General features: G+C 37.6%; 5 protein-coding genes across 5 annotated transcripts; 3 read left to right on the forward strand and 2 right to left on the reverse strand.

Annotated features, from left to right (window-relative positions):
• Nucleotides 1-14,578: 14,578 nt before the first annotated feature.
• Nucleotides 14,579-15,232, reverse strand: LOC113273193. The gene is made up of 2 exons (XM_026522951.1): nucleotides 15,009-15,232; nucleotides 14,579-14,768 (listed from the first exon to the last, which is right to left on the reverse strand). The coding sequence occupies exons 1-2, from the start codon at nucleotides 15,230-15,232 to the stop codon at nucleotides 14,579-14,581; spliced, it is 414 nt and encodes a 137-aa protein (XP_026378736.1).
• Nucleotides 15,233-29,915: 14,683 nt separating this feature from the next.
• On the forward strand, nucleotides 29,916-32,107 carry LOC113362808 (vacuolar protein 8-like). Its single transcript, XM_026605303.1, has one exon. It carries the CDS (start codon nucleotides 30,167-30,169, stop codon nucleotides 31,811-31,813), a length of 1,647 nt encoding a protein of 548 aa, XP_026461088.1. The 5' UTR covers nucleotides 29,916-30,166; the 3' UTR covers nucleotides 31,814-32,107.
• A 5,530-nt stretch (nucleotides 32,108-37,637) lies between these two features.
• LOC113273194 lies at nucleotides 37,638-97,999 on the forward strand. The gene is made up of 9 exons (XM_026522953.1): nucleotides 37,638-38,122; nucleotides 38,251-38,499; nucleotides 38,644-38,963; nucleotides 39,126-39,311; nucleotides 39,600-40,435; nucleotides 40,586-40,903; nucleotides 41,141-41,192; nucleotides 41,385-41,451; nucleotides 97,573-97,999. Exons 1-9 carry the CDS (start codon nucleotides 37,638-37,640, stop codon nucleotides 97,997-97,999), a joined length of 2,940 nt encoding a protein of 979 aa, XP_026378738.1.
• Nucleotides 98,000-99,994: 1,995 nt separating this feature from the next.
• On the forward strand, nucleotides 99,995-102,706 carry LOC113362809 (zinc finger protein CONSTANS-LIKE 13-like). Its single transcript, XM_026605304.1, has 4 exons — nucleotides 99,995-101,105; nucleotides 101,607-101,810; nucleotides 102,086-102,306; nucleotides 102,418-102,706. Exons 1-4 carry the CDS (start codon nucleotides 100,143-100,145, stop codon nucleotides 102,530-102,532), a joined length of 1,503 nt encoding a protein of 500 aa, XP_026461089.1. The 5' UTR covers nucleotides 99,995-100,142; the 3' UTR covers nucleotides 102,533-102,706.
• A 477-nt stretch (nucleotides 102,707-103,183) lies between these two features.
• LOC113362810 (CASP-like protein 1F1) lies at nucleotides 103,184-104,101 on the reverse strand. The gene is made up of 3 exons (XM_026605305.1): nucleotides 103,847-104,101; nucleotides 103,634-103,754; nucleotides 103,184-103,533 (listed from the first exon to the last, which is right to left on the reverse strand). The coding sequence occupies exons 1-3, from the start codon at nucleotides 104,020-104,022 to the stop codon at nucleotides 103,339-103,341; spliced, it is 492 nt and encodes a 163-aa protein (XP_026461090.1). The 5' UTR covers nucleotides 104,023-104,101; the 3' UTR covers nucleotides 103,184-103,338.
• Between the last annotated feature and the right edge of the window lie 13,272 nt (nucleotides 104,102-117,373).

Raw genomic sequence — 117,373 nt, forward strand, 5'->3', positions numbered from 1 at the left:
CTAAACAGTGGATCAACCTTAAACTGTTTGCTAGCTTGCACAAGTATTGTTCTAATCTTCTCCTAGGTTTTCAGTGCCTAGTATCTGTGTGTCTAGGTGCGTCAATATCAAGAACACACTAACTAGATATCTTTATCTATGATCTAAACATCCCTATTTATAGGCTTGGTTTGGTTTCCCAAACCTCTTAGGAATCTATTTCCTTTTGTAGGACTAATTCCTTTTCTAGGTATATTACCTAAACTAAGAATACTGATCAAAACAATACTCCTTCCTAAACTAGGAATTTATCCTAAACAAGGAATCCTTCCTAATATAGTATTTTATCCTCGATGCGTCTTGAGGATCACTAGTTCCCAGGGAAAGGAAGATACACATGTATCATGCACAACTGTATAAAGTCTTTCTAAGCACAACTGCAAAAGAATCTTATGTACAACGGCATAATAGTTATATAACCTCTATGTTCATCCTAAGTATAAAAGTGTGAAGATAATCAAAAAAGATAAAAGCCATTAATGTTAGTTGCTTGTATGCGCGATATACGATGGATGAGATATCCACGAAGCATAACATATCTCCAAAAAATTTGATTCAACATTCTAATCATATTTGATACACATCTTTGGATGAACTATGTATCCTCCAATTCCAACATCTTGAAGGGTCGCTGCTAATTTGTTAACTTTTGCAATGCGCTCTTTTGGCAGGAGAATGCGATCAAGCGAAACCTTTGCAAGATTAGGTGGTACAGGCGAGCCGTGACGCATAAGTCCAAATTCACCAGTACATAGTTTACCAATCGCGATGATTTCACCATCCATGTTAAGCAAGGAACATAGTTGCATATCACTTGTTGATGATCGAGTTGGAGATATGTGTTCACAAGGTGAACTTAACTTAACAGGTGAGGTTTCAGGAGATAAATCTAAGTGACCAGCTGAACCAATTTCATGACCAGCTTAACCAAATCCATGACCATATGAACTCGCCTGAGCATGTGAAGTAGTCGAGGAAACATATGATGCTGGCATTGCAGGTTGCATATCTTGCAGAATATGACAGAATGATCCAAGGCCTCCGATCATAACCTCTATCTTACCACCTAGTTCATCCACCTTATGCTTCAGAATTACATCCTTAGACTTCAGATCATATACTTTAGCATGCGTATGAGTAGAACTATCAACTTACGTACGAGAAAAGGGACCAACAGCACGAACCCATCCCCTAGAATCCTTTTCAAATGCTTCAGTCAATGCATCATCGTTTGCTGGGGGGTGTCGATCATAAAAATTTGTAAGTTATAAATCACAATAGATAGTATATGTATAATTTCAGAATTGATATAAAGGGAAAATAATCCGACTTACAAAGTATGGTTCTGCACTAGGTAAGATTCCCCCACCCTCTTGTGTATGAGATTTTACCCACACATCCGAGGTACCGACTTCTATTCTAGGATTTCCGCTCTCCTAAAACACAAATGTAATGAGTTTGTGAATATTGATCAACCATTATTGTCTGTAAGAGTCAGATCGAAGCATTGTTGAAATTGAACTAAGTTCAGCTTTGACCAAGCAATGAGGTTTGCGACCGGAGCAATGAGAGTAGTCATACAATTGTCTTTTCCTTTTGTTATCAGCTTTTCATCAGCTACTTTTTCATCATTTTCATTGATACAAAATGTTATCCAGTCCTCTTCTTTCACATTTGGAGGCACATTTATGATACTTTCTACATGAGTAGGATATATGTCATAGTGGTCCACTCTTAAATCATGCTTAAATCTCCTCCATGGATAAGACATCGACTTCACTATAATTGGCTTAGAAGTATCAGGTAAATCATACGTTGTCTGGAAAGACAAAGTTGATGGGTTAATACATCTATAACTACCTCAAGTCAGAGTTAATGTTGTTGTGAACCAAATTCAGATTCAAGGTAAATGTGGTACCTTTAGTTCATTCCAAACATCGTCTTTGTACTTCTGATTTACGTGCTTCCAGGTTTTGAACGAAATAGGCACATGGTACGAACCAAGGCACCCTTCCGGTGGCCAAGTTTTGTTGCATTTGCGAAAAAAAACGAAGTCCATTTTCATTCACCTCCACTTCTTCCATAATGACCTGCAAACTAACCAAAGCTAACCCCGTTATTGTCAGAAAACCTATAACAAACCTGTCACAATCTACATAAACGTAACAATAAAAACTTATCAAAAAAAGCAATGCATTCAGATTTTTCAAATGATTAAACTACAAGATAAACCTCCGTGGCGCTCATATCATTTTAAACTACAGAATCAACACATATAAGTTTTTCTAAACTCTCATTTTCAGTAAGAACAAACTGATAAATAGTGGGTATCTCAGTGTTTTCTACTAAAGAAGTTAACCCCTGTGGTGAATGCAAGATAACGGACCATCCCTCAAGTGAAAGATCCGTTGAGTAGAACACTTGGTTTGCTTCTGAACCCATGATAAAGGGTTCATCCTGCACTATATCAATGATTTTCAGCTTAGATAAGTTAACCTTCATCAAGTATGAGTTTGGATCAACTTGGCACCCATTGGTCTTATCTTCAACTCTTACCCAATCACAATAAAAAACTGCTTCTTCAAAATCCATATAGTTTAAACTGATAATCTTTTTAATGACTCCACAATAGACAACTTCACCTTCAATGTAATTTATGTCCATAGACTTCGCTTTATGTCTAGTAATTGTTCTCATCGACACATCACTGTTCTGTTTTACCGTTAGCTCATCAGAATCTTATGAAAAAAAAGCAAATCCATTAACTTGGTATCTCTTATACAATTGTGCCTTGAAGAGAGGACCGTGCACTAGTCGCCAAAGTACTGAATTCACATCATTGAGCAACAATGTTCGAGTCAGTGCATAATCCTAATGAGATTTAATGTGAGAAGAAATAGAAAAGAAGGATCTTATTGTCATAATCATAATTATATTTATTGGATATTCAATTCTACATTGTTATTTGTATTATTACTTCTTATTCATCTATCTAATATAGAATCCTAGCCAACAATACTAGCAAACTATCAACTGATAAACTTCTCAACAGCAAAGCGATGCACAAATTCTCAATACGAAAGCAATGATCTATCATAAGCAAATTATCAACTATTTGAAAACTAACATATTACCTCGTCACGTAACCATAGTAGAAAACTCTTCAATGGCTGCTACGGTGTACGATTTCTCTGACCATGAGGCTTGTGACTGTTAACATAGGCAACATACTTTCTGTATTCAAACAACAAATGAATATTAGATAGATAAACCTAATAATCAAAATAAAAACTTCCTAAAATTAAAAAGCTCTACCTTTTTCAGTCATCTATCCCAACAAACTTAGATAGGACCCAGTTGCGAGCTTGTTCAAACTGTACCGTATTCAAAGTGATATTCTTAGGCTTACTTAACGGCATCTCATTAGTGAAATCATCGCCATCATCTAAAAAAGCTTGCCGAGTATATTTGTGAGTACCTTCATCATTTAATGGCATATCCTCCATGCAATATAATTTAGCTTCTCGCGTTGTATACCCTCTGAAAATGCAACCTTCAATGTACCTCATGTTGCGCACCAATCCGTTTAATCCTTTCATCAGCCTACAAAGATCAGTAACAGAAAGTTAAAAACTCAACATAACTAACAGTTCAAACATTGAAAAACAAAGACAGGTGTAGATGTTACCTCTCGAAGGGATACATCCATCTAAATCTGACCGGACCGCAGATTAAAGCTTCATCGGATAAATGCACCATTAGGTGGATGCTAATAACAAAGAAAGAAGGAGGAAAATGTTTTTCCATAACACAAATGGCTTCCACCAAACTAGCTTTAGCTCTTATAAGACGTTCTCTGTTGATAACCTTTGCGCACAGAATCCTGAAGAATGTATTGATACGGAGAAGAGCAACTCGCAAATCTTTTGGTATTGAAGTAGTTATATGAACCAACAATGACAGCAAATATTGCATCATGACGTGGTAATCGTGCGACTTGAAATTCCTTAGCTCTAGAGGATTAATGTTGACACTGTTGCGAAAGTTGGAAGAGAAATTGCTCGGCACCCTTAAGTCTTTCAAAATTATATAAAAAGCGACTTTCTTATTTCTTGACATTGTGAAAGCTCCATCTGGCATTGTGGTTTTACCAGTCACCTCATCCACTTTCAACCATAATTTCCTTTTAACCCCCATAGCTTTCATATCTTGACGTGCACCAGGACTGTCTTTCGACTTACCATTTCCCATTATAGTGTTAAGTAGATGCTCAGTTATATTCTTCTCTGTGTGCATAACATCTGTAATATGTATGATGGAATTTGAACCCCAGTTTGGAAAATCATATAGAATAGACCTTCGCGAAAACAACGACCGATCCTGAACCTCTTCTTATGCATCAACATCTTCTTCATTGTCCTCTACAGCTCTCCGTTTACATTTCTTACTTGGTTCTGTTAGAGCATTGCTCTGCTGGTTATTTTCCTTTACCATGTTTCGTTTTCAGATTAGCTACCTTCTGTTGATCTGTAAGTCAGATAGTGGCCATGGGGTTGTACTATGCTCTACAACTCCATCAAAATTGGTCTTATCATCTCAGAATTTTTGTCCTGTTGGCATCCATCTACGGTGCCCCATATAACATATTTTTCTACTAAATGACAGATAGTCTAAACGAGTTCCTTCTCTGTAGGGATGACAAGCTAAGTACCCATGGGTTACACATCCAGATAAAGTACCTAATGCAGGATAATAATGTATAGCTTATAACAACCTTGCTCTCATTACAAATTCAGTTTTGCTAAAGCTATCATATGTTAACATACCTTGATTCCATAACACTATTAACTCTTCTATCAGAGGTTCTAAATAAACATCTATATATTTACCTGGTGTTCTTGTACCAGATATCAACAACACCAATATCTAGAATTCTCGCTTCATACACGAGGAAGGAGAGAGATTGTATGGCTGGACAACTACCGGCAAACAACTATGGTTAGTACTAAAACAACCATTTGGGTTGAAACCATCTGTTGATATCCCACGGGTCACATTACATGGCTCCTTGGAAAACTCCGGCGAAAAGCTATCAACACATCGCCAAGCTGAGGAGTCCACCGGATGCCGCAAAACATTGATATCTGACTGACCTCTAAAGTGTCAAAGCATTAACTCTGTTATCCATCACAAACCCATATAATGGAAAGTGTCTTAAAGTCTTTTGAGCGACTTTAGTAAGTTTACTCTCCTCATTGAAAACTTTCTTATATCTAGGTTCATTACAAATATGACACTTGACCATTTCACTTATATCCTTCCAATACAAAATGCAGTCATTTATGCATGCATCGTAAGTTATATAATCCATTCATAATTCTTGGATCATCTTTTTTAGTTCAGGGTACTTAGTTGGGAGTGTGTTTTCTTCGGGAAGTAACTCCTTCATCATTTTTAAAAGTCTAGTGACACCGTTGTCTGAAAACCCATACCGTGTCTTAATGTCATTCAGTTTTACAGCAACATACAATGTTGTCTTTCCTGATGGACATGAATTGTACAACGGTTCCCTAGCACGGTCATACGCATATTTACGCTTCCTACTGCGACTGGTTTCAGCATGACAATGAACACTATTATGTAATCCATCATTCTCATCTACACCTTCTACATGAGGGTCGACTTTATAATCAGATGGTACATCTCCACCTATATTAACAACAACATCTCCTCGTACATTTTCAGATACATCTTCTACCACATTGTCAGCTACATCTTCTTCTACAGGCTCAGCTACATCTTCACCTACACTGGAAGCTATATATCCTACCCTATCAGCTTCTAGTGAGCTTTCCCCATGAAAACACCACACTGTATACGTCAAATCAATACCATGTCTTAGTAAGTGAAATGAAATTTCACTAAGTGCCTCTAATCCTTTACTATTCTTGCAACGTCTATAAGGGCATGAGAATAATGTACGATCACCACCATATTTATGCACAAACTCTATGAATAACCCTACACCTCGTATATATCGAGAAGATGTACAGCCACAACTCATCCATCCCTTATCACATTCCATTACCCTACACTGCTGATCCTAAAAAAAGATATCTATGTCAGGTAGCTACAACAAAAATATATCATACTATGCTATAATATACTATAACATGGAACTGAAATTTAATTTCTCTGACATAGGTACTAAAAACGCGGGGGTATAGCAACCACACCCAATATTTCGTTCAACAATCTGTATAGACTAAACTCCAATATAATTCCAAGAGCACCAATTTAAAAGTGAGACTCAATCAAGAAATATATCAAAGATCTTTATCTCTTTCTCAATACAATCATAAAATCGAACAGATAGAAATCCGTGAGCCTGATTGATGTGAGAATAACTTAGACGGTACCAAAGACCAATGCCCAAGTGTCAATCAAGTTCTGTCCAACAAACAAGGTCGTATTTATCAACTGTGATTGAACTATGCACAACTTGTGATATTTAAATTATATAAATAAATAGAATGCGGAAAACAAATAACACAGACACCAGAAATTTTGTTAACGAGGAAACCGCAAATGCATAAAATCCTCGGGACCCAGTTCAGCTTTGAACACCATACTGTCTTAAGCCGCTACAGACTCTATCCTACTACAAATTAACTTTGGACTGGAATGTAGTTGAGCCCTAACCAAGTCTCACACCGGTTAAAGTACAGTCGCTTTCCTTACGCCTCTTGAATTCCAGTAGGACTTTGCGCACGTGATTCCCTTAGTTGATCTTCTAAGAGTTGCTACGACCCAAAGTCGAAGACTTATAAACAAATCTGTCTCCCACAGATAAGTCTATTATGGTTGTTGTTTCCATCTTTAGATAAACAAGGTGAAATGAAACTCAACTGATACCCCGGACTTATACTCCCGAAGAGCAGCCTAGAAATATCAGTCACCTCACAATAACCCAACTGATTAATATAAAAAGTTAATGCGGAATCATAAGAGTCTGAGACGAAGAACTGTTGTGATTACTTTTTATATCTTACCTATCCGAGATATATCTCGAGAAAATCTTAGAGAGGATTAAACTCAATACGATAGAAAAAGTAAGATCAAGATACGCAACTACATAAAAAAATAGTTAGACCTGGCTTCACGAATCCCAAATGAAGTCTTCAAGTCGTTATGGCTTTCAGAAGAACTAGAAACCTAGGTTAATGGAGAATCGACTCTAGTTTGCAACTTGGACACACGAGAGTGTCGGGGTTAGGTTTCCCAAATGCTAGAATTCTCCCTTATATAGTCTTTCAAATCAGGGTTGCTTACAATCAAAGCTAAGATTGCTTAGTAACAAAGCAATTGATATTCACCGTTAGATGAATTCCTGATTTAAGATTCAAGCTAAGTCTGCTTAGAAATTAAGTAATCAATCTCCACCATTGGATGGTATTAGCTTGATACACACAAATGAAATGTATATATATTTATATATGGATGAACCGCACCCAAACATGTATATCTTGTTGGCTCAATAATAGTTAACCGAAGTTATCCATATTAACACTTATAACTTAGCCATATTCATCTAACACTTCTACACCAAATATGATGATCAAATGATATATAATCAAATGAATATTAATGTGTTTCAAGAGAGTCGTTCAAATGTTCATCATTCCATAGAAATATATATATATATATATATAAATATATATATGTATATGAACCATTTGAAACAAAATTGGTATAGTTTGTAATTATACAAAGTACTTATACAAGAACCAATTCATGAACATAATGCACGGTTTGTAAAACTAGTTCACATACCTTAATACATTAAAGTTTTAGGGACTTTAGTTCGCAAACGAACCTGAGTTCATGAGTATGGAAATCCATACTTGCCGATTTTAGAACCTGACCACTATGTTCGCAAACTGAGTACGCGAACAAGAGTTCCGGACTTTGGATTTGTCCATCCATTCGTAAACAGCTGCTCCGGACTTGGCCTTGTCTAGCCCGTTCGAAAACATGGTACGCGAATAACAGCTTCGGACCTTTATAGGTAAACCAGTTCGCAAACGATAGTTCCGGACCTGAACTAGACTTACATAGTTAGTATACAAAGTGTACAACTTGTATTATATCCAGACATGGTATTCGTTCTAAAACTCTCATTTAATCATTGAAACATCCTTGGAAGACAATAATGGTAATTGTGACTATTAATTTTCCCATAGTCTACGTAATGTGTATAGCTCAGAGAATCGTATATTAAGTAGTAAAGATACCTCTGTTGAACTGATGACGCTAAGTAAATAAATGGTACCCTAGATCAAAACGATAACAAATAATAATAAGTAATGTAGATAAAGCTAAGTTATCATATGACATAAGAGATTACGTGGTTCGACTATTTAGTCTACGTCCACGGGGAAATGAATGATTGTTTGTATTAAGTTTAGGTGGTTACAAGATATCTTAAATGCTTCCCAAATTAATAAAGAGAACTCAAGTTGTTGTATCTACTTAAGTTCTAAACATTAAAGAGGTATAAGCTTAAGACTAGATCTTTTTCTCCTAAGAATTGAATGCCTTAATTTATTGGTGAGGCTTGGTATTTATAGCCCCTTCGACTCCAGGTATATCTTTGCTGTCTTGGAGTCCATCGTTATCCTGATATACCTTCCGTACAAATGGTACCTTTGTTCACCGCATTTTTCCTCTAGTCGAACTCTGTACCTCAGCTGACCCACGTTCCTTCGGAAACTTCCCAGCCTCAGTACAGATTGTACCTTCGCTCTCCGCTAGCTTTCTCCAATCGGGTCTCGCCACATCATTTCTGCCCACGTGCTTGGATTGTGCGTGTAGATAAGAGATTTGTGCATTTAATGCTGATTAGATTTGTTATCTAACTTTGTCCCTTCGTCAGCTGCCTCCCTCTAGGCTAGGATTTAATTTATCCATCTTGATCGTCGAGACATTTCTTCTTGGGGGAAGATAAAGTAGATCTACAAAGGTATCCTCCGCTGCTCAGGTTCCTCTGTATAGGGAGGGCTATACAGTTATCTTGTATGCGATCGCCAAGATCGTGACACGTGCTCCGCGGAATATTGGTATTCACAGTTTGCCCCTTTTCTTTCTTATTCTACCATCCGGTAGGATTGGAAGAAAAACGTCTTTTGTAACACCGTCATTTTTGTACGTACCGATTGGGTGGTCCCTACATGTCTTTTCATGCAATAACTTCCCCTTGAATTTTGGGCCCTCCAAAATTTTGGATTCTCTAGCTGCCTATAACAAGAGAATAATTTTGAGTATTTCATTAACTTCCTTTCTTTTTGTGAATTGTCGCTCTCCATCTTCTTTCCATGAGTTTTTCTTTGCCCACTGTTGTGATTCCCCACTCGGTCTTTCTGGAGCTTTGCCTTTTCTCTGCTTAATCATTATTCACAGGTTAGTAATTCTTCGTATTTCTTCTTGATTCTTCGTGTATTTGACTTGGGTTAGTCTTTCTTTTTCTTAATTTCCTTGTTCCGAGCATCCTTGATGTTCTTGAATCTTTGCATGTGTTGTTTGTGGACTTCAATGTATTCTCTTTGTTATTTGCGTAATTGGGTGTTTCTTTAACTATTTCATTATGCCTTGTGATTATTTCTAACTGTTTCTTTTGGTTGGTTTAATAAAACCCATGCCCAAAGTACTTTAGTTTTTGCCCTAACTACATTTCTATCTTCTCTGCAATTTTTGGTCTGCCATTGTTGAAGACTGTTCTTCCTGCTGGTGTTAGGGATTATGAGTCTTCCGAAGAAACCTACGCGTAAGGATACGAGGCTTAAATATTCTGTTGAGCCTCCTCCGCGTATGGATCATCCTGATGCTACGCCTTCTCCTCCTCCTGAGGAAATTGATGTTATAGAGGGAACTGAGGTGGCTACGGTCCCTGAGGTTGTTGCGCAGTCTGATGCTGGAGAAGTTGCTGCTGAGGTTCTTCCTCCTCCTCCACCCCATTATGAGCTCTAGAGGCTGCAGCTTCGTGATAAGGATATCTACGCTCATTTGTCTTTGGATGACATCCGTAAATCTTTTTGTCTTCAAAAATTTGATATCTCCTTTGTTGATGGCTATGATGTTCTTACTGAGTCTCTGATCCGAAGGTTTCCTTATGAGGAAAATAACTTGTTGATCAGCGTAGTCCAGTTGGCTGCAGGTTTACTTCTACCTTTGTATAGTAGGAAAGACCCTTTCTACTACGATGTTTTGTCCACTAGGGATGATCCGGTGAACAAAACTCAGGTTCGAGGAGTAGAGCAGTATAATGGTAATTATTGGCATGCCCTTCGTGAGTCTTGGTACCGTAGCAAGGGTAAGACTTCTTTGGAGTCTTATGACCCTTTTGCTCCGGGGAGATCTAAGCAAGAGGATTATACTCCTGCCAATTTTAATTCTACTTATGTTGATGCCATTCAGAGAAGCAGTCTTCTTCCTTGGAGTGTTGGTCCTCCCCGTGTTTATGTTACTGACAAGCAGATTAGGGAGGGCAATACCCTTTATTTGTTGGAGGAGATAGACAAGACTGGGCGGACTGTCATTCCTTATTTCGCCAAGCTTCCTTTGCCGAAAGCTGATCGCATTCGACTGGATCATGATGACCGTTGGGCTCGTACACCCCTTCGTATTATTGGTCCTTGGGCTTATGGATTTACCTCTACAAACCCCAATGTTCCTCGCATAGCTTCGTCCTTGCCTGCTAAGTATGATGGGTATCAACCTTGGGTTTTCAACCCTGCTACTTACGAGGTATGATTTGTATCCGTAGATGCCTTCGTTTTGATTTCCTTTGTCTCATGGATTTTGTTAAGTATATTCCTTTTGTAGCCTGCCCCTGCTACTTCTGCTGGGACTGCTTCGGGATCTGCTAGTAATTTTGTAGCTGCTAGGACAAGAAAAAGGAGGGCTTCGTATGAAGCTGCCACCACACATGCGTAGGTAAGGATTACATTCCTATCTAAGTATTCATAGATTCCTTAGTATCTTTCCCATGATCCTTATCTATCGCATGTGTTTTTCCCTTAGGCTTCCGGGAAGAAGGGCAAGCTAAAAGTTGTGATTGATGTTGATGAATCTGATGAGGACCCCAAAGCTGGTGGGGAGGAGCCCCAGGACGAGGGCATGGAAGATGTTGAGAATTATGCCTTTAGCCCGCATTTGGATGACATGGAGGAGGATTTCTCCAAGGATGTTCCTAGTCCTGCCCCTGCTAACTCTGCGGAAGGCGATAACCTTCATGGTGCTAGCGGCTCTTTGCTGGTGAGTCAAGCCATCACCCAAGTCGCAACTCCTGTTTATGTAGCGAAGCTACCTTCGTTTTCCGCTCCTGTGAGTTTTCAGCCTCTTGCTTTGTCTACTGTTGGTGTTGCGGTGGTGTCCTCCAAGAGTCTTCCTTCTTCTCCTGCCACTTCGCTTCATTCGATTGGTTCATTTTCGAAGGGCATGGCTCCGATTTTGAGAGATGGAAGTTCGGATTCTCAGCCGAAGAAGAAGATTGTGATCTCCCTTGGAAGCTTTTCTTTTAGTGTTGCCCCCACTTCGTTGGGAAGTGCTCAGTCCGTCTCTACTGTTCCTATCATCAAGCATGTTGGACCTCCGCCTTCATCTCCATATTGGACCGTGCTGGATAACCTACCCGCAACTGGTAATATGGAATTGGGTGGTACTTCTATCCAAGCTCCTTCGTTGGTTCCTAGATCATCCATCTCGCCTTCTCTTAGTGGTGGTGATGGTTCAACCCTTGTGCCCCATGCTCGCTCCCAAGCGATTGATGGGGTCTCGGCTGAGAATTTGAGCTTTGGTAGCTCTGATGATGCCATTCTTGCAGCTATTCTTCGGGATTCGAAAGGACCCTTTTCTTCTGAAGTAGATCACCATTGTCTGTACAGGTCCTTCGACATTACCACAAGGTTAGATACCCTGACTGCTCAGTACTGAATGGATAAGGATCTATTCTTCGATCCAGACTACCTTCGTTCCAGCCAAGGCTTTGGCGAGACTCGCAGAGGTAGTATTCAGGATATGGAGGCTTTCATGGATACCTACGCTGACTTTCTCCCTCGTCTATCTGTATCGTGGGTAAGTAGCATTTCTGCCTCTGATCTACGCTTTGTTTCGAACCTTCGTTCATTTTTATGCTCCTTTGTTTACAGCTTTGCAAACAAATCGATGTTGGATGTACCCTCTTCAAGTTCTACAGGGCTAAGTGCACTCGCTTAAGTGCTTTACTGGAGCGTGTACGCCAAGAGAATGCACAACGACCTTCTTCCAATGATGTTGTCTCGGCTGTCAAGATATCTTTGCTGGAGGATGAGCTAAACAAATACCCAACGGTCTCTCGAAGCCTGCTTGCTTGCACTTGAGAGAGCCAATAATGCTGCAAAGATTGTTGAGGAAGGCCGTAAATCTGCTGACTCCGCGCTTGCTGCGGAGGCCTCCAAATTTATAGGTTCGTTTCCCTTTACCCTTATGGCTTTGTTTCTTCATTTCTGTATGGTAGCATAGTCCTGAGTGAACCTTCGCCTGCCAGTTGGTATCTCCGGTGAACTTAGATACCTCAGAGAGCAAGTATCCAAGCTAAGATCCGATATTTGGTATTATCAGAAGAAATATGATAGATTAATGAACGTAACCGTTCATAATGAGGCCAAAATCTCCCTTGAGTCTGCTCATAACTCAGATCTCGTGAAGAAGATGGCGTTGCTTCGCAAAGAATGCGAAGATTATCTTAAGTGTAAAGAGGATATAATCTCCAAGAAGAAGAGTGACATGGCTTTGTTAGATAAACTCCTCTCGGCCCACGAGATACCGAAAGGGATTCCCTTGCTGAAGATCTTGATTCTGTCGAAGTGGATCTTGCTGAGGCTCAATTTAGTCTAGAAGAATCCCTTAGCCATGCCGGAGGTAGCTTAGGATTTTTCTTTTCCCGTAACCTCCTTTGCGCCTTCAATATTTTCTTTGCCCGTTCCTTATCCTTTGTTTGTACGCAGGTCTTCAAGAGAAAACCGTTGGATTGAATGCTAAAGTTAGCCATCTCGAGAGTGAAGTATCTTCGTTGCAGATATCCCGCCAGTTTGATGCTGCTGCTAAGTTTAATTCTGAGTCACTTCAACAGGCCAATGATCAACTTAACTCTCAGGTGAGGGAGCTCCAACGCAACGCAGCCTCAGTCTTGGAAGCTCAGTCCACCCAGATGAAGTCGCAGTTGGAGTGTTCGGCTATTGATTACATCAATAATGCCTTTGCCGAAGCCGAGCGTCATGCTGAAGGAGTAGTTACCTTCCCTCGTCTTCCTTATCCTTGATTTACTGAGAGATTTTACCTTTGTAAGAACTTTTGTTTGTTTGCCTTGGTTCTCAGCATGGATGTTCTTTTATAGCTGAGATGTCTCATTTTCCTTGAAACAATGCTTGGTGGTGATGTTTGCACCTTTATTATCTGCACTTTGCTAAGACATGTTAGTCATATTTTGGTAACATTAGTAGTTTAACCATGTTATTGATGTTTCATTTCTAGACGTATTGTGTCTATTTTATCGCACATTCTAGTTATCACTATGTGCCAAGGTATATTTTACCTTTGGTGGAACATTCATCGTCCTATCTAAGTATCCTTTGACCAGAAGGTACCGTGGTGGCGAAGGTTCCTACGTGGGAAATAATTTTCCTGTAACCCTACGCGTTCAGTGCTAAGACTGCTTTACTTCGACAAGGTATCTTTATAGGAGATATATTACTTTCTCTTGTTTCCTCTTAAAGGGTGTTGTCACCCCGAGGATCCGAGTATTGACACATGCGCAGTTGTGCCTTGCGCTGTCTCATCGTCAATTCTAACGAAGGGTGTTTATTCTAACCCAATTATACCAATGAAACTTTAATTATAGCAAAAACTTTCTTTCATTGATTAGTAAGGTTTATAATACCTTTGATCAGGGATAGAACATGGTGGACTATGGCCCGTTCCTTTCTTCTCTTGAGTAATCACCATTCTCTTAGGGGTAATACTTTTTCAAGTACATTGCATTCCAAGGGTGTTGTAAGACTTCACCCTTCGTGGTCCTTAGATAATAAGACCCCTTTCCTGCTATGTCGTGTATGATGTAGGGTCCTTCCCATGTAGGAGCTAGTTTTCCCCACTCTTTGTTCCTTTGATATGGTGGTATCTGACGCAATACGTACTCCTCAACCACAAACTTTCTAGGAATAACCTTTTTGTTTTATTCCCGGGCTAGCCTTCGTTGGTAGTTCACCATCTTTTGTAAAGCTACTTCCCGTCTTTCTTCGACATCGTCCAGCTTTTCTAACATCAAGTCTGTTGTTAACTTCTTCTCCCATGCTTCCGTTTTTGTTGTTGGAAGTATTATCACCGTCGGGATGACTGCTTCGGCTCCTTAGGTTAGTAAGAACGGATTTTCTCCCGTGGATGACCTTCTTGTAGTTCGATAGGCCCACATGACATTGTGAAGCTGTTCGCACCATCTCTTCTTCTATGCTCCTAGCTTCTTTTTCAAGTTCGTTGCTATGGTTTTGTTAGTCACCTCCGCTTGTCCGTTGCTCTTAGGATATATGGGAGTAGACTTGTTCTTCTGAATGTTGAAGGTGTCGAACAACATATCAATGTTCTTTCCTTGCAGCTGTTTGCCATTATCAGAGACTATGGCAGCTGGTATTCCGAACCTGCATATAATTTGTTCAAACAAGAATTTGAAGACATCTGTGTCTCTAATTCTTTCCAAAGGCTTGGCCTCCACCCATTTTGTGAAGTAATCCGTAGCTACGATAAGATATTTCCTCTTTGTTGTTCCCTCTATCAGAGGTCCAACAATATCAACCCCCCACTTGGCAAATGGCCAAGGGCTGATAACTGAGTTAAGCTCCGTTGCTGGTGCCTTGATCTTTTTGGCGAAACGCTGGCACCTTTCGCATCGTTTAGCTACGTTTTTTGCATTTTCATCCATACTTAGCCAGTAGTACCCTTCCATTTTGGATTTAACTGCCAAGGATCTTCTTCCGCTGTGGTTTCCGGAATCTCCGCTGTGTATGTCAGGAAGTATCCTCCTTCCTTCGGTTTGTGAGAGGCACCGTAATAGAGGTCCCAGAAATGACCTTCTATACAGTATACCGTCACGTAGGCTATACATTGCTTCCTTTGATTCGATCTTCCTGGATTCCTTGACGTCATCTGGTAATATACCTTTGTCGAGGTAATCGTAGATTGGAGTTTTCCAATCATCTTCTGCTTCGTTTCAACTGTCCTCTTCTGGCATGGATTGATCTTCGTCAGACTCCTTTGTTTCCTCATCCGACTCTTATTTTTCTAGGCTTGTTTCTTCCGCCTCTCTCATGGCCCGTGTTTGGACATCCAAAGTCTCCTCGGTGCCTGGGATAGGTCCTTCTATCGAAGGTTCATATATCCTCCCGATTTGTACTGTTGTGGTGTTTTTATCCCTTAGCATAAAAGATATGAATGCCAGGGCATCCGCGTGCCTGTTGTCTTTTCGGCAGACGTGCCTGAATATTATGTTACTAATTTTGGACGCATGCTCCTGAGATAATTTCAGATACGAATACAGTGCCGGATCCAAAGTTTGATATTTCAGCTCGATTTGTCTAATGACTAGCTGAGAGTCACTAGTTAACCGAACATCTGACAAGCCTAGCTCCCGTGCCAAGCGTAGACCATGTATAACTACTTCGTATTCTATGGTGTTGTTGGTGTATTGTTCGAATTCTAACCTGAATGTGTAGATTAGTCGATCTTCCGTAGGGGTTGTTATTACAATCCCTATGCCTGCGCCTTCGGAATTGGAGGAGCCATCTACGAATATCTCCCACCTTCGTGAATTTTGAGGTTCCAACAAGTCTTCCGGTTCTTGCTTATCTTCCTCCATTCCTGGGATGTCGTCTATTTCCGGTTCGTCATTGAGAGGCAGGTCTGCTAGGAAATCTGCCAAGATTTGTGATTTCTCAGCTTTCCTGGTTTCGAAGATTATATGGAATTTTTTAATCATGGAATTTCATTTTGCCACTCTTCCGATTTTCTCCGTGCTATCGAGGATCTGGCCAATCTGAGCATTTGTGAAGACTCGGATGGGGTGTGCGTCAAAATATATCCTTAGTTTTTGAGTTGCAATCACTAAGGAATATGTAAGTTGTTCCACCTTGGTGTAGTTACGCTCCACTTCACTGAGTGTTTTGATGATGTAGTAGATGGGTTTTTCTCCTTGCCACTGGTCTCGTGCCAATACTGAGCTCACAACATAGCTTGTTGCTGCTAAGTACAGGGTGAGTATCTCACCTGGCTCCGGCTTCTGTAGGATGGGTATTGTAGCCAAGTATTCTTTGATCTTTTGAAAATCTTGTTCGCATTCCTCGGTCCATACGAACCTGTTTCCTTTCCTTAGTGTGTCGAAGAATGCTTTGCATTTATCAGACGATCTTGCTATGAATCTTCCCATGGAGGCTAAGATTTCATTTAGCTTCTGTATTCCTTTTAGTGTTTGTGGAGATGGAATTTCCATTATTTCTCTGACCCTTTCAGGGTCCACTTCTATTCCTCGCTTTGTCCCCAAGTACCCTACGAATTTTCCTGAGGTAACTCCGAATGCACACTTCTCCGGGTTTACTTTCATGTGAAAGCTTCTCATGGCTTCTAATATCTCCCTTAGGTCCGACAGATGATTTTCCGCCTCTTTGCTTTTGACGAGCATGTCGTCTACATAGACCTCCAATATCTTGCCTATCCATGGTTTAAAGATTTTGTCCACCAATCGCTGGTATGTTGCCCCCGCGTTCTTTAGTCCAAAAGGCATCCTTGTATAACAATACAAGCCTCGTGGGGTAAAGAACGCAGTATGCTCCTGATCTTCTTATGCAAGGGCGATTTGGTTGTAACCTGAGTAACCATCCATAAAGGACAGTCTCTGGTGTCCATCGATTGCATTGACCAGTTGGTCAATATTGGGTAGCAGGTACCCATCCTTGGGGCACGCTTTGTTAAGATTGCTAAATTCGATGCAGATGCGCACGCCTCCGTTCTTCTTAGGTACTATCACCATATTAGATGTCCATGTGGGATACTTAACTTCTCGTATGAATCTTGCTGTTAGGAGATTTTCCAGTTCCTTCTCCACTGCTTCGTGGTAGATATCCGCCACCTTACGGATACGCTGCTTGAATGGGTAAATTCTGGTTTGAGCCGAAGGTGGTGTGAGACCAGATTCGGGTCAATCCCTGGCATATCTTCCATTGACCATGCGAAGACATCTAAGTATTCACTTAGTAGCCTTTGTAGTTGCGTCTCCTCATCCTCTTCTAGTAATGTGCCGATGCTGATCATCCTTGGTTCTGCCTCCGTTCCGATGTTGATTTTCTTTGTTGGCTCTACCAGTGACAGGATTTTCTTCTGAGGTCATTGAGGAGCGCTTTTATGTAATTTTTATTTGGCGGAAACGTTGGCTCCTGGGGTAGCGGAGGTGCTTACATTCGGGGCCGAGGAGGTTTCGGGAACCAAGAAGGTTCTATCCTTCACTTCCTTAGTATTTGCTTTTCGTCTTTTCCTTTCGTGTTGTTGTGCAGCGACTCTTTCTTCGTTAAGTCTGACCTCCGCCAAGTTACATAGCCTTGCATCTTGTTGATCCCCTTTGATTTCCATTTCTCCCATGGGTGTGGGAAAACGGAGATACTGATGATAAGTTGAAGTTTTTCCTCGTAAGCGATGGACCCATACCCTTCCCATAATGACGTTGTATGGCGAAGGTGCATCCACAACACAGAATCTAGTGTTTGTCACCAAAGGTCCTTCTCGTACCTGTAAAACAATTTCTCACATTGGTCTTTTAACCGCTCCATTGAAACCATAGATTGTGCAAGTGGATGAATCCATTTGCTTGGCTGTTAACCCCGTACGTAGGTACGGTTCATAGAACAACACATTTAATGAGCTGCCCCCATCAATGAGGACCTTCGTAACGTTCCATCTGTGAATTGTAAGGGTGATCACCAAAGGATCGTTGTGCATCTCAACCTCTTGGTTGACGTCTCTTGTTGAGAATGTTAATGGCGTAGCCACCCATTCATCCCAATTGTTAGTTGGTGGTCCACTTAGTTTGAAGACTTCGTGGGTTTCCAACTTTCTCCTGTTTCGAGCCAATTCAAGGATATCTTCGAGTAAATCCTCTTTCCCCCCGTTAGAGAAGGTGATCATGTTGATATATTTGCTGTCCTGTGGTAGCTCCACCCTTTTCTTGGGGGCTATCCCAGTATCAGCAGGTTACACCTGCACGTACTCCGTGAATTTTTCTTCTATTGTGTTCTGCAAGTGGTAACACGTGTCCGTTGTATGCCCGTAGTACTGATGGTACTCACAATACTCCTTAGCATTCTTTGTCTTGTCAGGTTGCTTCCCCCTAGTGTTAGGGTAAGGAAAACCTGGCTTTGCTCCTTCCTTACTTAAAATGTGGGAGAATGTGGTGTTTAGCTTTGTGTATATTTTATTTACGAACTATTCTATGCCTTTGCCATCTCCGTACTTTGATCTTTTGTCTCGAGAGATGGTTCTGCCCCCGAATTCATTTTGTCGCTTAGGTACTTCCGAAATTGGTTCTAGAGAGTTAGTACGCTGCGAAGCAGCTGCTGCTTTTGTTTGTGCCCTTGGGTTGTCCTTTTGTATCTCCTCGAGCCTCATGTAACGATCATGAACAACCCGAAGCTCTCCTTCGGAATCCAGAGCTCTGTTGTGAAGCTCAACGAAGATAGCCGAGGTTCTGTCAAGTCCGTATTTATTGCAATTAATGCTAATTTTTGGATTGACCTTTCATATTGCTTGGCACTTCTTTTGCAACTTGTCTGTGTATTGCATCAATGTCTCCCTGGGTCCGATGGCTAATAAAAACATCCTATCTAACCCCGCCTTTGTTGACTTGTTGTACATGTATGTCTCCAAGAACACCGTAGATAATTGTTCAAAAGAGTCAATTGAGTTTGCTGGTAAATTGTCATACCATGCCAATGCCGATCCTGTTAATCTTGCGGGAAAGTATCTACAAAGTACTATCTCATCTCTTTCCCAGTGGGCAAGGACACGAGTATAGTAATGTAGGTGAGATGTGGGATCTGAGGTACCATTGTACGCCTGAAACGTAGGTACCAGGAATTTCGCAGGGATAGGCTCCCTTAAAATGCGAAAAGGCAACGAAGATGTTGTCGCTTCCTGGAGTACTTCTTCTAGCCTTGCTCATGCGCGGCCAATTTTCAGTCCTTGTATTTCCTTGCTCATATTCTTCATTTGCTCCATGACCATATTCACGTTGTGAGCGTCTCTAGAAAATGTATCATCATAATAATACTGAGATGGCTTGTAAGTTGGATCTATCTCATTTGGATCGTGTTGCATTTTCCTTGTTCTCCCTGTTGGGTTATCCTTATCTAGGTTGAGACCCACCCTTCGTCTTCCTGAGATGGCTCCGTTCTCACCCTTTCTCAGGGGCGGGTGAGTTTGAGAACCTTCAATCTGGTTGCCCAGCATGTCTTTGAGGTTCTGGTTCTCCTGAGCCATGGCGTGCATTGCGTCTTCATGCTCCTTGTTACGTAGTAGGAGAGCCGCTACCTGCGCTGGTATTTCTTCTTCTTCTTGATTCCCGCCACCATGAGGAGTGTTGTTCTCCGGGTCCTCAGACACATCTATGCCTTCTTCTATTATTGGAGCGTCGGGGTCGATATGTATTGGTGTTAAGTTTCCCAATCCTTGTCCCGTATGGGTTAAGGTTCTGGGTAACCCTCCGTTAACCGTAAGCGGATTGGTAACATTTGGTCGCTCCGGTAACGGCATGCCGTAGATTGGAAGAGCTCCCGATGTTTGCCCCATCCCTTCAGCAGGGTAGGTGGTTTCGTAGCAGCCGTTTTTCTTGCTATCTCGCTTTGTTCATCCTACGCTTCATTTCTTTGGTTTGTTCGAAATAGATTTTGAGATCTACCTCTTGTAACAACAGGTCGTGAGCTTGCTGGTACATCACTTGGTTTCTGCATGTCTTCGAATTTCTGCTACCCTGCGAACACAGAAAAGATGGAAATTTTTGCTACTCAAGTGCCTTCGTTAAAACGTAGAAATTAATGCTCTGACATAGAAGACGGTTAAGCAGCTTTTTCAGAAAAAGTACTTGAATGATGTCTGAAAAGATAGGTTTTTAATGTCCGACGACAGCCGCGGAAAAAACAACCTTAAATGTTGAAAACAAGTAAAAAAGTCTGTCAAATCCCAAAAAATGAGGGCGCATTAAATGCTTTGTAAGAGATTTTCTCCTCAAACGGTCACTGAGATTCCCTGGTATTCGAAGGTGCTCAGATTTAAAGGAGATTTTGTTGGAAAACGTTACTTTAGTACAAAACAAAAAAATTGACGTTTTGTGAAAAATGTTTTGGTAAAACTTTGTAGATCTGAAAGGTTGCAAGTCTTTAGAGGCTATGAACTCAAAGAGCTCACGTAAATTTTGGATGAACGGGTCACTAGGAAGTGATATCCATCCTTGTTGTACTCAGATATCTTCGATAATGAAGATAGCGTATGCCAAAAAATTAAAGGATCGAAAAAACTCGAGTTGTTGAGCAAAACCGTCTAGCGCCAAGCTGTGACTACTAATTTTCCCATAGTCTATGTAATGTGTACAACTCAGAGAATCGTATACTAAGTAGTAAAGATACCTCTGTTGAACTGACGATGCTAAGTAAATAAATGGTACTCTAGATCAAAACGATAACAAATAATAATAAGTAATGCAAATAAAGATAAGTTATCATATGACACAAGAGATTACGTGGTTCGACTATTTAGTCTACGTCCACGGGGAAATGAATGATTGTTTGTATTAAGTTTAGGTGGTTACAAGAGATCTTAAATGCTTCCCAAAGTAATAAATAGAACTCAAGTTGTTGTATCTACTTAAGTTCTAAACATTAAAGAGGTATAAGCTTAAGACTAGATCTTCTTCTCCTAAGAATTGAATGCCTTAATTTGTTGATGAGGCTTGGTATTATAGCCCCTTCGACTCCAGGTATATCTTTGTTGTCTTGGAGTCCATCGTTATCCTGATATACCTTCCGTACAAATGGTACCTTTGTTCGCCGCATGTTTCCTCCAGTCGAACTCTGCCACCTCAGATGACCCACGTTCCTTCGGGAACTTTCCAGCCTCGGTACAGATTGTACCTTCGCTCACCGCTAGCTTTCTCCAATCGGGTCCCGCCACATAATCTCTCTCCACGTGCTTGGATTATGCGTGTAGATAAGAGATTTGTGCATTTAATGCTGATTAGATTTGTTATCTAACTTTGTCCCTTCGCCAGCTGCCTCCCCCTAGGCTAGGCTTTACTTTATCCATCTTGACCGTCGAGACATTTATTCTTGGGGGAAGATAAAGTAGATCTACGAAGGTATCCTCCGCTGCTCAGGTTCCTCTGTATAGCGAGGGCTATACAGTTATCTTGTATGCGACCGCCAAGATCGTGACACGTGCTCCGCGAAATATTGTATTCACAGTAATCTTACATATACCACTAGCTTCATGTAATTTTCAAGTGATTAATCGATCAATATAAAACTTCCCAAGTTGACATCAAATAGTTGTCTCACACAAATCATGTAATATGTTTAAGGTAATTTTCACATGATCATCTTTGACTTAATATTTAGTTTCCAATAAATAAATTGTCTCCAACTAAACTCGTCAAAAATATGATGAACTTAGCTAAAGCTAAAATCTTCCAACATGTATTTCGAACAATAAATAAATGAGATAAACTCGGCTCGAAATATCAAATGTGTATAATATAAAAGTCTATATATTTGTACGACTTAGTCTCATTTGAAGATAGAGTAAAGTAGACTTCTGAGTGATAGATAAGTTAGTCTCCACATACTATTTGTTGATGAAGTTCCTCCAAGCTCTTCATTATATCTTCTTCTTCAATTGGTGAACGTCGTGAAGTCTAAAGCTCAACTACACACTTCTATCATAATCTGAGACATAGCTATAAGTAGACTAGAAATCAAGTATACAGTTTTGATCAACTAAACTTGATAAACAAGCTTGAGATACCAACGGTTGCGAGTTCGACCGAGCAGTGCTCTAACAAGTACAACAAAAACATATCATACTATACTATACTATACTATGTTATACAGAACAGGGAACTGAAATTTAACTTCTAACAAATTAGTTAAAGCTTCGATTTTTTTTGCTAGCATACTGCATGAAGTTTTATTTGGATTTTTCCTAGTTTCATACATCAAGAATCACCATCTTCCAAATAAAACCAGCAAACACCCATATCTCATAGTAAAATGGATCTAATACACATCCAGATTTCACACAAATAACCCTAAAACTGAAATTGGAAAAGTAAAACCTTAGATAAAATCAACCCTGAATAAAATCAATAAACACCACCTCATAGTAAACTAAATGTAATACACAACCAGCTTTCACAAAAATAAACATAAAAATTGAAGTGGAAACAAGCAGATTTGATAAAATTAAAACCCTAAATTAAACCTAAAATTTATGAAATTGAAACCATAAGAGAAACAAAAAGAAGAAATTATACCTAGATCGAAATAGAAACACCCAAATCTCGTAGATATACTTCCGACTGCAAAGATGGAATAACTAAAAAGACAAAAAACAATTTACTCCTCCATCAGAAAGAGCAATACGCCCTTATACACAAAAGTTTCCATAAGCCTAGATAATGGACTCCATGCCAAAACCCTATATTTCAAAGAGAAAGATTAGGTAGAAATACTTTAAACCCCAGCAAATATAGGAAATCAAAATTAGAAAAATGATTCTAAGAAACCTATATCGAAGTGATCAGAATAACAAATCCTCTCATCGATAATACACCTACATCGAAGTCATCAGAAAAATTCAAATCATGAAAAACCTGAAACTCAAATCCTTGAAATCTTGAACAAAACGATAGTGAAGTAACAGCGAAGCCCATACTGCAGAAATCGTCGAAGAGTTGTAAATAAATGACCAGAGAAAGCTGTGAGCTCTTAAAAATTAGGTCATTAAATAAATACATGTTTAAAAGAAACACAAAACACTGTAGATAGTTGTACGATCTTCTAATAGGCAATATACTGTAGACGATTCATAAGTCGACTTGATGATGGTATCTCTTCACAAAAGTGAGTAGATACCTAATTCAAACATAGGTTTAAGCGGTACAATGTAGAAATGAAGGATTATTAAAAAAAAGGGTAAAACAACATCAGGAATTGCAAATCAAAAACCACAACACAACATTACGATAGTAATCGAAAACGAAAATTTAAGCAACTTTGCATGAAAGAAAAGGAAAACAATCACCAGATTGAAAGTGGACGTAAAACGAAATTGGAAGCAATGGAAACTAAAACTTACATGTTCAAGTGGAACTGACGTTGTTCTCGGTTGGGGTTAGACATTTTATAGAGAGAATCCAATTATATAGTATCCAAAAATTAATTTGGACCTTCTGTTGTTGAGGATAGAATAGAAAAGCATCCTGGGGTTTCCGATCCGTTACGGAATAGGGAATGTAAGAGAAATAACTTACTCGGAACACGATGAGATTGCCATCAATCGAACGCGATGAGGGAATTGAAAGAGTTCATAGGTTAATTGAAACAACAATTTGGTGTTGAAAAGAGAATAGAAATGCTTAATCATGTACACAGCTGTGCCGTTACATAATGGAAACCCCAATTTATGAACCGTCAATTAAGAAACTTAATTAATATACCTATCGTGGGCGCGAGGGAAAGCCAGCCATTGGATCAACCTAATCAAGTTCGTTATTCTAGGAGGGGAGGGAAGATCACGACCGTTAGTTAGAAAATACAATGTATCCTGGCCGCTGGGTGACACACCAAACCCTCCTGTCTTGTAAGCATAGATAAAGATAAACAATATAGTGTGGAAAAATAAATAACACATACACCAGAAGTTTTGTTAACGAGGAAACAGCAAATGCAGAAAAACCCCGGGACCTAGTCCAGATTGAACACCAACTGTATTAAGACGCTACAGACACTAGCCTACTACCAATTAACTTCAGACTGGAGTATAGTTGAGCCCTAATCGAGTCTGTCATTGATTAAGGTAAAATCGCGTTCCTTATGCCTCTTGAATCCCAGTAGGACTTCGTACAATTGATTCCTTTAGTTGACGTCACACCAACTAAGAGTTGCTTCAACTCAATTGAAGACTTTAAACCAATATGCCTCCCACAAATTAATCCTATATATGATTTTCTTTACAATCAAATTTTTTTATCAAAGATGATGAAAATCGATAGCAATAGACAAAGTCTAGATAACCTCAAAATTCAGACTTATGCAACCCGAAGTGCAACCTAGATTATTATTCACCTTACAAGTATAAAACTTGTGGAATCAATAAAGTTTGAGACAAAGAGAACTTTGATGATTTCTATCTATCTTGATTAAGTGAGCAGCTCAACAATCGATCAAGATCAGGATACTCGAGTTATCAAGAAAACATAACTGGACCTGGCTTCACGAATCCCTATGAAGTCTTTGCAGTCGCTAAACCCTAAAATGGTTAGAAAGAGGGCGACTCTAGTTACAATTAGGACACACCAAAAAATAGTGTCGGTATTCAAAGATCCCAGTTGCTTGAAGTTCCCCTTTTATAGACATTCGAAGCATAAGTTGCTTTAGATTTAAGCTAAGATAGCTTTGGAACCAGGCAATCAATATCGAGCGTTAGATGAATCTTTGAATCTGATTTACATAAACAAAATATACACTCTGGTTCGTGACTCAGGTTAGTCAGAGTACGTGTATTGGTTTGTAAACTATTAAGCCAAACCAAGTTCTGGAGTTCACATAACTATTTAGGTATGTCTACCGGTATGGATACCTTAAGACTATGACCTGTTCCGGAGTCCGCATAAATATTTTGGTTTGCGTGCCGGTATGGATACACAACCGAGTTATGGAACACAAAACTATTTTGGTACGTGTACCAATATGGATACTAACCCGGTTCCGTGACCACGGTTCCTTTACGGTTTGCACACGAGTGTCCGTACCGATTCGATTCATGAGTTAAACAGATCTTTACATGATGTGCATAAGGATATGCGTACCACAAATCTGCAAGTCGATATATATAGCTACCCCGCTACGTGTACAAGTACATGCAATATGGCTTCAGACTTATAACATTTTTCCTAGTTTATAAGACTGATAACACTGTCTTGTACTCAAATCTATAGTAGTTCTATATTTCTCTCCAAATCGATTTGAAACATTCCCGAATAACCTCAATGACACATATCACTGTTCCAGGATATTTTCGAATGATAAAAATTGAATCATGATTTTGATTCCGAACAATAAATTGTCGTTAACCGAAATTCATCAAGTATGAACAAATGTTCGTTAAGCTTATATTTCGAGAACTAATTATCAAGATAAACTTGACTCGAAATTCTTGTATATGCATAATAGTCTAATTAGTTATGCGACATCGTCTGAATGATATAAAAGTGAATATAACTTGAGAAATAGGTGGTTCAGTCTTCACTTACCTTTTGTTTATGAAGTTCTTCAAAAGCTTCAGTTGATCTTCGCCTTCAAATGGTATAACGCAATGATGACTGTCGTGATCCACTATTTCTCAATTACATTTTTATCCTAGTCCGAGACTTTTCTAATTGTAGACCATAAATCAAGATATAGGTTTTGACAACTGAATTTGAGAACAATCTTGAGATAACAACACTTGTGAGTTCGACCGAGCAGTGATCTAACAGGAAACAAACCACAATTTATCTTTTCCAAATTGATAGTAAAATGTACAACTCCAATCATTTTCATAAATTTGTTATAACATTGCTCGGTCAAACTCACAAGTTTTGCTATCTCAAGCTTGTTATTAGAAATGTTAGTTGAACATAACTATATCTTGATTTTTAGTTTACTAAAGTTAAGTCTCATACTAGGTATAAAAGTTGGTAGTTGGGTATCAGACATCACCGAATAACCATCGAAGACTGAAGATCGATGAAGACATTTGGAGAACTTCATCAACACAAGAGGTCTGTGAAGACTGAACCATTCTATTTACTCACATGCATCACCATTTTATCTTTATGAGACCATGTCGTATGACTTCTAGTATATTTAATATTGCAAAAAAAAAAGAAATTTCGATTATCTTGTTAAATATATCGAAATATGACTTAAGAAATGGATGTTCATTGGTCCTTAGCAATCTTAGTTTGAAAGAATTTATTGTTCATAAAACTATTTTTGTGTCATATGGTTCATTTGAAAATTGTCCAAGCAACAATATTTATATTTATGGTAATTGGGAATATTTCAAACATCAAAAGAGAGTGTTTCAAAACTACTGTAATTTGGACTCAGGGTAGGTTGGCTAACCACTTCGCAAACCATGAATATCTGATGTTCGAAATATAGGAACGTTGGAGAACCAGTTCACAAACCATAAAGTTCTAAATGGGACAGTTCACGAATTGTGGTGATTTAAATTTGTGAAGTAGCTAATGGTTCGCGAACTGTAGATTTCTGAGTTCGGGAATAACAAAACGGTTCACGAACCGTAGCGCCATGAGTTCACGAACTGGATAACGGTTCACGAACCATTTCACAAACCGTCCCAGTGAATATTAGGAGATACTCAAAGACAATTTTTATAAACTTGTTCAACATTGTTATGACTCTCATAAACACCTCTAAGACACCATTAATCACTAAAACATATTGTGCATGTGCATCATGATTCAAGTCTTAACTGTTTAATTGAACACATTATTTCTTACTAGTTCAAAGGCATGTTTGCCAAGAACAATCATTATATACAGTTCCAGGATCCGGACCATAGTGTATATTCTTCTATGTGATTTCAAGACAAACTAGAACCCTAACTAGACTTTCATCTAAATAGAGAAAGTGTTTATTTGAATCTCAAGTTATTTTAGCTTGAATTCTAAGAAACCCTCAGTCTTGAAAAAATATATATGGAGAGACTCATTTAACTGATATTCAATACTTGACATTTTTGTGTCCTTTGTTAGAGTCATTATCTATGAGCCTAGGTTTCCTCGAGAAACATAATTAGGTTTACGAATGAAAGACTTCACTAGGGATTCGTGAAGCCGGGTCCGACTATCGTTCCCTTGACAGTTTTTGTATCCTGATTTTGTTCTTTCTATTATCGAGGTCTTAGTGATCTCTTTCAGGAGTGAGATAGATATAAATCACAAAGTTCTTTTCGTCTTAGATTTTGCGATTCCTCGAGATAGATATCTGAAAACTATTCTTAATTGATTTGTTCATAATTATTCTTAAGAGGGGATTAATAATCCAGGCTTATCAGCTAACTGAGCGTAATTGTTAAAGATTTGTGAGGTTTACTAGCTTTGTCTATTGCAAACATATTTCTAAGCCTTGATCTATTCAATTTAATGGAAAATCAAATAGGCTTATCTATTAGAGGCAGATTAGTATCAAAAGTCTTCACTTAGGCTGAAACAACTCTTAGGATGTGAAGGACGTTAGCTAAGAAAATCAATGGCGTAGAGCCTTGCGAGGTTCAAGAGGCGTAAGGAGCACGAATGCAACTAAATTTTTTGAAGGGTGAATTCGGTCTCAACTACATTCCAGTCTGAAGTTTGATAATAGGCTAGTGTATGTAGTTGCTTAATACTGTTCAGCGTTCAAATCTGGACGATGTCCCGGGTTTTTTGCAGTTGCGGTTTCCTCATTAACAAAAATTCTGGTGTCTTGTATTTTTCTTATTCGCATTAAATTATTTATCTTTATAATAGGAATAACACAAGTAATACGTATTCAATTCTGGTAGATACGTCCATATTAATTATGCCGACTACGAGGCTCGTTCTTGTAGAATTCGTATCTTGAAAGATAGATAACAATTATCATACTTGACAGAATTCCGATTTGATTGTTTGGATACGACTAGATTGATCTTAGATATTGATTTTTGAGATCTTCCAAGTACTCTTCTAAACAATCAGGTTCACGGACTCTTAAGCCCAAACTTTCTAATTGAGAAGAGATAGAGATATAAACTCTATATACATATTATCAAGGATCATTAAGTTGTTCTAATTGCAGTTGTATTAGGTTTTGTCCATACACGTTGCCGAACAAAAAAGGTGGTGGTGTACTTGGTACCCTTTCCTTTTAAATTTTCTACTTTGTATCCGTCAGTAGCAAACAACATTTTTACTATATGGAATGATATAACGGAAAATGACCGATAAAAAACCGACATATAATGACACGTATCAGGCAAGTACATATTTGTATCTGCCGACACTGCCCGTTTATCAGCGGATAAGGCAACCATACTCTAACTGGATTTCATAAATATTGAGCATGTTACCATCCAATATTTTTGCGTATACACCAATCACATTCAAAACAAACACGATTGCCAAAATCAGGTACCAGTTTTTCCTGGGATTGTACCAATCTAGTACCCACCTTTAGCAATCGTGGAAGCAAAGTTCACCCATCAGAAAATACTAGGGAATTTTTATAAGGGACCCTTGTTTTGAAGTCTACCGGATAAAAGAACCCCCAATTTTTAGAACTTTTCTACCGGAAAAGTTTCCATCCACTTAAGCGTTAGGTGACACTATCACACCTACTAGAAGTCATATTTATGCATGATCATATTTTCTTGGTGGAGACGGTAAATGATTTGACGGTGTGTCGATTATAAATTGGACTCGATGAATCTGAAAATGATGTAACAATCCTGAACTGGACCTGATAAAAAAAGTGATCTAGAAGATTGATGTTCCGCCAATCAAAAACCCCAAAAACTTGAGAATGAGAAACCCTTTTTGGAGAATGATGTAACGATCAGAAAACGAAGGAAGGATCTTGAATTAAGCTCGACGAACATGGAAAATGATGTAAAAAATCAACGCGCTAACGAGTAAAGGGGTAAATAAGTAAATTGTTGAAAGTAAACTAATATCGAGTCTATCGACTAATCTAGACGAAAAACAAACCGTGGTGGCAGATGCGAAAACGTTTACATTTACAGGATAGTTTCTTAAGTCATATTTTCAGCTGAGTTCACACTTTATCGAATTCTTTAAAGGGGTGGGATTCGTAGACATGGTTATATTGATATAATCTTCATATTTTAGCATCATTTTTTTTTACTGAGCCCAACCGGCGATGAATTTTAAGCTAATTTTTTGGTGGCACGTTCTTCTTATAAGTCTCTACGTTCCAACCAAAAATGAGAGCATTCCGAAATATGAAACTTCACCATCCACAAAATTTTCAACCGTTAATCTTCAACGACTGATATTCAAAATCGTAGATGATGACTTTATACATTTCGGAATGCTCTCATTTTTGGTTGGACTGTAAAGACTTATAAGAAAAACATGTCACCAAAAAATTAGTTTCAAATTCAGCGGTTGGACTTAATAAAAAAAAATGACGTCAAAGTGTGAGGATTATGCCAATATAACCGTATCAAACGGATCCTATCCCTTCTCTAAATACTATGAATGTCGATAAGGATATTTCCGTCATCCAAACAAGTCCCATTATATGCTTTCTAGCAAAAGCCTGCCTGTCAATGGACTTCTCAATAAAGTTGTGATTCAGTCTATGTACTCTAAAAGTCTGTGCACCCCACACAGACCCAAACATAAACTCTAAAAAACAAAGAAAAGACCCCTTCATTAGTTGCACTTCCCAACTTATTAATTCCACATTATTATCCTTCCCAGTGTCAAGGCCACTTCATTAAAAAAGGCTTCACAAATAAAAAGTCTACGTAAATTAGTTGTAATCAAATAATTAATTGCCATTAATTGAAACCCAAAATTCTGCATTATTTGTGGAGATTCATTTAATTTCATGTTCTGTCTTTAGCTCAGCCAACTTCAACTCCCCCACTGAGAAAAAGTTTTTCTTTTTCTTTTCAAGAACTCAAACCCTAAAATCATCATCATTATCATCATCCATAGTATCAAAAACCCAGAATGAAATTACCAGAAACCCATCATTACCAAATCTCAAGCAGTCTAATTCCACTCCTAATTGAAGAAATCAATGATATCCAAACTTTTAAAGGAAAATGGTCAGTAATCAAGTCTAAACTCAATGATTTACCAACACAACTCAAGGATTTATCAGATTTCCCTAATTTCACAACAAACCCATTATCATCTGATCTTTTAATTTCAATTTCACAGACGTTAACTGACTCATTAACCCTAGTGAAGAACTGTAAAAACCCAAATTTCAGTGCTGGGAAGTTGAGAACACAAAGTGATATTGACTCAGTTATATCTAAGCTTGATCGACATGTTCATGATATTGAGATTCTGATTAAAAGTGGTGTTATGGATCAAGAGACTGGTGGTGGTTCAAAGAGAGAAACGGTGAGGGTGGAATCCAGGAATTTGATTACGCGGTTACAGATTGGGGATTTTGAAGGGAGGAGTGCTGCAATGGATACGTTGCTGGGGTTGCTGCAGGAGGATGATAAGAATGTATTGATTGCTGTTGCACAAGGTGTTGTACCTGTACTTGTTAAATTACTTGATTCTAGTTGTTTAGAGATTAAAGAAAAATCCGTTTCTGCAATTTCTAGAGTTTCATTGATTGATAGTAGTAAACATGTTTTGATAGCCGAAGGTGTTTTGTTATTGAACCATTTGTTAAGAGTGTTAGAATCTGGTAGTGGGTTTGCAAAAGAAAAAGCATGTGTGACATTACAAGCTTTAAGCTTTTCGAGAGAGAATGCCAGGGGGATTGGTTGTAGAGGTGGAATTTGTTCACTTTTAGCCATTTGTCAATCTGGGACGCCGAGTTCTCAAGCTGTTGCAGCTGGTGTGTTGAGAAATCTAGCTGGGTTTTCTGAAATTCGGCAGAATTTTGTTGAGGAGAATGCAGTTCCAGTTTTGATTGGGCTTGTTTCCTCGGGTACGGTTGTTGCGCAAGAGAATGCGATTGAATGCGTGCGTAATTTAGTGTCTGAGGATGAGAATTTGAAGCTTCTAGTTGTTAGAGAAGGTGGAATTGAGTGTTTAAAGAATTTCTGGGATTCATCAGCGATGGGGCGAAGTATTGAGTCTGCGATTGGTTTGTTAAGAAATATGGGTTCGTACCGACCAATTGCTGAAGTTATTGTTGCTGATGGTTTTATAAACAGGCTTGTTGGGGCTTTAAGTTGTGGAGTGTCTGGTGTAAGAGTTGCTGCGTCGAAAGCTATTTATGAATTGGGATTCAGCACTAAAACGAGAAAGGAAATGGGTGACTGTGGGTGTATTCCTCCTTTGGTTAGGATGCTGGATATGAAAACAATTGAAGAGAAAGAAGCCTCAGCAATGGCTTTGTCTTCTCTCATGCAGTTAGGAAGTAATCGAAGGATTTTTCAGAAGGATGAAAGAGGGATACTTGGTACGGTACAGCTTCTTGATCCTCTTGTGCAGAATTTGGATAAGAAATACCCAATTTCAATATTGCTTTCTATAGCACATTTGAAGAAGTGTAGGAAAGAAATGGTGGCTGCAGGGGCTTGTGCGCACTTACAAAAGCTTGTTGAAATGGATATTGAAGGTGCTAAGAAACTAATAGAAAGCTTGAGTCGTGGTAAACTTTGGGGGGTATTTCCCAGACCATGATAGCAGTGAGATATTGAAGATGGTTGATTTCGTGGAGGGAGCGTGTGATCGTCTTGATCTGTATGTACAATAGTTGCGTATTCATTTATTTTTTCTGTTTCTTTTTTTTTTGTTCTCTATAATCTTCTTTAGGTTCTGAAATTGGGTGTTATAAGTTTGTTACCCTTAATTGCTGATGTACAATTTTGTGCATAGAAATTTGGTTTGTGGCCTAACTAGACTGGAGCTTGTTTGTATGCTTTAAACCCAATAAACAGTGTTTCTATTTTACCCGTTTCTAATGCTTTTTGTGTATAACATATAGTTCATTTTTTTTGCTTAATATATAACTTAGCTATTATATTTTTATCATTTTCGGATGAATATGCTAGGCACTTGAAAGTAACTAAATCAAGCTCAGTGACACTGTATTAGCTCCCTACCATACTCTGCCATATGTGATATTCCATTTGTCACCGGAAGTGGTTCTTTGGGGGGTTCTTTATGTCTTGAGAAGAGTAGAAGGCGTAATTGAGATGTTACTTGATGTGAATTCTTTGGACCTGCTTTTCTTCCTATTTCTTCTTTCTGCTGTGAAGTCTGCCAGATATATCTAGTTTTAAAAGTATGTCTTATTTTGAACAACAAAATGTGGCGTTGCATACTGATGAGTGGATATTGAGTACTTGAAGAGGCATTTGTTTTACAACATAAAAGACAACATATCTTAGGCCATTGCATACAAATTACTAATATCCTATATATTCTGTGCTTTAATATAGGATCAGTCACCTAATTGCCTATTTAGGAATACAATTTAGTTACCTCCAAGCTGGGATCTTGACCAAGGAGAAGGTATAAGGAATTGTATGCATAATTGGGCAGTTAGTAGTATCTGTAATTGTTGTTTTGGATCTTTGATCTCTGCACTGTTCTGTTCTTGACTGCTAGCTAGATGATAAGTTGAGTAAGAAAGGTAATTGCCTTTCTGCAATCTTTGCATGAGAGGGATAATTTCTCTGGATGCGTGTATGTCGAGTTACTCAGGCCTTTCACAGGGTCGATGAGGTCCTTTTCTCTGAATACACGTTTTCCACTTGGTATTTTGCTTTGGGTGTACAACTTAGTTATGTGGTCCTCTAGACAGACTTATTTGTATCACTGTAAGAAGAAAGAGTCATGGTTGGTGTGGAAATGATATCTCCAATTAAGTCATTGACAGATGATATCAAACACCAACCCTGCCCTGATATTTTGGTGTTAACATCTTATGGGGTAGCAGGAGGGGCCGTCTTCTTTAACTGACTACTTTACAACGGAATCGACCTGGTTTTGTCTTTAACCATGTTCTGATGTATCGGATATATAATCTTTTAACGTTCTCTTTTTATTATATTTGTGAAAGTCATACTTGCGGTGTGGTGTTACACTGTTACCCCAAAATTCTTCCATTATACGTACTTCCATCACACATTATTCTCTTACATGTTACTAGCATGTATATAGTATTTGTTTATTGTTCTTGTTGTCGTTGTTGATTATTAAAACTGTTATTAAGCTCTTCAGACTAACTATTTATGACGTGATTCCATCTTCAATACGATGTAAGGGTATAATAATTGACAAATACCCTTGATTCCTTGTAGTTTCATTCTGTACAAGCAATCGACAATCGTTCAGCCACTTGCACAGACTGGCAGTACTTGATCATATCGTTGTAACAGGCCCAACCCAAGTGGACACAAGCTAGCTGCCTAGCTAGTAGCTAGCCTGATGAACCAAGTTTCCGTTTAGCCCAAACAGTTTGGGAGACATCATCATTGGACCAAATTTAGAAACGTGTTTTGAGGCATACTGGATTTTTTTGAGGCATACTAAATAATGTCAAAATAGGGTCACCAAATAAAAAACAACATCACCCCTTATCCATCTTTTTTGATAATGGCATAACTACCCTTTCATAATTAGTGTTAATTATGGTTAGATTTGACTAATTAGGAATTTTAAGGATTGATTAAAAATTAAATTATTAGTGTTAAATTAGTAGAGAAATCAAATTTATGTGAGAGAGTTGGAATTTTTGAGAGGAAGAAGAAGAAGTGAAAAAAACTTGGGTTTTGAGATTTTAGTGATTTGAAGTGACCAAAATGTGTGATTCAAATCAGAGGTAGACTTATATAGGAGGTTTAATGTCCTTTTTATAAGTTGAATCTAACAAAAAATTGAATTTTTAAAACCCAGATCTACTGACCAGATGAACAGTTCGGCTGATAACTTGTCAGACGAACCTAGGTATATTTTCGAAACACAGAGGTTCGGCTGACAAGTTTATCAGCCGAACTTTACTCTGTAACTCATGAATTTGGGTTCGGATGATTTGAACAAAATCATTGTTAGCCGAACCCAGGTGTATTTTCAAAAAACATAGGTTCGGCTGACAAGTTATCAGCCGAACTTCACTCTATAACTGACGAATTTAGGTTCGGTTGATTCGAACAAAATCTAGCAAAATCGCATTATCGAACATAGGGTTTCTCTAAATCATATACTAGGTTCGTCTCAAAATTGATATTCCAAGATCAGCCGAACTGATCTTCTGAAAACCCTAATTTCGTCTTTGAACTCATATTTTATCGATCAAACAAAATAAAATCAATCAAAAACAAGATGGGTTTGTTACCAATGTATTCTAAAATACATCTAAGAACGATTGAGATTTGGATTTCGCACTCCAACATCGCTCACTTCGATTCGTGTTTCCTTTGATTGATTGATTGAATTGGTGTCCAAGATGTTTAAGTTTAAAAGTTATTTTGATTTTTGATTTTAGCTTTTTGAGGATAAGGGCTTTCTAGTAATTATATTGTTTAAGGATGTATTGGTAATTGCACTACCTTTAGACACTCCTTATAAAACCACTCTAGATGGGATAATGAATAAGTATGCCTCAAAACAGGTTTCCAAAGTTAGGAACCAGGGTTGGTCTGGATTCGGCCTTTTGTTTTTGCCTCATGCCCCATCCATATCCAATCCAATAAATGGATTTTAAATTTGGCATCATCTAACGGATTTGCAATCCAATAAATGGTATGTTGTGCATGTTGAGTCAACTCATTTGATAAATCAGTTTTAGTTTTCTTGATTTTAATGGTTTTCTAATCTCCAAAATTTATTTTGTTAAGCTTTTATTCAATCTCTTCATGACTTACTGTTGGTTTTACGATTAGATTTCCTAGAAGGTTGTGGAATTCTTCTTGAAATCAAGTTTCTAGTTTAAACTTTTATTTCTGAGTTTATTTTATTTGACGAGTTTATTCAGCTTCATCATAAATCAATACTTATGAGTTTGTAAATCTTGCAGGTATATGATTGATCATTCTATGGGTATCTAGTGGTGACATTCAGCATGGGTTTTGCAGCTGAGAAAACAACAGTGGTGCGGCCAGTAGTGGTGCTAACCATCTTTGTTTTGATGATGGTCCATATTAGTAGTTCATAATATTTTTTTCATTCATCCAAAAATATCTACCCTTCAATCCATAACTTTGATTCTTTCATCTATCTTTATCATCTTAGATCTATTAACCCTCATCAAAATCACCAAGATTCTCATCTTCAACAAAGTCAATTGTTTCAGGAAAATTGAAAAATTAAAAAAAAATTGGCTCTCAATCCTCAGTCAATCAATCACCGTAATTTAAGGTTGCGTTATGGTAATTCCAGACTGTACATATTGTTGTCCTATTTCTCGACATATTATTCACATCATCTCTTTTATATGAGGGATAAATATGGTCATAAACGATACTCTGTAATGAATCATTATCATAAGGAATATAGGGTTACTCTACTAAGAGTATTTACCTTTATTACGTATATCAAAGAAGATCTTGACTCAAAGTTTGAGATTAAGGTTATAGAGAGGAGTATATATATTGTGAATAGTTGTGGAAACTATATCAACCGAAGCTATGAGAAATCTAAACAAGTAGAGGCTACAACCATAGTCAAGCCAATCATGTCTGCACCACAGAATGATCGTATTAATCAGCTATCTCGTCAACTGAGACAAGCCAATATTGATATGTCTGCAAATCAAAGAATAGTAGTGGGGTCTTCACAAAATATCAACCAGGCTACTGAATAATAGACTTATGGAATTCTAGGAAAGATTATGGAGAAGAGCAAGATGAAGATGAGAGTTATAAGAGCGGAGATTAACTCTATATGGGGAAGGTATTGTAACAAAGAGATAAGGATCATGGGGCATAATCTTATGCTTGTAAGATTAAACAGTGAAGAGGAACGCGATGAAGTGATAGATGATGGTCCGTGGTTAATAGATGGAGTTATTTTTCATGTCCAGAAATATGAATCACATATTCCTCTCAAAAATTATGTTTTTAAGCATCAAATCTTCACACTTCATTCTAAATACCTTAAGCTGGAGCACATAAACGTGGATGTCATTGATGAAGCCAAAGGATTTGTAGGTAGGAAGATCAAAAAATCCAAGAAACTGCAGACCTTGTGCAGGAAATACAGTGAAAGAAAACATTGAAATTAATCTTCAGAAACCTCTTCACAGGGTAGGATTGGTGGAAAACTATTTCGAGGAGGACGTATAGATCAGATACCATTGGGAGTTGCGGCCAAAAAATATTTGTCCCAAGTGTTTTGTGATTGATCATCTTGATAACAGTTATGCTCACACTGTTGGTCTTCTTTATCTGGATAGTTTATCTGCTGTTGAGTATGAAGTTGGCTCAAGGAGACAGCTGAAGAAGAAAATGATGTGCGAGAGGAGAATGGTGAAACTGATCCAGATAATGTTATGGAAGACGAGACAACTGAAGAAGTTACTACGGATGGTCCCAGGAATATCAAGAGAATGATAAACTCTTGACTTAATCAGGAGCCTTCAATGAACCTCATAATATCCATATCCAGCCACCCAATAACTTGGGAAATAATGATTCTACTAATGTGGACCAACACAATACTACAATGATGGTTTTGGACAACTCAGCTACAAATATTTATGCACCCATGATGATTGTGTCTGAGATCCATCACAGGTATTTATAAAACTCAACATCTGCATTAATTTTATACATTTCTCTTTTTCCAACTTAGCATTAGATTCGGAAAAAAAAATTGTTGTAGCACTGCTAGAGCATATATGATCTAGCAACACCATATCAGAGCATGTGGCAGTTTCTGACGTCATCAAACCCAAGCTTTAACTCCAGTTATATCCCAACTGAATTTGTAGCAGAAAAATACTCGCCATATTTGAAAGAAAATTCCGGGGAAATTTTGAAATATTGATATACACTGTAAACTGTTTTTATTTACCGCTAAAGTAACACACGATCTTCAAACCGTTCATGGAGGTCGTCGTTCAGAACATATTGAAAGAGTAACTTGTTCATGGAGGTCACCGATCTCCAGTTATATCTTCATCTTCTTATCAAATGCTTTCCTTTTTAGGGAGTGAGCATATTGAGACACGGTGTTGAGACGCGTATCTGAGACTGATTAGGAAAGTTTCAGCTATACACGTCTCTTAGAGACTGATTAGGAAAGTCTTCAAGAATAAAACTTCCCAGCTCGGTAAGAATCCTAAGAATCCGAGACTGATTAGGAATGTGCCTGAATTAGGACTCTTTATGTTAGTTTAGAGAAAGGGTCGTATTAGGAAAGAAGTTATTTGTTTCCCAAGTAATGATTCTTATATATATATGATTGTAATCGGTTTTATGGAGATATATGAAAAACCAAATTCTTAACATGGCATCAGGAGCCAGTTTCGAAACCTAAAAAAAAAAAAAAAAATCTAAAGATGGTCAGTGAAATTGAATCATCCAAAGGGAAGTTGGTGGAATATGATACACAGAAGAAGAATCCTGTATATCATCTAGGGTCGAGTGATGGACCAGGAACTATCATCACGCCAATAGTTCTGAGAGGGAATAATTATGATGAATGGTCTAGAGCCATAAGAAGATCGTTGATAGCCAAGAGAAAATTTGGTTTCATTGATGGAACCATCAAGAGACCTGAAGATCCAGATCAGTTAGAAGAATGGATAACAGTACAATCAACGTTGGTTTCATGGATTGGTAACACATTAGAGTTGTCAGTAAGATCGACTCTGGGAGATTATGAGGATGCAAGTCTATTATGGGCACACTTGAAGAGAAGATTTTGTGTTGTTAGTGGAACAAGAATATGTCAACTAAAAGCATCGTTAAGTGACTGCAAACAGAAGAAAACAGAGGGAGTTGCTATATACTTTGGAAAATTGAACAAAATATGGATGAGATGGTGACTTATATGAAGATACCCCAATGCAAGTGTGGACAGTGTACTTGTAATATTGCATCTCAGGTAAGTATGTTAAGAGAAGAAGATTTCTTGCACTATTTTCTGATTGGGTTAGATTTTGTATACAGTTCTTTGCGTGAAAAATTGCTTGCAAGGGAACCATTGCCATCCGTAGATGTTGCGTATCAAACCATTGTGAACTCAGAACGCCTGAAGATTGGAGATGGAGTAGTGCCTACAGAGATGCAGGAGAATGTTATGGATTTCAAGGTGCAAAATGATCAACTCCTACTTAATAGTGCTTATGATCCCACCAAGTACTGCAAAACGTGCAGCAGACAAGGACACTATGATGATGGCTGTTTTAAGATTATTGGGTATCCAGAATGGTGGGGAGACAGACCAAAGAATGGAAGAGGAGGAAGAACTGGAGGAAGAGGACGTACTGGAAGAGGAGGTAGAGGACAAGGAGGTACTCCTGTTCGTGCTCATAACCTGCATATTTCGGCACCAAAATATAGTGTTGGTACGTCATCAGCTGATGGAACAGGTCTAGTAGGAGTTACAGCAGCACAGGTTCAACAGGTGATGGAGATTTTAAACTCAAGAAAGTCTGGTTCTCATCTACAAGGTAAAAAGAATGAAATATCTTGGATTGTTGACACAGGATCAACAAACCATGTTACGTATGAACTTCTTAACATGATAAGTGTAAGAGATATTAGGGCATGTTCAGTTGGATTGCCTGATGGAAAGTATGCATACTCTGAGAAAATAGGAACTGTGATTCTTCCTGGTGGATTGAAACTTGAAAACGTGCTTTATGTACCACAGATAACCTGTAACCTAATTTCAGTCACACAACTTATTGATGAGATGAGTTGTATTATTCAGTGTACTAACAAATTATGTCTTATACAAGACCGGTCTACGAGGAGGAGGATTGGAGTGGCTGAGAGACAAGGTGGACTATATATTTTCTGTGGTGTGCCGCATGTTGAAGTTATGGCTGTGCATGAAGATGCATATGAGTTGTGGCATCAACGTATGGGACACCCTTCAGAGAAAGTTTTGCAGAAGTTGCAAGGTGTGAGTAGATTAATTAAGAAGAATAATGATGCTTGTGATATTTGTCCCCGGGCAAAGCATCGTAGAAGCAGTTTTGCTAGCAGTTTGAGTAAATCGAATTGTATTTTTGATTTAGTTCATATAGACTTATGGGGTTCTTATAAGATACATTCATCATGTGGAGCTCAATATTTTCTGACAATAGTAGATGATTTTTCAAGAGGTGTTTGGATTTATTTAATTCAGAATAAAACTGAGGTTGAATCAATATTTCGTGAATTTGTTGCTCTTGTGAAGCGTCAATTTAACAAAGATATTAAAATTGTTAGAAGTGATAATGGAACGGAATTTAATGCATTACGTGGTTATTTTAACACTAATGGAATAGTCTTTGAGACATCATGTGTAGGTACTCCTCAACAAAATGGAAGAGTAGAGAGAAAGCACCAACATATAATGAATGTAGCAAGGGCTTTAAGATTTCAAGCGAGATTGCCGAAACGGTTTTGGGGAGAGTGTGCATTGACAGCAGCGTACTTGATAAATTGTACGCCTACACCTATCCTAAATAATAAAACACCATATGAAGTATTGTTTGGAAAACCACCTCTATATAAACAGTTGAAGGTGTTTGGATGTTTATGTTATGTGCATGATCAAAGTAGCAAAGGAGATAAGTTTGCTAGTAGAGGAAGAAGGTGTGTATTTCTTGGTTATCCATATGGTAAGAAGGCGTGGCAAGTTTATGATCTAGACACAAGAAAGTTTATGGTGTCTCGAGATGTCAAATTCTATGAGACACAGTTTCCATATAAGACTGAGTTGAATGGTAATATAGTTGAGACTGACATAATGGGAAGCACTAGAAGTCATATAGTGACTGATTTTGCTGGGACTTCAACTGAGACAGATCGTGATGGTAAAGAATGGAGTGATGACGAAGATTACATGGTTGTTGGCAGTGAAAAAGCTGCAGAAATACAACGACAGACAGATGGAAATGTTGCAGTACAGACTGCAGTGCCTGATGACGATGTCGTTGTGCAAACTGCAGCACCTGCTGAAGATGTCGCAGTACAGACTACAGCACCTGCTGAAGATATCGCAGTTCAGCATCAGACTGCAGCGTCAGAAAATCAGGCAGTTGTGAACAATGACAGACAAGCCACAGATGCTGCTGTTGACAACAATGGTTTAGGTAAGGGCAAGCGTCAGAAGATCCCTTCAAGTAGGCTGAAAGGTTTTGTGACGCACACCATTCGAGAAAATAGTCCATCTCACTCTCAATCATCACAGTCATCATCCTCAGGTACACCTTATCCTTTGACATATTATGTTAGTTGTGACAGGTTTTCTGACATGCATAAAAATTATATTGCTGCATTGTCTGCAAAGTCTGAGCCGAGAAATTTCAGAGAGGCAATGAAACATCCAGGTTGGAGGAAAGCAATGGCGGAAGAAATACGGGCCTTAGAAGAACAAGGAACATGGGATCTAACAGAATTGCCACCTGGTAAGAAGGCTCTTGGAAGTAAGTGGATATATACGGAAAAGTATGATGAAAACGGTACTTTGGTGCGTTTAAAGGCGAGATTTGTGATTTTTGGAAATCATCAAGTTGAAGGATTAGATTATAATGAGACGTTTGCACCAGTGGCAAAGATGACAACTGTTCGTATGTTTTTGGCTGTTGCTGCAGCTAAACAGTGGGACGTACATCAGATGGATGTGCATAATGCGTTCCTACATGGAGATTTGGAAGAGGAAGTATATATGAAAATACCACCTGGATTTGCTAAAGGTAATCCTAATATGGTGTGTAAGATGAAGAAATCGTTGTATGGCCTAAAATAAGCACCGCGGTGTTGGTTTGCGAAGCTGTCAACTGCATTGAAGAATTATGGGTTTCGGCAATCGTACTCATATTATTATGTCTTTACTATGATGAAGGTAAAGATGCAACTTAATGTGCTGGTGTATGTTGATGATTTGATTATTGCAGGTAATGATCTAGTTGCACTTACACAATTTAAAGCATACTTGGGTCAATGTTTTAAGATGAAAGATTTAGAAAAATTGAAATACTTCCTAGGATTGGAAGTGGCTCGTAGTAAACAGGGTTTCTACATATGCCAGAGAAAATATGCGTTGGATATTATAATGGAGACAGGTTTATTGGGTGCGAAACCTGCAGAATTTCCTATGGAAACAAATCATCGTCTTGCTTTAGCAACAGGAGATTTGCTTAATAATGTAGAGAAGTATAAAAGATTGGTTGGGCGTTTAATCTATTTATCTGTCACCAGACCAGATCTTGCTTACTCAGTGCATATCTTATCTCAGTTTATGCAAAGACCAAGAATGGAGCATTGGGAAGCAGCACTTCGTGTGGTTAGATATTTGAAAAAGAATCCTGGACAAGGAATTCTGTTGCGCTCTGATAGTAGTTTAAACTTGAGAGGTTGGTGTGATTCGGATTGGGCAAGTTGTCCTTTAACTAGGCGCTCACTGACGGGATGGTTTTTTTTATTTGGAGATTCACCAGTATCTTGGAAGACTAAGAAGCAACAAACTGTATCTCGTAGCTCGGCTGAAGCAGAATATCGTTCCATGGCGGCGGCTACATGTGAATTAAAATGGTTGAAACAATTACTCAGAGATTTGGGAGTTCACCATACACAAGCGATGAGTCTTCTTTGTGATAGTCAATCAACATTATATATTGCGAAGAACCCTGTCTTCCATGAACGAACGAAACATATTGAAGTGGACTGTCATCTAGTCAGGGATGCGGTAATACAGAAGATTATTATACCTTCTTATACTCCTACCACAATACAGTTGGCGGATATATTCACAAAGTCGTTGGGGAAAGCACAGTTTCATGCTATTTTGTCCAAGATGGGCATTTGTGAGCTGCATGCTCCGTCTTGAGGGGGGGGGGTATTGAGACACGGTGTTGAGACGCGTATCTGAGACTGATTAGGAAAGTTTCAGCTATACACGTCTCATAGAGACTGATTAGGAAAGTCTTCAAGAATGAAACTTCCCAGCTCGGTAAGAATCCTAAGAATCCGAGACTGATTAGGAATGTGCCTGAATTGGGACTCTTTATTTTAGTTTAGAGAAAAGATCGTATTAGGAAAGAAGTTATTTGTTTCCCAAATAATGATTCTTATATATATATATGATTGTAATCGGTTTTATGGAGATATATGAAAAACCAAATTCTTAACAGAGCATAACCCAAGTCCTGGAAACCGGAGGAACTGAATTGCATCTCAGATCACTCCAAAATATTCCGTGAGTTAATTCCTTACAAAACTTCCTTGTGCTTGATCCAATATAATATTCTTATCTATAACTTGTTATGACCATTGGCTTTATTGTGTGCATAAACAATCCAATAAAAGGTGCAGCTTGCTTGTTGTCTTGGTGCACTCGATCTTGGACCTAAAACACTCAACTAACATCACATTCATGAGGAATTTCTTATACCGTAGGTGATTTTTTTTTTTGTCTGAGCTAATGCAGTATCATTATCATGGTAAATCTTCATATATTATCTGTTGCACCTCCATGAAAAAACTCAATGCGAATAGGTATTGTATATAACACACTAACTAATTCTTCATGGAATTTCAAAACTTGCTCCTTCGCTAGGCGATTTGTTGCCAATACATATAAAAATAAGGTCATCATGGAGCAGCGTCTGAGAAGTTTGAGAAGAAGTGAGTGGAGAAATCGGTAAAGAATGACTAATGCAGTCTAGAACAACTCCCAAGCTTCTGAAATCTGATGCACATATGTCTATGGACATAAGTGATAGACACATTTTTGTGTCTAATTTGTCCTCAATGTCCGTATTGTTGGCACTCGATTTTGTACTAATTTTGTTATTTTATGTATTTGTAGGTATTTTTTGGAAATAAATATTTTAAGAAAATTCTGCTCGAAAAGTTGATTTTGGCACCCGGAGGACAAGTGTTATTCGGAATCTCGCTTTTGGATAAGGGGCGACCACTGGATAAGGGGCGACCTTCTTTCAAAATTCAAAATTTGTTTTGGAGGGAAAATTCTTTCCTTTACTGGCAGATTTTCAATTCGACATTTGAAGGTGTTTTAACGAGATTAAAGAGCTGAGACTTAATGGGTATATGTGATATGAGTATATGAAGATATTATGGTGGTTGGGATCGATCAAATTTGTCCAGAAAATCAATTCCCAATCAAAACAGAGAAAAGAATATCGTCTCATTTTTGGAAAGAAAATCACGTAAAAGATGTTGCATGTTTGTGTAGTTAATCCCAGATATTCTCCTAGGATTCGTATCAATCAGTTTATGAAGATTTCCAAGACAATTAACGTACACAGAGGAAGAAATAAGAAATTATTCTCAAAAATATTTTTCTTCATTGTGAAGATTTTTGAGGAGTTATGGCGAGATTCAATGAGGCTTAGGTGTATAAATAGGTTTCTACTATCACAGGGAAGGGCTGTCGAGAGTTGGGAGTCGAAAGGAGGGCCAGAGGAGCAGAAATCAGAGTTTTCAGAACTCTGTTGCTGCTGCTGCTGCTGCCCGTGAAGAACAAGGAATCGGCCACGGTTCCTTCATCCATTTGCAACTGTTTCTTCAACTGCTCTGCAACGTTTATCTTCATCGCAACAGTTTCTTCATCATATTTTGCAACAGAGAAGTAAACCACAGCATTTAATTTTCCGTCACCTTTTGTTTCTCTGTAACAGTCCAACATCGTCTTCGCAACAGGAACTGCTGTTGCGATTTCTCTGTTGCATTGTTTACTCAATTGTAATCAACTTTGGAGCAATAATAAAACATTTTGAGATTATGATTAATATGAGGAGCTAAACCCAACATTGGGACGACGGAGGGAGTCTATTTTCGTCATTGTGGTAAATTTAATTTATTCTTTTTATGACTTTTGCACTGATTAAAAATTGAAAAATGATTTTAATTAATTAGTTATCATTTTATTTGATGCGGCATGCTTGCTTCAATGTTTGATGTCCCATGCTTACGATTTATAACTAATATTCTGAGAATCTATTTTGGCAAAATAAGAGTCCATATATTTATGTTTTGAGCAGTAATTGTTAAGAATAAATAAAATATACCACATGCATGAAGAATTGTCCAAGTCCTTAGTCCCAATACCTCTCGAACATCTTGTGACAAATTTGTACATATATTTTCGTTTTAAAATCTATTCAAGTCCGAGCAACGAACTTTTACTACCACTTTCAAAACTATAACAAAATGGCGCCGCCGACGCGGACTTGTATATAGATTGATTTATTTTTTTTAGGTTTATTATTATTTTATTTTTTAGAATTGTTTGTTCCCTTTTACGTTTCTTTTTGTCTTTATTTTGCAGGTTCAAAGTGAAAACTAAGGACTTGGAGAGGAAAAATCTTAAAGCGAAAAGCGAAAAGAGAAGAAAAAAAGGACAATTTTAGGATTTAATTTTTAATTTTTTTTTTAGAGTGTGTGAGGAAAACTGTAATTTTTTTTCTTTATTTATTTATTTGGACTTTGGACTGGACTCTTGGACTTTGTTATTATTTTTTTTAACCCTACGGAAGGGTATTATTATTAAAAAAAAAAAATTATATAAACTGTGTGCAGGGAAGGACGACGATTACTATATCGTCTCGGCCCCTCGGGTTCGTACACGGCATAGGAGTCGTGGCCCGAGTCGACGACAACGGTTCATCGCCCGTCTGGTACGGGAGGTAAGTCCAATCGAAACACCCGCGAATCTTCTGCAAGCGGGTTACTGTCTGCCTTAAGGTGATAATTGTTTGAGGACGAACCGGACTGTCTTTATTTTCCTAGTAAAGGGCAAGGCCTGGCCTAAACAAGATAAGGGTTCGGATTTCATCACCGTTCCCTTCTTGCCCGCCTTAGGAAAACGAAACCTAACGCGAACCCAAGCTTAAAATTTGGAATAGAACGAGACCGATAGGGTAACGAGCTTAATAGGAAACTCGTTCGAAAAATATTGGTTGCTCTTTAAGCACACTCCAAAGTTCATGATGGTTTCTGTGGGTTGAATGCGTGACTGCGCCGCCTTGTGATAGCGGTGAGGCCTTGGGTATCAAAGCTCCACTGAGCTTCCCTCGCCTCAATTCAACTTACTTTGACTCGGATTGATTCCAGAGGGGTTTGCTCAAATTGCAACGAATTCCCTTTCGAAAGATAGAAGCTGGTCTAGAAACAATCTAAGTGGAGCCATCATGCTTTTTGTTTGCTAGAAATCTTTAGGTTTTTTGGTGGAGTCGAGTCGGCCTTGTTTGTGATTGTATAGAATCCCTCTGTAGTTTATATTTCTTCGGTGATGAATCCTTTTGAGGAGACGCCACCTGCGATGACGTTGCGAGAATATATGTCTAGAAATTCTCGTTATCAAGAGACGTCTTCGGAAATGACTCTTGGTGAATATATGCGTGGGCAGCGATATATGGATACTCCAACTTTTATTGAGGAATCACCTCTAACGATCTATGAGAAATATTATAAACATAGACCATGTAGTTTGGAACAAAGATTGAGAATTCTTGAATTTCAAAAATTGTATCATGATGATGAGGATAGTGATGATGAAGAATCTGAAATATGTGGGAATAGTGATCAGGAATTTGTTACCCCAGTTGAGCCTTATAATGATTATATTATTTCTGATTCAGATCCTAATAATTTTAAAAATTATTCACCTATTCAAAAGGACGAGGATTTGACTAGAGATACCCCCGTTTCAGACGATGTAGTATGTCCTGTTTACGAAACCGATGATGGTTTAGAGGAACCAGTTTATCTTGAGATCGAGTCAAACGATTTAGAAACAATAGTCTTAGATGAACTCGTAGAGATTAGCGAGGATGAACCTGACTTAGAAAAATCAATTGCCGACCTAGAAATTAGGGAGGTTATGACTAGTCTATCTAGAGACGCCGAAAACTCTAAGTTTGGGGGTGAGTATCATTCTCCATGTGCTTTAACTCTTAGTAAGGTCCCTCACTTGGGACTTGACATCAATGCCTCAACCATCTTACAAGATTATCTTCATAATCGTTTTCCAGAACCTAATGATATCCAACAAGAGTCTCAAATGTTAGAAACCCATCCTCTGGTTGATGTGGTTAACCCATGCAATAATACCAAGATTGATTTTGTTTTCCCACCAAATAGTTTTCTTCCAATTGTGGGAACGTATAGATTTCAAATGTGTCACTTATTAAGTTCTGAGACTAAGCCTAAGTACTTTAGGTTAATGGAATCGACACATTTTCCTAAGAATGACCACTACTCTCACTGTGGTCAACTATGTAAGTCATATCTGATTGACTTAGAGGATCCGCAATTATTTAGGTTATTACTTCGTGATTCTAAGTTCGTATTTGAGTTTTTACAGACTCTAAGACCTAGTGATTCGGATCCCATCTATGAAGAAACGCAGCCAATGAAAATATTCTATCAAGATCCTTTCATAGAACCTGAACCTGAACCACAATGGGACATAGGTATCTTCATCAGGAAACTAGATAAGGGTATGCAGTACATGTTCACTTTCTTGGGTTATTGTAGTTTCCTTTGGTCAGCTCTATTTAGTTTTGAAGACCCACAGTTATTTCGACTGTTACTTTATGGTTCGAGTTGACTAATCCTTTCCTAAGTCTGGCTGAAGACTTTAAACTTAGCACTTCTTGGGAGGTAACCCAATCTCACGCAACACGGTAATATCCTTCCTTAACTCTTTTACTTCAAATAGTAACCGTTTCTCCTTGTTCATGTTTTTAATTTTATCTTTAGAACATTGAGGACAATGTTAGATTTAAGTTTGGGGGTATTGGGAGAAACTTTTTAGTTGCGTAATAAAAACTCCAGAGCCTAGAAATTTATGCGTATTTAGGATAGCACTAACCAATCTAAGTGGATGGAAACATTTTTGTTTTAGGAGTTGAGGAACCAATCTGACTAGATGGAAACATCTATAGAGTCTATTCATAAAAGCACAGAGCTCAGGTGTTAGAAATAACATGATAGTTTCGCCATATCTTGTCGAGTCCTTTTCACTTTCTATTTTTAGTTTTCTTTTATTTCAAGTGATTTGGTGGGGCACACGATTCAAGTTGTTACCTTTGCTAGGGTGAAATAGAGTGACTGAGTTACCTTTTCAAAAAAAAAAAAAAAAAAAAAAAAGACCGGACCAGTTAGACCAATCGGAATAAGTATTAACACTTGGATAGCAATATGCGTGTGTTCTCCCTGTTTCCGTCGCCTAAGCAAGCGTGGAATGCAGGACCCGTGGGAACTATCGTGTAATCTGCTGACAAGAAGCATGCGCTTGGATCCAAAAGATCTATTCATGCCGTTAAGTTAAAAAAAAAAAAAATGATTATTGTTATGTGTAGTCAACTGCTGGTTCCCTTGTATTTGCCAGTTTGTTGATCTAGATTTAAGTTATTGACCACTGGTTCCCTTGTATATGCCAGTGTGTTAATATTAGTCAGACCGGTATCTCAGTCATTTAGGTTAGGTTCATCTTGGCAGAGGCCTTCAGACAGATATGGGAAACACCGTTCGCTTTTCAACCATCTACATTTTTCTTTTTCCATCTTCTTAATCTTTTCATGTGATTAGTCTGACTCCGAGTGTGATGTCCATCGTGAAACTATCTTAGTAGAGCTCTGTCACTTATATGAATTTTAGTATGCTTGAGTGCAAACTCGTATACAGCAATTGGAATTTCGCGTCAGGGTACTTCCTCCTGTAATTAATAAGTATGCCAACCAAGGAGGTTCTTTAGTGCTTTCCAAGATTTTCGTAGATAGCTAGGGTCTGGAGTATTGGTTTTTGTGGGTACACCTCTGATAAACCCACCCGAGATTAACTCGGTCACTTTTCAAGAATAAATTTTGCTCGAGGACTAGCAAATAATAAGTTTGGGGGTATTTGATAGACACATTTTTGTGTCTAATTTGTCCTCAATGTCCGTATTGTTGGCACTCGATTTTGTACTAATTTTGTTATTTTATGTATTTGTAGGTATTTTTGGAAATAAATATTTTAAGAAAATTCGGCTCGAAAAGTTGATTTTGGCACCCGGAGGACAAGTGTTATTCGGACTCTCGCTTTTGGATAAGGGGCGACCACTGGATAAGGGGCGACCTTCTTTCAAAATTCAAAATTTGTTTTGGCGGGAAAATTCTTTCCTTTACTGGCAGATTTTCAATTCGACATTTGAAGGTGTTTTAACGAGATTAAAGAGCTGAGACTTAATGGGTATATGTGATATGAGTATATGAAGATATTATGGTGGTTGGGATCGATCAAATTTGTCCAGAAAATCAATTCCCAATCAAAACAGAGAAAAGAATATCGTCTCATTTTTGGAAAGAAAATCACGTAAAAGATGTTGCATGTTTGTGTAGTTAAGCCCAGATATTCTCCTAGGATGCGTATCAATCAGTTTATGAAGATTTCCAAGACAATTAACGTACACAGAGGAAGAAATAAGAAATTATTCTCAAAAATATTTTTCTTCATTGTGAAGATTTTTGAGGAGTTATGGCGAGATTCAATGAGGCTTAGGTGTATAAATAGGTTGCTACTATCACAGGGAAGGGCTGTCGAGAGTTGGGAGTCGAAAGGAGGGCCAGAGGAGCAGAAATCAGAGTTTTCAGAACTCTGTTGCTGCTGCTGCTGCTGCCCGTGAAGAACAAGGAATCGGCCACGGTTCCTTCATCCATTTGCAACTGTTTCTTCCTCTAACTGCTCTGCAACGTTTATCTTCATCGCAACAGTTTCTTCATCATATTTTGCAACAGAGAAGTAAACCACAGCATTTAATTTTCCGTCACCTTTGTTTCTCTGTAACAGTCCAACATCGTCTTCGCAACAGGAACTGCTGTTGCGATTTCTCTGTTGCATTGTTTACTCAATTGTAATCAACTTTGGAGCAATAATAAAACATTTTGAGATTATGATTAATATGAGGAGCTAAACCCAACATTGGGACGACGGAGGGAGTCTATTTTCGTCATTGTGGTAAATTTAATTTATTCTTTTTATGACTTTTGCACTGATTAAAAATTGAAAAATGATTTTAATTAATTAGTTATCATTTTATTTGATGCGGCATGCTTGCTTAAATGTTTGATGTCCCATGCTTACGATTTATAACTAATATTCTGAGAATCTATTTTGGCAAAATAAGAGTCCATATATTTATGTTTTGAGCAGTAATTGTTAAGAATAAATAAAATATACCACATGCATGAAGAATTGGCCAAGTCCTTAGTCCCAATACCTCTCGAACATCTTGTGACAAATTTGTACATATATTTTCGTTTTAAAATCTATTCAAGTCCGAGCAACGAACTTTTACTTACCTCTTGAAAAATACTATAACAATAAGCAGTGAGCCATCTAATTAATTGAAGGGTGTCCATGTCTGTTGTCACTGTTGAGTCTACTATATCTGAAATTCTAAAACCTTAACGGCTGCAAATCATTTTTCTTATGCAAATTCTTTTGTTTATTATGCAGTTATGAGACGGGAATATAGGTACAAAATAATTTTCTTAAGATATGCGAAACGGAGACTTTATGAGGGAAGAACCACAGATAATTTGCAATAATGCTTCTTCAAAAAAAAAGAAAATTGCGATAACAGGAAGATAAGAACTTCTTCATCAATGCCCTTTAGGCCTTAACTCATTGGAACAACTTTTTCTAATCAAATTATCATTGCCTTCTGACAGAGAATGGGAAGCTTCATTGTCGCCGACAAAAACAGAATTACTTCCCGGGTTTTCTTTAAAATACGGATGAACATTTTTTTCTAACTAAAAATTCGATTAGGATAACTGGGTTAAAGTTTGGGTTTGATGACATCACAAACCGTTACATGTTCTTATGTGGTGCTGCTAGATCATATTTTCTCTAGAATTGTTAGAGCAAATTCTTTTTCATTGAATTATGCTTCAAATCATTATTTAAAAGTCAGCATGAAAATTATTACTTGGAATTGTCAAGGTTTTAATGATGTTAAAATTAAAAATCATCATAAAAATTTGTCTAGATTACATTATCTTGACATAGTTTTCATTCAAGAAACCAAAGTCAAATCTGACAAGATAGTTAAGCTTTCTAAAAGTCTGAATTTCCCATACTCAGCTTATGATCCATCTATAGGTTTATCTGGTGGACTTCTTCTTATATGGAAAGATGGCTTTGTTCATTCCTCCAAGAATATGATACATTGTTTAGTTAGGAATGACCCCTCTAAACCAGAATGGATTTTTTCATTAGTTTATGGATCATGTAACCCATAAGAAAAGAAATCTCAATGGGGTTTCCTTAGGGACCTTGGACTAGAAGATAACCAACCATGGGTATTGGTGGGTGATCGCTTAGTGTTATTCTTGAACCTTCAGATAAAGTAGGGAATTTTGTGGCGTCTAGCTCAACATCTTTATCAGTCAAACAATGTATCTGGGATGCATGATTAGTAGACTTAATATACAATGGTAAGCCTTATACTTGGACCAGCAATAAACATGGGACTGGTAGAATTAAGTCTAGGTTGGATAGAGCTATGGTCAATGATGATTGTCTTATTAGTTTTAGGCTAACCATCTAACTCATTTTGAATCAGACCATGCTCACATTCTTTTAAATTTGGACTCTCTTGAGACTAATATAATCAGGTGCTGGAAATTCTTTTCTTGTTATCTACAAGACTCTACATGCAAAGAACAAATTATCAAAGCATGGAGTAATAATGTAAGAGGTAGTTCAACTTATAATGCCAACCACAAGCTACAATTTACAAGGAAAACTCTTAGCATCTGGAACAAAGAATCTTTTGGGAATATCGATCGATATTAATATCAAGTTGATCCACTCAAAACTTGGTATTCTTCTCCCGGCATCTAGTCATCAAGATAATACCAGCAATATCTTGGAGGTGGAAGATGAGATTCACAAGTGAGAAGATATTAAAAAAAAAAAAAAGGAATTCTGGCAACAAAAGAACAAAGAAAACTTCTTCAAAGAAGCAGACAACAACACAAAGTTCCATCATGCTAATGCTAGCAGAAGAAGGTCAAGAAATAGGATAGATGCCTTGCAAGACAAGAATGGATCTTGGTGTATGGATAGAGAGTCATTATCCACATTACTTACAGGACATTTTAAATAAATCAACACTACTTCAAATCCTGAGTTAGTTGAAGATTTTCTTAGTCATGTTAAGCTTGTTATTACTTCTCAAGAGTGGTAGGCGAATATAGATGTGAAAATAAGATAATAAATGGATGCCTACAGTGATACCTGCAAGTGCACAGGGTCAGTTGTAGCTTGTGTGCAAGAACAGGGTCATTCCACAGGGACTTGAGTGTGATTGAAATCTTCCTAGCTAAAGTTATCCTACAGTGAGCTAAGGGCAGTAAACTATGGTGACAGTGACAATGAACTAGAGTGGTAGTGAGCAGTGATGGATGAAGGCAGTGAATAGTGATGCAAGACAGAAATGTTGACAGTGAGTAAAAGTGAAGATATTGACAGTGGTGAGCAAGAGCAACAATAATAACTTAAAAGTAACAGAGACAGAGGCAATAAGTGACATGAAGATGTTGATAATGAGCTAAGGGTTAAAACAGTGAGCAATGAAGGTAAAACAAGTGAAAGAAAACAGTGAAGAAACTGAAAACAGTGGGAATGGAAGTGTATGGAGATGGATGAGAATTCTCTTTCACCTAGCTAGTTAGCCTAGGATAAATCCTTGTCCCTAATGGACAAGAGGGTCTAGTTCAAGCTAGTCTCTTGGCCAGGGCAATTCATGTGGCAAGTTATCTAACCTAAAATCCTTAGATTAACCCCTAGCATTGCCTATCTGATTAAAGCATAAACAATCACAGGTCATTTAGGTTTCTAGGTCTCTAACTAATATGGCTGGTTAATCCCTTAGAGCTACCACTAACCCCTAGCATTAGTGGTCTTTTTACAGCACCACTAATCACAAGTCAGTGAGGCTTTTAGGAATTTAGCTAGCCTAAACTATTTTGAGTTCTACAAGAATCAACCTAAAGGCTAACCAACAAGGCTTAAGGGTCTTCTCACCCTAGTGGTGGATTTAGAACATGCTGAAGTTAGGAGTTTTCATGTTTGTCAAGCATTAAGACTCAAAACAAGAACATGTGAGTCAAACAGGGGAATTACATGAACATTAACGTACACAAGAACATGAACATAACATCAGAACAAAGTTTAGAACACAAGAACAAAATTTAACAGTGAAGAACATGTACTGATAGTATTATGGAATTGAAATTGAAATTAAACATGAAATTAACCTAATTAGGGGGTATCTCGGATGACCCAAGAACCCTTTTAACATTCTACATCATTTCCTATTTATAGCTTACAACAAAATCCCTAATTTCACAAAACCCTAAAATTTGCAAACCCTAACTTTTGGGGAAAATCAAATTCGACATACCCATGTGTAAACTGGCTTCGACCCATGCTTCTTGATGTCCCTCTGATGCTCTTCCTGCTCCAATTGATGTACTGCAACCCTAGCTCGAGTTGTTTCATCAACTCCACACCTAGGTCAGAGAGATGTGGGTTTGGGGAAACGACTAGGCTAGGAAGAGAGAACTGTGGTACGTACGGGTTTTGGTAGAGGCGGAGAGGGGTGTAGTGAAGCTCGAGGAGCAGCAGTTGCAGGCTGCCATGGTCGGGTGGAAGGAGGAGATGACAGAGTTTTCTCTGCAGACGGAGTGGAGGAGAAGAACTCGATGTTTGGGAAGAAGGGTCCGTTTGGTTAGGGGTATAGGGTTCTGATGCTAGGGTGTGAGGCGGGTGTATCAAAGGTTGATGCTCAACAAAGTGAAAGTGTAGGATGAAAAGGTGATGGAATGATCCAACGACGCGATAGAAGCGACCGTTGGATGATGAGATACAACAAAACTGACGGCTTCAGATGGAGTTAGCTACTATAGTGTTTGACGGGAGCTTCGGAGTTTGATGCACAATGATGAGGCGACCGTTGGATGATGAGATGGATCCAATCTGACGGCTCTCATGGAAATGGGTATGGATAATGGAAATGGATTTGGGTAAGGGTTTTGGGCCTTGGGTATGCCAAGCCCATATCTTCTTTAAGAACAATTCTTCCTCTTCAAGCCCACTTCTCGTTGATCCGTCTCTTGCAAACATCATTCTTCGCTTCCTCCTAGCGAGAGTCTTTGCCGTTCCTTTGCTCTTTTCCCTCCGTGAGTTAACCAGGCTTTATTTAGTACCTAAAAATGCAAAATTAATTAAGAAAATTATTTATTCTTGAAAACAACGAAAACACAGAATATGGGATAAAATGTAGAATTAATGCACAAAAGATGAGTTAAATGCCAAGAAAAATATATAGAAATATGCACTTTTTAGCACTCATCAAATACCCCCAAACCTGAATTTTACTTGTCCTCAAGTAAAACAAAACTAAGGAAATCCTACCTATACCACTGTCGCTGGTCTCTCGAATGCATTTAGCGTATGCACTAAGTCTTTTAAACCACTAAGTGTCCCTAGTGGACGAGTGAAGTCTCGTGAAGGTTTGCTTAGAACGTACCTACAAAGTTCTAGGACAAAATATAAGCTCAGATTCCATGAAATGTGACATGTGCAAGTCAGTTTAAGCTCACAGCAAAATGGAGATGTCAATCTAGCTATCGAAGGCACAATCCTAGCACTGATAACAAATAAAGACATGTGATAAGAGTGTAAAGTGTATCTACACATGTGTAAAGAAAGATCGGATGTTATGACTACTAATCACCAAGAGATAGTTTCTCAGGCTAAGAACCAAGGTCGAAATCTAGCTAGCTGTCCGGACATTACGAGAATTGTGAATGAGTTGGAGGTATTTCACAATTACTCGCGTTGTACATCAATGTGATACACCCTCCTTGCTTATTACAATGAAACAACAAAATGACTATTTACATGACTCTTATTTACATTGACTACTCTCTTTTATTTTTGGAACAAGAGAGGATGGAATTGAAAAATACTTGATTTTTTTTTTTTTTTTTTTGATAAGGAAACACTTTTGATACATAAGCAAAAAGAAACAAAAAATTACATGACATTTTGCAAGAGGTAGCCCTTTTTGATGCACCCAGTTAAATTCGATGGTTGTTTTTCTTAATGTAACCTCCACCTTCTATCCCAACCAACCAAAGAACAAGCTAGTCAAGTTTCGTTCAGTATTCTAAAGTGATTGGCAACTAAAACTTCCGATAGAACACCTCAAGGATGAGGCTATACATGTATTGGTAGATCGTGCGCGTGCAAATTTCTTATCACTATGTGAATTATGCTAGAATCAGGGTGCCTAAATATCTAGACTAAGACTCCTAAAAATTACATATTTGCACAAGAGTCAACATTTCAAAGTAAATGAGCTCCATTTTTATGTTTTTTTATCATTTTTTAAATTTTTTTTTTGGAATTTTTAAATTTTTTTCAAAAAGAAGGAGTTCTTGTTTTCAATTATGGCATATTATCAAAGTATCTACTTTTCACCCCCAAACCTAAACTAAACATTGTCCTCAATGTTTCAAAATATGAACAAAATTATAATATAACATATGAAGAGGATCATGTTGAGTAGAGAAAAAGGAAAGAGAATACCCGATTTCGGCGAAAGCAATATTAGAACTCCGTTATTCAAGGCAAGAATCCAACATATGTCAGCCGAGATCATATTGGATTAGCAAAATATATACAAAAGGAACAAAAGGGTTTTAAGAAATTTTATCTACTGGATTATATACAAAAAATTCACCATACACTAACAATCTAAAGAGTTGAGGATCAACCCAAAAGACAAAGTGTAGAGGTTTCAACAGCTTCACACAAATATAACAGGAAATAAACGCAAGTGAAACTGTGAAACAAAATGAGCTACCCCCAAACCTGGATTTTTCAACGGATAAAATTTTGGAAACAAAATCTCGCAGTTTTGGGGGTTCATCATGCACAAGGTCTAGCTCGAAATGAACTGTGCTAGGGACGGGCAAACATGCTAATTCCAACTGTGGTTCCTCAAATGTATTATACTTAGAAGCAAAATAGTCCAATCACAAGTGCACAGGGTCAGTTGGTAGGCGAATATAGATGTAGCTTGTGTGCAAGAATAGGGTCAGGCGAATATAGATGTAGCTTATGTCCAAACATCCCCGGCAGCGGCGCCAAAAACTTGGTAGGCGAATATAGATGTGAAAATAAGAGAATAAATGGATGCCTACAGTGATACCTGCAAGTGCACAGGGTCAGTTGTATCTTGTGTGCAAGAACAGGGTCATTCCACAGGGACTTGAGTGTGATTGAAATCTTCCTAGCTAAAGTTATCCTACAGTGAGCTAAGGGCAGTAAACTATGGTGACAGTGACAATGAACTAGAGTGGTAGTGAGCAGTGATGGATGAAGGCAGTGAATAGTGATGCAAGACAGAAATGTTGACAGTGAGTAAAAGTGAAGATATTGACAGTGGTGAGCAAGAGCAACAATAATAACTTAAAAGTAACAGAGACAGAGGCAATAAGTGACATGAAGATGTTGATAATGAGTTAAGGGTTAAAACAGTGAGCAATGAAGGTAAAACAAGTGAAAGAAAACAGTGAAGAAACTGAAAACAGTGGGAATGGAAGTGTATGGAGATGGATGAGAATTCTCTTTCACCTAGCTAGTTAGCCTAGGATAAATCCTTGTCCCTAATGGACAAGAGGGTCTAGTTCAAGCTAGTCTCTTGGCCAGGGCAATTCATGTGGCAAGTTATCTAACCTAAAATCCTTAGATTAACCCCTAGCATTTCCTATCTGATTAAAGCATAAACAATCACATGTCATTTAGGTTTCTAGGTCTCTAACTAATATGGCTGGTTAATCCCTTAGAGCTACCACTAACCCCTAGCATTAGTGGTCTTTTTACAGCACCACTAATCACAAGTCAGTGAGGCTTTTAGGAATTTAGCTAGCCTAAACTATTTTGAGTTCTACAAGAATCAACCTAAAGGCTAACCAACAAGGCTTAAGGGTCTTCTCACCCTAGTGGTGGATTTAGAACATGCTGAAGTTAGGAGTTTTCATGTTTGTCAAGCATTAAGACTCAAAACAAGAACATGTGAGTCAAACAGGGGAATTACATGAACATTAACGTACACAAGAACATGAACATTAACGTACACAAGAACATGAACATAACATCAGAACAAAGTTTAGAACACAAGAACAAAATTTAACAGTGAAGAACATGTACTGATAGTATTATGGAATTGAAATTGAAATTAAACATGAAATTAACCCAATTAGGGGGTATCTCGGATGACCCAAGAACCCTTTTAACATTCTACATCATTTCCTATTTATAGCTTACAACAAAATCCCTAATTTCACAAAACCCTAAAATTTGCAAACCCTAACTTTTGGGGAAAATCAAATTCGACATACCCATGTGTAAACTGGCTTCGACCCATGCTTCTTGATGTCCCTCTGATGCTCTTCCTGCTCCAATTGATGTACTGCAACCCTAGCTCGAGTTGTTTCATCAACTCCACACCTAGGTCAGAGAGATGTGGGTTTGGGGAAACGACTAGGCTAGAAAGAGAGAACTGTGGTACGTACGGGTTTTGGTAGAGGCGGAGAGGGGTGTAGTGAAGCTCGAGGAGCAGCAGTTGCAGGCTGCCATGGTCGGGTGGAAGGAGGAGATGACAGAGTTTTCTCTGCAGACGGAGTGGAGGAGAAGAACTCGATGTTTGGGAAGAAGGGTCCGTTTGGTTAGGGGTATAGGGTTATGATGCTAGGGTGTGAGGCGGGTGTATCAAAGGTTGATGCTCAGCAAAGTGAAAGTGTAGGATGAAAAGGTGATGGAATGATCCAACGACGCGATAGAAGCGACCGTTGGATGATGAGATACAACAAAACTGACGGCTTCAGATGGAGTTAGCTACTATAGTGTTTGACGGGAGCTTCGGAGTTTGATGCACAATGATGAGGCGACCGTTGGATGATGAGATGGATCCAATCTGACGGCTCTCATGGAAATGGGTATGGATAATGGAAATGGATTTGGGTAAGGGTTTTGGGCCTTGGGTATGCCAAGCCCATATCTTCTTTAAGAACAATTCTTCCTCTTCAAGCCCACTTCTCGTTGATCCGTCTCTTGCAAACATCATTCTTCGCTTCCTCCTAGCGAGAGTCTTTGCCGTTCCTTTTCTCTTTTCGCTCCGTGAGTTAACCAGGCTTTATTTAGTACCTAAAAATGCAAAATTAATTAAGAAAATTATTTATTCTTGAAAACAACGAAAACACAGAATATGGGATAAAATGTAGAATTAATGCACAAAAGATGAGTTAAATGCCAAGAAAAATATATAGAAATATGCACTTTTTAGCACTCATCAAAGAGAACGACAGATTAACAACCATTACTTCCGAAGCTGAAATTCTAGATATTCTTAAAGGAATGGATCCATGGAAGGCCCATGGGCCAGATGGGTTTCCTCCGTGCTTCTATTTAACACAGTGGGATATAGTAGAAGATGATATTGTCTGTATGATACAAGATTTCTTCAAGAGTGGTTTCCTCAGCAAGAAGATCAATCAAACAAGACTAATGCTAGTCCCTAAAGTCAAAACTCCAAGCACGTCTTCTGATTACAGACCAATTGCACTATGCGACACTTCCTATAAGATTGTATCTAAGATTATTGCTAGAAGAATGAAAAGCTTACTGGATAAAGTTATCTCGCCTCTTCAATCATCTTATGTGTCGGGGATACTTATCTCATACAACATCTCACTTGCACATGAAATCATTCATACTTTAAAAAGGAAAAAAAGTGGCGATGATTTCTTAGCTCGACATGTCGAAATCCTTTGATAGGCTTGAATGGAGTTTTATCCTTGAGGTGATGAGGAGAATGGGTTCTGGGAAGCAGTTTTTTGGTCTTATCTCCCAGTGCTACTATACAACTAAGATAGTCGTTCTTCTAAATGGATTTCCTTGCTCTTATTTTCACCCTTCAAGAGGAATCAGGCAAGGAGGCCCAATTTCTCTTTATCTCTTCATTATTTCCGTGGAAGCATTCTCAAGATCTATGGTAGTAGCTGAATTCTCTAAGAAGATAAGAGGCATAAAATTAGCAAGAAGAGCGCCTCCAATAAGTTACTTACGTACTATTTGCGGATGATTGCTTAATCTTTGTAAAAGCTAATATGGATAATATTCAGCATCTACAGAATATTGTGCAAGAGTTTATTGCATCCTCAGGCCAGCTTCTTAACTACCAGAAATCCAACATTTCATTCAGTAAAAATCTTTTACAGGGAGCTGCTCAAGCTATCGTTGATATTCTTAATGTTAAAAGGATGTCAGAGGATGAAAAATATCTTTGCATCCCATTATTTCTGAATAATAAAAAGAAGGTGCCTTTCAACTTTCTAGTGGATAGTATGCAAAGAAGCTTAACTAACTGGATATGAAAGATGGAGTCTCAAGTAGGTAGGTTTGTGATGGTTAAAAATGTTCTCAACACTATCAAATGAGTTCGTTCAAGCTACCAGAGGATACAGTTAATAAAATGAATTCTTTACAACTGCATTTCTGGTGGAATAAGAAAGAGAAGAAGGGATTATACTTAAGCCCTTGGTCAGGTAACTATCGTATAATAGCTGATGGAGGCTTAAATTTTAGAGATTTGTGTCTTTCCAATTGCCCCGACTATGATGTGGTCGGGACACATACAAAATGTATGTGGCCTCTTTTTATTTTTTGACACCTATTTAACTAAAAAACCTGTCCCCTCCAAATCCCCTTAACTATTCTACTTTTTGAGAAAAAGTAGGAAGTTGAAAATAAATAAACAGTTAGGTAATAAAACTGTTTTTCAAGTTTTTTCCTACTTTGTATGACGTGTCAGCATTTAAAGAGGGTCCACACATACTTGAAGTATGTGGCCGACCACATCGTAGCCGCACCGCTTTTTAATCAAGCTCTTTTGGAAAAATATGCTTGGAGACTATGCACAGTTAAAAACAATTTATGGGGTGTCTCACTTTAAGCTAAGTATTTCAAAACTATAAACGCTCTTCACGCCCCTAAAATGGCAAACTCAACACGGTCTTGGAAGAGCATTAATTATGCATTGGGATTCATAAATAAGTATAGTTTCTGGTCTATGGTAAGCAAATCCTAATTTGGCAAGATAAGTAGATTCTCAATACTGATGATCCCCCTTCTCCAACAAGTAACGCAATCAATTCCGGCAATTATACTTTTGTCTTTAATCTCATTGATCAAGAAAGGAAAGCATGGAAACATGATATAATCTCTCAACTATTTGATCAGGATACAGTTGCGAAGATACTTCACATGAGAATTCCTCTAAATAGTGAGGACAAGTTAATTTGGACAAAAATAAGGGAGGAAGATTCACAGTCAAGTCTGCCTATCATGTCCTCTACAACAAATATCATAATGGGGAAGCTCATTCAACTAATACAAGTAATAGTATATAGAGGCAAATCTGGGATATTGATGTTATTCCAAGAATAAGACTTTTCCTCTGGAAGTATGCTAAGGATATTATTTGTTATAAGTAGAAGAATACCACAAGATATTGTCATGTGTTACAGGTGTAAGGTCAATATTGAAACTATAATGCATATTTTGTTAGATTGTTTGTATGCAAAATAAGTTTGGTTTGGGGAAGGCTACATCATTCCTACTCAGCAATGGAACAATCCTAAAGATTGGATATCGACACGGATTAATGAACCTGACAGAAATCTGTTAGCAAAAATGGAAGTGATCAGTTGGCATTTGTGGAAAGATAGATGCACCGCAGTCTTCAACAACAAATTCAACTCTCCTCAACAATCTCTGCATGACATAAATAACTTTCTTAATGATATGTCATTAGTTACTAAACCTAGGAACATCTCAGGTAGGGCCGCAACTAAATGGTGTCCACGTGACCTAGATGTTGTTAAAGTCAATACTGATGCTTCTTTTTCCATATAACTTATGTTGGAGGTTATGGACTAATATTTAGAAACTTTACGGGTGCGCATATAGCCTCAAGGAGTGTAGTTTTCAATAGAGCAACTGGATATGAGCAGTTGGAGTGTCTGGCAGTTTTAGAGTCTATCAAGATGACTTTGCAGATAAAGTTTCAGAAGATTTTCATCGAGACATATTACCTACCATTAGAGAAAACAATCCAAGGAGAAGATGCAGAAGTTTCTTGGGAACACAAAGGCATTGTGGAAGACATTTCTTATTTTCTTTTGGGAGTTGGTCATGTACGCACACAGATAGATTAGCTAAAAAGTGCATTGATGAATTGACAAAGTATGCCCGTAAGGAAGGTATCTCTAGCACTTGGATTAGAGTTCCTCCAGCATTCCTTTTAAACTTTATTCAACACGATAGTGCTTAAGTAATCTAAATTTTGTTTGCATCAAAAAAAATATCCAATTAATGGATTTCAAATGGCATCATGCAACATCTAACGGATTTTCATCCAGTGTATGCACGGATTGACAGATTGGATTTGTAGATCCAATGCATTTATTTTATAATTAAACTTATCCGTGTATAATCTAATAAATGATGGATTTCAAATTTACGTCATTCGATATCCAATGGATTTTCATCCAGTGAATATATGGATTGACAGATTAGATCCGTATGATCCAATGGATTTCTTTTATAATTAAAACAAACAAAAATGACTTGAATAATTATCGATCAGGAAAATAAATAATAAATGAGTTGAGTTTTCCTTTCAAACTTAGGATCTAAGAGTTTGATGGGAGCAGAAGATGAGCAGATAAGTGTATTATATATGAGACTACCAAAAATACTAAAGTAACCCCATGCGTTATAAAAATCTTATAAATATCCTTAATTTAACGAGTGTGGATGTTTAGTGGATTTTTAAGATACATCCTCATTCAATCCAAGATTTGTTAGATCTCAAAAATTACATTCGCATATAATTCATTAGTAAACGGTTCAGACATCTATCTGAAAATATGCGATTGGGCCGGATCGTATCTGCGAATTTCAGGTCAAATGCTCACCCCTACTAGGAACTACCAGTTGTTGTTACTATTAGTTTTATGGACCTAGTTAATGACTGGTCGACCCATTTGAAGTAGTTTATCCGACGGTCCTTTTTGATGTTTTTGGACCTTAAAAATAATCCTAGGTCCATACACGTGTGGAGCTCATAAAAAGTATTTTTTTTCTAATATCTAAAACACCCTCATAATTACAGTAGAGGCGCATCCCGTTGACATGCCTCGAATTGACAAGGTTTAACAGTGTTGTTTCCACCATTGGATAATAATATACGTATGGCCGAGATCATTCATACTAACCTCATTAATCCGGATTATACCCATGACGCATGATGAATATTATGTTTTAGAAGATTCTTTCTCATCCCTTTTTTTTTCCCTTCATACTATACAGATCAAAAATTTGATATTGATTGATTTTAGATCATCATCTTTCCTTATATGAAACTTTATCATCTCCTTTATTATCATAGAGACTTACTAGTGTAAATGGTGAATATTTGACCGAGGGTAAACGGTCAGTTTACAACCTAGGGGTAAGCCACCATTTTGGTAATCCAAGGAAAAATTGTTACTTTACCGAAATGTCCAACCCAGTCGAGTTACTCATGCCCACAAGTACAATCATCTACCAGCCCACGCAGAAGAGCATGTGAACTCAAACGAAATTTAGTCAGTATGAAGCCAGAAACTCCAGCCAAGAAAAGGTTCAAGATGGAGCTCAACTCCTGAAGAAAGGGAAGCTGGCTCAAATCTGGAGAATCCTAGTTAGGTACGAGGAGCTCCTGTCACTCTGAGGAGAAGAATCTCTACTGCTCTGAAAGAAAAGAGCCTTAATCACTCGAAGGAAAAAAACCTTTGCCGCTCGAACGTGAAGATCCCTCATCGCTAGTAAGGGAAAAAAGCTTCACACTCGCAGGTAAAGGGTGTCGTTCTCCTATAGGTCAACGTTCGACCACATGCCTCAACCGAGGTCAAATAGTTCAAACATCACATGCCTCAACCAAGGTCAAACGGCTCAAGCACCGCATTCCTTACCCGAGGCCAAACGACTCAAACAGGTTAACATCCGACCATACGCCTCAGCCGAGTCCAAATGGCTCAAGCTTGTCAATGTTCGATCACACGCCTCAGCGAGTTCAAACGGTTCGAACCGGTTGACACTCGATCACATTCAAGTCATAAAGCCCCTTTGGACCCGACCTTGCCTTAAGCCTCTTTACAGAGCCGTCCCTACACTCTTTCACGTAAAAGGGAACGTTCAAAATTAGGTCACGATAGGCCTCGTCCAAGCTTGTGTTCTCCACATGACACACACGGAAATAAAAATCCTTATGGAGCTCTTCACATGACTTTGGATGGGCTCCACACATAAACACAAGTAAAGTTGTGACAACTCATAAAAATGCTAACACATCACATGACATATCATATACAAAGGATAGTCAAGTTACAAATGTGGGATAAACTTAGGCTTTCGGTTTGGAGGTCTACGCCAACGTGTAAGTATCATCCTACCCATACAGAAAGTGAATAGTTAGTTTATGAGGAGTCAACCTAGGATGGACTAGACAGGTTGTCTATCCTTAGCTATTCTTGGGATCTATGAGAAGGTGGTGATCCTCTTTCCTTGTAGTTATTTCACCAACTAGAGATTAAGGTTTTGCAGAGCTATAAATAGAACTAAGGTTGATCATTTTAAACACAACGGCAGAATAGCTAGAACAACAACAAGTTCTCTGTAACTCTCTCTATGTCTCTTAGAGTTTCTTCATTTGTAACTCTCTGCAACTAAGAATCCCTAATCTCATTTAATCCGGCTTCCCTCCCCAGACCAACTCTACCCCCCATCTGCGATTGAAGCAGTCTTTGAATGACCATAATCTTGGTTTAGGAAAGGATTGTTCGTCATCATCTTCCCTTCCTCACAGTCGAACAAGTCATATTACCCGACTACCTTCGTATATTTTTTGACATAACAAGGTATGGATTTTATACTTTTTATACTTTAAGGATCAAGAGGTTTTTACACTTTGATTCAGTAGAACTAAAAACAGAAAAAAAAAATTGATCAGCAAGGGGTATTTATTGATGATATAATAAAATGGTGCTTAGAATATTCAAATTGGATTATTTGTATAAATATTTGGGTGAAACATAAATTTACATCTTAAGCTATAATCATTCTCTAACTATCTATTAACTAAGATCCCTAATTTTTCCAATTTCACACACAAATTTTATAAGATTAGTCAACTGTCATTATTCATAAGTTATCCTACATCTCCAATGCGATTAATCAACCACCATTCTAAATTTCTTAAGCTTGAAGCAGAAATAGTAAGACCCTAATTACAATATCGTCATATTTTACGTACTCAAGCTCTTTGTTTGCAACCCATATAAATTTGATGAAGATTTCTAGTGATTTTTGATGTACAAATTGGTTCTTGATTCAAAATCATATAAATATCTTGATCCATTATCGGTCTTGGCCTTCTGGGTATAACCCGAAACACTAATGTTTGTATTGATCATCTAGACCATCCGTGTGTTGTAAATCCATGGTGGATGTAGCAGTGTCAAACCTTGCTAATTCAAGGTATGTCAACAAAATGCGTCTCGTTATAGCAATACTCTTAAACTTGTAAAATATAGAGAAACCGAAAACACATCTAGAGAAAAAAAGATCTCTCTAATTTCACTTATTCTGAAAACTAGGTTTTGAACTCAAAATCGAGATTAAGATTTTGATTTCACTGATGTGATTGTTGATTAACATTTTGAGAATTAGGTTTTTAATTATAAGAAGAAGAAATGTGGAAAAAAAGTAGTATGATAAAGAAGAGTTTGCAAGTGATGGTAAAGAGAAGAAGAAGATTCGACAATAGATCAGGATCGGCGCAAGAAGAAAATATTGATTCATCAATTTTGGGCTTTTGTTGAAATTTTGAAATGAATCAAAAATCCATGAAGGCTTGGTCAATTCTCAGTTTTTGCTTGAGTACATAATTTGATTCAAGTTATTCGAACGATTGATTCCATTTAAAATCATGTTCTTGTTTGAGTTTATGTATGATCCAACAGTACAATTTTTTTGTACTGGAGATAATAAGAAAATGTTAGAGCACTTCTGGGTGGAACTCGCAAGTTTTTCTATCTCAATCTTGTTGTCATTGTTAGATGCACAAAACTATAGCTTGATTTTTATCTACTTAAGTCAAGTCTCAGACTAGGATTAAAGTTTGGTAGTTGAGTATCAAACATCACTGAACAACCCTCCAAGATTGAAGACTGAAGATCCAACAAAGAGGTATGTGAAGAATGAACCATTATATTTACTCACAAGTATTACACTTCTGTCTATATGAGACTTTATCGTATTACTTCTAGTAGATATTACAAAGAAGAAGTTTCCAGTCAAGCTTGTCTTTCTAAATATCTCGAAACATGATTCAGGCAATGAATATTCACAAGTCCTTAATAATCTTAGTTCAAAATAATTTATTGTCTAAGAACTATATTTGTGGATCATTTGAAAATTTCCCAAGCAATGATATTTATATCAATGAAAATTGATAACATTTTAACATCTAAAAGAGAGTTTTCAGAACTATCGAAATCTGGACTCTGGATGGTACGCATACCCAATACAAGTATCATGGTTATCTGAAGTTCCGGAACATAGGAAAGTACGCATACCTAGTACGCGTACCATGGTGTTCTGAATTCGTGAATGAGGGAGGTACGCATACCTAATAAGCATACCTCAAGAGCCTGAGTCCGTGAATATCCTTAGGGTACCATACACAATACGTAACCTTAGCCGTCTGAATTCACGGACTGGTTCATAGGTATATATACCCTTTCGCATACCTACCAAGTACGAATCAAGCAGATACTCATGAACTATTTTTATAAATATGTTTAGCATTGCTACAACTTTCGTGGACACCTCTAATACATCTTTGATCACTAAATACCTTGTGTATGTGCATCATGATTCAAGTCTTAAGTGCTTTAAATGAACACGATTATGCTTATCAGTTCTCAAGGCATACTTTCCATGAACTATCATTATGCACGGTTTCGATACCCGGACCATAGTGTATATTTTTTTACGTAATTTCAAGACAAACTTCTCACATGTTTTCATGAACTCCTAACAAGAGTTTCATATAAAAATAGAAAGTATTTACTTGAATCTCAAGTTATCTTAGCTTGAATTTAAGCTACCCTAGTCTTGAAAATCTATAAATAAAGAGACTCAAACAACCATGAAATTCAATCTGTGACACTTATGTGTCTTAGTTGTTTGATAGAGTCGTCCTCTATGAACCTAGGTTTCTTATGAGACATAATTAGGTTTACAACTTAAATACTTCACTTAGGAATTCGTGAATCCAGGTCCAACTATCTTTACCTTTATAGTTTTTGTATCCTGATCTTGTTCTTTCTGTTATCGAGGTTTTAATAATCCCTTTTAGGAACGAGATAGATAGAAATCACAAAGTTCTTTTCGTCTCAGACTTTACGATTCCTCAAGATAGATATCTAAAACTCTTATTTATTGATCGGTTTAAGATTTTCTTGAGACATGGTTAATAATATAGGCTTCACTGAGTGCAAGTGTTCCGGATTGTGGGGTTTGCTAGCTTTTTCTATAACAAACATATTTCTAGGCATCTATTTGATTTAAAGGGAAATCAAATAGTCTTATATGTTAGAAGCATATTTGTATCAAAAGTCTTCACTTTGGATGAAACAACTCTTAGGTTGTAAAGGATGTTAGCTAAGGGAATCAATTGCATAGAGTCTTGCGAGGTTTAAGAGATGAAATGACGAGGGTACCCAAATACACCATAATCGTTTCATTTCAACATATAAGTATGATCCTGTATGATCGTCTATGGACAAAGTCGAGACAATACGACGACAAGATACTTACTTGATAATAGTTACGGTACTTAAACCGATTGACTATAGGATCGGTGTCAAGTAATATGGATTAACGTACAAGTGTATTTACTTTATTATAACTAAAAAATTATAATACGAAGCAAAGTAAATAACACAAAAAAGATTTTGTTAACGAGGAAACCGTGCATAAAAACCCCGGGACCTAGTACAGTTTTGAATACTCTAAGAATTAAGCCAATATACAGAGAACAAAATCCAACTTCGTATAGTTGAGACCAAGTAAACTATGAAAAAACGGGGGTGTAACAACCACACCCAATATTTCATTAGGAAATCTTTATGGACTAACTGCAATATAATTCCAAGAGAATCAACTAGACAGTCAGACTCAATCAAGGAAAATATATCCAAGAGTTATATCTTTGTTTCTCAATGTAATCAGCAAATCAAACAAATAGAATCCATGAGCCTGATTACTATGAGAAACAACTTGAACGGTACCAAAGACTAATGTTCAAGTGTCAATCAATTTCAATCAACAACCAAAGGTTGGATTTACCAATTGATTGAACTACGCACAACCTGTGATATTTCAATTACATAAAAAAAATATAATGCGGAAAATAAATAACACAGACACCATAAGTTTTGTTAATGAGGAAACCGCAAATGCAGAAAAACCTCGGGACCTAGTCCAGTTTTGAACACCACACTGTATTCAGTCGCTACAGACTCTAGCCTACTACAAGTTAACTTTGAACTGGAATGTAGTTGATCCCTCAGCAATTTCACGTTGATTAAGGTACAGTCGGGTTCCTTACGCCTCTGAATCCCAGCAGGACTCTACGCACTTGATTCCCTTAGCTGATCTCACCCACAACTAAGAGTTTCTACGACCCAAAGTCGAAGACTTGATAAACAAATATGTCTCCCACAGAAAAGTCTATTATGATCGATAAATCTGTCTCCTACAGAAATACCTACGGAGTTTTTGTTCCGTATTTTGATAAATCAAGGTGAACAGAAACCAATTGATAACCGGTCTTATATTCCCGAAGAACATTCTAGAAATATCAATCACCTCACAATAACTTAACTATATGGTAGTAGAATAGGTTACTGTGGAATCACAAAGAATGAGACAAAGAGCTTTGTGATTACTTTTTATATCTTACTTATCGGAGATAAATCTCGAGCAAATCTTAGAGAAGATAGTACTCAATACGATAGAACAATTAAGATCAGAACACGCAACTACAGAGAAAATAGTTGGGTCTGGCTTCAGAATCCGAATGAAGTCTTTAAGTCGTTAACCTATAATGGTTTTAGGAAACACCTAGATTAAAGGAGAATCGACTCTGGTTGCAACTAGTATCACACAAGAGGTGTGGGTATTAGGTTTTCCAGTTGCTAGAGTTCTCTCTTATATAGTCTTCAAATTAGGGTTTGATAACTTTGTAACAAAGCAATCTGTTAGAGCATTGCTCGGTTGAACTCGCATGCATTTCTATCTCAAGCATGTTTATCAATGTTAGTGATCAAAACTATAAGTCTTGATTTCTAGTCTACTATAGCTAAGTCTCGGACTAGGATAGAAAGTGTATTTGAGCTCAAGAACTCCATGGCGATCATCATATAAGACGAAGAACTACTCAAGGAACTGGTGGAACTTCATCGACTAAAAGGTATGTGGAGACTTGAACTTATCTATGACTCAAAAGTCTATCTACTCTATCTCCTATCTTGAGACAAAAGTCGTTTTGCTATATAGACTTTGATTATACACATTTGCTATTTCGAGCCGAGTTTATCTCGCCTATCTATTTCTCGAAAAATGTGTTGGTAAGGTGTCGCTTTGGCCAGGTTCACATTTACCTAGTGACGAAAGTCATATTATGTTTTAATCATTTGAAAATGGATTTGACGAAAAATGGTTTGTGAATAACAACTATATAACGTCCTCTAAGAATGTTTCAATGATTGAAATGAGAGTTTAAAATATATAACCAATGTTGGATATAAGCATTGTGTGGTAACACATATATGTATAAGTCCTTATTCCTTGAACCAAAGTATGCGTACTTTGTTGATCAGGAAAACTCGAAAACCAGTCCGCGAATTGTCGGAGGTTCTCGACCCGAGAAAATATGCTGGAGTTTGTAAACTCTTCCGGGAACTTAAGTCCGCGAACTAAGTCCGCGTACTTGAGTTGGTTATTTCTAAAGACGATTATTCGTGAACTTAAACTTATATAAACCAAGGAATGCAAGTTTGCAAACCGTGGCTATAAATTTCATGAATCGATTCGAGTGAATCAAATCGTTTTGCTTCGATTGTATCTTGTATACTTCTATAAGATCTAAGCAATTGAAAAACTCTCTAACTAGTTCATTTGAGTCATTTGGTCTAGTTATGGTAAAGAAGAATATGGTTAATATGAAAGTGGTCATATGGCTAACCATTTGGTTAATTATTGTTGAACCAACGAATGTACATGTTTGGGTACGGTTACACAAACCTAAATTCGTGCATTTCATTTGTGTGTAACAAGCTAGGTTTTCGATCTAACGGTTGAAAGATATTATATTGAATCTAATCAGGTTTTCATCTAATGGTGAATATTGAATGCTTTGTTACCAAGCTAACATTGATTGCAAACCCTGATTTGAAAGACTATATAAGGTAGAACTCTAGCAACTGGGAAACCTAATCCCCATACCTTACGTGTGATACTAGTTGTATTAGCTAGAGTCGATTCTCCTTTAGCCATAGGTTTCTTCTTGTAAACCAGTTTAACGACTTGAAGACTTCATCGGGATTGTGAAGCCAGCCCGATACCACTTTCTCGTAGTTGTGTGATCTGATCTTGCATATTCTACATCTTCGTCTCATCGTTTGTGATTCCATAATATATTCTCTCGCCGCGTCAATTAAGATTATTGTGAGGTGATTGATAATTCTAGGATGTTCTTCGAGAATATAAGTCTGGGTTATCAATTGGTTCCTGTTCACCTTGGTTTATCAAAAGACAGAACAAAACTCGTAGGTATTTCTGTGGGAGACAGATTTATCTATTACTTTAGACTTTTCTGTGTGATACATATTTTTTTATTAAAGTCTTCGACTTTGGGTCGTAGCAACTCTTAGTTGTGGGTGAGATCAGCTAAGGGAATTAAGTACGTAGTATCCTGCTGGGATCAGAGACGTAAGGAGCGCAACTTTACCTTGGATCAGTGTGAGATTTATTGGGGTTCAACTACAGTCCATAACGAAGTTAGTTTGTAGTAGGCTAGTGTCTGTAGCGGCTTAATACAATGGGTGTCCAATCTGGACTAGGTCCCGGGGTTTTTCTGCATTTGCGGTTTCCACGTTAACAAAATTCTGGTGTCTGTGTTATTTCTTTTCAGCATTATATTTTGTTATATAATTGAAATATCACAGGTTGTGCGTTAGTTCAATCAATTAGAATATCCGACCTTTGGTTGTTGATTTACATTGATCGAAACTTGGATATTGGTCTTTGGTACCATCCAAGTTATCTCTCTTATATTTAATCAGACTCATAAATTTCTATCTGCTTGAGTAAATATTAAATCGAGAGATCGATATATTATAACTCTTTGATATACTTTGTTAAGGTTGAGTCTGGTTGATTCTATTTAAAGTATATTGGAGTTAGTCCATACAGATTGCTGAGAGAAATATTGGGTGTGGTTGTTGTACCCCCGTTTTTTCACAATCAATATTCACTGTTGGATGAAAACCTGAGTAAGATTCAAGCTAAGTTTGCACAAAACCAAGGCAATATATATCGACCGTTAGATGGTCTTAGCTTGTTACACACAAATGAAATATACCTTCATTTATATATGGGTAACCGTACCTAAACGTGTATATTGAGTTGGCTCAATAAAAGTTAACCGAAGTTAGCCATATGAACACTTTTGTTTTAGCCATGTTCATCTTAACACTTCTATATCAAATGAATCTAATTTTGTTACTCATAGAGTTGTTCAATTGCTTATAACCTCATAGAAGCATATAAGACACAATTGAAGCAAAATCGGATTGATTCAAAAGAATCAGATCATGAACACTTTAGCCACGGTTTGCAAAGATTGCATTCCTTAATATATAAATATATTTGTTCATGTGTATGAAATCGTACCTAACCGATTTTAGAACTTAACCACATAAGTTTGCAAATGGGTACGCAAACTTAAGATCCGGACCCTGCTATTTTCCGACAGTTCGCAAACGGGTACGTATACTGTCGTTCCAGACCGCATTCAGGTGAAACAAATTGCAAGCGGGTACGCAAACTTAATTCCCGGACTTTGACAGTTAAAACCGTTCGCGTACGGGTATGCACACTTGGTTCCTAGACCTGAATTATTCTAAACTCCCATCAAATGACTGTCTCACACAAATCATGTAAGATGTTACAAGGTGATTTTCACATGATCATATTTTGATTTTCGTCAAGAATAATGATGAACGTAGTTAAAGCAAAAATATTTCCAACATATATTTCGAGAAAGATATAAGCGAGTTAAACTCAGCTCGAAATATCAAATGTGTATAGTGTAAAGTCTATATAGATATACGACTTAGTCTCAATAGGAGATAGAATAGAATAGACTTCTGAGTGATTGATGAGTTCAAGTCTCCACATACCATTTATTGATGAAGTTCCTACAAGCTGCCCTTAGTAGATCTTCGTCTTCAATGGATGAACACCGTGAAGTCTAAAGCTCAACTACACATTATATTCTAATTTGAGACATAGCTATAAGTAGACTAGAAATTAAGACTTATACTTTTGACAACTAAACTTGACAAACAAGCTTGAGATAGCAACGCTTGCGAGTTCGACCGAGCAGCGCTCTAACAAACTACCCCAAGTTACTTAGTTCCTTCAGTATCCCTGCGTCTTCGACCATTTGGTCATGCACCTGAATCTCAAGAAATAAATTACTATCTTGAGTTGCTTTACAATGTAAAGTCTTATCTACTCAACTCAGGAACAAATCTATTTAGTAAGCACTCTATTCAATCTTTAGTATAAAGATATAAGTCGTTGACAAAGGCTCTTATGTTTAATCTAGTAAATTTCTTTGTGGGGTAAGATCAATCCAAATAAGTAACTTAGATTCACAGCTATCAGATTCGGATATTGAAGAATACCACCAAATGATAGTTTTCAATTTATTCGACTTTATGATCAAATGTATCAAAGAAAAATCAGATCTAATTCAGATCCCGGACGATCAAGAGGTGTGCACAAAATTCACATGATACAGAAACTAATCAGATAAATCTTATTTGTTTTCAAATCTTCAATTATATTTAAAGTACCTGCAGACAAAAACTTGAATCCTCTTGTAATCAATCACGCACAGAACGGAGTCTGTTAACAATGGATTATCACAAGATGTCTTCAGATCTAAAAACAATTCTGAAGATCCCGTCAATACTTTGATCTAGTTTGAGTGTCCCTTATGTCAGAAGAGAAATCTCCCAAGAATAATCAAACCAGGTGCAATCAAAGTTTCAGCAACCACTAGTCAATCAAATCAATAATCAAAAACTAAAATAACCATGCAATTATCTAGTTTCCCACCAATGGTACTCGTAGAGCTTCTTGATCCCGCAGAAGTCTTTAAACGAGCAGTCGTTAGAGATTTCTTCAAATTAAGCTACTTTCCTCTCCGGATAGACGACTCCATTAGAAACAACAAGAATGAAGTTTGTCTAGGTTTTAGGATAGTTTGCAAGAAATGCATACTCAACTATTTATAGACCAAGGTTGTTTGGACAACAAGAAAATTCCAAAACCGAAAGATTCTCAAGATATGCAGTAAAGTACTAGTTTCCGTTTTCATATTTCCAATTAATGTCAAACAATATTTCTAATTCTCTTATATAAAAACTTCGAATATTAGTTTATAAATTATTAATATTCCTTTTTCTAGAGCTATGTTTTAAATGCTGGAAAATCAAAACATATAAAATCGAAAATCTTAATTAAAAGATTCTCAATATTTCGGTTTGGGATCACCTCGAGTGTCAAGGAATATCTTTGAACAATTATTATTAATAATTGTGTGCATGTTCAAATTATGTCAACATCCATAACTTTCCTATCTTAGCAAACCCTAATTACAAACTCACACAAACCGTGAAGTAATATGTGAACTTGAGAGTCGGTTTTTCCTCTGGGACTGGTTCTCCCACGACACCTAACATAGGTTAAGTTTTAGTTGTACCAAGTCTCCAACATAGGTAGGGATCGGTTCCACCCTGACTCCTAACATAAGTTAAGAAATCATTCATATCAGGTTCTCAATATAGGTAAGGATAGGTTCTACCTTGACTCTCAATATAGATTAAGAATCAGTTATATTACATATCTTACCATAGGTATGACTCGGTCATAAAAGATCTTCCTGAAAAATCGGACCAACATACGTATTCATTACGGGACAAGTTCGTAAATGTAATTCCTTTAAACAAATGCTATAAACATTGTTTCCTAGGATGAAATGACACCTATAATCCATATAAACAATCAAGTAACAAGTTATATAGATTATGTTGATATCGCACTAACGAAGTTTAAAAGATAAGCGTTATACTTCGTAATTCGGTATACTTCCTTGACACTTTGATCATAATAATATGACCAAGTCTAATACTAGAGTCATAAATATATAACTTCGCATGTTATGTTTTCAATCAAAATCGACTTGAAAGATACATTGGGAATGGAAACAAGTTCAAGTCAATATTACTAACCTCAAACGGAAGGATGATGTCTTCCTTGTAGTCGTTACTTCTCCACATTCTTCAGATATTTAGGTAATACTTGTAAGTCTCAATATTCCTATACTTTCTAGTCTAACCTAAACGAAGTTGACTCTAGTAATTAATCAAGCGACTCTAGATGAGTTTTGATACTAAAATATGACAACTAACCTTGACATACCAACACTTGGTGAGTTCAACCGAGCTATGCTCTAACAAGAGATATAAAGAGCACGACTGCACCCGGATTGCTTGGAGGGTAAATTCAGTCTCAACTACATTCCAGTCTAAAGTATGATAGTATGAAAGTATCTGTAGCGGCTTAATACAGTTCGGTGTACAAATATGAACGATATCCCGTGGTTTTTCTGCAGTTGCAGTTTTTCTAGGGAACAAAATTCTTGTGTGTATGCCTTTTAATTTTTCACATTTTTTGATTGTTACAAGTACAATACAGGTTCAAACTCCCATCAGATGAAAAAGTTGGTGGTGTACTTGTAAGAGCACTTCTCGGTCGAACTCGCAAGCGTTTCTATCTCAAGCTTGTTTGTCAATTTTATTTGTCCAAACTATAAGTCTTGATTTCTAATCTACTTATATCTATGTATCGGATTAGGATGAATATGTGGTTGAGCTTTGGACTTCACGACGTTCATCGACTGAAGACAAAGAACTATTAAGGGGAGCTTGTGTAACTTCATCAACAAAAGGTATGTGGAGACTTGAACTCATCTATCACTCATAAGTCTATGCTGAGTTTAACTCGCTTATATCTTTCTCGAAATATGTGTTGGTAAGCTTTTTGCTTTAACCACGTTCATCATTATTCTTGACGAAACTCAAAATATGATCATGTGAAAATCACCTTGTAACATCTTACATGATTTGTGTGATGTAGGCTCGGAATGTTTCGTATTGATCATTCGATCACATGAAAATTTCTTATAAGCTAATAGTTTGTGCGAGACAACTATTGTCGTCTTCTAAGAATGTTTCAATGATTGAAATATGAGTTAAGAGCTAAAACCCATGTCTGGATACATTACAGTTTGTGTACTTAGTGTATGAACTATTTTGACGGAATTCAGGACCAGAAGTTTGCATACCCATTCGCAAACTTACTCAATTGTTTAAGTCAGGGTACTTAAGTTTGCGTACCCGTTCGCAAACTGATTTAACTGTTGGAGTCCGGGAACCAAGTTTGCGTACCCATTCGCAAACGGTTTCAACTGAATTAGGTACGAAGCTAAAGTTTCTGCAACCGTTTGCAAATTGTCGGCTTGTGACCAATGTTCGGAACTTAAGTTCGCGTACCCGTTTGCAAACTTAACCGGTTCAAGTTCTTAAACCGATTAAGTATGATTTCATACTCATGAACAAATACATTTATAAATTAAGGAATGCAATCTTTGGAAACCGTGTCTAAAATGTTCATGAAATGATTCTTTTGATTCAACCCAATTTTTCTTCAATTGTGTCTTGTATACTTTTATGAGAATATAAACAATTGAACAACTCTATAAGTAACACAATTAGATTCATTCGATTATCAATTGATCTAGAAGTGTTAAGATGAACAAGGTTAAGAGAAAAGTGTTTATATGGCTAACTTCGGTGATCTGTTATTGAGCCAACTCAATATACACATTTAGGTACGGTTACCTATATCTAAATGAAAGTATATTTCATTTATGTGTAACAAGCTAAAGACCATCTAACAGTGGAAAGATATTAGATTGAATCTTAAATCAGGATTCATCTAACGGTGAATATTGAATGTTTTGTTACCAAGGTAACATTGATTGCAAACCCTGATTTGTAGAATATATAAGGGAGAACTCTAGCAACTGGGAAACCTAATCCTCACACCTCATGTGTGATACTACTTGCGGCAAGAGTCGATTCTACTTTAACCTAGGTCTTTCCTAAAACCATTATAGGTTAATTACTTAAAGACTTCATTGGGATTTTGGAGCCAGACCAAACTATTTTCTATGTAGTTGCGTGTTCTGATATTACTTTGTTCTATCGTATTGAGTACTACCTTCTCTAAATTTTGCTCGAGATTATTATCTCTGATAGGTAAGATATACAAAGTAATCACAAAGCTCTTCTTCTCATTCTTTGTGATTCCACAATAACTTGTTCTACTACCATATAGTTAAGTTATTGTGAGGTGATTGATATTTCTAGGTTTTTCTTTGGGAATATAAGACCTGATTATCAATTGGTTCCTGTTCACCTTGATTTATCAAAAGACGGAACAAAAAACTTCGTAGGTATTTCTGTGGGAGACAGATTTATCTATTCTAATAGACTTTTTTGTGTGAGACAGATTTGTTTATCAAGTCTTCGACTTTGGGTCGTAGCAACTCTTAGTTATGGGTGAGATCAGCTAAGGGAATCAAGTGCGTAGAGTCCTGATGGGATTCAGAGGCGTAAGGAACGTGACCGTACCTTAAGTCAGCGTGAGATTGGCTAGGGCTCAACTATATTCCAGTCCGAAGTTAACTTGCAGTAGGATAGAGTCTGTAGCGGCATAATACAGTATGGTGTTCAAAACTGGACTAGGTTCCGGGGTTTTTCTGCATTTGCGATTTCCTCGTTAACAAAACTGCCGGTGTCTTTTCTGCATTATATTTTTGTATAATTGAAATATCACAGGTTGTGCGTAGTTCAATCAATTGGTAAATCCACCATTTGGTTGTTGATTGAAATTGATTGACGCTTGGATATTGGTCTTTGGTACCATCCAAGTTATTTCTCATATTCATCCGGCTCACAGATTCCTATCTGTTCGATTGCAGATTGATTTGAGAAATTGATATATAACTCTTGGATATAATTTTCTTGATTGAGTCTGACTGTCTAGTTGTTTCTCTTGGAATTATATTGGAGTTAGTCCATACAAATTGCCTAAATGAAATATTGGGTGTGGTTGTTAGACCCCCGATTTTTTAATACTTGGTGCCCTCTCATTTTCAATTGGTATCAGAGCAGGTTTGTGTATTACAATGTCACAACCGACATGACGATCTTTTATTTTGATAGGAGTATCCATGCAACATATTCTGAGTGTATTCTAGAAACCATTGATGTTGGTCTGTGTCCTGATCTGAATAAAGTCATTTATGATTTTTATCATGAGAAACAACGATTGATAAGAAAAATTGATGGAATTCATTATGAACTATGAATCAAAAATTCTGATCTTCGAGAAAGATCTGAAAGAGGAAGGGTACTTCAAAAAGAATTGAATGATCAAATATGTATTAACAAGGAAACTATTGCCAAGTTAGCTGAATCAAAGTCTACGTTAGCAAAAGTTCTTGAGGATTTGAAATCCGAAAACGAAGCATCCAACTCCCTATAGTATCTGATTCAGCCTTCTCTTGATTCTTGTTTAAATAATTGCCAACAATCAGGAGATAAGCGAGGCTTTGCCTTTGTAAAAACTGATAAGACTCAAATTTCATCGATAATGCCTGTTGATGAAATCACCACCCATGTTTCCTCCTGCTTGTTTTTCTTGTAATCGTTAGCAACATACATGTAAACTCTTTCGACAAAATCTAAAGTTTGCCAAAGTTCTTCAGACAAGAGCCAAAAAACTTATATCTGACGTTAAAATACTTACAAAGAAACTGACAAGATTTCTTAACACCGGGAAAAGTAATGTAAGTATGAGAGACTTTTCTCCAAATTCCACTTCACCCTCTCAGTGATTTCTCGATAGTGGTTGTAGCAAAACATGCCAGCTGATCTTTCATGGTTCGTGAATGCAGATGATTTTAAAGGAGGACCTGTAACATTTGGAGATGCGAGTTGTGGCTATATTAAAAAAGAAGAAGGGAACAATCAAGCTTCATGGTGTTTAGGAGATGGGATTCGTTGATATATTAGCAAAAAGGGAACGATCAAGCTTCCTGGAATTCTTGAAATTCATGATGTTGTTTACGTCAAAGGTATGTCTGCTAATCTTCTTTCTGTCGATCAAATCTGTGACACAGGCCATAAAGTTGTCTTCAATGCTAAAGGATGTGATATGGAGGATAAGTCAATAAAAGTAATTTTGCATGGCATTCGTGGCAAAACAATTGTTATCTTTTTGATATTCAGTTTATTTTTTTTGTAATTTTGACTAAGGTGGAATCTACACACCTGTGGAATGAACATTTTAGTCGCATCAGTTATCACCTTCTTGGAAAAATCATTAACAAGAACTTGTCAGAGGTGTACCCAAATTTAATGCTAAGGTCGATAATATTTGTGGTGCTTTCCAAAAAGGTAAACAAGCTAGAGTTCCACACAAGTCGTCACAAAACATTGCCACCAAGGGTCCTCTTGATTTAATTCATATGGATATGTTTATCCCAATCCAACAAACAACTACTGATGGAAATAAATATGCTTTGGTAATGGTTGATGATTACACCAGATTCACTGTGGTGGCATTCTTAGCTCATAAGAATGATACCCTAAGTGAACATAAGATTATTGTGGATAGAATCCAGAATGAACAAGGTCGCGAACTATAGAAAATCAGGAGCGATCACTGAACAAAATTCACATATACTAAGGTATTTGAGCTTTGTGACACACTGGGTATTATTCAACAATATTCTCCACAAGCTAATGGGTTACGTAAAAAGAAAGAATAGGAATATCCAAGAAATTTCCTGGGTGATGCTCCATAACAAAAACTTACCTCTAAAGTTTTGGGGAGAAGCTGTCTTTACATCATGTTATCCGATCAACCGGGTATACTTATGGTCATGTACCCTTAATACTCCTTACGAGTTACGGTATGGTAAAAAACCTAACTTAAGTTATCTTTGTGTGTTTGGAAGCAAGTGCTACATTCTCAAGGATTGATAACAAAAAGGAAAAGTTAATTCCAAAAGTGGCGAAGGAATTTTCCTAGGCTGTGCCTCTAATAGTCGTGGTTTCCTAGTATACAATCTCAAAATCAATGTCATGATGGAATCAGGAAATGTTGTTATTAATGACTTGAGAAATTTCCATAAGAATAACTATGTTGCTGGATTGCATCGTATGGAGATAATATAGTAAGTCAAAAAAGCACCAACATCAGTAGAAGTTGTTCTAATTATTACTGATCTTGATGTGTCTAGTAACGAAGAGAAAATCCTTGACAAGGGTGTTCCAACTGAACCTATGAATGCTCGACACTTGTAGGTTCAAAAGAATCATGATGCCAACATTATCATTGGAGGAACATATTCTACTGCTAAGATGCGGGCTCATCTTCAAAATATATGCAACTTTGCATGCTACCTATCGCAAATGGAGCCCAAGAATATTGATGAAGCTCTAACCGACCCGTCATGGGTTAATGTTATGAATGATGGGTTAAATTAATTCAAGATACAAATATTTATAACCTTGTCCATTGTCCTTCTAATGTGAATATTGTAGGCACCAAATTGATATCCAAGAACAAGCCAGATGAACACAAAACAGTAGTTCAGAATAAACCAAGACTTGCCGCTCAAGGATGCTCACAGATTGAATGGATTGATTTCAATGAACCTTAGCTCATGTTGCACGACTCCAGTCCATATATTTGATATTAGATCATGCTTGTTTTCTCAAGATTAAGCTATATCAAATGGATGTGAATTCTGCCTTCTTAAATGGATGTCTTAAAGAAGAGGTCTATATTGCCCAACCGAAAGGATTTGAAAGTCCAGAAAATCCCAATCTTGTCTTTAAGATCAATGAGGAATTAGATGGATTAAAACAAGCACCTCGATCTTGGTATGAAAAGCTAACAACTTATCTTCTTTGAAAAAGTTTCTCAAGAGGTGGAGCTGATAAGACGCTTTTTACCAAATGGAGTGGAAATGATGTATCATCGTTCAGATCTATGTCGATGATATTATCTATGGATCAAAATCTAGGAAACTTGTAGAAGAATTCCAAACCTCTCTAGGTAAATAATTCGAAATGAGTAATGTTGGTGAATTAAAATTCTTTATGGGATTACTAATTCAACGAAATAAGGATGAGATTTACATCTCTCAAGGACAAAATGCCAAGGATCTTGTCAAAAGGTATGGCCTTGAGAAATCCACTCTGAATCTCACTCCCATGTCCACAACTGAGAAACCGTAAAGAGACGAGAATGATGTCAAAGTAGATCAGAAACTCTATAGATTTATTATTGGAATCCCCTAAGGGGCATGCCCTCTAAACTCGGCTCAGCTGGAACAGTCCCACTTGTGCTTGAAGCTACCACAAGAAAAAAGGCACCATCATCTGAGGCCAGATGCGGAAGCATTTACTATAGCATGTGCTCTCGGACCAGTGACTCGTAGTTCAAGATCGGATTGACTTCTCGATTACGTAATATACCAATCCTTGAAAGCCCAACAAAGGTGACCAAAAAGACCCAGTATTTAATCATATATAATAGGATCTGCTCCAAGATGTGCAGAGGTAGATTCCACCTCAAGATGACTAAAACATGTTACTGTACCAAGGAATAAAGCATTTACTGACCTAACATAATCTAATCAAGTAACTGACCAACTAACGAATATCGTACAACTACAAGACCTGACATTTCCTTCAGTGTCGCTTGTTGTGCTAGATTTCAAGTAGATCCATAGAGTCTCATCTCGTAGCTGTAAGAAGTATCATCTATTGAATTCGGTATGTTTTACATTTTTGATACTAAAACTAAACTTGCTGCTTATTCTGATGTAGATTGGGCAGGATATATAGAAGATGGAAAAAGTACCTCATGAGGATTTTTTATGTGGGACTAAATTTTGTTGCTTGGCATAGAAAGAGACAAAAATCATAATCCTTATCAACATGTGAAGTTGTATACATTGCTGCAGGTTCATGTTGTACTCAAATCTACAAATGGTTACTGATTATGGAATAGACACCAGAACTATGAAGATCTATGTGATAACTCAAGTGCTATTCGAATTACTGAAAATCCCGTTGGGTACACAAAACAAAGCATATTGACATAAGATATCATTTTATTAGATATCTCTTTGAAAATAATATTGTCAAATTTGAGTTTGTGCATTCTGAACAACAATTGGATGATATTCTCAGTAAACCTGTAGACACCCGAACGTTCTAGAACCTGGAAAGATATTGGTGTTGTTATAGTTTATTAACCCAATATGGTTCCTTTTCCCATGATCTTATTCACATCTTTTGGGGAAATAAAGCTTGAGTTCCAATAAAGTAATTGACGTCACTCTTGTCTTCCTCTCTATTGTGTCGTGCATTATGTAATGATTCCTTATATTTGTATGATCTTCTATCTATGTTAGAGGACTATAATTTTTATCTTAAAATGTTGAGATGCTCTCCTAAATATGTGTCTGATCAATCGATTCTGTAACCTATTGAATCCATAGGTATGACCATTGTCATTACTGTCCTCTTGGAGTCGATGTTTAAGTCATATATTAAATGGTTCTACTACATCATTAGTAGTGAGTCCAGAATGTAATAACTCGATGTGGGCATCAATAATTCTCATGCTTTAGTAATGAATTCCCCGTGCCTTTCTGATTCCTAAGAAAGAGACGGGAACATGATCCATGAGAATACTTACTTAATAATCTGAGGAAAATATATGATTTATCTTGGCGTTGACGATCAAAAAAATATTCCGGGAAATACCATTCACCTTAGTCAACATCGCAAACCATCTATCTATATATCCATCTTCTTAATCTATTCACGTGATTTGTTTGGTTCCGGGTATTGATATCCATAGTGCAGCTATATGAGTAGATTTTTGTTACCTATATATGAATTTTAGTACGCTTGAGTGCAAACTTGTGTACGCCAATTGGATTCGCATCAGGGTACTTCCTCCTGTAGTCAATGAGAGTATGCCAATTAAGGAGATTGTTTAGCGTCGTTTCTAGATTCTTCACAGGTAGCTAGGGTTTGGAGTAAAGGTTTTGTGGGTACACCTCTTGTAAACCCTTCTTGACTATAACTCGCCCATTAGGGCCATCTAGGGGTTCAAAGGCTTATTGCACACGCTAAGTGCAATCTCTGCGACAGTGAGTTAGGATTTTATTTTCTAGATTAGATTTGCTCGAGGACTAGCAAATAATAAGTTTGGGGGTATTTGGTAGAAACATTTTTGTGTCTGATTTGATTTCAATTGTCTAATTTGTTAGTATATATTTTTGTACTTATTTTACTATTTTTTGCATTCGTAGGTGTTTTTGGAAAAATAAACTCTCGTGGAAAAAGTTGCTCGAAAAGGGATATTTGATGCCCCGAGAGAAAATTATTAAAGGCACCCCAAAAGTGTTAAAGTCATTCAAACAATATGTTGGAGGCACCACTAAAGTTTACTAAAGGCACCCCAAGAAAGTGTTAAAGGCACTCATGGAATTACTAAGGGAACCCCATAACAGTTGATGAAGGCACCCGAGATTTGGATAGGGGCACCCCATTCTTCTTCATTTTAAAATAAAAATTAGCGGGAAAAATTCACCTTCAACTGCAGAAAAATTTGGAGTCGAGTTCTGATGAGACTTTTTCGTGGATTTTGGTTGGCATTAACCTGTTGTAGCAAAACAGAATTGTTATATCTTTGAGAAAGTAAAGCAAAATCAACCCTACATCACTAGATCTCCCAAATAGTCAATCATGGAACAAAACACATCACCAAAAAATATAAAATCCATGATGAATAAGGTTTGCAGATAGAAAGAAGAGAGAAATTAATCTTCCAAACATATCTTTCTTAATACAAATCTTCACAAAAATTGTGTTAATCTACAGAGATGGATGTCATGATCAGCGTGATTGTAATAGAAGCACAAAGCTGGGGAAATAACTAGGTTAGGAGAGACCAGAGAGACAGGTGTAGTGGGGTAACATTAGAGATATAGTGTTTTATAACTTAAAAAGGGTAAACGTGTAAGTTAGGCTTCGCATATAACGGGAGAAGTTAATATATTACTATAAGACATAACCTAGTAAACCACTGTTTGACCCACTGGTTAAACGAGATGACCCTGACTTAGTGATTTCTCTGGTTCGATGTCCGATCTGGTTATTAAACGTTGATTGGGGATTCATCAACACTGCTTTCCCCAAACTTGGATTTCCAACAATATTTGTGGATTATATCATGTTGTGCGTCACAACTGTGACATACTCGATCAACGTTAATGGTACCCCACATGGATATATCACCCCAACAAGAGGTATTAGGCAAGGAGATATATTATCGTCCTATATTTTCATAATATGTGCAGAAATCTTGTCTATTAACCTAGGAAACCTTCAAAACCAAAAGATAGTACAAGGACTTAGCATATCAAAAAAAAGCACCATCCATCATCCATTTAATATATACTTACGACCTCCTAATCACTTACAAAGCTTCTGCCCAAAGTAATATTCAGCTCAAGAACCTTCTTCATTCTTACAAATCTTCAGCGGTCCAGGTAATAAATATATCCAAATCTATAATTATCCATCACCATATATTAGAACAAATCAAGGTGAGTGATCTGCAATATTTTTTCAACATGCCAACTGCATAAAACCCTCCTACTTATCTAGGAGTACATTTCAAACAAGGAAGAGCCTCTATACAAACCTTTGCACCTCTACTTCAAATACTAGCGTAGAAAGCAAAGGTATAGATGAAAAATGTCTAACCCAAGATGGAAGATTGGTTCTCATTAAAAACTTCCTAACACCCACAACAAACCACATTATGTATGTTAGAGCATTGCTCGGTCGAACTCGCAAGCGTTTCTATCTCAAGCTTGTTGTCAAGTTTAGTTGCCAAAACTATAAGTCTTGATTTCTAGTCTACATATAGCTAAGTCTCAGATTAGGATAGTAAGTGTAGTTGAGCTTTAGACTCCACGGCGTTCATCGAATGAATACGAAGAACTACTCAAGGGAACTTGTGGATCTTCATCAACAAAGAGGTATGTGGAGACTTGAACTTATCTATCACTCAAAAGTCTATCTGTTCTATCTCCTACTTTGAGACAAAAGTCATATTGCTATATAGACTTCAATTATACACATTTGCTATTTCGAGCCGAGTTTATCTCGCTTATCTATTGCTCGAAATATGTGTTGGTAAGCTTTCGCTTTGTCCAAGTTCATCTTTACTCGTGACGAAAGTCATGTTGATTATTTCAATAACTTGAAAATCGCTTTGATGAAAATAGTTTGTGAATAACGACTATTTTAATATCCTTTAAGAAAGTTTCAATGATTGAAATGAGAGTTTAGAACAAGTAACCATGTTTGGATATAAACATAGTGTGTTCTCATATTTGTGTAAAAATCCAGAACCGAGAACCTAAAGTATGCGTACCCGTACGCGTGCCGGCGGTTGTTGGAAATCCGAGTAAGTATGCGTACCCGTACGCATATTGGCGGAAGTTTCACGTCCGTGAATTTCTGCTGAAGTTTGGAAGTGAAAAAAAACTCAACTCGGTCACTTGAGTATGCGTACCCATTTGCATACTTAAGAAGGTTACTTTCTAAAATCGTTTTTTTCTTTAACTAAAACATTTATGTAATAAGGAATGCAATCTTTGCAAACCGTGGCTATAATGTTCATGAATTGATTCGAGTTAATCAAAATCGATTTTGCTTCGATTGTGTCTTGTATACTACTATGAGATCTAAGCAATTGAACAAATTTCTAACTAGTTCATTTGAGTCATTTGAACTAGTTATGATGAAGATGAATAAGGTTGATATGAAAGTGATCATATGGATCCATTTGTTAACTATTGTTGAACCAAATAGGTGTACACGTTTAGGTATGGTTACCTAAACCTAAATGAAGGTGAATTTCATTTGTGTGTAACAAGCTAAGTTCGATCTAACGGTTGAAATACATTAGCTTGAATCTAATCGGGTTTTCATCTACCGGTGAATATTGAATGCTTTGTTACTAAGGTAACTTAGATTGCAAACCCTGATTTGAAATCTATATAAATAAGAACTCTAGCAACTGGAAAACCTAATCCCCACACCTCCTGTATGACACTAGTTGCACAAGCTAGAGTTGATTCTCCTTTAACTTTAAGTTTTTCACGAATAGGTTAACGACTTGAAGACTTCATTGGGATTGTGAAGCCATACCCAACTATTTTCTATATAATTGTGTGATCTGATCTTGCTGTTTTTAATCGTATTTGAGTATAATCGTAATATTGGCTTGAGATTTATATCTCTGATAGGCAAGATAGAGAAGTAGTCACAAACACCTTCGTCTCATCGTTTATGATTCCATAATATCTTGTTTCGTTAATCGATTAAGATTATTGTGAGGTGATTGATAATACTAGGATGTTCTTCGGGAATATAAGTCTGGGTTATCAATTGGTCCCTATTCACCTTGATTTATCAAAATAAGGAACAAAAACTCGTAGGTATATCTGTGGAAGACAGATTTATTTATTCAATAAACTTCTCTGTGTGATACAGATTTGTTTATCAAGTCTTCGACTTTGGGTCGTAGCAACTCTTAGTTGTGGGTGAGATCAGCTAAGGGAATCAAGTGCGTAGTATCTTGCTGGGATCGGAGACGTAAGGAGCATGACTGTACCTTGAATCAGTGTGAGATTGATTAGGGTTCAACTACATTCCAGTTCGAAGTTAACTTGAAGTAGGCTAGTGTCTGTAGAGACTTAATACAATGTGATGTTCAAATCTGGACTAGGTCCCGGGTTTTCTACATTTGCGGTTTCCTCATTAACAAAACTTCTAGTGTCTGTGTTATTTCTTTTCCGCATTATATTTTGTTATATAATTGAAATATCATAGGTTGTGCGTTGAATCCATCAATTAGTAAATACAACCTTTGGTTGTTGATTGAAATTGATTGATCCTTGAACATTGGTCTTTGGTACTGTTCAAGTTATTTCTCTTATATTCAATCAAGATCGAAAATTCTTATCTGTTTGATTGCGGATTGAATTGAGAAATTGAGATATAACTCTTTGATATACTTTTTATTAAGATTGAGTCTGACTGTCTAGTTGATTCTCTTGAAAGTATATTGGAGTTAGTCCATACATATTGCTAAGCAAATATTGGGTGAGGTTGTTAAACCCCTGCTTTTTCAATTGGTATCAGAGCATGCAAACACGTTTAAGACCTCATAAGTCTGTGTTTGTAGCGATCTGACTCTGTGGACTGATTTTTTCTCTTGCATTTACGCATACCAAAATGTCTTCCATAGCTTTTAATTATGCCAAATGTCTTGGGATTGCCTCAAAGGATAACTCCTTTGTTGATTCTTCCGAATCCCGGGGTAGAAAGGTTGTCTTATCATATTCTGATAACATTCCCTCAAATGAGACATTTGACATTTTGTCAGAAGCTGAAATGGAACTCACTAGAATGTCAAAAAAATCTATTGAGTCTATTTATTTTCATAATCATGCTTAGCTCATCGATGAATTTGAAAGACTCTTGGTCGAGAACGGGAACTCTATAGTATCATTGAGTCATTCTCCAACAATATCGAAAAACTAATTCAAGAAACTACCCTACATCGTGAAAAAGATTAGTGTTCTTGAGGATATTGTTAAAGAAGACTCAATTAGAGAAAAAATTTTCATCGATACGCATTCATCTGATCTACACAAACTTCGTTTTGAAAAAGAGAAACTGGGTGTGTCCCTTATTCTAGCCCAGGAACAGTGCAAATCCTTGAAAAAGGAAAACTTTGTTCAAACGAGAAATTCTTCTGTACCGATCATTAATTCTCAAACAAAATTAGAGTACATAAAGAAAAGCTCTTCAAAGGAAGTTCTTGCTAAGAAGTGGTTACATATATAACTTGCAGTCTTCTAATAGGGATGTGAATTTAAAACTGGTTCCTACCAATGTCTTTCTTCCACGAACTTTTCCTTATGTGGGAAAAAGAATCATCATGTTTTACATTGTGTTGCTAGAAAAAAACATATTTGTGATCTTCAAAATCTACTTATTTTCATTGTCGATAGAGTAAACTCTCTAATGACCACTACAATGGATTTCATTCCTGCAGAAAAACAGGATTATCATAAAATGGATTTCAAATGTCACTCATCTCGAAATCTCCACGGGAATTGTATCCCTCCATATGGTGCTAATTCTTACACCACGTAAATACACATTCCTAGTGTTTATGAGAATAAGTCTGGTAAATCTAAGTCTAGATAGTGGAGACATGTCTTTTCTAATCCTCTGGAACCAATTTCTAGAGGTCCTAGACTTAATCCTCAGAAAAATTTCTCTGATGGATCACCTAACAAGGTTGTGTTGAATTCTTCTGGAATAAGAAATAACCGAAAGAAGGTAATGAATACCAGGGTCAAACTTTCAGATGGAATTTACAACTCATCTCTCAATACTCATAGTGGGATTACATCTCACTTGTCTACCTAATCGTAGGAAATTTCATTCTTGTGTCTAAACTTGAGGGATGCAAGAATGACATTTGGGAGATACTCAAGTCTACTGTAGTTTTCCATTTGTATTGTGTTTGACTATGTTGTTTTCTTTGTTGTGTAAGTAGAGTCACTTCTTGACTCCTTATTGCTCTGTATGTCTCTCTTATGCTCTGATTAAATCTTTTAATTATTGAGTCATGATGATGAGGGATATATGAAAACAGAGAGTATGTTATACTTCTTGGATCTCTTTTGATATGCTTTTTCAACCAGTCCATGAACGTCCATGTCTCTCTTGGGAGTTTTAGAGTTTTCACAACAAGGGTGTCCTTCTCTTGGTTAAAAAACATATATATATATATATATATCTTATATTGTTTTTCCTTCCCTAATAATAATAATAATAAAAAAGGGATATGAAAAACTCCGCAAGACTTCAAGAAGGGGTGATCTTGAGATGGAAGAAGACTCAAAAGGATGTGATTCTGTTCAAGAACTTGTCTTGAAAAGGATGATTGAAAGGAAAGAGTACAACTCCTGGATTGGAGAATCTGTCAAGGATTTAATTCCTTTTCAGAATGACTCTAGGGTCGAGTTTGCAAATCTTCAACTGCAAATAAATCAGCTTATTGATGGACATGCCAAAATCCTTGATAATCAAAACACCTTGATCAGGAATCAGAAGAAGCTCATCATGGACCGTGTCAAAGCTAGGCATCGTGCACGCATTGTTGATCGGAAAGTTAATGTTCTCACCCATGAACATGGGGTCATTACGGTCAAAAGAATCAAGGATATCAGTGATACCTTTTATGATAGACCCTTTCAAAGGTATGATGTTATCAAAGAAACTTGATTCTTATAATATCTATAAAACTTCTTATGAGAATTTATTCTTGTGTTTTTAAGAAGGATAACTAGGGTTTGGAATAGCCATTATTGTGAATTCACATAGTTATTTCCAACGATTTTCATCTTGCAATGTTTTTAGATTTATTATTTAAATTCCAAAGTTTATTTGGAAGATGATTTTGCAGTATTAGTCTTTACGGTTTTATATATTGCAACTTGTTATGGGATATGTGTGTTTGCGTCCGTGAACTGTGATTGTCCCATACGTGGTCAAAGTTAAGTCTTTCATATGTCAGTATGCAAGTATTGATAAAAGATTGAATGAGCTTTTGACAAGCAAAAGTTAAGCCTTTTATGTCATTATGAAAATATTAATGGAAGAAATGATGAACTTTTGTTGACAAAGATTAAGTATATTGTATGTCATTGTGCAAATATTGATGAAAAATAGAATGAATCTTTGTTTATTCCGCAGTATTGATCTTCCCAGATCCATATCTTATGTAAATACTGTGCGGCTCCGTAAGCTTGCTTATGTGAGCAATTCCGATTAAATTAAGCATGCGTTCTCTTGTGGTTAATTTAATTGAGATTTTTGGATACAAATTCATGTTTCGTATGATTTGTTATTGTCCAAAGAAATCCTTCTTTTCTTGTGAAAGTAAGGTCGCTCTTGTTGTTCTTTCGGGAATGACATTTTATGGGGGAGAGTTCTTAATTGAACTTGTGCTTAATTTTCGAATCTTTGTTGGGAGTGCGGTTGTGGATTATTATAGGGGTTATCTTGTATCTTCATAAACTCCTTGATGAATGCATTTAGTTTCGGCTATATGATTGCATCTACAAAGATGATATGTGCTTCTCTTTTGGTCATGAAGTGTCTCTATGGAAATTTCATTAGGATCCCACTAACTTTCATACCTTTGCCAATTTTATTGACAAAAAGGGGGAGAATTAATGTGTAGTTCACACTATAAATACATATGATTTCCGGATCATTATGTAAGGGGAAGTGGTTTTCATGTGAGTTGGAGTATTGACTAAGGGAGAGTGATATATATCACCTTAGTGTTGTCGTCGAAGTTGTGATACAATTGAACTTTGATGTTGTGTGATAATACTATGACACTGTATAACAATAATTGAGAGCTATTGTTTTCTCATTGTTATAGCCATGGATCTTCAACAACAATGATGCGGAATTGAACACATTTGGAATCATTGGAGTACTTGGAATTGACGAAGATTTCGATTAATTTTGAAGAACCAAGGAGCTCAAGCATTTGGGTGAGAAGCTACAAAGTTTATTTATTTTGTATTCCATATGTATTGATAGTTTTGTCACTAACATTGACAAAGGGGGAGATTGTTAGAGCATTGCTCGGTCAAACTCGCAAGCATTTCTATCTCAAGCTTGTTTGTCAAGTTTAGTTTCCAAAACTATAAGTATTGATTTCTAGTCTACTTATAGCTAAGTCTCGGATTAGGATAGTAAGTGAATTTGAGCTTTAGACTCCATGGCGTTCATCGAATGAAGAAGAAGAACTACTCAAGGGAACTTGTGGAACTTCATCAAAAAAGTGATATGTGGAGACTTGAACTTATCTATTACTCAAAAGTCTATCTATTTTACCTCCTATTTTGAGGAAAAAGTCGTATTGCTATATAGACTTCAATTATACACATTTGCTATTTCGAGCCGAGTTTATCTCGCTTATCTATTTCTCCAAATATGTGTTGGTAAGCTTTCGCTTTGTCCAAGTTCATCTTTACTTGTGACGAAAGCATGTTGATTATTTCAATAACTTGAAAATCTCTTTGATGAAAATAGTTTGTGGATAACTACTATTTTAACATCCTCTAAGAAAGTTTCAATGATTGAAATGAGAGCTTAGAACAAGTAACCATGTTTGGATATAAACATGGTGTGTTCTCACATTTGTGTAAAAGTCCAAAACCAGGAACCTAAAGTATGCGTACCCGTACGCGTACCGGCGATTGTTGGAAATCCGGGTAAGTATGTGTACCCGTACGCATACTGGCGGAAGTTTCACGCCTGTGAATTTTTTCTGGAGTTTGGAAGTGAAAAAAAAACTTAATCCGGTCACTTAAGTATGCGTACCCATTTGCATACTTAAGAAGGTTACTTTCTAAAATCGGTTTGTTCATGAACTAAAACATTTATATAATAAGGAATGCAATCTTTGCAAACCGTGGGTATAATGTTCATGAATTGATTCGAGTTAATCAAAATCGATTTTAATTCGATTGTGTCTTGTATACTACTATGAGATCTAAGCAATTGAACAACTCTCTAACTAGTTCATTTGAGTCGTTTGAACTAGTTATGATGCAGATGAATAAGGTTGATATGAGAGTGCTCATACGGCTAACCATTGGTTAACTATTGTTGAACCAACTAGGTGTACACGTTTAGGTACGGTTACCCAAACCTAAATGAAGGTGCATTTCATTTGTGTATAACAAGCTATGTTCGATCTAACGGTTGAAAGACATTAGCTTGAATCTAATAATGTTTTCATCGGTTGGTGAATCTTGAATGTTTTGTTACCAAGGTAACTTAGATTGAAAACCCTGATTTGAAATATATACAAAGGAGAATTCTAGCAAATGGGAAACCTAATCCCAACACCTCTTGTGTGATACTAGTTGCATAAGATAGAGTCAATTCTCCTTTAACCTTAGGTTTTTCACGAAACCCTGTAGGTTAACGACTTGAAGACTCCATTGGGATTGTGAAGCCAGACCCAACTATTTTCTCTGTAGTTGCGTGATCTGATCTTGCTATTTTCTATCGTGTTTGAGTACAACCGTAAGATTGGCTTGAGATTTATATCTCCGATAGGCAAGATAGAAAAGTAGTCACAAACACCTTCGTATCATCGTTTGTGATTCCACAATATCTTGTTTCGTTAATTGATTAAGATTATTGTGAGGTGATTGATAATACCAGACTGTTCTTCGGGAATATAAGTACAGGTTATCAGCTGGTTCCTGTTCACCTTGATTTATCAAGACGGAACAAAAACTCGTAGGTATATCTGTGGGAGGTAAATTTATCTATTCAATAGACTATTCTGTGTGATACAGATTTTTTTATCAAGTCTTCGACTTTGGGTCGAAACAACTCTTAGTTGTGGGTGAGATCATCTAAGGGAATCAAGTGTGTAGTATCCTGCTAGGATCAGAGACGTAAGGAGCACAACTGTACCTTGAATCAGTGTGAGATTGATTAGGGTTCAACTACATTTCAGTCCGAAGTTAACTTGTAGTAGGCTAGTGTCTGTAGCGGCTTAATACAGTGTGGTGTTCAAATCTGGACTAGGTCCCGAGATTTTTCTATATTTGCGGTTTCCTCGTTAACAAAACTTCTGGTATCTGTGTTATTTCTTTTCCGCACTATATTTTGTTATATAATTGAAATATCACGGGTTGTGCGTTAAACTGATCAATTGGTAAATCCAACCTTTGGTTGTTGATTGAAATTGATTGATCCTCGAACATTGGTCTTTGGTACAGTTTAAGTTATTTCTCTTATATTCAATCAGGCTCGAAAATTCTTATTTGTTTGATTGCGGATTGAATTGAGAGATTGAGATATAACTCTTTGATATACTTTTTATTAAGATTGAGTCTGAATGTCTAGTTGATTCTCCTGAAAGTATATTGGAGTTAGTCCATACATATTGCTAAGCGAAATATTGGGTGAGGTCGTTAGACCCTCCCCTTTTCAATGTAAACACAAGCCCTATCCACCGAAGTTCACAAACAAATAGACCGTATCACTAGATGTTTTTCCGGGGACTTGACTCTTCAATTAAAAAGATTCGTTCTATTGGCTGTGATAAAGTAACAAAACCAATATCCGAAGGAGGGATAGGCATAAGAAAAAGTAGTGATTATAAAAAGGTTCTTCTCATGAAAATAATTTGGAGTTTGCATGAACAACCTAACTCCATCTGTGGAAATCTTTGCAGTGAAAAATATCTCAATCAACGACCAATTTTACAGGGTATTATTACCATACCGTCTTCCTCTAGCGCTCAATGGAGACAATTAGCATCACTCATCCCTACCATGCAATAAATGGATGTTTCATCATATTGGAAATGGGTTATCAACACCAATAAAAGACAATAATATTCCAAACTCTCTATACCTGGACCCAACACAATGTTACCCTATCTGGAAGGTAGCTGATATCATCGATCCGATCTCTCATAACTGGAGCCAGGAAAATTAAACACCCTCCCTAGTCTTATAGCCCAAAAAATCATAAACATCCACCTCCCCCCAAGATATCCCCCAGGACAAAATAATCTGGCCAAACTCAAAATCTAGAAAATACACTACTTCATCCGAATACAAATGTCTAACCCATAGTCAACCTACTCAAACCCCACTCTCACCTACAAAATTCCTGTGGACCTTACCGTGTTCACCAAGAATTCAGTTTTTCTTGTGGAAAGCAATCAATGAAGGTCTACCAACTTTCTCTTTCCTACATCACATCCATCTAACCAACTCTGATATTTCCCCAGATGGAACGTTGGTCCGGAATCAACGACTCACCTGCTAATTCACTGCCCAATTGCGAATACATCTTACTCATTTAGCTTTCAACCACACCAAACTCCAACTATAATCCCAAATTTGCTTTAACGCCTTAGACAACCATTTCCAAACTCCTATAACAATCAGCACCAATATCTGTCGTCTCCTTTGTCTGTTTTCTATTTTGAACCTTATAGTTGGATAGGAACGAACTAATATACCACCAAAATCAAACAACGTCAGAAGAGATATTAGCTTGGGCTCAAAAACAACAACAAGAATATTCTGCTACAATATAACCCTACCTCCGGTGCTACCAGAAAATTCACCGATATTTACTAAAATTATCTCGACAATCTCGGTAGGATGGTCCACCGTAAACATGAACTGGATTAAGATTAATACTGATAGCGCGGCTAGAGGTCATCGGGTTTCGCAGGTGCAGGTTTTATTTGCAGGGACTTCGACGCATGAACTGTAATGGCTTTAGCTCAACCTTTAGAAATTACGACTGCTTTAACTGCAGAGAACCTTCAGTGCTTCATCACATCCCCTACTGACCCTCCTTGACACATCTCAGGGATGATTGAGGAAATAAAGAATATAATACAACAAATTCCGCAGACTGCTATCCGAAACAACGATAGAGAAGGAAATCAAGCAGCATATGGATTGGTCAATCATGCGGCAGATGGAAGTCAAATGAGAAAATTTTCAAAGGTTAGGACTAGGAAATCCCGAATTATTAGTAAAATTATTTTCCATGACTCCGTGGGTGCCACATACCCACGTCAAATTTTAACCTAATACTCTATTAATAAGATGCATGCTTCAAAAATAATAATAATCAAGTATTACCTTCCCATGTGTGATTTTTCCCTGCTGATGTTGGATTTTTGACGAAGGTGATGTTCGTAAAATCACATAAGAAATTATGCATCTCTGATCAGTATCGGAACCATAAGAAATTCATGTCTTCACCTTCCGCAAGAGAAGTGAATTGCATTCGTGTAATCTCATGAAAGTAATAATATATGTCGGCAACATTAGGGTTTCTGAAGGAGAAGCTTGACTCACCATCTCTTTTGAATACGGAATTCATCTTTGGTGTCTGACCCATATTAATATCCAGAATAAATATGATGTTGATCACATCATATCTGCTCCTAAACATATTGCATGCTAGTATAGAGTCACTAATTAATTCTAGTTGCAGTATTTATCGGTTGAATTCATAGAAAAATACACTAATATTCACTTACTCATTATCTATGGCGTTTCTCAGCTGAATTCCATGAAGCAGTAATGAATATTTACCTTTCGGGCATAAGGGGAACCCCCGAGTAAGCTCCGAGTAAAAGGTGCGGATGTCTTTAATAATAATGCTCAAAAGAGCATCCAAAAACATGAAAGAACAAGGAAACATGGAAGAACAAGGATATGGAAGTTTGATCAAAGAAGGAAAGGGAAGAGAGATAGTAAAATAATAAAATAGGAAAACCACGAGGGTGGGGGGTGGGGAGGACACGGCTATCCGGCCGGCCCTCCCCCTCTTTTTCCTTTATTTAATAATTATTATTATTTAGGGTTTCCTCTTTCTGTCAATACTCCTTGATTTCCATATCTTACTCCATAAACGGTTAGCACAGCAAGTGGTCCCAAACCATCATGTCTTTCTACCATGAGAAATATTAAAATAATATTATTTTAATATTTTTAATTGTTGATCTTTCAACCAAAATTAAGAGTTTCAATTAAACTCAGATTCTTCATAAAAGGACTAAATAATGCTCGATGACCATTAAAAAATATCAATATTTTGAGAATTGGTCCGCAGACATCATGGCGATACGGGCATGTCACTATGACCGGTCATGGTCGGCCCTTTGGCTTGCAGAAGCTGACCCACCTCTTTTAGTGCTTAATGAACTAATTAATCATCTACAGTTGGTTCAAACTCTTTCATTCAACTAGGAACATCATCCACTCACCACCAGATAGTCCCACGACCATTAAGAGTCGGTTGCATACCCCTTAGTCGGACTCCATAATTAGGTTTTACTACCTAATGCTCAGTCAAACACTATTTTAATAATGATTAAACAACAATTAATAATCCTTTCACCAACTTCTATGAAAAGGAATTTGGTGAATGCTCAGGCGAGCACCTAGACACTACATGGTCGGCCCATCACCTCATGTAGCCGGTCCCTCTCTCATCCATTGGTTGATTCTCAGTTGATCATCCATATCAAAACTAGGGTTTTGAACTTAATGCTCTGTCTAGCATAGTTCTGAACAGGTTCAAACAACAATATTCTTAATATTGATCCAACAATCAATATTGTAATTAATTATATAGTATTCGGTCTAGCTACTAGTATTTTTAATTAATATTTTATTTGGTCATATTGCCAATTATTCATTGATCTAGCAATATATACTCTGACTAGCAGTATTTGCTTTGACTATCAATTTCTCAATTTATCAATACCCTAATTGCTTCAACTAGCAATGTCTTGGCTCGTCCAACGAGATTCATAACCTGCCACTTCTGGCAATATTGATTCAACTATTAATTGATATGCAAAGTAATGTTTCTCATATTGATTCAGCTATCAACATTCGAGAATTCATACTGATCCAACTATCAGTATTTTGTTGGACCATCAACCAATATTTGGTTCGTCAGTCGACCATATATCTCCTTGTCATTTGTCTGACTCATGACACATAAATCGACATGAACCTTCAATGATCATCCAACAATGATTATTTTTATACGACTTCCTTTCAAGTGCTCGATGTACCATCATAATGGTTTTTGATCGATCCAACAATCTCATTTACCTATACTCATTAATCCAAGTCATTTAACTATCATTACTGTTCAGCTAGCATAATGATATGTCACAGTCATCATTGACATAATTCAACGTCCATGGTCCACAGAGCATGTTGTTGTTCCAGCAAGCACTTCATGATGCTTCATCGATCATGACCTTAAACTATGAACTATTCAGTTCGTCGATTAAGACTTATAGTCTTAGGTCAAAGATTGACCACACATAAAATTATGTCTGCAACGCAGACTTCACATGAGACATCAATTCATGCTACATGCGGGGATATCACTAGGGTTTTGGTCTGGCGGCCTACAGCGTTGTGATGTGCGGTACATCCACGATGAAAAATGTGGTAAGTCGTGCCGACGTACAGTTAAGGATTAAATAAAATAGTGGATGATCAATCAACCAAGTCCTCCACGCAAAGTGGAAGTGGTTTTTGCACGTTATCCCACTTCCTCATTCTTCAACTTCTTTCAACTATCACCACTTACAGGGGATTGATGTGCTGCAATAAATAGGTTTACGAACCTATGATTTGATAACACAGGACTCAACGTAAGCAAACCTACGACAGTCAATTATCAAACACATATACAGAATTTCTTTCCTCTTTTAAGTAGTTCAACACATCACATCGATCAATCTTCATTGATCTCCACACATTCTCACCTTTCCTCCTCCTTTTGAGACCTAATTGAACCTGGAACGACCAATGTCTTGGTTTAGGCCAGGGTCCTACAGATTAGTGTCTCGAACTCAAAGTACTCCCTTACAGTACATTTGTTAAAGGTTTGGATGATTTGTTTCATCGAGCGCCTCCTCCACCACTTTTTACCAGAAAACCTAGCAGGTCGTTTTTTGCCCGCAAACATCCCCCCTCCTAAATATTAGGATTTCTTGTAGTATTATAACAATAACCCGTTTGGATACCATAAGCAAAAATCAGAAGCAGAAGTCAAAAACAAACATATCCTGCTTCACAAAAGCCGATCTTTTTGCTTCTAGAAACCGCTCTGAAATTTGATACCCAAATTAAAAGTCAAAAAAATTTATGAATATCCAAACGCGATATTAGTCTAATTAGGTCGACCGACCGGAGGGCCCGAAGGGCCCGAAGGGAGGGAGTCCCTTTTATGGCCACTTTTTTGTAAATTGAAACCTAACAAAAATGTTCAATTCGATAAAAAGATTGAATTTGGTGAGGTTTTTTTTTTGGTGAAGCCTTTTCACATAATTCCTTATGTATCCTATTCTTTTAAGGGTATAATTTGAAAGCAAACTTTAATATAACATATCTAAAAATCCGTGCCTCGGAATTTTACAAATTTTATCTCGTTGGAAAGGTTATAAAAAAAGTATACGCAATGAGCACAAACAACAATATTAAAGTTAGAGTTTTTACGAAAAGTTCGGAAGTGTTTATCACTTTAGGAACAATTTTAGAAAATTAAATGTATATCCATTATGCAAACCACCAAAAAAGATACATAATATTTTATGTAGCTATATTTTGGTTTATATAAATCAACTAATTCTCCGTTGTAACTAATAAAATGTATGTACATGCTTCAAAAAAAAAATGTACTCCCTCCGGTTCAAGAAAAGTGATACTTTCACTTTAGATACAATTTTCGAAAATCGAGTACATAGTCATTATGCAAACCACCACAAAGGATGCATAACACATCACGCAACCATATTTTGGTTTATGGATCGACTAATTTTTCGTTTCTGGAAAAGTGATACCTTCACATTCTGTTTCAGGAAAAGTGATACTTTCACTCCGTTTGAGCAAAAGTGATACTTTCGCTCCGTTTCTGAAACGGGGTGTAAGTATCATTTTTTCTAAAACTGAGCGAAAGTATCACTTTTCATGAAACAAGGCGAAAATATCACTTTTTCTAAAATGGGGGGAAAGTAGTCGCGGATATACCCATCTTCAGATTCTTCTTCGGCCGGTCCTCCTCCCACCGTGGCAGCGGTTGTACTAGTAACGAGAAGGCTCCAAAGTCGAGTCTCAAAGACTCTCAGCCACCTCAGCTCATAAAAGGAGCAGCAAGAAAGAGAGATATTAATTTCCTGGCTAAATTGGGGCCTATAGGTTTTTGTTTCTCACACCCCAAATTACTTTAGGCACCCAAACCTTATAAAAAATACTAATTTACCCCCACATTAATTTCTAAAACTCACTCATATAAATTCTAATCTTTATATTTTTAGTAAATCCAAAATCAAAAAAACTTAAACCTAAAAAATCTTTCCATTTCTATCATAAAATTTCTAAATTCTCAAAACCCTAATCAATTTTTTTTTCATCCTCTACTCCGACGATCTTCAATCCAACCAAGAAGAAGGTAATCTCCATCAACCCATCTTCTTATCTTATTGATTTACATCTTTAAATCATCGTTTTTGACAAATCAAAACTCTGAAAAATCCAGAATCGGTTTTTATTGACCTATCGAATAAACCGATTCTGGATTTTTTTTCGACCATGAAGAGCATATACAGTAATCGGTTTTATATTAGGATTAACATTACCCGATTCTGGCTTAGAAATGAAATATGAAAATACATAGCTAGAATAGGTTTATATATGTAATATGTATAATCCGATTAATATAGTCTTTTCACCTTTTTCAGAATCGGATTTTATACATGTACCACATAAACCGATTTATTGGTCTCTTCAGAATCGGGTTACATATATTCCTTTATGAACCGATTGTTAACTTGATTTTTGTTTATTTTTTTTTGTAGAATGAACTTCGGACACCTACCATTCTACAATCGCGATTTAACCGATGAGGATATCTTGAGGCAACCACAAAGAGTACCGGTGAGGAACCTGTACAAGTTTGCATTCGGAGCTGAAACCCGGCTTGAACAAGCCCTGGAATTGATTGATAAGCTTTCACTTGAAGAGCTTATTGAGGTCATCACCTTCGCCAGGATGAGGAGAAACATGATTTCATCTGGGAGGGAAGTCCATGCAGAAATGCAAGAAATGTGGGAACTAATGGCTGAAGTACAAGCTGCTCCTGATGGTGGTGATGCTGGTGCTCCAGTTGATGGTGGTGATGCTCCTCATACTGATGGTGGTGATGCTGGTGTTGCTGCTCCTGCTGATGGTGGTGATGCTGGTGTCGGTGCTCCTTCTGTTTACGTTTTTATGTTTAAGTTATAGATATTAAAAGTTTAAGGTTTTAAGGTTATTTTAAGGTTTTACATTTTGGATGATATTTGTGTTGAACTTGATGAACTTGAAGCTTTAATTATATTTATGTGTTGCTCTATAATTCTATATTTATGTTTACAAGACTTGCTCTATAATTTGTGTTGAACATGTAATGAATCTGTTTATTCGATATGTCATTAAAAACCGATTATGCAGGCCAATCTTTCTGGAGGTTATGGAATCGGTTTACTCGATATGTCAGTAAAAACCAATTATGCAGGCCAATCTTTCTGGATGTTATAGAATCGGTTTACTCGATATGTAATTATAAACCGATTATGCAGGCCAATCTTTCTGGATGTTATACGATCGGATCACATATGGAAATATATAAACAGATTAATGTCGGTGAAAATTCAAAATTTTAAATGACTCTAATAGGTTTACTTTGGTCGCAATAAAGACCGATTCCTTGTGGCATATAAACACAATCGGGTTTTATAGTCCTTCTAAAAGACCAATTATTTCAAATTATTACACGTTTTAAAAAAAAATAGCCGTTTGGGACTTTCTCTATAAATAGAGACCTCACCCTTGGACCCCAATTGCTCCAAAATTGATCATTTTATTCCCCCTCACACCATATACTCCACAACTACTCATTTCATACATATACATACCAGAAATGGCATCATTCGACTCCGCGGAAAATTTGGCAATCACGAAAGCATGGTATGCGGAAAATCGGCTTAGACTTCAATCCTACGAAAGAGAGGATTCAACAACCTTTTGGATTAAAGTACACAACAAATTTATCCAAGAATTTGGAAATCCTAATGCAAGAAGTGTTGAAGCCATCCATGAAAGACACATAGTCATTGAAAATGTGATACTTGCTTTTTTAGCTTTCCAACCTCCGATTTTTAACGCTCGCCCCTTCAGCTTTTCCATTGCACAATTTGTAATTAATTTTATAGTTTTTTATACGTACCCCATGTTGTGTTATCTTCCAACGAAACACCACTAACAAATGTAAGCTTATTTTTGTGTTTTTGTAGCACGAAGTCGTGAAAGCGCGCTACTTGGAAGTAAAGGGGGAAGCATTCACATTCGATGCAAGCTATCACTTCTTGGCAGATAGAATCCCGGAGGATAACCCAGACTACTTGGATGCGGTATCGTCTTCGTCGGAGGAAGATTGATGGCTTTAGAAGTTTTTGTAAAGGTTTTGTGGGTAGACCTCTATGTAAACCCTCACGAGACTATAACTCGTCCACTAGGGTCGCCTAGGGGTTTAAAGGCTTGACGCATGTGCTAAATGCACCCTACAATAATAATGCGATGAATGAAAATTGGTAATGAAAGGAAACAATCGGTTTATATGAGTTACAAGAAAATTCGATTTTCATAATCGGTTTATAAAACATGTCAAAGTAAACCGATTCTGGATGTCCTCTGATAATTCTAAACACCAATCTGGAATCGGTTTACAAGTGAATGAACGTAAACCAATTCAGTGTAACTTTTACGAAAAAACAAACAAAATGTTGATGTTTTGATGAACTCTCTGACATTAGTTAATCTCACATCCAAAACAAAATTAACTCTTAATATAATTAATCAGTACTAATTAATCAGGAATAAAAATAGGTAGTTTGGTAATTATTTTGATAAGAGTTGGTGTAAAGTGATTTCTGGTGACCTTTTTTTTGCCATCAACCTATAGGCCCAATTGAGTCATATAGGCCCAATTGAGTCAGGTTCCAAAAAGGGTCCCTTAGTAACAGTATCAGTTACATGCTCCTAAATTATCTCGCAGTTTTCATTCACCTTACCCGTACTTGTCACGTGCTGACGCATATGCTAATGTAAATCTCTTCCCAGAGAGATATATTTTATCATGATTCTATGATATTTTTGTAGCAGAATCACACACTCAGTCAGTGTACTATATAATAACAGCTGTTTTCGAACTTTTTAGTGATTCTCTCTCTTCCTTTACTTTAATTTTTTTTTGTCCTCACCAACAAAAAAAGTAGTAATATTAATATCCTATCTCCTCCTCCTCCTTCGTCATCAATCATCAAAAAAATAAAAAATATCTAGGGTTTCTTCTTCTCTATTCATTTCACTTTCAATCTTCGTTTCAGAAATGGAGGAGCAGAAGAAGAAAGTAGAGAAAAGAAGTGCATGTGATTACTGTAATGAATCAGTAGCAATATTATATTGTAGAGCTGATTCAGCTAAATTATGTTTATCATGTGATTATCATGTTCATTCAGCTAATGATTTGTCTAAAAAGCATATCAGGTCTCAGATCTGCGATATCTGTAATTCAAAACCTGTTTCTGTTCGCTGTGTTCACGAGAATCTCGTTCTTTGTCCTGATTGTGATTTTGATTCTCATGATGTTAATTCGAATCATCATCAGCGGTGTCAGATTGAAGGTGTTACAGGTACTCCTTCACCTTTAACGCTTGCTGAGAATTGGGGGTTTGATTTGAATGATCTTGATGTCGCTAACCGTAAACAGAGGAAGAAGAACGAATTTGAAGATGAAAAAAACGGAGATTCTTTGTTATCGAGGGATTCAATGTTTCAGAATTGGTCGAATTTGGATTCGATACTGTCGGTTGATTCATCCTGGATGTATAAATCATCGAGTAATAATAATACGTCTTCCATGATGGGATTTCAAGATCTAATGGTTCCAAATGAGAATAATAGTCGTAATTTTAATAATCATAATAATTCGTCGGCATTGTTTCCGAACGTTCCGTGTGCTGAGAAGAAGAAACAACAGAGTAACCAGATTTGTGGAAAGTATAAGAATGTTATGCTCAAGCAATTGATTGAGTTGATTACAAGAGATCCCGTTGATGATGGTGGTGGCGGCGATGATGAATTTAGTAATGAGGATTGGAAGAAGGGAGATAATGATTCCAGTAATGGAGTTAATGATGAGACTATGGATGGAATTAATGATTCTTTACAGCAACAAATACCGTTTACTTCGTTGCTAATGCTGCCTGTGAGATCTGATGTAAAGGGGTCAGCAGCTAATAATGAAGATAATTTCTGGGATTGTATGCCTCAATCCGAGCAGTCTAGTCAGGTTTATTTTCTAACACCATTTGATTTACAGTTGTTATATGTTTTGAGTACTTACCAGTACTATGCATTTTCTAATTAGGATAAGGTAGAGTACTCGAGAGAAAAACTATGCGCACTGATAATTTCAGGGGAATTTTATGGAATTGTGGATGTTTTGGATCTGTGTTATGAACTTGTGAAAATGGGTTATGAATGGAACTTATTTGCTTTGTACTGTTAGATCTGTTGAGTAGATAAATCCAGATTGATGCTGTTATATTAAGGACTTGCATTTCACAAGTGCACTAGAGTTGTGGGTTTGTTGTTATAGAGATATACACTAGGCAAATTTACTGATCATTGCAAGAGTTTTGAATTCAGCTTGTTGTGTTTCTGTTTTTTGTGGCATGACTGTGAAGGTTGTTTTTGTATCTGTTTGAAATTCTTGAATGGTGCTTTCCCATCTTGGAGACATCAGGAATGTGCTTTGAATGGACTAACTAACTTCTTGCCCTGCTTGCAGATATGGGATTTTAATTTAGGAAGATCTAGAGGCAATGAAGAGCGCAATCAAAGAGAAGTTGAATATGGTACAAATGATCCTGAATATCTGATGGAGAGTTACAGTAAGTTTATTAGACAACCCTCCTTCACAACTTCAGCTATGCTAGATGAACCATACAGAGGGAATTACTCCAGTATGCTTGAGGACAACGAATCACAAATTGTAAGCCATTCTGACTAAAATACGAATCCCTGTTTTCTATTTTCTCTCATGTTGGCGGAGAGAACATTCGAGAATGTAACTCACGCCCCCATGTAGCCAATGAGTTACTAGTAATCATATCTAGCTGAGTAAGTCAGAGTATAATGTCTTTTTTGACTGGAGGTGGAGGCCATAACAACTAACAAGTGAGACCAGGGAAAGAATTTAGGTGACCATTCTTGTTTTTGTTTCACATAGGACATTGGATTTTGATTATTTTGATCGACATGTTGCAGGCAAACCAAGGACTAACAACATCAGGGAGCAATAGCATATCTAAAAGGACTCAGTTCTCAGGTTCGATTGTTCCTAAATCCGAATCTTATAGTTACATGGAACAACCTTTCCTAGTTAAAGGTGATATTGTGAGGGCAACAACAAAGGCTGACATGGAGTTGCTAGCACAGAACAGAGGCAACGCGATGTTACGGTACAAGGAGAAAAAGAAAACCCGCAGGTAATTCTTTTTTTCTTCCTCCTGCTCGTTTGAGTCCAAGCTTTGTTGATTGTTTTTTAAAGAGCTTCAGTTGGTAAGTTTTTACTAATAATTTGTTTGGAATGTGTATAGGTATGAGAAGCACATCCGATATGAGTCAAGAAAGGCCAGAGCTGATACTAGAAGGCGTGTGAAGGGTAGGTTTGTCAAATCGAATGAAGTTCCAAATGTTGAAAATTGCAGCTGATTTCAGCTTTTCCCAACTCTTTCTATGAAAAAGGCACTCTGATGTCATCTGCAGTTGTTAGTTAAGCCAACTATCCAGGTGCTCATGACATTGTTGGTGCCGTATGTAAATATTAATACAATTTCATTGCACTACCAAATGTATAAAATTTGAGTGGAGTCTCTTTTGATACTAGTCTACTAGTTTGATTTCATTCACACTCAAGATTGGAACCCATCTCACTAGGCTGCCCCAGCAGAAGACGTGAATTAGATATGAATCTCACTTGACAATACTAGTTTAACTTCTATTATAGCGACCTGTCAGAATTTTATTGATATTGATTATCCGGAATGGCCAAGAGAAAGTGATGGCAAATGCAACTAGCCATCTTTGTTGACCAGGACAAGGCAAGAATTCCTGATGGAACCTTTGAAGGACTAGTACAATTGTGTTTAGATGGCTACGCAGAAGTCTTGAAAAGACTGGCAGCTAGAAGACACAGAATAGGTGCACAACAGCACAGGGACGGTGACCGAAGTGAAAGGTGCAGCTGACCCATCATAAATTCTATCCCAAATTCAGCTGCTTCATACTAGTTAGTTGCTAAGTTTTGCATCTGTTTCCTAAGCATGCACCTCAAGAATTCGACTACGCAAAGTCTGCTCAGAGTTTTTTCATCAACACCTGGAAGGCTTGAACAATGATTTAGTTTAAATCTTACAATTTGCGTTGAAGAGTAAACTTGACAGAAGGAGATATATTATGCATTTGAGGTCTCCCTACGATAAAGAACTCATTTTATCTCGAAATTGTTACTAGTTTAGTTATTCTAATGGCGGACCAAAAAGTGAGAGAATGAGACCCAAACCAGAACAGATCAAAGAAATCTGAATTCTTTTACAGAACTTGTCCACGTAGTCGCAAATGGGACTCCAACCAGAATGTTCGTTTCCATATCTACCCACATAGCCTATCGATGCTGCAGCAGCACATCCTGATACTCCCAACACAGATGCTATCTGTACAAGAACATGATATAAATTTAGATGGAACCAACATTTGGTTCTTATTACCTCATCTAAGCAAAACCATGTCTTTAGATTTTGAAACATTACTTACGAAATCGCAAACAAAGATGTTGTAACATCGGTATGGTGTGGTATACTTCGCATAGATGAATAGGAACATCAAAGATATAATGGAAAGAACAACTACAACAATGCTTGAGCTCACAAAGTACCTGCATTGAAAGATCAAAAAGTAAACAGATCTATAAATGCACCAAAATCTGATTAAAGAAATATAAGGCTAGTGAATTCAAGATACACTTACCTGAAGGCAGGAGAGTAGCTATACTTCGCAGAGAACTCAATACCCAAAAACTCTACAGTTTGCTTTGCTGTGAATGTCAAACAGATTGCAGTCAGTGTTAATGCAATCACCAAAATTCTCAATACAGATTGACTCACTAATAATACTATTGCTGTTTTACGAGGAAAATCGTCCATTGAAATCCTGAGGAAAAAATAGCAAGGGATGAAGATAATAAAACTGAGAATCTACGAAATCTCTTCTAATAATAGGTCAAATCTCTGTCGCCCCAGGACTAGAGAAATTTAAGGATGTTATTACATGGTTAATAATATGTTAGCATGGAATCCGGACACAAATATTATGTGGTAAAACGGTAAGTATTTAGTTGTAACTGCAAAATATTCACCATATACGTGGAATGATCTTAGGACAGAAGTTGATAGTTACGATGCAATAGAAATATGGAATCATCGTTAAAAGCTATTTTCACAGATCAGGCAAATTCGAATGGACGGTGAAGGAGCTGCCATGTATCATCTAAGTGATGGGCCAGCTGTAAAGAACCGTGCACGCGTGCTGGAGAAGTCTACTCAATATTTAATGCGTTTAACTACCCCACCTAATTTTATCCACGACGTGTCAAGATAAGGTGGAAGACGATAACCCAGGAGATCGCGAGTCACAGCATATCATGAGATACGATGATGGCTAAAAGCGATGAGTGATCAATGGAGAAATTGGTGGGACCTCAACATTTGTCTATAATTAGCAAACTCTATTGCTTAAGAAGGAGTTGGACATTTAGGAGGAGAGTTAGGCATAAAGTGAGAAGATATTCAATACTTGTATTTTTTTTCATACTCATTGGTTCATAGGACCTTGTAACATTCAAACATACATAGTAAGATCTCAAAGTCATTTACCCCCGTGGATGTAGGCTCTGAACCACGTAAAATCCCTTGTGTTATTTATTTATATGGTACCTATTTTTCCTGCACATTTACATTAATTATGATAGTGTGATTTACTAGTTGAATTCGATAACATCATTAGATTAGATTGATCCCGTGTATCAATTTTGATGATGCGTACTGCGGAGCCGACTAGATCCATCACCTGGATTTTTAGCAATTATAGTTTGGCGCTAGAAACATGGAGGGTTATCGGTAAAAGAGTCATCTTCCCTTCAAAACCTTTTCAAAAAGATAGAAGAAAGTTGGAAAGTGTCCTTTTTTTCTTTAGGAGAAATGTTGTTTTCTTTTCTCTTATAGATTACTCGACGTTTTCATGGTAGAAATGCCAGATCTAACGAGGTTCAGGGGATAAGTACTTCATAGTTATCACGAACACTCCTGAGCAAATGATCCATTGTGTTAGCCAAATGACACTAGGAGTGGAACAGTACTCGATCATATTCTGTGGTTTCGTTTTAAGATGTATACTTAGAACACACTTGAAACAAAGACCGAAAGTTTTGTTTTCATGATAGAAATATCTAATCTGTATCAACTAAGAAAGCACTGATACTACTTAATAGTAATTTATCGGTAACTCCATCAAAACAGCCTGATGAGCCACAAGAATAACCTTGTCAGTTGACAGTTATGCAGATCATATCACACGACTATGAAATATAGACGCCCTTTTGGTTTCCTATGAAACCCAAATCCTATAAATCCTTTTCCTTTTAGAACAAAACCCGTAAATCTTTTCTTTCTTTATTTCTTTTTTTTTTTTAAAAAGAAGAGAAATAGGAAAGTGTTTAAAAATTTATCGACTAACCAATCGCTAAAAAGCACGAAGATCGTTGCTTTGGCCTTTCTTGTCATTATTTTTCGGGTCACAAATGGAAAAGACGAAGAAAATAATTCCACAAAATTCGAAGCGCAATACTCGGGCTTCATCCAAGAACCAGGTCAAAGTTTCAGACAATCCGAGTGAAACCTCTACGAAGACCGCGAAAGAAAAAGCTGCGGCCAAAGAAACGACAACAAAAGAACATGTCATCCAAGAAAGGGAGGCGAGAGCAGCAGCCGCGAAAGCAGCAACGGCAAAAGATTTGGCGACTAAGGTGATAGCCAATAAAGCAGCAAAAGCCATGGAAGCAACTAAAGCATCATTGACCTCACCAATGTAGAGGAAACATGGGAGAACATTCCATCTTGGACATCCACACCAAAGATCACTCACCAGGAGCTAATCATCGGTGGACGATTACCGCGTACCGGAGTAGTAAGGGGAGTCTTTCCAGCGCAAAATAGCCAAGCTAGGGATCCCCTATCACCACGAATCGAAACCATCATCGATGGAAGCACTCGAGGAGATCCCACCCAGGCAGTCATTGCAGCAGTAGAGATCGATGCACGGAAGGCCGCAGAGGAAGGTGTAAATGCAGAAGCAGAGGTTGCATCTCTAGCAAAGCGGGAAACGAGCATCAAAATGCCAACGAAGAAATGATTCCAGTTCAAACCAGTGAAACTATACAGATGGTTGCGATGCTCAACGAAGCCTTACAGAATCAGAAAGAGTACCTGGATGTGTTGCAGTACCTCACTCGGGAAAGTCAAACGCTAAAAGAGATGGTGTAAAACTCCGATATTTAGCAGTGGTTGGCCGAATGGAATATAAGTAATGGTTTGTTCTTTCCTAACACCTAGGCATGATGGGTTCACTTGACTGAGTTGTGGGAAAAACTTCTCAGTTAAGCGTGCTCGGCAGAGAGAAATCACATGATGGGTGACCTCTCGGTAAGCTGCTGCTGGATGATCGCAGTAGTGCCGTTTAAAATCCCACACTGTTGGATAACCGCAATGGGTAAGTGGAAACAATATCGGTGTTAGTTGGGATACAACTTAGGGATGGAATGTTGTTGCTCGGATGTGAGAGTATGCTATTCCGTTGGGCTAGATACTGGTCTCACAAGAGGCAAAGAACATCTACATTATACCGAGGCCTTTTCATCACAGTTGGCTCCAGAGTTGGCAGAAAACTCTGCAGTTAAGCGTGCTCGGGCGGGAACAATCCTGTGATAGGTGACCTCCTGGGAAGTTGTTGCTGGATGACCGCAGTGATGCCCGTAGAAAACCCCACACTGCCGGATGACCGCAGTGGCTAAGTGAGGACAATATCGGTGGAGGGACGGGTCATTACAAACGGTATCAGAGCCGACGACGGTTTACCTGCCGAGGGTGGGAAGGTACGCTGGACGGGGTTGGTACAGTTGCTTCTCATGAGGGGGAGAGAACGTCGAAAATCTGGGCATGCGAATATATTCTGGAGTCTAGGACGGCTCCTATTTAAGGTGGTGGTATTGTAATACTCCGATATTATGTAGTGGTTGGCCGAATGAATATAAGTAATGGTTTGTTTTTTCCTAACATCGAGGCCTGGTGGGTTCACTTGACTGAGTTGTGGGAAAAACTTCTCAGTTAAGCGTGTTCGGCCGAGAGCAATCACAGGATGGGTGACCTCTCGGGAAGCTGTTGCTGGATGACCGCATTAGCCCCGTTTAAAATCCCACAATGTTGGATGACCATAGTAGTGCCGTTTAAAATCCCGCAGTGGGTAAGTGGGAACAATATCGGTGTTAGTTGGGATACAAATTAGGGATAGAATGTTGTTGCTCGAATATGAGAGTATGCTAGGACGTTAGGCTAGATATTGGTCTCACAAGAGGCAAGGAACATCTACATTATACCGAGGACTTTTCAACACAGTTGGCTCAAGAGTTGGCAGAAAACTCTGCAGTTAAGCGTGCTCGGGCGGGAGCAATCCTGGGATGGGTGACCTCCCGGGAAGTTGCTGCTGGATGACCACAGCGATGCCCGTAGAAAACCCCACAATGCCAGATGACCACAGTGGCTAAGTGGGGACAATATCGGTGGAGGGACGGGTCATTACAGATGGTCAAAATTTCACTGAAGGATCCCGACGACAGTAAGCTGATCAAGAAGGAGCATCGAAAGTCATTGATCTAAGGGAGACAAGAAACAAGAGCAGAGACTTGGTTATCGCCCCCACGCCACTTCGAATTCAGAGGCAATACGACGATGACATCGATAGTCGTGGAGACCCAACCTACCATCCAGCGGGATCCAGCTTCACCACAAACACCCGAATGGAGGAGATGTTAGACCAGATAGAGATGCTAAAAGAAGAGTTAAATTGTTTGAAGTCTATGAAGGGAGGCGAAGCACGATTATAGGAAGTCATCCGTGAGGCGCGAACCACCTCATTCACTCAGTATATCATGTCCTCACCAATTCCGGCAAAGTGCCCATTACCAACTTTCAATTGCTATAATGGAAGCGGAGTCCCGACTGGCCATTTGAGGTACTATTCGCGTGCAATGGCACACTGGGAGTCAAAAGATATTGTCATGTGCAGGTACTTCCGGCAAGTTTGAATCTATCAGCGATGACGTGGTTCGATAACCTACCGCCCAACTCCGTCGATACGTTCAGACAACTCACCAAAGCTTTCCTTGAGACATACATGTAGAAAATGAATACCAAGACGGGAATGGACAGGCTTTTCACCTTAGCCATCGGTCGGACCCAGGGAGACCTTGAGAGAATACACGGATTGGTAGGTGAAAATTTTCCAATCTATAGCGAAGGTTGATCCAATAGTCGCCATCAATTGCTACAAATACGGTCTCAATAGACAGTCACGAATTTTCGATGAGCCGTGCTCTATCAACCCACCCATAGAAAAAGAAAGGGAACTTAGGATCATCCAAGCAAAGTATATTCAGATAGAATAGATGCAGCGAGACAATCCCAGAAATATCGGGAAGATCCACAGATCAACTGCTCATCGCACTCACTCCGTGGAACCGGCAAGCGATAAGGGGAAACGAACTGCGGTACCAGAGCAGCAGGGAAACGACAAGCGATCTCGTCGTGATCGCGGGTCGTTTTGGAAGAAAGAAGGTTTCACGGATAAAGTCTTCACTAAGGTAAACAAAGGTGTGGATCAGATCCTAAAAGAGATCCAACATTGACCAAACTTTAAGTGTCCATTCTCAAAGGGAAAGCAACCATAAAAAGTCAAGAACAACAAAGAAAATTGCGAGTACCATGTGTTCTACGGGCATACAATAGACTGTTGCAATAATTCGAGGCGTGTGATCCAAGACATGATTAATAAAGGGAGTTTACATGAATACATCGACTTGACTACAACTATTACGACAAATGTAGTATACAAGCGGGTCTGACTCCCCGAAGGGCACAAATATGTTAACACCATCTCACATATTATGGAAACAGAATTGACTATGGTAGCCGACTTGAATCAAAAAGCTCTCAAAAGACTCACGGACCTTGAAATCTTCAAAATCAGTAGCAGAGTGGCAGAAATGTGGGAGGACTGGATAGCCAGACCATTAATCTTTTCCACTAAGGAGGTGGATCAGGACATCGAGACCTCCAGTGATCCACTCGTCCTAACCCTTCCAGTAGACGAGTTCAACGTTTCCAGGATTCTGATCGATGGAAGAAGCTCACTTAACGTCATATTCTATGACACGTACAAGAAGATGGAATTCCCGGAAGATAGACTCACCATCTCTAATTACGTAATCTAATTCTTCAACAACACTGTCTCAAAACCCAAGGAGGAGATCATTTTGGAAGTCAAAGTAGGGTCACTACGGGTGATTGCTAGGTTCAATGTCGTGGATGCTCCTTCTCCTTACAATGCCATCACGAGAGATATTGGTTCCATCGCCTCAAGGGCGTAGCATCAACATATCACCATCATTCGTGATCCCAGACACCATAAGATGAAAGAGATATCAAGGGCAATCAAGCCGCAACTCGTGAATGAAATGCGACTGAGTTCATAATCAACACCGAAAGGAGTGAGAACAAGCGGAGATCCAGGAAAGAGCCGGCGACAAAGAAAAAAAGCAAAGGGATATGAAAAATTCTTCTCCAAAGAGGCAAACTAGAGCTCTCCCATTGATATCGATCCCATCATGATCGCCAGCACATCAGGGACGAAGACTGAAGAATGTTGTTCCAAGTAGGAATCAAAGAAAAATCCGATCCTCGGGGAGCCAAAGAAAAATTTCACCGCAGTCGAGGAAACGAAGGACGTAAACATTCGAACAGAATAGCTTCCAAGGATGATAAAAATTGGAACAATAATGCCAACAAATCAGGAGAAGGATCTCATTTAATCAAATACAAAGACGTAATCGCGTGGATTATGAAGGATATGCTAGAAATCGATCCGGATATTGTCAACCATCAATTAAAGATAAAACCGGGGGCAACGCCTGTCCACCAGAAAATCATAAAAGTAGCCCCAGAATACCAACAAGCCGCCGAAAAGGAATTGGAAAAGCTGATGGATGCAGGATTCATCATGGAAGTCAAATACCCGACATGGAACTCAAATATGGTTATCGTGCCAAAGAAGACCAATGGAGTCAAGATATGCATCGGTTTCAGTAATCTCAACAAAGTCTTCCCAAAGGACAGTTACCCACTCCCTAATATTGATCAGATTGTCGAGGCCACGTCCAGACACCATATGTTATCTCTCATGGATGGAAATTCGAAATATAATCAAATCGCACTAGCCAATGAAGATCAAGAGCATACCGCATTCTTCGCCCCCAGAGGATTGTACTGTTATACCAGGATGTCGTTTGGGTTACAAAATGCAGGAGCCACCTATCAGAGACTGGTTGAAGCGATATTTGCAAAGTGGATAGGAAAAACGTTGGAAGTTTACGTTGACGATATGCTAGTTAAAAGTAAACAATCTACAAATCACATCAAGGACCTCGAGGAGATGTTCAAAGCGATGATGAAATGTCGTATGAAGGTCAATCCTGACAAGTGTACTTTTGGGGTCACATCCGGAAAGTTCCTAGGCTATTTGGTGACGCAACGTGGAATCTAGGTAGATTCAGCCAAGGTAAAGATCATTGTGGGAATGTCATCGCCATCGACGCTAAAGAAAGTACAAAAACTGAATGGAAAACTGGCGGCGCTAGGCAGATTCATCGCGCGATTATCCGGCTGTTGCAAGGCGTTCTTCGATACTCTTCGCAAGTCGAACAGGTTCATGTGGACCGACGATTGTGAGAAAGCCTTCCAAAAGATAAAGGAGCACCTATCCTGCAGAATCCGGAGCTAGAGGAGATCCTCGCTATCTACCTTGCAGCCACCCGGAATGCGGTAAGCGCAATATTCGTCAAAACCAAATACAACGATGAACATCCAATATACCACGTCTGCAAGACCCTCAACTCCACAGAGCCAAACTACACCAAGATCGAGCATCTCATTTTGGCATTGGTTTTTGAAACGCAAAAGCTGAGAACATACTTCTTATCGCATTACGTGAGAGTTTGATCAAAGCTCAGATTTGGGTAGTATTGAAGGACTCTAACAAGGTGGGGAGAGTCGCAAAGTGTAATGCGCAGATCGAACAGTTCAACATCATATATGAAAGAAGGATGGAAATCAAGTCCCAAGTCTTAATAGATTTTCTTGTTGACTTACCGCTCAAGGACGAGGAAAAAGTGGATGACATCCCCGAGATAGAGAACGACAAGGGAGAGCTCACATCGTATATCCTTAAACCCTAAAATTAAAGAAGATGAGAAGTGTTCGTCGACGGGTATAACAATAGAGAAGGTGTTGGAATCGGTATGTTCATAGTCACGCCAGCCGAAGATCGAATGGTTCACGTTTTCAGATTGGAATTTGGTAAGTAGACCAATAACGCGGTAGAGTACAAGGTTGTTATTCACGCGCTATGACTCATCCTCTAACTGGAAATCACTAACGTTCGACTAACAAGCGATTCACAGCTAGTGAACAAACAGATCCAGTTAAAGTACAACGCACACGATGTAACCTTAAACACGTATATGTGCTTAGCTCAAGAGTTGGCAACACAAATAGATAACATCTCCTTTAGACACCTTTGCAAAAAGGACAACAAACATGTAGATTCCTTAGCCTTCATATCCTCAATGCTGCGGGATGGCAAAGTGACTAGCATCAGAATAGGAAGAATGTATGAACCATAAGCGCAGCTGAAAGCAACATTAACAATAAGGGAAGAAGAATTTGATGGGGATGTGGGTGAATTCATCTAAGAGGAATAACCGCTAGACGATGCACCTATAAGTCCAAGTTTAATACAGGAGGAACCCGACATCAGCGAAGGAGAAGACGATTGTCGATAACCAATACACTCTTACCCAGTCGATGGGACCCTCCCACTGAAGTCAAAGCTGCACAAAAATTCCAGTTGAAATATGCGATATACGAGCTATGGTATGAGATACTGTATCGAAGATCGTTTTTAGGGCCACTTTTAAGGTGTCTATCAAGGTCCTAGGGACTGCGTATACTCAAGGACATTCATTACGGCGATGCTAGTAACCATAGTGGCAGAAAATCGCTGGCTCAGAAGGCACAGATGCAGGGATATTACTGTCCATCCATGCTCAAAGATGTAACCAGCGTAGGAAAAAGATGTAAAGAATGTCATAGTTTTGCAAGGAAGATAAATGCACCAACAACCGAGCTAATCAGTCCATGACCATTTATGAAATGGGGAATCTACATCGTGGGAACATTCGTCGAAGGATCCAAAAACTGGAGGTTCTTAATCGTAGCAACAAACTACTTCACCAAATGGGTGGAGGCAAAGGCAGTGGCCCGCATTAGGGACATTGATGTATTCACTTTCATTTGGGAAAACATCATATGCAGGTTTGGGATCCCGGTAGTGATAGTCTCGGAGAACGGGAAGTAATTGACGGGAAAAATCATAGACATGCTTTTTGACGCTTTCCAAATCCAGAAGAACGAGTCAATCCCGTCTACCCGAAGAGTAACGGTCAAGCAGAAGCCACTAACATGACGATTGCTCTCAACCTCAAAAGGAAATTGGACGAGCACAAAAATAGATGGTGTGAGAAGTTGCATAATGTATACATACTATGGGATTATTGAACAACAAGGCAGGAGGCGACTGGGAAATTTCCATTCATGCGAACATTCGGGGCTGAGGCAGTCATCCCAACTGAGATCATACTCCCAACCACACACAAAGAGGCATGGAAAAAGAATCTCACAACTGACTTCATTTTACAAAAGCTAGATGACTTAGAAGAGCGGAGGGAAACAACTTTACAAAAAATGTAGAATTATCAGCGGAAGCTAGCTCGTGAATACAACAAGAAAGTCAAGCTACGTAATTTTTCAAAAGGGCAGTATGTCTTAAGACAAATCCCAGTATATCAGAAAAACAAGAAGTGTGGCAAACTGGCACCAAATTGGGGTGGACCGTATACGATACACGATGTAGTTGGAAAGGGTTCATATTACTTGTGCAATTTAAAAAGAGAAATTCAATAGCACCTTTGGAACGCCAGATACCCGAAACCCTACTATTCTTAGATGAAGGCATGACTCGGAATCGCGATCATGCCAAAAATTTCTGTCAGAAGAGGAAGACGCGCGCTGCGCAACCTATTTCCATCTCTGAAGAGGAATGACGATCCTCACCTATCAATAACATTCAGCTTACGTTTATCAATAAAATTCAAATAAGTGGTATACGTTTATTGGCGACGAAGTTATGAAAGTAGGCTAGAGTCTGTAGTGGCTTCATATAGTTTGGTGTTTAAATCTGGACTAGGTCCCAGGGTTTTTATACATTTCCGGTTTTCTCGTTAACAAAATTTTGGGTGTCTGTGTTATTTATTTTCCGCATTGTATTGTTTATATTTATAATTAAAATATCACAGGTTGTACGTTAAAATCAATTCAAGTAGATAAGTCTATCGCAATTGTTGGATACGACTTGATTGATTCTTGGATATTGATCTTTGGAACGTCCAAGTACTCTGGCGGTATAATCAGGTTCACAGACTTGTCTATGTTTGCATTCTGATTGTGAGAGAAATAGATATAAGCTCTTCGTTTAATTCCTGATTGAGATTCATTAAGTTGAACTCTCAGAATTTTAGTCGAGTATAATCCATACAGGTTGCCTAAGAAAAATTTGGTGGTGTATTTTGGTACCCCCGCGTTTTCAGATAGTAACCACAAAGTTCTCTTCGTCTCAGACTTTGTGATTCCTCAAAATATATATCTAAGAACTATTCTTAATTGATAAATTGAAGGTTTTCTTGAAAGGTGGTAAAGAATCCAGGCTTCTTATCTAAGTGACTATAAGTTGAAGATGGTTTTACCGTTCCTTATGTTTCTACCCGCTTGCATTACCAAACCAATATACAAATTAATTTCCTTATTGATTACATTGAAGAGACCAGCCAACGCGTTCGCATCACGATTGCTGAGGTTCATTGTTTTTTCTTGAAATTTCACAAATATGTTTTCCCAAATTGTCTGGCTTGGAGTGGACCAAAGATAGGACATTGAGTGGGAAAAAAAAAACATAAGTCCCGCAAATGCATTCATCTTTCGCAATTGTAAATTTTGGACTCCATCTTCTTATTCGATTTTTGCACATTGGCTCAGTTTATACCTCTTCCATTTTCGGCGGCATGTCGGTTAGAAGGGTTTTTTTTGGAAAAATTAAAAGAGTTATGAAAATTATGGAAGAGGAGTGAATTAAAATGTGTTTGTAATAGACATCTCACCGTATCTAACAAACTACTGAATAATGATTACAACAATGAACGATATAAATATTATCGATAACGCTATAATGATCATCGAGCGATTTAGAGACCACTGAGCGATAAAATCTTCATTGCTCGATAGAATCTCTATTGTGTATCCCTATATGATATACTTACCACCTAGACGTTCATATTTCCTAGGGCTTTTTGATAAAGTACCCCTACTTTTCATATTACACTAAAAAAGTGCCCCCGTTTTTTAGAAATTTGTTAAAGTACCCCGTTTTATCCAAAAGGCAAATTTCATCCAGTTAAGTGCTAGGTGGCAGTTATCTTTTCAATTGAAAGTCTTATTTACCCCTGAACTACAACTCCTTTGTGGGGAGGGTAAATGATCTGACGATCTTGAAAACAGTGTAACAATCCTGAACCAGGCTCGATGAACCTGAAAGTGTTGTCACGATCCTGAACCGGGGTCGACGAACCTAAAAAAATATTGTAGAAGGTCGATTTTCATCCAATCAAAAACCCCAAAACACTTGAAATGATGAACCCTTTTGGGGAAATGATATAACGAACCTGAAAGTGGTGTAAGGATCTTGAACCAGACTCGATGAACCTGAAAAATGATGTAGAAACTCAATGTGGCAATAAGTAAATGGCAAATATGTAAAGTGAATTAATATTTAAGTAACACTAGATGGAAAAACTAACGTGAGGGTACTTTAACAAATTTCAAAATAACGTGGCCATTTTTGTTTTGGGTTCCTGAGAGGGGTACTTTATCAAAATTCTCTATTTCCTAAACACTTTTCCACATAAAGGACCGGCGACCTAAGGTGTTCCCATTTTGTAATTTATGGGTGGCATATGCAGTTGTTGTTTCCTTTAGGGATACTAGTTTGCTCGGAGTGTACCAACCCAAAGTAGTATCTATGTTTTTAGAGATGATGTTTTAACATTTTCCACTTCTCTCTCTCCTCTCTGCAAATCTTCATCACTTTCATACCAAGCCGCCATTAATCATTGAAATCCTTCTTTTGAATTTATTAATCTTTATTAAAATTTATGTAAACATTTCTTACTTGCTTTAGTAAATTTGGCGTAATTATGTTCTTTCCTTTGTTTACAAGTAATCTTTTCTTAAGTTTTCGGATCTTAAAGTTATTAGTAAAACCTAGTCTCCGGGTTCTTTACTGATTTCTTTAGGATTTCCCTTCATCTTTCTTATTCTTTATAAAATCTCCGAAATATTAGTTCCCTTCATCTACAAATTTAGTTACCATCATCTCCACTATTATTATCAGTTTTTCAGTTGTTTTCTTTAAATTTTTTCCAGTAACCGCTAGTAACTGTTCAATAACTTCCTTTTCATCGGTTTCAAACATTGTTTTATAGTCGTTTCCTGACTTTGTCTCCCTCACATTTTTATCAACAATGAATCCTTCAAATCAACAATCCCATGATGATCTTTTACAACACTTCTCTAATCTCCTATCCTAGGAAAAGGCATCTTCTACAATCAACCTCAATAACCACTTCCCATGATCAAAACTTAACCATCAAAATTGCTTGGTTCTAAAAGTAATTAATGCAAAAACTCCACAAATCAACACTATATGGGATATTCTCCACAAAACTTGGAAAACAAATCATGCATATTATATATCTATCTTCACGGATGATACTTTCTTGGTGAAATTTGAATCGCATGCAGACTCTGTGATGATAATGGAAGGAATTCCTTGGATTATAAAAGAGGATCTTTATGCTCTCGAGAGATGTACTCCTGGAAAACTACCAAGTGACTACAAATTTGAAACTGTGGAGTTTGGTCTTCAAATCCATGGACTCCCGGTTGAAAACTTATCAGCAATGTTTTTTTCCGAATATGTCTCTCAAATAGGAAGAACTCGTCCTATTCCAGTGTATGAAGCAACAACATGAGGTAAGTTTCCCAGAACTAAAACTCATATCAACATAAGTCATCCTCTTCCTCAAGCACTTGCCTTTCCCCTAGAAAATAACCCAGAGTGTGTTGTAACTATAAAGTATGATAGGCTCCCTAAGTTTTGTCTATTCTGTGGGTTAATTGGTCACCTGATGAGAGTTTGCCCCCAAATGAATGATCATAAATATTTCCTTTTCAACAACTTCCAGAACATATGCATGATGAGGCGTTGGAACAGCTACAACCAAATTACTCTCCTTCCATTAATGATGCTGCTAGGAACCAAGTTTCTGAAGTACCTGTGTTCAAAGATATTTTTGTGAAGAATACCAAAGAAACTCTTCATCGGATAATGCTCCACATATTTCAAGTAGAACACGCAATGCTTCAACTTATGCCATTCATCCAAATGCTCAGCCGGATATTCGTCAGGATCAGCCAAACTTTCATAGGACATATAACCCCATGCAGACAAGACTTAGATCACAGATCGTTATTCCTGATAGGGTTGTTGTTGAAAGAAGTTCCATGGATGTTTATAATATCGAAAGTGGTCCTTCTGTCTCAACATTTGTCCAGTATTCTGCGAATCGCAGCAGTGTAATTATCAAATAGAAGAAAACAAGTTATTGTTGAGGATTATGATGCCAATACAAATCTTCCAAGGTATTCTGCATCAGCGAGTATTCCACATACTATTCAAGTTACAACTGAGAATCCGAACTGTCTTAATCCGATTATGGCTTAGACAAGGTTGAATGGAGTTGATAGGAACAAAAATATGCTTGTAAAATCTCCTGCAAATTCCCTTGGTCAAGACTGGAAATATTTGGCTCGATCTCAAGGTCAACAGAATTCTTTAATGATTGGACAACCGAAGGAAGCTAAAATCCTAAAAGAAGACAAGATGAAGTTTATATAAGAATAAACTCTCCTCATCCAAAATCACAGAGAAAACTGGAACATG

Source organism: Papaver somniferum, chromosome 4, assembly GCF_003573695.1.
Source record: "Papaver somniferum cultivar HN1 chromosome 4, ASM357369v1, whole genome shotgun sequence".
Lineage (NCBI taxonomy): Eukaryota > Viridiplantae > Streptophyta > Magnoliopsida > Ranunculales > Papaveraceae > Papaver > Papaver somniferum.

Excerpts from the sequence above, each read along its gene's own strand:
- LOC113362810 (XM_026605305.1), bottom strand. The coding sequence starts at position 104,022 with ATGGACGATTTTCCTCGTAAAACAGCAATAGTATTATTAGTGAGTCAA. Across the intron at positions 103,755-103,846 it reads AGCTACTCTCCTGCCTTCAG|GTACTTTGTGAGCTCAAGCA; the intron begins GTAAGTGTATCT and ends CTTTCAATGCAG. Across the intron at positions 103,534-103,633 it reads ACATCTTTGTTTGCGATTTC|ATAGCATCTGTGTTGGGAGT; the intron begins GTAAGTAATGTT and ends GTTCTTGTACAG.
- LOC113362809 (XM_026605304.1), top strand. The coding sequence starts at position 100,143 with ATGGAGGAGCAGAAGAAGAAAGTAGAGAAAAGAAGTGCATGTGATTAC. Across the intron at positions 101,106-101,606 it reads AATCCGAGCAGTCTAGTCAG|ATATGGGATTTTAATTTAGG; the intron begins GTTTATTTTCTA and ends CCCTGCTTGCAG. Across the intron at positions 102,307-102,417 it reads GAGAAAAAGAAAACCCGCAG|GTATGAGAAGCACATCCGAT; the intron begins GTAATTCTTTTT and ends GAATGTGTATAG.
- LOC113362808 (XM_026605303.1), top strand. The coding sequence starts at position 30,167 with ATGAAATTACCAGAAACCCATCATTACCAAATCTCAAGCAGTCTAATT.
- LOC113273193 (XM_026522951.1), bottom strand. The coding sequence starts at position 15,232 with ATGTATAGCCTACGTGACGGTATACTGTATAGAAGGTCATTTCTGGGA. Across the intron at positions 14,769-15,008 it reads GTAGCTAAACGATGCGAAAG|GTTCGGAATACCAGCTGCCA; the intron begins GTGCCAGCGTTT and ends AATTATATGCAG.
- LOC113273194 (XM_026522953.1), top strand. The coding sequence starts at position 37,638 with ATGGTCAGTGAAATTGAATCATCCAAAGGGAAGTTGGTGGAATATGAT. Across the intron at positions 39,312-39,599 it reads CAGTTTGAGTAAATCGAATT|GTACTCCTCAACAAAATGGA; the intron begins GTATTTTTGATT and ends CATCATGTGTAG. Across the intron at positions 41,193-41,384 it reads TGATGATTTGATTATTGCAG|AATTTCCTATGGAAACAAAT; the intron begins GTAATGATCTAG and ends CGAAACCTGCAG.